The sequence below is a fragment of the Apis mellifera genome, linkage group LG5 (genome assembly GCF_003254395.2).
Source record: "Apis mellifera strain DH4 linkage group LG5, Amel_HAv3.1, whole genome shotgun sequence".
NCBI classification, from domain to species: Eukaryota; Metazoa; Arthropoda; class Insecta; order Hymenoptera; family Apidae; genus Apis; species Apis mellifera.
Window position 1 is genome coordinate 13,073,938 of NC_037642.1, and position 128,909 is coordinate 13,202,846.

A 128,909-nucleotide genomic window follows, 5' to 3' on the forward strand; every position below is an offset into this window, starting at 1 on the left:
AATTATATGTGATAAGTACTTAAATATTTTATTTTTAAGTGTAAGAAAATTGCAACATATGTATTAAAAATGTTTAAGGAATTGCTTATTGATTAGAATTATCTATTGATTAAACAATCATTTAAAATATTTTTCAATGTAATTTAACTATTTTACAAAGTTTTGAACCTACTTTTATAAAACAACAATGCTAAAAATCACACATACATATATGTATATATATATGTACATATATATACATGTACATATATATATATGCAATATTTAAAATTTCAAAACTTTGTGTATTTTAAATTTTTTAAATTTCCTAAATTTTATTTTTTCTTAAAGAAGCTAGTAATGCTTTTGGATCCAGATGCAGCCTTCTGTCTAGCTAATTCCTTTTTACCAATTGTTTTTTGAGACTATATAAAAAAGTATACGTTATAATCAATATAATACAAATACATTGATATATATAAAAAATTTATTACCTTTTCTAATTTGGTTGATTCAGGTGTTTTTGGTTTTAATACTGATTCATTTTCACTTGTATCTTTCTTAGACCTTTTTTCATCACCATTATCTTTAGGACTATTTAATTTTCGTTTTTTATTTTCTGTTTCATCTGGTATATTTAAATATTGTGCTAATTTCTTTGATAAATCTTCTGCAAGATACTCTGATACAATACCATGAGCATATTTTAAATATTCTAAATAAAAAATAAATATAATAAATATATTTTTTAAACATATATTTTTTAATATAAATATATATTATTTTATACCTAAATATTTATTTAAAAAATAATTGAAGTTACTAAAATTTGTAATGTATAAATTTATTTTGTTTTACCCATTTCTGAAACAGTTTCATGCTTAGTACTTTTAACGTAAGTAGCACTAATAGCACCCTGTGATACATGAATACCCTTCTGTTTTAATACTTCAATTACTCTTTCCACTTTCTTACGCAACCAAATCAATGTCTTTTCTTCATTAAATTTATAAGCTTGTAATGATTCATCTCCTTTACGATCAGCAATTAATATCAATTTTAAATTTTGACATTGAGTGAGACGAGTCATTTCTGGAAAATCTTCATCCCAAAGACATTGTTCTAATGGTTGTGCTTGTTGTGACTACGAGTATGTTTTTTTAATTTATAAATTTGAAGATATTAAATTTATATAAAAAAATCATTAAAAAGTAATAATTCAAAAATACCTTTCTTAAATAAGGTAATATTAAAAATATTGGATCAATAGGAGTAGATAAATGTAATTTTCCATCAGATTTTACATTATCATCTATAAACCATGATCTTTTATTTTCATCAAATGTTAAAACTTCTTGTACTGTTACATTGCCTGGACTAAATACAAACATTGCAGGCTGATTTGTAGCTGGATGCCTTAATTTAATAACATCAGGTACACCACCATCTGTATTACTTAAATTATCACCTACATATAAAATATATCAAAATAATATAATTCTATAAATATACTTAAAAAAAAATATAATGTGATTCATAAAGATAATATATATAAAATAGAAAAATGTAAAGAATTTTAGATACAATTATATGTAATATAAACAATATTAATATTAAAAAATACCAATATTTATATCACAATGTTACAATAAATATATAATAGGGAAATTTTATATACAAGATAATTTTTATTCACCTTTCATCAGAAAAACCCATGTATTTGTACCAGGATGTGAATTAGTTGTTTTAATACATTTTTTTGGTGATGCTTTGGTACGCGGCATGTTTATGCGCGTATATAAATCGATATTATATTAATTATTTATTTTTTTCACACAATTTTTTTCTTGAATTAATAGACATACATACATCAAATCTAGCGATCAACCATTTTTCATAGAACCACCAAATTGTAATGTCTTATTACTTAATAGTTGAAATATATTGTATTGCGTATCTCTTTTAATAAATAAATACGTTAATTGCCACATGTCGCCAATGTTGTAAGAAATGACATTTGAAATCTCGATGTGTAGTCGAACATCAATGAGTAGTCGATGATCGGAAAATTAACAAAGAGGCGTTACCGCGCTAACAAGCCATCTTTTAAAAAAGGAAGACGTATGAAAATAATACTCTTTCTCTCTCTTTCAAGTATGAAAGATTTAAACTACATATATGTATGTGATTTTTACGAATACTTATACTTTTAATTTTATATTACCTTTCGAATATATTAATGTTGATAAAAAGAAAGTCTAATAATTTTAAGATAACAAAATAATATCAAATAAAAAATTTATATTTTAGTATTTATAATATGTTATATTATTTATATTTCATTCATAATAATTATATGTATTAAATTTATATTGAATTAATTTTTTAATGCTGAATATTTGATTAATATTAATTTTAATATATTAAACATTATATAAAAATTAAATATTTTTCTGAATTCATCTGATTATATTTCTATAAATTTTATATAATATATAGATGTTATATAACAATATTAATAAAATAAATAATTTAACGATTTAAATATTTTAATTTTTGACTAATGAATGAAATTATAAAAATATATCTTTGAATAAATTTATAATATAGTAAATGAAATACATTTTTGTAGCAATCTTTTATTTATGCAAAGTATAAAATATAATTATAAAAGAAAATATAAAAATTTTAATTATATTATTTTTTTCTTCATTAAAATTTTTTAATAAAATATATCGCATATATATATACATATATATATATGGAAGATGAATAACCTTTTAAAAATAGAAAAGACTTGTTGCATTAATTTGTGTAGGTGTAAATACATATTAAAGTTTTGTCATTGGAAGCATTGATCTTTTTTTCTCTTACTTATTACTCACTCTTTACTTAGTAAGCCTTCAAAGAAATACAGAATACGAATGACGTGATATACGAAAGTGGGTGTGCCTGCCATTGGCTTGCCGGCTATTAAACGTGAAGGTTTTCTTTGATATTATTCGATATTATTCCAATTTTATTTTTTGAAAACGGTGTTATTTGTATATATTATAAATATATTTATTGTAAGTACATTTTTATATATATGAACACTTATACTTATAAGAAAACAAAAAATAATGATTATGGTTACATAGTATTTTTTTTTTAATTGATTAATAATTATTTTCATTTATTCTAGACAATTTGTTATACAGATAAAAATGTCACAACAACAGTACTATCCGTTTAAAGTAAGTATATTTTTTTAAATTTAATTACAACTTCTTTTATACGATTACTAATCAAGTTGATCTATTTCTGGTATGAGAATTGATCAGCTATATTTTTATCGCATTCATTTGAACAAATCAATTAATGTTCAATTTACTTGCATATTATAGTGATTATTTACGAAATAAATCTTTTACTATATAACATTTTATAATGAAATATTTGTTTATTATAAAAATTCTGTGAAATTATAGAAGACTTCAATGAACCAAGAATTAATTATTTAATATTTATTCTCTATATTTAATATGTATTTGTTCTGTTAAATTTCATTATAGAAAAATTTAGTCTATGTAAATATTTTTATTTGTTATTATTACATAATTAGTAGATTTTTAAACTTAAAATTGATATTTTTTAATTCTTTTTATGAAATATTCTCAAACTTAAAAAAAAAGTAAAAAATAAAAAATTAACTTCAGAAAAATAAAAAATTATTGATATATCAAACAGATTTTCTCAAATTAATTATAATTTGTATTTTTTATTTGTATGAAAATTTTATGTTAAATAAAAATACAAACTAAACAGTAAACAAATTTATTAATTTGAAATAATATAAAAAATATATATTATTTATTATAGTGTACTCCTACAGTATATCCTGCAGAACCATTTGATGCAAATGCAGATGCAGCACTGTTACGTAAAGCAATGAAAGGTTTTGGTACTGATGAGAAAACAATTATTGATGTACTTACAAGAAGAGGAATTGTTCAGAGATTAGAAGTTGCTGAAGCATATAAAACTTTGTATGGAAAAGATTTGATTAGTGATTTAAAAAGTGAATTAACAGGAAAATTAGAAGATGTTATAATTGCTCTTATGACACCATTACCTCATTATTATGCTAAAGAATTACATGATGCTGTTAGTGGATTAGGAACTGATGAAGAAGCAATTGTAGAAATTTTATGTACTTTGAGTAATTATGGTATACGTACTATTGCAGCATTTTATGAAAATTGTAAGTTTAGAAATTAATATTTTTATTTATTTAATTAAATTAATAGTGATACTATTTTATTAAATAGATTATGTATTTTATATAAAATTTTAATATATTTTTTTAATAGTATATGGAAAATCTCTTGAAAGTGATTTGAAAGGAGATACTTCAGGTCATTTTAAGAGATTATTAGTGTCTCTTGTGCAAGCAAATAGAGATGAAAATCAAGGAATAGATCAAACTCAGGCTATAGCAGATGCACAAGCATTATATGAAGCTGGTATGTATAACAATATAAATACAAATATTTTTAATATTAAAAAGTATAAAAAAATAAAAAATCTTTTTTGAATTAATGAAATGTAGATGGTAAATAAAATTGTAAAAGATTCTGTTTTCTTATAAATCATGGAAAAAATTTTCCAATATTGTTGAAATTCATTTAATTTATTTATTTAAAAAAATAATTATTATTTTATTATATATAGGTGAAAAACAATGGGGTACAGATGAATCACAATTTAATGCTATTTTAGTAACTCGTAGTTATCAACAATTAAGACAAACTTTTATTGAATATGAAAAAATATCTGGGCATGATATTGAAGTTGCTATTAAAAAGGAATTTTCTGGAAATCTTGAAAAAGGTTTACTGGGAATAGGTAAATACTTTTTTTTAAATTTATTCAATAGAATGAAATTATAATAATGATAATAAAATTTTCATATATTTTCATATATTTTAAAAATTTCATTTCATATAAATTAAATATAAATATTTTGATATTTGTTGTATAACAGTGAAATGCGTAAAATCAAAAGTTGGTTTTTTTGCTGAACGATTGTATGCCAGTATGCATGGTATTGGAACAAAAGATCGAACATTAATTCGCATTATCGTTTCTCGAAGTGAAATTGATTTAGGTGATATTAAAAAAGCTTTTGAAGAACGTTATGGAAAATCATTGGAAAGTTGGATTGCTGTATGTATTTATTTTTTGCTACTTTTTTATGTTTTATGAAATTTAAATATTTAATACATTTTTTTAATATATCTTTTTTAATATATCTTTTTTAATATATCATTTTTTAATATATTTTTTAATATATCTAAAAATAAAAATCAAATAAAAATTTTAAAAGAATTTATTCTTTAAATTTTTAAATTGATAATTATAAATTGATAATTATTAATATTTTAGGGTGATACATCTGGTGATTATAAAAAAGCTTTACTTTCGCTTGTTTCTACTTAAATAAAAAATAAATTTGGTAATGAATTTTTAAACTTAAATGATATTTATAGCATAAATATATAATGAATGTATTTTTAATAATCTGAAGTAACATATTTGTTTAAAATATATATACCAATTTATTAATTGAGAATTTGGAATTAATTAAGAATATGGATATAAAGCAATATTTTATTATATTTTTTTATATAATTAAAAAGAATCTCAAAAGAATTAATGTGGTACATATTATAGTATATAATAAAATAACATTTATTTTTGATGATGTATATTTTATTAAATCATATATTATATACTATATACATAATTATATACTATATTTTTATTATAACTAATTATATATTTTATAATAAAATTTAATATTTACATCAATTGTTATAAAATCTTTATAAAAATAAATGTATTAAAATATTCTCATTGTGTATTTAATATTTAATTTAATATCAACAAATATTGAATACTTGAAAATATTTTTTGCACTTAATAAATTATTTAATAATTATAATTTAATATTTATAAAAAATTATATTTAAATATAAATAAAACATATTATTATGTAATTAGTTAAGTAAATGCTTATTTTAATATACTTGATTTAAAATTACAAATATTACAAGTGTGATATTTTATACATATATACATATCATTGATATTTTTTCTATTCGTATATTAAAATGATGATAGAAAATCACAGTATCTTTTTAAAAAGAAGTTATTAATTTTTAAAACTTAATTATTTTTTTTTTTCTTATTTCTCAAACTTCTACGAACAGATCCTAAAAAAAATTAATATTAATTATGATTTATTAAATAATTATAACTATTGTATATAATATTATAAACTATTGTTCATATATAACATATATTAATAGTTATATAATATTAATATACAATACCTTTAGATGTATTACATTTTTTATTATTACGAAATGTATTAATTAATGGATAAAACATAGCTGGCATTCTTTCAAAACATTTAAGCATTGGAGTTGGTATGGTTTTATCCAATGGAATCCAAGAAGAATTAGATAAAGTATGAAATTGTTCACCATAAATTGTATGCATATCAAGAATATTTTTCCTGAAAATAAAAATTAATAAAAATAATTACAAAGAATAATAATATTTATTTTAAATCAAAAAAATTTAAATAAATAAATTTGTATTAATATATTTTAAATCATTTACCCTGGATTTTCTGCTACTTTAAAAACAGTAGCGAATGCTCCATTTCTAACTGTATGTCTCATAATATAATGTCCTGGAGATAGATTTGCAAGAGATTGAATAACATTATGCAAAATTATTAAAGAATCTTCAACTTTTATATTAAAAAGTCTCTTGATTTCGTTATTTATAGACATTGCTGTGCGATATTCTATTTGCAATATTTCCGATGTTTTTGCAGATATTCGAACTGAAATATTACACGATACGATATTTGCAATATTAAAATGAAAATTTTTATTATTTATATTTATGTTATATTTATAATTTATTATTCGATACTTATAATTTGATTATAATGTCTTATTACTTTAATAAGAATTAATAATTCAATATATTAAAATTAGCATATAGTATGATCAAAATATTCTTTTTTAAAAACTTTAATATATTTTTAATATATACAGACTTTTTTTAGTCTTAATTTTAATTAAATTAATATTTAAATTTTGTTTATATTTTGTTTATATATAAATTATTATATATTATTTATATATTATAAATAATTTACCTCGTGCAAGCGATGTATTAGGTCTAAAAATTAGAGATATCCATTGTTTCAATGCTTCTTCTAATGTTACAGCTTCAGCACCAAAATCAACTTGATGCTCTAATTTTGGTGTTAATAATAACAATCTTTGCACTTTATTTCGTAAAATCTATAAAAATAAAGTAAATAAAAGTAAAATAAAGAAAAAATAATATAAAAAAATTTAGTATTTTTTAAAAATATTTATTATTAAGTTACAAAAATATTAAATAATATAACATATACAGACCTCAAATCCATCTGTTTTTGTTCGAACTAATATTTTATATTCTCTGGTAATATTTTTCATTAATTCATTTTGTTCTGTAAGTTGTCCAATGGTAAATAATTTATATGATACATTATCTTCTGTCATCTCAGAGCATTTATTTTCTATACCTATTCATAAAATTGATTACTTTTAATATTTTTCATTTTTTCTTCATTTTCAATAATAATAATAACAATAATAATTATTGTTATAAACATTGTTTATTATAATAACAAACGTAATAAATATAATATTAATTATATAATAATTATTATTAAAAAAATTAATTTTTAACAAAAAGCTTTTAATAAAAAATTTATTTGATAATTGAACATTTTTATAATTAATTTATAATGTAAGAAATATATTAGTATATATAAATATCAAAAATAGTTTTACCTTCATTATTCATAGAAGATTCATCATTATCATTATAAAAATTAGATGTGTTATGTAAATATTCTTTACAATTTATTATTTCAGAAGAATTTACATTACTTTTAATATCTTCTTCTGTTAAAATTTCTTCAAAGTTCTTATTCTTTTCTGACATATTTGAAAGTGATTCATTGTTAATTTTTGTAGAAATATTTTCATATTTTTCTTCTAATTTTAATAGTTCTTCAGAATTAATATCTCCAAATATATTATCTTCATGTTCTTCATTACTAGTACTATATAATTAAAATTTGATTATAATACAATCAAAGAGAAGAATAAAATTTTTAAAGAATAAATTTTTATCTTACTTGTGTGAAGGTAAATTTTTTGTATGGAAAAAGAAATATTTAAGAATGTATTTATATACCCAAGTATTTTTTTCTGGTATAGTACTAGCAACTGGTGGTGCTGGTTTATCTATATAGATAACATTTTTATCATTATGTTTTTTTATTATAAAAGGTAAAATCCATGAGTTTGGATTTGTTGGTCCAATATTATTTACCAAACACTTAAGGCCACTTGATGAAATTACCAAATCCACATTATTACTTTCAGCCAATTTTTGACAATTTACATCTTCGCTTACAGGTAATTTATAAGAAAATGAAGACTTATTAGAATTATTTTGATTAGAAGAAAATCTTTTTCGTAATTGTTCTGAATTTATTCTCAGCATACATGGTTTAGTGAAAGTTGGTAACTCTATCTTTTGTAATGTACCCTATAAGAACTTCGTATTTAAATTTCAATGAAACATAATATATAATATTATATTCCAATTATATTTATATATTATATATATAAGTATATAATATTTTATTACTTACTAGTTGTAAACAGTTAGAAATAAATGTTATATCAATGTTTTTATCTGCTACAAATGGAATGCTTGTTACTTCTGTATAATATCTAGGTAATTCATAAATATATTGTAATTTTGATTTCCAATGTAAATTTATATAATCTTCACATATAATTTTGAATGATCTTTCATGCCATTTGCTTTTTGCAAATTCTAAAAATTCATCTTGTTCTTGAGATATTATTTGTTTCAAATCCTATAATACAAAGAATATAAAATTACACATCATAAAGAATAATAATACATATAATTCTATATCAGAAAAATTAATTCAGTAATTTTGTATGATATGTTTTATATATTTTATATACCATATATTTCTGTAATTCTTCTCTTTCTCTTCGTGTTAATTTTGGTTTACCAGATTTTGAAAATCTTAATAAGACTCTTAAACACATTGCTTGTTGTTCTTTGTCTAATAGAGACTTCTTAGGAAACTTAAATATTGATTTAACAATACCAGGTACATAACATTTGACTTTATTTATTTGTTTAGATTCACATTCTTTTTCTCCTTCATTTACTTCAATGTCATTATTACTTTCTTCATTTAAATCAGGATCAATATCTTTGATCAAATTGATTTTAACATTTTGATAATCTTCTTCAATATTTTTAAATGGATCTGTAAAATTTCCAGTCATAATCCTATGCATCACACTTTCTTTTTCTAATCTTTCTTCATTAATAAAAGTATTATCTATTATGTCTTCCAACGGACAATTCCTGTTAAATTAATAAATATAAATGAAATTTATAGTTATATATATTGTTTAATTTTTATTAAATAAAAGAAAAAAATAAAAAATAATTATCTTAATAATTTTCACTAATTCAAATATAATAATAATATAATAATAAATATAATTTTTAAATAATTTAGGTTATTTAAAGTACTCCAATTTTTTGTACCTACCAATCAATATGTAAAAATCTATCCATAACTAAGAAATTAAATTAAAATTGTGTTTTAAATATGTTTTTAAATCATATTATTAGGGTTTATTACATATCTTATATGATATTGTGTGAAGTTTCATTGAATTATTATAATCATATGAATATGACACTAGTGTTTATTTTTCAAATGAACGTCAAAATAAAATTGACTACATAATTGAATTTAAAAATTCTATTAAAGAAGTCATTTGTTTTTTTTTTCAAAAGTTTATAATCAATCAATGATAGTTATAATTATACTGTTTCTCAAATTTATCATTATAAGACTTTGGAAATTCTTGATATAAGCAATTTATACTTTTCACTTTATCCGTAGTCACAGTCACGCGCCAAGAACTAATATAGACAAGGAAAGCAAAATAATGAGAAAAGAACATAGATGGAATAAAAATATGGAAATCAACGCCATCTCCAGAGTGTTGCAAATGAAACATATAAAGAAAGAATAAAAAGTAGTGAAAGAAAACTAGAGATAGAATAGAAATTCACAACGCCATCTCTTGAATATTAAAGATATTTCTTTTATAGAATCATGTTTTTAAAAGCGCTCAAAAGATGATGCTGATTCTTAATTCTTATTCTACTTTATTCTATTTTTAAAAAGATGTTTTTAATATTCCCGAGATAGTGCTGATAATCAATTTGTATTTTATTTCTATTTTTTTTTTACAATTTTTTCTATTTCTATTCCTTTCTCTCTACTTGTTTTCTTTGTCTATATTAACTTTATAAAGATGCGCTCGATATGACCTTAATATTTGATTAATTTTATTGTTTTTTTTATGTTCTTATATATCGTAAGAGATATATATTTTATAAATAATTTTTCCAAATGACATAGTAGATATATATATATATTTCATAATAATATTTCATAATGAATATATTTCATAATATATTTCATAATAAATTAATTTTTCTATATGTTTTCTGTAGTTTTTTATAAAATATTTTTATATATTTATTTATTAGATAGAATAATTCAACAAAATCAAAACTTTTTGTGAATATCTCGAAAAACAAGTTCGATCGTTTATAATACATAAAAGAAATACATAAAAAATATATAAATACATAATACATAAATATATATAATACATAAAAAATGTATAAAAGAAAGGTTCTTTAAAATTTTGATTTTTTAATATATTTAAAATAATATATTTAAAATTTGAGAGAAAGGTTGAGGAAAATATATGTATTCCTTTATTTTTGTTCACATATTTCTTCCATATTAATCGATATTAAAGGCTTTACAAATTTCTTGAATTCATCTAATGGACACATGGTATCACAATTAGAAAATTTAAGAACTCGAATATTATCCTTATTTTTGTAAAGTACCTGTGAACAATAATGGTAATAATAAAACTAATTCTAAAAATAATATAAATAATAAATAGAAATTAATTTTGAAAAGTTTTAATTTTATATGTTTTTTTTTAATCATTATTATTATAATTTTTCAATTTTAAAAATAATATCCCGTATCAATATATTTTTTATAAAAAGTACTTTTTTTACCTGAACATAATATTCATTATCGTCTTCGTGTAATTCAAACATCAGACTATTACCATAGTAAGGAATTTCGTTGTCGAAATTATCCAATGCAGAAAGTATATATGCGATATTTAAATCATGTGCCGCATACATAAATGCTTTTCGCGTATCTTTTTTACTTATATGATCATTAACATGATTTAACCATTCGCGAATCCATAATCCTGTCGAATGAAACAATTATTAATAATATAATAAATCGATGAAATCGTTATATTAATTTTTAGAATTTTATTTTTATTTTTCGATAAAAATAAGAAAAAAATGACAACGAAACTTACCACCTAATATTTGCTTCAATTCTAAAGTACGAGTACGAATCAAAATGTCGTATATAACTAATTCGTCAAGTTTTCCGTGAGGAAAAACCGATTTCGTCCATTCTGGTAATTCTAAACCAATATCTTTCTACAAAAAAATTATTCCAATTTACTATTTTCTATATAACTAAAAAAGTATGTTAATTATCTTTTTCAATTAATTTCAAAAGTTGAAAATATACCTGTGCGAATAAATATTGATATAATGAAAACACTTTTGACTGTGTGACATTACCACCCGTGTGTTCGGACAAATATTTATAAATATCTTTATTGTCTTTTTCAAATTGTATCACATCTTCGTCCGTTTCTTCCACTAAGTTTCTCATCGTATGAAATTTTGAAGAAAATGGAGTGGTATAAAGACAATCCATAGTAGCTGGTATTGTCCATACAGGTATAGGTTGCCAATTCAAATTTGGATTCCACCTAAAATGAATTTTTATGAAATTATTACATAGTATGTATAGTAACGTAATTGTTAAATTGGCAACCATTAAATTTAGAACCTTTGTTCTTCTGAAGGTGGATATAGTCCAGCTGCCACGAGTTGCCCACTCATTACAGTTCTATCTACTTCATCCGCGCGAAACCAAATATTTTCTTTCGTGTAAATTTTTCCCAAGAAATCCTCGTATCTTTCTCGAAAGAATTGGCCAACTTTGTACATGTTTGTTTTACCAACCTACGTTAATTAAAATTTGTCCATAATTAATTCGCATTGTTTAATCGAATTCATTTCAGAATCACACAATGATTATATAAAAAATGATATTACACGTACATTTGTTAAACCTCCTTTTCCGGCTGGCTCGTAAGTATAATTAACATAAGGATCGTTAGGATAAATATTGACCTGCGATGGCATTTTGTTTCCATGTCTAAATATCGTTTGTACAAGTTTCAATTCTGCCAAAGATGCTTGACAACAAAGAAGGCAAACGATGAATCTTAAAGTCCATACCGTGATACCCATCATTCTAAAAGTAATGTAATTTAACAAATAAATTTGTGTATAGTTTTATTCAATTTCACTCGATGTAATCACGTTTTATATATTGTGTATATCAAACTAGAAAAAGTTCTATATAATATTTTGTTTCTATTTTTATTAAATAAATCTTGCTAGTTTTGTGATATCAATAATTATATTAAAATAAAAAAAAAAATCTTACCACGTGTTGAGCGTACTTCTATTCACTCGAGCAATATTCATATGTTTATAGTAGATAAAACTGTGAAGAATTGGTATTTTGAAAATATAAAAAAATCTAATGTCAACGCAGTTTTATATGAGGAACAACAGGTTTATTTAATTAACGATAGGCTATCGAAAAATGCCACAATGATCAAATATTTTGTTTCATTTTTTTTAATACAATACAAAATAAAAAAAATTTAAAAAACAAAATTGAAAATGGAAAATTGAAGTAAAATTCGAAAACGAATCGATAAAGACTATTGTAACATTCTGTTACTTCGTAAATATTTTTCTCTTTTATACATTATTTGTTATATATATATATATATATTCGTTGAACTTATGTTTTATGTATGACACGTGTTGATGATAATTATTTTACAAATATTGATATTCAGAAATATGTATATTATTATAATTTCAATAATATTTGAATAATAATTTTACAAAATATATTATACTTTATACAATACTCTAGAAATTTTATTAATTTTATTAATCGATTTCTATAAACTTTATCATTGTTTTATTCTGCCTATATAACGAAAAATATTGATTCGATATTTTTAGAAGAAGATGCACTATTATCTATAAACAATGTCGTTCACTTGTTATTTATCAATGTTCAAATTTTTTTTTTAATGTATTTCCATTATTTTTAAAATACTGAATTTTTCAGAGATAAATCATTGATGAAATATGGTATGTATCGAAAAAAATTATCAATTCTCTTAACTAATATTTTTATAGTCTCTCTGCATATAAATAAAAGACATTACATCATGGATAATTGTTAAAAAAAATTCTTCGTTCCAAATTTTATTTTTACATTTTCATCAAATCTTAGGATTACTTACGCTTATGTCAGATTTATGGAAGAGAAGATGTTACAATGTTTATACACTTTCGATCGTACGATCGAAATACGAGTACCGAATTTCAACTGTTGTTTGCCTTTCGCGTGTCGAGGATAATAACATTATACACATATATATATATAAAAGTGAAATAAAGAAAAGATTCGCTTATATCATTGGCCTATATAGCTATCCGTGCAAATCAAATTAATTCCAATGTGTACGTAATCGTATTCGCTATTGTTTTTTCTTGGAAAAATATAAAAATTGTCGTTTTAATAATCGTACAAACTTATTTCAAAAACAAATCGAACAATTTTATCGATGTATTCGGTGGTGAAAGTTGAATCGGAAAGATCGTATCGTTTTGTGCCAAAAATACGTATATGCAAATAATTTTCGGTTAAAGTGTTCATGCTCGACGTCGATTTCGCAGTTGTGTCAAAATGACTAATAATAAATGCATACGTAATGAAAGAATAAGCCAATAATGGCCATATTATTTTTTTAAAAAGGAGGATTTTCAACAGGATGATCACAAAAACGTGAGTTTCTATTGCTGCAAAGTATAACGAAAGTGAGATAATTTTCTACTTACTTGGAAAAATTGCTTTAATGATTAAATCCATGTATATGTAATTCGTTTTTTTTACTTTTTTTTTCAACACTTTAAAAAACAAAAATCGATGTTAAAAAAAAGACACTATAATTTATATGTTCAATATAAATTATTAAAAATTATAATATAAATTACGGAATTACAGAAAAGATAATACGTGCAAACATTGGTCTAGATTAAAACTGGAGATCATCTCGGTTGGTAAGTTAATACCGGAAGAGAAGAAAAATTAACGTAGGAGGGAATTCCTACGCGTCACACGCGTACGTCTTTTTCCGATCATTGATAGTGAAGGAAATCAAAGTTTCTTAAATTTATAAATATTATAAATTTCGTGGAACGAATTTTATCACGTATATTCTTGCAATTTTTTTTTTTCAAAAAAAAGAAACGAAAATAATTCTTTATAAACCGTATAATATTTAAGTACGATTTAAGTACTCAAATAATGATAAGTAATCAGTTAGCTAATTTTGAATCGCTTCTTAAATTATACGATTTTTATTTAAATTTCGAGATATTAATACGTTAATATATAATTCTTGTAATTTGCTCGTTCTTTGATAATTTGATAAAAATTTAATCGTTAATTGCCATTTACGATCGACGTATTTTAATTATTGTCGTAATTACTGATTGTTAAGTAAATTAAATTTGTTGAATCGTGTTTCATTTCATTCGAAATTAGCAAGCGTATTCATCTCGGTATCATGTAGGTATTTAGGTGAATTATTGTCTTCTTATCTGCATATTCCATACAATGGGATACAATAACGACAAGTATTGTGTAAAAGAAAAAAAGAAAAAAAAAAAAGAAGAAGAAAAAGAAAAAAAAATTACAAACTGAATCATACCACGTGTTGATAAATAGAGAAGACGTTTTTACCTTGTATACAAACATCATGTTATTTTAAAATTGTTTCAAAATTATTGATGTTCAGAAAATGAACAGATCCAAGGATAATGTCGTGGTTTCGAATTCATTGGAAAAGTGACTGATTTATACAAAGACCACGATTCTTTAAATATACAAGACGCAATTTTTATTCTTTTTAAGTAACGAGAATCATCACGTGAGGCTAAATGTTTCGAAGGAGGTTTCGCCGCATCACGATAAGGAATAATCAATAATATTTCAGAGAGGAATATTTTTGTTCAAGTAACGTAAGTACAAATTACGTCTCTTATTTTAAACGTTCAGAGGAAATAATTTTGAGGGGAATACACAGGGAAAAGAAATTTTTTTTGTTTCGTGAATCAATTTTATTTATTATCTTTTATCTTTTTTAAATATTTGATTTCGTCTATATATACACATGTATATAATATGTAGAAATAAAATTTCACGCATTGTATACAATTATATATATTTAAGATTATTAAATTCTTAAAACGAAATCAAACATTGAGCATACAAAGTAATAATATATTGATTGAAATAATGGAAAAAATGATATATTATAATAATAATAATAATAATAATAATAATAATAATATAAATAATAACAATGTAAAATTGTTTGATATACAATGTGTTTAATAAATATGTATTCAAGTACCGTAACATTTTTTCTTACTGTGACTGTACTTTGATTAGAAAATAAATAATTCATTAAATTAGATAGAAGTGCATTAACTATTACTATTTGGATTGAAAAGTTTGCGTTAAAAAAAAGAAGATAATAATAATTACACATAATAATAATAAATATCGTTATACATTTAAATAAATTTGAATGTTTCGAATGTTGATCAATAATTAATATTTGGGATATAACATAAATAATTAAGTTATATAAAAAATAATTAATTATTTGATTCGTGTCAATATTCATTTATGCATATTCAGTACATGTTCATATGCAAAAATTTTTATGCATTATGTCATCTTACAAGTAATGTCGTTATATATATATATAATATATACGTATATGTATATATATATATGTGTGTGTAAAATGTACGTATATGCACAAATTTTGCAATATATTTTTACAATCAACGTAAAATCAGAGAATCAAGTATTCCCTGTAGTATGGCTGTATAAACTTACACGTATAAACTTTTTTTTTTTTTTTGCATTCGTGATAAATGTGATCAAAAAAACATTTGTGAAATAAGCAATAAACGATTGCACTTTTTTTCACAATCTCAATACGATAATTACGATAAATTGCTCATTTCCATTTCTTGTTGTTAATTACAATGTTAAATGTTTTTAAAAGTTAAATAATACTTTTAATACTAAAATACTAAAAGTTTGAATTTTAGCAATAATACTGTTTTTTAATTAAGAAAAAAGAAAAAAGAAGAAGCCGAATAATACTGTTAGTGGATATAAATGAAAAGATAGCATTACTTATAGGATGACCTTTGAACATAGTTAAAGAGATATGAATCACATTCCTCTCTTATTTTTTCTTTCTCGTATCGGATTATCGATAAATAATTAATAAATAATTAATATCAATTAGATGATAAATTCATTTAACTATTTCAAAATTCATTCATTCATGTAAAGTAAATACTTTAAACACATATTTCATTTTCTTCATTTCGTTTTTCACGTGATTGACAATTTAATTAATCCTCCCATAATAGTTACTTATTCTCAGTACCCGCTATCCTTATTAGGTTCAATTTCACGAAATCTAATTCTTCGATCGACAAATTGTTTGCCGATTCGTCGACGAATCTTTTATCGCAGATCAACTCTTCGTTCGATGGTATCACGTTCTCTATCAATTGTAAATATTTGTACAAAGGGCAAAGTACCTCGCAGCCGGGTAATTGAAGTTCTCTCGCTTCAGACGGGATACCCAAGTAGTAAACGATCTGCAAACGATATTAATCGGTAATTAAAAATATAAGAAGAAACAAGAATCGAAAAGGCTCGAAATAAATGAAATAATTCGTAAATATGATTAATTTGTTCCGAGTTTGATCCTCAAAATTATTCGAAAAGTTTTCAATATCATATCTCGATATTCAAAAAACATCGTTAATTAACTTATTAATAATAAAAATTGAGACGATATATATTTTGCATATGGCGAAGGATCAATGTACGTAACAATGTCGTAAATTGGCCGCTATCGAGGTTGTAGGTTAATTTATAAGATATGCCTTTAAAAATATTGTTTTCGTATAAAAATATAGATATTGGTTTTATTACGTACCTTTACGTAGTGAGTGCCTTCGATATTGTGAAGCTCCATTATAATAGAACTGGAATATTCAGGAACGTGAGGATAATAAAGTTGAAGAGCGTGCAACACAGAGGCGATATTACTTTCATGTCCACTGAACAAGTATATCTTTCGCTTTTTCTTTTGCGTACCCGATACCACGTCTAACATATGCTTGGTGAATATTCGAAGAAGCGGACCTAAAATGGCAACACGACGAAGTGACACGATATTTTATATTAGATTGAAGTTCTTTTCTAAAAAAAAAAAGAAAAAAAAAAAGAAACAGAAATATGAGAATGAAAGATTGATACTTGCAAAATCAAAGAATCCGTGGAACTGATACGGTAATAATGAAAATATAACATTAGTTGTGAAATTTGTATCACAGTAGTAAAAAAAAAAAAAAAAAAAAGAAGAAAAAACTAACAATTGAAGAAAAGAAGATTAAAATTTAATAAGGAAAAGGATTTAAAACGAATAAGAAGAAATATTATTGTCGAATTACCTCCATAAAGTTTTTTCAACAAAGGAGTCGAATTGGTTATGTTGTACGTAAATACCGTCGCATCGAACAATTCTCCTCTCGGGAATATATTATTTGTCCAAGATGGCAGAGTAAGACCGTACGATTGTTCAGCCACCAGTGTATGATATATGTAATAATAATCCCATGGCGTAGTGATATTTTTTCCGGTCCATTCTTCCAATTTTTTCTTCAATTTGTCATATTTCGAGAATTCATACTTTCCACGCGGTGATTCCAATACTCTATCAAGTTCGATGGTAAATCTGCGAAAACGAACGAGAGAATTAAAATAAAGGAAAATAAAATAATTAATTAAAATAAAGGAAGTTGAAGGGAAATTTTTCCAAAATATTTTTGTATTTTAACTTACAACAAACAATCTTCTGGCAAAAAGATATTGTCCTCGTAGCGGCGCAAATATTTCGTGGCGATCGGTTGCCAGTTCAGATCTTCGTTCCATTGTTGCAATTTATTTGGCGGATAGAGCGCCGCGAGTACGAGTTGCAGAGACATTTTCGTCCTATCGTAGAACGAGCTGAGAGCCGAGACGGATTCTTCCGTGTAAATGTCTCCCAAAAAGTCACCATATCTCTCTCTCAAGAATTGCCCCAATTGATATTCTCGCATTTTACCTGACTAAAATAACAGAGTTAGTACATTAATCCAATTGAAAAAGTAAGTTAAAAATCTCAAATAAAGTTTCTTCAAATAATTATTAATAACATTTATTCCTAGCTAATATAATTGATCCGCTATTCGTATAAGCTCGGCTATTTGTCACAATTATTTTCGACTATTATTATTACGTTTTGAACATATTATAAATTATTGAAGTAATTTATCGAACTATTATTCGTAACCTCAACTATTGAATTTTCATATTTAGACGAAAATTATATTAAAAAAAACGGATAAATCGAATTTAATCGAAGAAATACGTGAAAATTAAATATCGAAAAATATATTTTACATGGATAAGCCTAAGATGAAGAGAGGAACAAAGTACTTACGTTAGTCAATTCGCCACGCTCCAGTGGATAAAAATCATAATACAAATAAGGATCTTTCGGATACATTTCGTTTTTCTCATCGGGTATCCTATCGCCGTGCCGGAATATCTGTGCAATTGTACGAATCGCATATAGAATTGAATTACACCTTTCACTTTTTTTTTCAATTTCAAAACAAGTTCTATTATTTATTTTTCTCTAAATTTTAAATAGTTCGATTCGAACGAATATCTTATTCGATCGAAAAAATTTTAAATATAAATTCTTTATTGATTACTCACCACATTTATTTGTTTAAGTTCCGCTTGGACGCCAACCACCATCGCCAAAATCGCGATTACACTCATCGATGAGAATTTTTTAAGATCGATAAGCGAAGTCATCATTGTTCCCGTTCAACCTGAAATTCAAAAGAGGAAAATGAAATTTATTAAATTTATTCCACCTGTCAAAAGATTATTTTTCTCGAAGCTCGAGCAAGATAGAAAAAAAAAAAAAAAAAAAAAACACGAATATCCTTTAAATCTTTCATCCGTTTATCACGATTTTAAATTAAATCGATAATCATCTTTTATGCCAATTTTATAGATTCTATCGTCACGTTTGTTGATTAAAAAAAAAAAAAAAAAAAGAAAAAAGACAAGCTTAATAAATTAAATGGTAAATACCTGCACGTGTAAAGTATTAATTGATACGTGAAGAATGAAATATAACTTTGTGCCAACACTTACTTACGTATAAATGTTAATTTTCAAATGTACACTATTATACGCTTTGAGGAAATATAAGATAACGATTGAATTAAACGAAGGAAAAAGAAAGAAACTAGTATGTGCTTTATATGTAAAAGCTATAACGAGAGTGAGAAAAATTTCCATAAAATGTTTTCCGCATCGGGAATTTACCGTTAGGTACGTAGGGGTAATAAAGTAAACGACCCATTTAACCAATATTTAGTGACAACTTGAAATTTCCTAAATTCCCTTTTCAAGGAATATTTTTATTTCTCTCTCCCCACCACGATTATTATTTCTCTACGTTTTTACCAATTTCTCTTTCCTTTCCAAACGAAATATTGAAACAGAGATATAGGATTTTTAATTTTTATAATATTTAATATTCGAAATTTCTCGTTCGACGAAGAATTTAATTACGGAAAAATTATAAATGCACTGGTAACTTTTTTTGACACCAATGAAATCCCGATTTAACCACTGATCCTCGTCACTTGTGAATAAATTGCACTGTGCCTCTCCGTAAATATTTCGAAAGGATATCGATAGGCAAAGATTGGATTAAAAATTTAAATGGTCGAAGATCTGGGAAAAGGCGTGATAAACCGATTCCTGTCTTTTATCTCGGCGATGATTGTTTTATCATTGTGATAAAAAAAAAAAAAAATGGGAAAAATTTTTCTATTTTTCTATTATCGTTATAGCGATTTTTAATTTACATACAATTTTTATCTAATCGTTTCCACTTGCACTGGGGAGGAACGAAAAAATAAAGAAAGAAAGAAAAAAAGAAAAAAAGAAAAGAAAAAAAAAAAAGAAATCGTCGAACGGAAAGAACTGAACGCGGGGATAAGATTCTTCCGTTGTATTTATACCACTTGTAATTGCTATTGTCTCCCGCAATTTTTTTCTTACAGTTGAAATAGAACTTACGTTTGCACTGTTTAAATGGATACCTATCGTAATGGCTCGTGGTGACAAGCAATTAATAATAGTGAAGTATCGATTGTGAGACAAGCCGGTGAAATACTGGCCATGTTCCCTATGTGCAAATGATTTTAAAGGAGAGTAACACACGTCAAACGGACATATCTTTCTCCGGAATGGTTTCTCAATCGTTGATTTCGGTTCGCCGTTCGAATCGGTGGATAAGTAATGTATGCACGAAATGGAAGTCCCCGTTTCCTTGATCTATCGTCGTGCGCGTAACATAATTGCCCCCAAAACCGATAAGAAAAACCGTATTGGGCTTCTTTCTCGAAATTGTATATTCGCGATATATACGAACGTGTGTGTGTGTGTGTGTGTGTATACGAACGACGACCTTGCAAGCTGTGTCATTAAAAAATATACATCATGGGAATTATCAAGATCGCTACGTGTACGAATATATAACGTATCGCGACGAAAATTTCCTGCTCGATTATCCATTTCTTATATCGCTTCCTTGTTTCTTCCCCTTTTTTGTTAATTGTCGTAATTGCACGTAATGCATGCATATTTTTTTCCCCTAATTATTCGATATTTGAACGGGACCAATTTAACCAAGCTACACAGTTGTAAGGAAAAAAAGAAAAATGGAAAGAATTATTCTTATTGTTCTTCGTACAATAATACCCGATTTTTCTTCTCCACGCGCAGCCTCTACTGCGCAGTCTCAGATGCGAGGTAGAGGGGAGGGGTAGGTAGGCTAACGGGAACGGTTTATTAAGTAATTGTCCGCTATTTTCGGACGTCTATTTTTGGAACGTTTCTAAAAATAATTCTTTTTATCGGCTGTTCGAAATCGATCAAAACTCTCGGGCTCGTGAAAAACGTATAAAGAAAATTTCAACAAATTGAATAGTAGTTTTTATTAGTTCGAGTTAACGAACAGTGGGTGAATAATGGATAATAATACACTTATCGGCAACTATTGTATTCGTGACGCGTTTTCTGCGTTATAAATAACGCTAGGGGTCGTTAAAAATCTCTCGAATCGAAAAGGTGTAAAAATTTTAAGATGCATCGAACCCGAATGACTCGTAAATATTCGTCTCGTGTTTATTCGGATCGTTTCTCTTTTTCTCTTCTTCTGAAATTTACTTACTTATCCAATCGTATACACATACAGACGCGCATACACGGATTCATGCATTTCTCACGATCTCGTAACACGGCGAGACTCGTACAATTATTCAGCAATTTTAATTAATGTGCTTTTTCACGATAAACAGTGATACTAATGACACGACAGATAAAATTCCTAGAATCACGTCACGTGATTTCCATCGAATTCGTAATTCCTCTCCTAGTTTAATTCCCTTTAATCGGACGGATTCGCTTAATTAAACTTAACGTATTTACGATATTTATCATATTTAGCTTGAAGAAGCTGAAGAAAAACTCGTATTGCATAATACAACGTACATCACGCGATTTATTAATTCATGAATCGAGATTAAAATAGATTGTGCGTACAATTTTAATCTAAAATTAAAATTCGAACGAATCCAAATTTCTTTTTCTTTAATCGCGCGTTATCAATTAATTCCCGTTTCATTGTTTTTTTTGATGGGTACCGTTATTTGTTTTCACTCGATCAAATGTAAATACGCACTCTTTCATTATCGCTTGATTCCAAAAATAACTACATCGCGTAAAAAAGAAAAATCGATAAGGTATTTATATATCCACGTTTCGAAAATTCAGAGTTGATGTATTTTTTTATTTGAAAAAAAAAAAAAAAATATCGTAATTTTTGATGGACGATGATAATTTGAAAAAAAAAACAATTTCTATTTATTTATTTATTAACATTTCCAAAGTTAAAGAAAGAATATCTGCAAAGTCCTAAAAAATATAAATTTTCCGATTTTTCCGATAAAAAAAAAATTTCAAAACTCGTCATTGCGAACAATAAAACCGAAGTGATATGTAAAAAAAGAAAAAAAAATAAATTTTCAAAATTTTCTGCACGTGGATTTTGTAACAACGTTATAATGCATATACGTGCAGCATACACGAAAAAAATTCTAACGCGATTACGCTCGACTCCTACTAATTAGATCTTGTCTTGGTATTTTTACATTAAAGCAATAAAAATATTCGAGCAATTTTCATCCAATCCGATTAGAAAAATATCTAAGAGACGTAAGAAAAAAACCTGTGCAAAAACTTCGTGAAAAAAAACGATAATCAAGAATTTAGATTTACGGAAAAATCGGACGGATCGAACGAAACTTACATAAACTATACGAATACGAATGCGGTGTGACTGACATTTGACGTACGATGAGAAAGAGAGAGAGAGAGAGAGAAGAAAAAAAAATCATTAATTTCCTTACGAGAGCAAAGATAAATCGTCGCCTTCCCGTCGATTTCCTTCGCTAACCAATTACGACTACCGTCTACGGAATTACAGTATTATTGCGAAACTGTAATTTGAACGTTACTCGAAAGAAAATACGATGAATAGAGAGAAGAAAAAAAAAAAAAAACGTGGCACTGTTGTTGTATCGTGAAAATAAAATACATTCAGTTTCCCTCTAAATTGTTAACACAAAGAACGTAATAATAAACATAAGTTTTATATATATATTACATATATCTAGAAATAGCTGGAAGAGCTTCAAAATAATCGATATATTTGTGTATGATCAACTGTAGGTGAAAGATATTTTCTCTTCCTCTCGGTGGGTAAAAAAGTATTTACCGAGAAGTAAGACAGAAGTAATTTTGGGTGAGAATACGAATAAGCGTGAATTGGATCGAAAGCATGGAAAGATATACCGATATAAATATAATCCAACTTATGGACGTATATATATCGTAAATATATCGTATCGTATAGAAAAGAGAAACGAATCTTACCTCTTGCTCTTCGAAATGTATAAATTTGTCACCGAACTTGTGATTAAATAATAACACGGACGATATATATATACATATATCGAAATTTATATTACGCTCCGGCGTCGGCCAAACGTTACATTTCTCCCTCGAAATATGAAAAAGTGAAACTCTAAGCGCTTACGTCCGAATTTAAGTGTCTCAGTCTTGTTGATAGCTTATTGTATACTTAATGTTATACGCGGATTCAACTGTTCATATCTCAACAATTATTCGACTAGTGGCTCACGATACAATCGTTAAATTCGTGGTATAAATCTGATATAAATCTCAGTATAATAATCTTAAATTGAAAAAGGAATTATTTTGGCTGTTCCAACAATAAGTACGCATCATTTGGATGGAAGAAAAAGAAATAATATACATATCCGTGCGCGTGTATATACGATAGATAAAAACTGTACAGTGTGTGCAGTACGGTATAATATGTATTATCACGTGGTGACCGAAGTGAAGCGATGAATTTCTCATTTGACGTAAATTCTCGATAAAGATAATTAAAATGATGTATCCCCCCCCCCCCGTCTCGATTTTAACGGGTGTATATATATATATGTGTATATGTATATATATATATATTAAATAATGTTAATATATACCCGTTATTGCCGCGAAATGTTTCGATGCATGTTGGGTACGTGGTCGCGTGTTTTATCACGTGAACACCATCCATGAAACCTGAAATTTGTCGATGATAAGGTTTCACGATTTATGATATCACCGTTTATGTCCTGACTGATACAAAACGAGTTTATAGAAACCGGGTTAATGATACGGAAAAATGATCAGAGCAAAATAATTACCTTTTTTTTTTTTCTTTTTTCTCTCTTCGTTCCATAAATTTTTTTCAATTATTCTCGCGTAGATTTATTTAAAAATCCGGAAACGAGAATAAGAATAAGAGTAACGAGTTAATTTTATTCGTTAATATAAATTGAGAAATTTTTTAATTATTTATTTAAAAATCTAGAATAAAATTAATGATTGGTGAACGAATACATGAAAATAAACGACGAATTAATTTTATTTGTATCAATTGGTGGAAAAGTTTTTTCGAGAAAAATTGGATTTAAAAATGTTGTTCACTTTTTGAATAAAATGGGATGGTTATTAGCAAAAAATTTTGAAAGTAATTATAATCAAAAGATTATTTTTAAACATCGCAAAGAATGATAAATATATATATATAAAATATTACATAAAGAATCTCTAATTGTATGCTAATTAACGAATAAATAAATACAACGAAGATAAAAGTACAAAATCACAAACACGAATATAATTAAAACAATCTAATATCTTATTGACAAGAAGAATAAAAGTTTAATCGTACGTGATTGACTTAAATTAATTAAATAAAGAAAGGAAAATAGTAAAATATCATAAAAGCAATTAAAAGCAATTAGAAACGTTCTTATCGTGAATTCTAACCTCTTTCTTAAGATAATCAGATTCTACAATTCGAAATATCATAAATACCAAGTACTTGAAAGAAAGCAATTAAAATAATTAAAAAAAAACGTTCTTATCGTAAATTCTAACCTCTCTTTCAAGATCGGATTCGTATATTAAAAAAAAAAAATGGCGGAATATAAATTCGAAAGGTACACGAGAAAAAAAAAGCGATTGAAAACAGCTTTAAAAAGTCCTTATTAAATTTGAATTTTATCTTAAAATCGTTAGATTCGTATATTAACAAAATAAAAAAAAAAAAAAATTGGCGAAATATCATAAAAACGATTAAAACAACTAAAACGTTTTTACTGTAAATTCCAATCCCTTCCTTAAAATCACTAGATAATCGTATATGTACAATTCATATATTAAGAAAAAAAAAGAAAAAAAAAAGTATCAAAAAAAGAATTAAAATAGTTAAAACGTTCTTAAATTCCAATCTCTCTCTTAAGAGATCGTCAGATCTTTATATATACAAATATAATAACATAAATATATTAATGAAATAAAAAAAAAAAAAGAAGCAATTAAAAACGTACTTACCGTCTTATTTCAATCTCTCCCTTAAGATCATGAGACTCGTATATGTATATACACAATTATAATGTATCTGGTTACACGGTTACGGATACGAAAGAAGCGAGGAAAAAAAGGAAAAAAAAAATAAAATGATAGAAAGAAACGGTTACATGTTTTGATCGCGAAGCTTTACTGGGAGCGAATTGATTGCCAGATATACAAAAACTCGACAACAGATCATCGCCCGTGATAAGTTTGACGATTTCACGCGAAGGTTACCGATTAAATTTATACGCGTTGATGCTCAGAGACAAGTACACTTTTATCTGATCGCTATCGTCACACCGAGAAGTAGATGCGGTTATCACGAAAAGTAGAGATCGAGTATCAGCGTCATCGTTGCATTGTGAATAAGAGGAAGAAGAAGAAGAAGAAAAAATATTGCGCGGAGAATTGAAAAAAAAAAAAAAAAAAGAAAAAACACTTTGGTCGGTGAATAATCTGGAGAAGACCGTTGTCCATTGGTCCAGTAATTGTGCGACTTGTATATACGAAGGCAAACTAATGTATGTTGTATCGTTGACGAGATTTTGTAATTAATAAATAAGATTAAAAGTAAGTGAAAATATTTAAGAACATAAATTTTTTTTTTTTTTTTCGTTACGAGAAATTATTCGTTACGTTTGTTCCAGGAAACGATCTTTCAGAAAATTTTTATTCGTATCTTTTCGATTCGTTTCATTTCGTCGATAAATAAATAATAGATTTTATTCGTATCTCTTTTTTTCATCTTTTGTTTGTTTCTGTTTTAGGAATTTCTAGAATTTCTAGAATCGCGAAATAAAAATTGGACAGAAAATGATTTTGCCTCTGTTGTATACCGTGATGTATATCTCGATCAGTTTTGTTGAATGCATTCCGGAATTGGAATTAGTACAGATTGTAAGAAACGATGCGTTTCTATTGAGAAACAATAAAGAATATCATGCAACATATTTAATATTATCCGTCTCGAAATTCGTTTCAGGTATTCGCTCATAAAACGTATGCTCCAATTTCGGAATTGATAAAGAGCAACGAGACGAGTTTACCGCATAATTTAACTTATGAATACTTTAACACGGCTCCGATTACCATGCCCAAAGTAAGTTCAATCTCTTTACGAAGATACGTGATGAATTTAAAATATATATATACGAACGAGTGAAACTTTCGATTCATTTTGCTCAATAGATCGGTATGCTTAACATGTACAATCTAGGAGTTCATTTACGAACGATATACGACGAATTTCTCGGCGAGATTTACATGCAAGAAACGACGAAAATGCAAACGGCCGAGTATCCGTTGTCCATATTAGCTGGCCAATTAGTGAATGCGGGTCTCTGGCCTCCGGCGAAACAGCAAAGATGGAACGCTGATATAAATTGGCAACCGATACCTATAGGTAGTCGTATACGAGAAAATATGTGTGTGCGCATGCGTGCTTGCGTGTGAGTGAGAGAGGAAGGGAGGAAGAAAGGGACAGAAGAGAGAGAGAGAGAGAGAGAGAGAGAGAGAGAGAGAGAGAGAGAAATATTGAAAGATTATTCAAACGTATTAATATATTTTATAATAGATTATATAGCAGCGCACGAAGATACATTGCTACTCGGGATACAGTGTCCAAATTTTATTCTCGAGATGGAGAAAGTGTTAAATACGTCGCATGCGCGAGAAAGAATATCGCAGCATTTACCTTTGTTCGATTATATATCGAACTACACAGGGATGAATATTCGACGACCATCAGAAGTGGCTTTGCTCTATTCCGTTCTCGAAACGAAGGTAAGGAATATTAAATTGTTATGATTTAGTTGAAAAATAGATGGATGGATATTTTAGAATTGAAAATATCTTAAGATTATCATATATAATGATTTTCTTTTTATTCTTATTCGAATAAAAAGTGCAGTATTATTGCAGGCCGATTTAAATCAACCGCTTCCATATTGGGCACGAGATATCTTTCCCAATGGGGGAATGTATAACGTGTCGTTGCTCGAATACGATCTCCTTTGGGAAACTCCTTTACAGAAGAAATTAAATGGCGGGGCAATCGTAAGAGAGATTTTAGTGAATTTGTTGATGTACATCAAGGGAGACATACCGAGGAAACGAAAGCTCATGATGTTCAGCGGAAACGAAAGAAATGTCGTGAGCGTTTTGAAAAGTTTAAATTTGTGGTCGCCGCATATTCCAAACGAGGCAGCATCCGTGATTTTTGAACTTTATTTTGACAATGAAACGGAAAGTCATGGTGTGAAGGTGTGTGTTAAAATTAATCAAAACATCACTTTTTTTACGTAAATATCTCTTTTGATAATAATTGTATTGAAATACGAAATGATAATGAAATGGAATTGGAAGGAAATAAATATTCATCGTACGAATTAAAATATTCTAAAAGAATAATAATGAAAAACATATCTGTTATCGTTTCAGATTAACTATTACACAGGAGTAGATGGTATCACTATTCCTTTGAAAATACCAAATTGCACCGAAATATGCCCAATTAGGACATTTTTATATTCATTAATAGATATTTTACCCGAGAACACCCAACGATTGTGTCATTGTGGAAAGATTGATCTTTCTGATCAAAGTGTAATATCCAATGATATCATTTATAGTAGTAGATCTGTTTCCCATAGGTTACAAAGTATTATGCATCTATCTATTTTGTTAGTAATTACATTATTCGTATAATAATAAATTTGTATAAATCTGAATCTCATTGCAAATGTTCGAATAATTCACACACGTGTGAGAAAATTAAAAAAAAAAGAAAAAAAAAATACAAGAAAATAACAATTTGCATTTATATTAAAAATATGTTTATATTTTTTACATCATTCTCTTTCTATCTCTCTCTCAAGTTAAATAATTTTTAATGATTGAAATCTCAATATTTTTAATAACAATTTATTTGATTATATATTTAAAATTATATATGTATAAAATATAAATTATTTGTTGATTATTATTTAATCTAATAAATTACTTGTTGTTTATTAAAATTATAATTTCAATTAAAAATTTCAATAAAAATTAAATAAAAGAAAACAATTACAATGTCCTTTTATTTAAAATTTATTCATCATATATAAAAAGTGATAAAAAGTATATGAAATAATATATAACCTATATACACTGCATATTAACCTATATTAAAATTACACTTGAAATTATTTAATCATATAGTTAATAAATTAACTAATTTTCGTGATTTTTTAGCAAATTGAACAAAATTTTCTGTAGCAATTACTGTAAAGTCATCCAAAATCATTAACCATCTTCTTTCTCTTGTTTGCTTACTATCTTCCATTATCGTGCTTTCGAAATTCAATTGTTTTTTCCATGAATCGATTACAGATGGTATTGTTTCTTCGTCAGATTGATCTCTTTCTTCGTTTCTAAACACTGATCGATATTTCTGTAAACAACTAGTTAATATATAAAATATAATATGCAATTGACTTATTATATTATGTACATCAGCTTTTTTGTTATTTACTAGAGAAATTAAAATGTTTTCGTAGATTTTCAGTTTCGTGGTCAGATGATTTATTATTTCGATACAAATTCTCATAGAAGTGCATAAATATAAAATAATGCTGATTTGATAAGTTTGTATCGTAACCTAAATGAAAAAAAAAAAAGAAAAAAAATATAATCTTGAATCTTAATCTTAAATATTTATTTTGAATAATCAATAATTTATGTATATAAATCTATTACAATTAAGCAATACCTTTCTAAAACTAAAGTCATTATTTATCTCTGACATTTTTTTTTTATCTTTAACGACAAAAAAATTAAGTATTTCATTTTTTAAAGAACTATGCATATTTTATATGTAATTTTAACATTTAATTTTAATATTAAATAATAAGAATAAGTAATAAAAAGTATGAGAGATTAACATTTTATAATTATCACTAACGTTTCAAATTGTTTATTTATAACTATATTTTATATCATTTTTTCTTAACTATTAACACAAGTATTTTAATTTACCTTGTTTAGTCGAATATTCTCAATATTTTCATCCAATATACTTGTCACTATTTGCACAATTTCTTGTGTATACGCATTAGTTTTATATTTAGCTTCAGAAATGTCACAAAAATCCAATATTGCATTCAAAGCTTGCTCTTCTAAAGTATCTTTCCAACATCTTTTTCTCATATACAATTTTCCTATTCTCTCATCTTGAAAAACTGAAAGAATCATCTTTGCCGATTCAAAAGCAACATCGTCCGCATTTAAAGAATCGAGTATGAATTTCAACCATTCCGATGAAATCTTTTTGTCCTTTCCTTTATAAACCTCAGAACCTGCAGTTAATCCATGAACAGATTTTAATCTCTTTCTTTTACGTCCACTTTCTTCGCATTCTTCGAATGAATATTTCTGCGCATGTCTTTTTTGCGTATATGATTTTACATTATTTGCGCTAATAATATCGCTTTTATGATGAGAAAAAGATAAACACAATTGATCTTGATTTAAAATCCAATCTTTTTCAATTATATCTGTGGTAAGAAATTCTACGTCATGCGTGTCAGTCCTGTCTTCTTGAGGAGTAATTTTATCGATTTTTTCACTAGAAAATATACTCTTTTCACTTTCATCGATGTAATTCGATATCGATATATATTCTGCACTCAATTGATAAGTATCGTAAGCACTGTCTTTTTGAGGAGAGCAAGCATTGTCGATCTGATTCGACGAAATAATAACACTTTCATGATGAAAATCCAAATCAGAAGTTTGTGTAGCAATTACGTGTTCATTCGATTCAGAGGTTAATTGTTTCTTTCGTTCGCATAATGAATATTTTTTGTTAAATAAAATACCTGAAAAGTTACTATCGTGCGGGAAGACACCGAGGTTATCTTTCATTTCTGTCAAAGTTTTTAAAACACCATTATTTTGGGAATGTAATAATGAAAATTTCTCTGTCGATTTATCGTTGATAAGATTATTTTCTTCAACTAGTTTCAAACAACTTTCTCTGTCTACGACTTTATCTTGACTTTTCAAAGAATCTCTAAACATATCGGAACTAGAAGAATAGTCTTGGTCTGAATCCTGGATAATACAATTATTCAAAGTTGTATTTCGTTGTGTACTTGATTGTGTATTGAAGTATCTGTCAAGACTTTGATAGGATGTAAAAACGGAAGGATTAATTCTTTTTTGAGTGAAAATTTCAATTTCTTGTTCCATTTCTTGATAACAAGATAAAGATATACTGTTTTTTTTATCACACTGTACGTTACATGATAAATCGATACTATTAATATATTTTAAATTATCATCAAAATTACTATGATCATTATCTTGAATATGAGGTATCGAATCTTGATTATATAAATCAGAATCTTTTCCTAAAAATATAATATTTTTTTAAAGATGTTATCAGGTTATATATTATTTGAAATTTTTATTTAATATATATGATAAAGTTTAAGGATATAGTATAAATATTAACATTAATTACTTATATTATATGTTACGTTAATTGTTTAAAAATATAATTAACATAAAAAATATTTGTTAAAAATATTAAATATTAAATATAACATTACCAATATTTTTCCACTGTTTATGAAATACCAAATGAAATTGTTCAATGGAAATAGTTTTCATGAATATGATAGCTGACTTTAACCAAACAATACTTTGTACGAAATTTAACTCCTTCAAATATTCTTCTGTATAACTCGATATGTTCTCACAAAAATTTTGAATAAGATTTTGAGGTATATTCAAAAAATGTTCACATCGATAACAATATTTATTTTTATCGTTGAACTTCTTTAATTCCTTCATTTCTATTAAAATATCTTCGATAATATAAGGAGAATATAATTTTTCATTCGATAAGTTATTTGTAAAAGTACCTATACATTAGTAATTATGTATAATAATTTATTATATTATTTATTATTGAATATAATCGATCAATAATTATTATTATATTATTATTGAATAAAAAATTGTAATTATGAAAAAAACCTAATTCGGATGAATGATGATACGAATATTTTACGTATGCATATTGTAATTCAGAAAGAATTTTATTTCGCTTTTTAATATGAAGTTTTAATTGTTCGATCTTATTAATATTGTCGTTCACCTAGAACAATAATAAATAATAATAATTTGAATAATTTAAAGTAATAACAGAATCTTAAAAATGCTTATAACAGAATCTTAAATATTATAAAATATTATGAAATAAATACCATATTATATATATCTATATTTTTATTAATTAAAAATATTTTATTAAAAAATATCGTAAAAATTTCTAATTTTACATATAAAAAAATAAATATTAAATTCTATTTTATGTATTAAATTATTGAAATATAAGCTGATAAATAAAATATTCAAATTATAATTCATTTGAATGTAAAGATATATATATATATATATATATATATATATATATATATTTATAAGAATCAAATTGAAATTGATTTCATTTGAAATTGAAAATAGTAATATAAGATTAATTATCTATACATCACATTAATTTGTAGTAAATAAATCAAATCACATGATGAATACTATAAATACTTCAGTTATTGATTATAGAAATTAAAAATTAAAATCGAATTTATATTATTATGCAAAATGCATTATGATACTAACCGGTGTATTCAACATTTACTATATTATTATATTACTATATTAAATGCTTATTTTTATAAAAATAAATTATATTTATGAATTTATTTAAATGTTAAAAACAATTTATTAGTATTATTTATTTAACGATAAATAATTTCCTAATTAAATTAATATAAATAGTTTTTTATTTCATATTTCAAACTTATTAATCGATAAAATCTGATTCCCCTAGATTTTGATTATATAATTTTATTTGGATTTGATAATTCGATTCGTTGAACAATTTATATAATAATTTAAATATATTTTTTTATTAATATTATCAATTTATATAAAATATATTCGAAATTTTTTTTTATAATCATTAATTGATTCAAAATAATTTTTTAATGAATCATTATGAACAACATTTTCAGAAAGATAGTTTCACGTGCTTCCGGTTTATCGATCGAACCGGTAGGAACATGGTAATTCGGACATAACGAGAGCAAAGTGATTTTGATCTTAATCTTTTTACGTAAAAAGAATTTAATAATTAACTGTAAATATGAGTGCACTTACATCTGAATCCTTAACTGATAAAGAGAAAAGTGAATTTATGCAACAAATAAAACAAGAATTTGCCATTGCAAGTGCACAAGAGATGCTCTCGGTATGATGGCATAATACATTTATTTCTCTTTTTTTTACAAATTAAGAATGAATGAATAGCATATATTTAATTTTATATTTTCAGAAAATGTCAGAGAAATGCTTCAAAAAATGTGTGGTTAGACCTGGCACTTCTCTGGATAGTTCTGAACAGGTAATATCTATTCACAGAACATATCATACATAACCTTAATATAAAATATAACCTGAGAGCTTCAAAGATAGAAAAGAATTAAATATAAATACATATTTTTTTTATTAGAATATTATAACAGAAATAACTTGAAAATAGCTTTTGTAAAATTTTTATTAATTTAATTAATTTCTGTATAACGAATAATTTTTATATAATATATGAAATTGTTACAAATCTTTAAGGAATGAAAAGGAATTAATATAAAATATATAAAATAACATGAATGATCGAGTATATATAAATAAATTAAGAATTGTTCAAAAATAATAAAGTTTTTAAATATATTTGAAATTTTTATATATATTTTATTTTAATTTTAAATTATAACAAATTTTACATGATATTATAATAATTAAAACAATAATAATCAACAATAATAATATATATATTATTTAGATTATTAATTATAAATATAATTTGTTATATTTATATTTAAATATTATTATATTTTTGTATTTGTTCAAAATGATAATATAAATAGTAAATAATAAATGATAAAGATAAATAGATATAATTAATTAAAATTTAAAGTTTTGATAAAGCAAATTAAAAATTAAAGTAAGATTAAGTACATATTATATTAAAAATGAATTGATTTCATTTTAAATATAAAATTTTTTCTGTATTATATATATTAAATTATGCCATAATAATATAGAAACATAGTTAAAAATAAAGTTGTAAAATACAAATGAATTTAATACGAAGAAATTTTTCATAAGTCATTTTATAATTTATTTGCAGAAATGTGTAGCAATGTGTATGGACCGATATATGGATGCATTTAATCTTGTATCAAAAACATATAGTGCTCGAATACAAAGAGAGCATAATAGAATGTAACAGTACAAATTGTTAAATAAATTGTTTCTGGTTGTATATTGTGTAATTGTATATCAACTATTTCCAAGTATTGTTTAGGAAATTGTAATTATTATGTATATTTGTTATCAAATCTATGTCATTTATAAACATTGAATAATTTTGTATATAACAATATCATTTTTGATTAATATTTATATAAAAAATAGATTTTTATATTTATAAAACTAAAAGTTAAAAATGGAATTTCAATATTACACAGTGAAATAATACTGCCATCTGTACTTATAAAGTATTGACAAATAAATCACTTAAACTTATAATCTGTTTTCTTTCACTGAAATATTATGATTATGTTATACTTGTCACATTAGCAATAATTTTTTATTTAATATAATTCTTTATTTATATTTTAAGCTTAATATAATTTAAATATTTTGACTTTTTTCTTATATATGTAAAACTAAACTTTGAATAAAAATTTATAAAAATAGAGAATAATTTGTTACATGAGATTAAGATTAAACTTTGGGTAGATTAATTATAAGGTATATAAAGATAAAAGGTAGATAAAAAGAAAACGCAACAATTGCAAAAGAGAAAAATCTTTATAAAATAAATAACATATACATGAATATTGTTACATCATATTTCAAAATCATAAATAAGTAACTTAGATATTTTATAAATTCCGCAATTCCATAGTATGTATTTGCATTGTTTCTTATTCATATACACTAAAAGGCACAATATAGCTACCAATACTTCAACGTGGTTACAAAAATAAACCTCTAGGACTGTATGAAAAAATATTGTAAGTGATTCATTAATACTTCATCTGTTCAATTTGATATTATAAATTAGTAAATAACAATAATTACAACTATTTCATATCAGTGTTTGCAAAATCTATAATTAATTCACCAGTACATTATATGCCATTATTATATGTACAGATCAATACAGATAGTTTATAACATAACAAATCGATGTTATTAATTATATATATTCTTTTCTTAGCAAAAAAACAGTGCAAAGATATACATATGTGTTATATGTAAAGAAATTTATTAATATTTTTTCTAATCTTAAAAAATATATTTTCAACTTTTTTATATTGTATTTATTATGTTCGGCATATAAAATGAAGGATTATATATTTATTATGTACTTTATGTACATTTTACAGATTTTCCAAAAGAAAAAGAAAAAATATATATATATATATATATATATAACAAGATTTTTGTATATATTAAAATGTAGAACATGTGATATTATATTAATCAGTTTAGGATTATTTGAAATCACTTCTGAAACTACATAAATATAAAAATGTTTATATACCCTGCAATAGAAATGTTTACAAAAACATTTTCTAGTTTTATCAGAATGTAAAATAAAATTTGTTGATATACTGTTATAAGTTATGAAACATTTCTTAAATTACTCTCTTCTTTCTTCTCTTTCTTATAATTTACATTGAAAAATACTTTTTATGTAAATTTCTTTACTAATGCTAACAATACAACAAAAGTGCTTAATAATCTTAATAACAATGGAATGTATTTATATTTTACATTCTATAAAGTGTAGGAATGTTCAGTATCATCCTGAAATTGTTTTTATAAAATTATATGTCATATCAATATTAAAATGTAACCACGTTGATTGGTCAGGAACACACCTGCTTTAATATATACATATAGATAAATATTGATTCAAATTAAGAGATTTCATAATACTGTAGAAGTAAAAACTTTAAATTTTATATTTTCACTATTTAAAATATGATTTTTTAAAATAAATAATTTATTTTTTAATTCAGTTATAAAAAATGAATATTAAAACAATAAATGTTGTAACATTAATTTTTAACAAAGTAATGAAATTATAATACAAAAAAATATACATTCATGAAATTATAATAATTATAATAAAAACAAAATTTTCTAACTAAATGATATATGAAATCGATTAATGGCATATTTATATTATTGTTTTAAATATAATTAATGTATAATTGAAATTTTAAAGAATGAAATCTCTTTGTTTGAATCATTTACAATATTTACTATTGATGATATTACAGTAATTGTGTGCTACTAAAAATTTTGTGAAAGAAGCAGGCTGTACAACTGTTAACAGATTTTGATTTGTCAAGCATCCAGTTGATCCATTATGAATTGTACTTAGTTATTGCATCTTATTGGGGCATAATATATTTATATCAAGATATTGGATTGCCCAAAAATTGAACTATTTAATAAGATTTCATTAATATTAATTTATGGATGCAAGTAAACATAAGCATCTATCAATTTTTTTTATTGAATATTAATCTTTAAATTCTTTAATTTTTAATTTTGCATTTAGCACCATTATCTTTAAAGAAAAATAATTTTATATATTTTTTTTAGACAATCCATTTTTATATAGACGGATAATTTACTGATATTGCTATCAATACTATATCAGTAACTTTAGTTAAATGAGGTAATGACATTAGTCATAAAATGGACAGGAATTATTTCGGTAAACATAACAAAATTGTTACAAAATTTTTTAAAAAGATATAACTAAGTATTCAACAACCATTAATGTAACTGATTACTTTTCATTTTTAAGATATTTTAACATTAAGATAATTGTTTTTAATGAGTATAATACTAGATATATTTACAGAACAACGTAGAAGGCAGTTTGTCTGAAAGTATACAATTAATAATTTTAGTATTATTTTTTTAATTCAGTTAATATAATACATCATAAAGAAAAGAAAACAAAAAAAAAAAAAAATATTTATTTTAAATAGTATTTTATTATTTATTTAACTGGTTCAAAATTTTATTTCATAGAAATCTTTTTTTAGAATTTTTATATGATTTCTATTTTTAATATTTTTAATTATAAAAACATATAATTTAATATTTTATTACAATAATAACAGATAATAATGATAGTTCATTAATTTAATTTATAATATTCAATTTCTTTTGATAAAATTTTTATAATGTTTTTATACAAAGCTGAATCTTCTAATATAATATAATGTTAATCCCATAAGATTTAAAAAATACTACTAAAATAAAATAAAATTCATTATTTATAAAAATATTTTTTGACAAAAAAAAATTATAAAATATTGAAAGTATAATATTTATAAATATATTTTCAGACATTTTCCTTCTACGTTTTTTTGTAGGAGAACTTATAAGTATTGAGCCATAAATGGCAGTGCCACGTTAGAAATCAAAATAATTTTATAAATTTATACCAATTCGCATTAATATACTTGATGCCCTGACACAGAATATTGAATATTAATGCTATGAATGAATTAATATTTTAAATTTCTTACAATAGTTCTTTAGTATGTGTAGTGCATTATAGTTCCTTTGCACAATTTGTTGTAATACCCGTTGCAAAATTTGACATATTTTTGTCTATATTTAAATCTTCAAGCTAAAATAAAATATTCAAAATACATTCATGCAATATTCAAAATATATAAAAAACTATGATTAAATTGTATAGAATGATTATATTATATAGGATGTTTTCATAAATAATTGCTACAAAATTAAAAATATTTCTAAAATTTCATCAAGAATTATGTTTCATAAAAATACGAATTCATAAATATCAAATTATAAATAAGTTTGCATAATTTTGATAAATATTCTTTTTTTTTTTTTTTTTAAGAATACAAATTTTATTTTTTTTTGATGAAATCGTTTATTTTGGAATTATAAATTATATATTATAAAAAAGAATTATGAAAAATAAAATAATATATTGCTAACATATTTTATATATATATATATATTAAAAACAATTATATCTTTTAATATTTGTTGATATTTGGTAATATAAATTTTTTATTTTTTTAATATTTAAATATATAAAATAAATGCTTTGATATAATTCATAATTTAATAATTTAATAATATATTTTATATTTTAATAGAATATATTTAAAAAATAATATAATTCCATGTTATAGAAATTAAAAAGCGAAAAAAATGTAAAAAAAAATTGATTTATGGAAATTATGCAGATTTAATTATAATATAATTTTTATTTAATATTGCTTAATATTTAAGTGTCATCAAATAATATTTATATAGGATATTCTATATATCCAAAAAATAAATCTAAATTTATATAAAATGTACTTACACATGATGTACTGCTTAATATATCATCCACATCTTCAATTTCTTCACTTATATCCTCACTATGAGCACTATGAACACTATGAATTTTATCTTGTTTTTTTGTTTGTAGTTTTGGACTATTTGATTTTTGAGGATCCTTAGAAGGACTTTGATCATATGTACTACCAGATGCAGATGAGACAAAATCTTCTTCATAATTATCTATTCCATCAGTTCCTAAAAATATTATCTTTATTATATAAAATTATATAAAATTAATATTGTTAAAAATATATTATAAGCATATACATCAACATACCAAGTCCAATATCCATTAATTCTTTTAAATCATTAATATTAGTTTTTTTACCATTTAATGGTGGAAGATTGCTAAGTATAGAATGTGATTTTTTATCTAAAGGTGGTAAATCTTGTAAAAAGGTGTCATTATTATGTATATCATTAATATTCTCTCTTTTTCCATCAACAATAATTTCTTCAAAGTATACAGTTTTTCCAAAACTGTTTCCAGTATTAACTGGTTTTTTGTTTTGTACATTATTTACTATTTGTAATTCCAAACTATTTATATTATTTTGCTTATTTATATCTTCATTTTGATTTGTTTGCATTTCAGTAATTATAGATTCATCAAACTTAATTAAAGGCTCGGTTTTATTTAGTAAACTTGTTTGAATGAGTGTATCTATCTCAGTCTCCTTTGTAGTATGATTTATCATTGTGCCATTTGGACTTGTAGGGAGTGTATCAAAATTCATACTATTGTTCCCTTTGCTATCAATTCCATTGTTTTCTTCATTATATTCAGAAGTTGTACTATTTTTGAGAGAATCTTGCTTCTCATAATTTAATTCATCTAATGAAACATGAACAGATGTTTCTTTATTTTTTTTTTCAGTTATTGTCACATTTATTGGAAGTTTTGGACTTTGTTGTGAAACACTTTCTAAATTATCCGATATATCATTATCATTTGATAATGATGTAGATTCATTGTTTAATACTTTTGGAATGGAAATTTCAAATGTTGTATTAGTAATATTTGTTTCAGTTGTATCAGTTTTATTAAATTTTTTGTCAATGTTATTCTAAAAAAATATTTATAATTATAATAAATATAATAATTATTTTTTCATTTATTTATAATAATTTATCTTTTAACTATAACATTTTGTATTATTTTAATAATATAATACTGTATTATTTTACTCTAAATACCTTTTGTGTATTTTTGAAGGCACTGTGCATGCTATTTTTTAAAATTTCTCCAAGCAATGGCTCATTGGATTCAATACCTAACTCTTCGCATAATTTATTTCTTCCAATATAGTTATATTCTTTTCCAAAGTATGTTTCTGGATCATATACAGATATTGTATAATCAAGACCAAAATATTCTAGGAACTCCCTAACCAAGGAAAACAATAATTTTCCTTCTGAATTAGCCAGGTACTGTTTAACGGTTTTATTAAGAAGTGGTTCTGGATTCTGAAATATTTTTATATATAAAAATTTAAATAGTTTGTATTTATTTATTACATTTTTTCATCATATTATTTTTATTTTTTGTATTTAATTATTAAAATATAAAAATATATGAAGAATATTTCTGCACTTTAATAAAATATATTTCACATATAAAAAATTTATATTTATTTAATATTGAGAATATTTAATATTTAGAAATTTGACATACCATTACGGATTCTTGTTCTTCTAGAGCTAAAAACACACTTGCCCTGAGTTCTGCCTATATAATTATAAAATATTTTAAAAATTAATATCATAACATAATTATATTTATATTTTATATAAATTTAACGGAAGAAATTATTTGATGTGATCTACATAACCTATGAAAAAATGTAATTTTTAAAAAAATTTTCTATCATACCCGCACTTTTGCAAGAACACCATTATTTTCAAGGGTTTGCACCACTAAATCCCGTAATTCTGTGTCTTCCTCCATAGAAATATTTCCGTCTATCATGATTATAAATAAAAATTATTCTCACAAACACTCAAGAAATGTAAATATTTACGCTTTCCATCGCGTGTCTTCTTTTCATCTGTTTACCTAGAGATTATTTTTTCTGTCTAGGGAATTTAAACTTAGAAACTGAAAAAAAATTTATTCCTATTTAATTATCATTATGATTATTTATTAATTTTTATATACATAATATAATATACATAAAATTAAAATAAAATACATTTATACAACAAACATTGTAAGATAAATAAAATATAATTAAATAATAAAAAAATTAATACTTTATTTAATATATTATTCGAATGTTATAAATTTATAACTATTATTAACTTTTTAAAATTTTATTTAAGAAAAATTAAAATTAAATTTGTAAAAAAATATTTTATATAATTATGACTTATTTAATTAAATAAAAAAATATTTTTACTAGTAAGATACTTTTTTGATAACATTCGAATATGAAGATATTAAAATTTGCAGTTAAAATACCGGAAGTAAATATTATAAATTGAAAATACATATTATTTAAAAATAATATAAAATAATAATTATTTAAAAATAATAAAAATAATCAATTTTTTTTTTAATTACCATCTAATTAATACAATAAAATACTAAAATTTTATATATAATATTTTTATTATTCTTTATTGTAACATTTTATCAAAATCGAAATTTGAATAACAGTAAAATTCATTTGCAAGATTATTTTGATGATGAGGTACAAAACAACAAACTTCTACATTTAATAATCTTTTTGCTAATTCACTCATAATAGAACCTGAAAAATTAAAATAATTAAAAACTTTAATTAATATATTATAAAATAAAAATTATCAAAAATACCTGTACAAAGTACATAATTCTTTTTAGCTAAAAATTTTATTGTAAGAGCTGTTTTTGTTAAACATTCATCAGAAAGAAATGGTGGGTCGGCTATAACCAAATCATAAAAATTTGACATATGCTGAGGTATATCCAAAGGGAACTTATAGTTATATGGTACAAAGTCAACTCCATATATTTTAAAACGTTCATCATATTCAAAAAGAGTAACTGCAAATATTTGATAATATTATTAATAATAACATTTTAAATAATGCATAAATTACTAGTATAGAAATATTCCCATACTTTGTCGTTCATCACAATTCTTTTTTAATTTGTTATAAAGTGAAGGACATGAGATTAAAGCAATTTTTCCATTAGATTCTGTACTTTGTATAGCACCTTTTACAAGAGTATCTATTGTCTTGTCATCATACCAAAATTGACTTAATTGCTAAAATTCAAATGTGTAAATTATTAATAATTTTAAAATATGAAATTAATATATAATAAATAAATAGATGAGAATAAGTAATTTCTTTTGCAAAACACTTAATATTTCAAATTTATAGTATAAATTATTAGAAATATATTTATTAATAAATATATATATATGTAAAATATTAAAAAATATATTTAATAAGAATTTAATTTACCCAATTTTCATCGAAAGAAATTTCTAAATCTTTATTTTCTAAGCTACATTTTAACTGGTTTTCTCTTTCTTGTTTTTCTTTAAGAAACTCATTTAAAGCAGCAAGGGTTGTAGGACATAATTTTAAATCATCATCATCATCATCATCATTTTTATACATCTTTCATCACATTAATTTTTTATTAACTAAAACATTAAATTTATATTATTTTTTAAAAATATTTATTTTACATATAAACTTCATAAATAAAAAATAGAATTATAAATTTGTTATTTGGAGAATTTATAATTTATAAACAATTATAAACAATTTTATATTAAAAATTTAATAATTTCATTGTAATTGATTATTTATTTATGTAATTCTAAATAAATGTTATAATATTTTAAATGAATTAATTTATTAATGTATTATATTTATTTAATATTATATTATATTATTTAATTATAGAATAATTCGATATTTCATATTTGTTCAAATTTGTATTATCAATATCAACATCAATTCATTAAAAAATTAAAAAGTTTAATCTTAATCTTAATCTTTATAGGTTGTAAAGATAAAAATAAAAAGCAATAGATATATAAAGCTTAAAATTTAGAAAAAGTCTATATAATGATCTTAGTAATAAAATATTAAAGATTTTTCATCGCATTATTGCAATAAAATTTACTTAATATTTTATAATTTATTGCAATACTTACCAAATTTATTTACTTTTGTACATAAGAACCACCTTTCCGGCTAAAACAAATTGTCTAATTACATATTAAAAAAAAGAAAAAAATATATCATGGATGTAAAAGATGATATACAATTATTTGAATCTATTGGTTTAAGTGAACAAAAAGCAAAGGAAACTTTAAAAAATAAACAAGTTTCTAATAATTTGAAACTTGCTATAATAGAGGTTAGTAAATTGTATAAATTACATAAATATATTTTAAATTATTTTTTTTAATATTAGTAACATAATTAAAATTTCTTTGTTTATATTTAAAATTAATTAAATTTAAATTTAAATTTTTTTGTTTATATTTTAATTTTATTATTTAATTTTATCAATCCATAAATATTTAATTGTGCCATATGTGTAATATCTATAGGCTAATAAGTATGGAATTATTACACCAGAAATTGGAATTTTGTTATATCATCTTGCTTCAAAAATTAAAAATCAAATTGTAGATAAATTGTCATTTCTTGCTAAATATATAGCTGAAAAAAAATTAGATACAATTCAAAGACTAGATGCTGGTTTAAATTATTTGCTTAATCATATAAAAGAGAATATTGATATATTTGATTTTGAAAAAGAATGTGGTATAAATATTGTTGTATCACCAGAAGAAATAGAATATGAAGTAGAAAAAGTAATAAATGCACATAAAATAGAAATAACAGAGAAAAGGTAATATATTATCGTACTTGTAATTATTAACATTAATATTTAATATTTTATGTTTTATAAAATAATTTTTATAGATATCATTTTAATATTGGTCCATTAATGCAACAAGTACGTAATATTTTAAAATGGGCAGATGGAAAAGCAATAAAAAATGAATTTGATATTCAAATGCTTGATTTGTTAGGTCCAAAATGTGAGTCTGATCTTGTACCATTAAGTAAATCAATAAAACAAGCAAAAATGCGAAAACCAGTGAAAGAAAAAAGTAAATCAAATAATTTCTTATATATAAATATTTCTAATGTAAAACTTATGCATTATAATTTATTAAAAAAATATTTATATTATTTAGTGGAATCAAAAAATATGACAATAACAAATGATAAAGAAGATGCTCAGACAATAAATGAATTAATGAAAACTAAAGTTAATTTTCATAAACCAGGAGAAAATTATAAAACTGAAGGATATATTATAACACCAAATACACACAAATTACTTCAAGAACATTTAAAAATAACAGATGGTAAGGTAATAACTAGATTTCCACCAGAACCTAATGGAATTTTACATATTGGTCATGCAAAAGCAATTAATATTAATTTTGGGTATGTTCTATCTTAGTATATGATTTTTAATTTTATTTAATTTATATTATATTTCAAATAATATTTCTTATTTATTTATATATAATTTAATGTATAATAATATAATTTAGATATGCAGCAGCTCATGATGGAATCTGTTACTTACGTTATGATGATACAAATCCTGAAAAAGAAGAAGAAAAATTTTTTATTGGTATTCATGAAATGGTAGAGTGGCTTGGTTATAAACCAGCTAAAATTACTCATTCTTCTGATTATTTTCAACAATTGTATGAATGGGCTGTTATGCTTATTAAAAAAGATTTAGCATATGTCTGTCATCAATCTAGTGAAGACATAAAAGGTTTCAATCCACCTCCAAGTCCCTGGCGAAATAGACCAATTTCAGAAAGTTTACAATTATTTGAAGTAATTATTATTAAATATGTATTTATAATTATTAAATCAAATTATTATATTTTTTAGTGTAATAATATAAATATTTTTAATTTTTGTAATTTTTTTAATTATATATACAAAAAAAATTTTAAATATATTTTAATTACTTTTGAATTTTTATATAGGATATGAAAAGTGGTTTACTTGAAGAAGGTGAAGCCACATTACGAATGAAAGTAACATTAGAAGAAGGTAAACAAGATCCAGTTGCATATAGAATAAAATATACTCCACATCATAGAACAGGAAATCAATGGTGTATTTATCCAACTTACGACTTTACTCATTGTTTATGTGACAGTATAGAAAATATAACTCATTCTCTTTGTACAAAAGAATTTCAATCAAGAAGATCATCATATTATTGGCTTTGTAATGCTTTAGATATTTATTGTCCTGTGCAATGGGAATATGGTAGATTAAATATTAGTTATACAGTTGTTTCTAAAAGGAAAATAAATAAATTAATTGAAGAAGGCATTGTATCAGATTGGGATGATCCAAGGTATATTTTAATGAAATTGTACAAATATAATATCATATAAATTTTTATGATATTAATATATAAAATCATGAATTTTTAATTTATTGTATATATATGTTTTATTTTCAGATTATTTACATTAACAGCTCTTCGCAGGCGAGGTTTTCCACCTGAAGCTATAAATAATTTTTGTGCACAAATGGGTGTAACTGGTGCTCAAGTAATTGTTGATCCAGCTGCTTTAGAGGCATCTGTTAGAGATGTTTTAAATATAACTGCAAGTCGACATATGGTAGTTTTAGATCCATTAAAAATAACTATTAGCAATTTTCCTCACGAAAAATCTATAAAAGTAACAGTTCTTAACTTTCCTAATGATCCAGACAAAGGCAAACATGAGATTGACTTTGATGAAATTGTATATATTGAAACATCTGATTTCAAGGAGGTATGTAGTATTATTTTAATTCAATTATATGGACTAATAAATATTTTTATTATTTTATTAAAAATGTTACATATTTATAGAAAGCAGAAAAAAATTTTAGACGTTTAACACCAAACCAATCCGTTGGTTTAAAGCATGTAGGAATAGTATTAACAATCAAGGAAATTGAAAGAGATAGTACCGGTAATATTGTGAATCTTATAGTCAAACAAGAATCTATTTCTGAAACTAATAAACCTAAAGCCTTTATACATTGGGTATCAAATCCTATATTAGCATCCATTAGATTATATGAACGTTTGTAAGTGTTAACTTAATGTAATAAAATAATAATTTATCATTTATATAAATAATTTTTTATTTATTTGTGATAATTTTCAGATTTAAACATAAAAATCCTGAAGATATTAATGAGGTACCAAATGGCTTTTTAAGTGATATTAATTCAGTCACTAAAAAAGAAATTGTTGGATATATTGATAAAAGTTTAGCAAATTCAGCAAAAATTTTTGAGAAATATCAATTCGAACGTATAGGCTTTTTTTCTGTAGATCCTGATACGCTACCGGGAAAGGTAATTGAAACTATGAAATTTAAATTTAAATTTAAATAGTGTTATTATTATTGATTTTAATCTTTTGCAGCTTGTTTTTAACAGAACCGTAACATTAAAAGAAGATGCAGGAAAAATATAAATAGAACTATTACATTTAAGCAATATATATTTTCAATTTGATAGATTCATCATCAATTTTTATAATATTTTGTTATATTTGTAAAATAATAATTTAAAAAATTATTAGATAATTAATGGGTAAATAAAAAGCTATATTTAATTCATCATGCAAGATTCATATGTAGGAATCATATATTTAATATTTATAAAGGCATCTTCACCTCCATATATTTCAAGTAATTCAAGAGTTTCTTGTATTATATCTGCAACATTTTCACCCTTCTGTTGTGCGTAATCAATACCTTCTCCAAGATTCACTAAAATATCAATTTTAACTTTTATTATTTTTATGTAAAATTATAGAAATATATTAAAATCTTACCGTTCCTATCTTTTAATAAATTAAGAACTGGTAAGATTTGTCTAAAATATGGTACTAAAGCTTCTCCAACACAATCTGCTGAGCGTACAAGATTTTGAAGAGTTTTCAGTGTTGTACACAAAACTTCCGGTACTTTTGTATTTAAAGCTTCTACAATATATATAAATTATATATAATTATAAATAAATTATATAAAATAAATTTAAAAATTTACAAATTTTAAAATTATTTAAAAATAAAAAAATGGAATAAAAAAATAGGAAAATGAAATACCTACTTTTAATAGGAATTATTAATTGTGGTACAACAGGTAAAATTTTAGGTCCACCATGTTCTAACATATCAGATATTCCTTGTTCTACTATGAACTTAAGCGGTTGTTCAGTTTCTGTTAAGCCATCAAAAAATAAGGGTAAATAGTGATGGAAATCTAAATCTTCGATGTTCACTTTCCAATTAAGTTTTAAACCATACATATCTTTTTCCAATGCAATTGGAAATACACCCCATTCATAAAATTTCCGAAAAGTTGATGGTTTGGCTGGTTGAGGTTTATATAATTCATAGCGAGGAGGTTTTGCAACTACAGTATTTTCCTATATATATATATATATATACATGTACATATTATAAAGAAATATTAATTCGTATAAATTTAATTTTTAGAATATTGAAATATTATATTACCTGTAGAGCTTGAATAGTGAAAGCAGGAACAACTCTGGGTTTTCTTTTTTTATGTTCTGATGTATCTTTTCGAATTTCTTTCCAAAATTTAGTTTCATTTACCATTCCGATATTTTTTTTTTGTAATATTCAACCAAAAAAAATATTTCAAAATTCGAATGAAATATTATAGAATATATATATAAATGAATATAATTTTATTTATTAAAAAGATACCAAAATTTTATACTGATAATTCGTCAGTACCTAATATCACTGATTCGTTCTAGGCAGCAACTGAAAATATGGATTTAACACGTTTCTTAGCAACTATTACAGCTTATTAATCAACTATTATAAATAATAACACATGTATCTATTTAAAAGTTATTTTTATCTTAAAATTAAATTTATCTTAAATTTTATCTTAAAACATACATAAATTTTAAATGAAATATACTAGGAAATATAAAAATGTTAAACTTCCATTAATATACATCTCTTCATTTTATGTACATTAAATATTTTGGTAAAGAATAAATAACAATTATTTATGATTTTGTTGCAGATTTTATAATTTTCTTGAATTGTAGATCATCAAATATCAAATCCCTTTTTTTTGGTTCATCTTTATCAGCTGTATACTTTTAATAAGAAAAATAATATATTAAAAATATGATTAATATATAAAGTTAAAAATTGAATAATTTTGTTGAATTTGAAAAAATAAATTTGAAAAGGATATTTGTGAAGTAATTTGAAAATTCCTGTTCCTACAGGTACTGGAATACCCATTATAATTGATTCAGAAACTCCGCAAATAACATCTTTTTGTCCATAATAAGCTGCATCAAATAAGTGATCAGATGTCTTTTCAAACTGTTAAACAATCATCTATATTAGTACATTTCCATAATAAAGCAAATGTAATAAAAAATATAGATATATAAAGTCTTACTGAAGCTAAATTCAAGACAGATTCCTTCATTTTAGCTAAACCTTGTCTTGTAATACCTAATACTTCTCCCCTGCTAGTCATTAAATCTGCTACAAGCATTGGATGTCTTCGATCAATACTCATTCCATGATTTTCCATGACCAATTTAATTTCTGTCATTATAGTTGCTCTTGCAGCCTCAATACCTAAAGTTTTAAAAACCTGAAACATTGTATAATGTATATATAATTCATAGATATATAAAAATAAATTTTATATTTACTTCAATCGTATTGTTTGAAGTTGTTTTTTTGCCAAGAACTCCAAGAGTTGCCATTACATCTCGCATATTGTCTCCTTCTACGAATAATTTATATTTTTTTTTACCACATGAATCATCATTATGAATTACAGCTCTAGAAACTGATGGTAAACCCTTAAATTGTATAAACGTAAGAATATATTAAATTTTTTTAAAATTAAAAAAATATTTATTTATAATATGTATATTCGTTTTTTATTGGATACCTTTATAACAATATTTGGAATCAATTCTTTAAGTTGTGTAAGAGCATAATTTAAACTATATTTATTTTTGCTTGGATTCACAGTAATAATAGAATCTCCTCTAACATTTACCAATTTTGGATTTAGTCTTAATTTTGATGTACAAATTCTACATAAATGTTATAATAATTAAATTTATTTGTATGAAAAGGAAGTAACACTTTTTTTTATATTATAAATATATTATAAATTTTATTATTATATTATAAATTTATATACTTACGAATAACGTATAGAATTGACATCTACTTCTAACTTCAATAATTTTATTCTATCAATATCTATCTTAATTAATAAGAAACAATCATCTGGAAGATAAACTTCTTCAATATATTCCGTCACTTCTCCTAAAGTAGTTTTTTCAATCCTGCCTTTTACTCTTCTAGCATATTCCGGATCTGCATCATTTATCTAATACCAAAATTAATCAAGAAATGAAAAATAACATATTTATATAAATGCTATTTAATTAATTAAATTAAATATCTTTTCATATAAATAGAATTTTAAATAAACATAACACAAAACTTACTAAAGCAGCAGTAATAATTGGAGTACTAATTTTGGGACTTGCATTAATAATTTCTTTAATACGCGGAACACCTTGAGTAATATTCATAGACGCTACACCGGCGAAATGGAAAGTTTTTAATGTCATTTGTGTTCCTGGTTCTCCAATACTTTGTGCAGCAAGTGCACCTACAGCAGTACCTGGTTCTATCTTTGCTCTCATGTATTTTTCTTTACAAGTATGAATAAATTCAACTAACTGAGAAACTGTAAGTCGTTCAAGTTGTAAAATTACAGGTACATTTAATGCAGCATTATGTCGAAGGCGTGCTATTTTACGTGCTACACTTTTAAGGAATGTGCTATAAGAAAAAATAATATTTAATAATTTAATAATTTTAATAATTTTTTAATAGATTTTTTAAAAAATGAAATAAATGCCATATTTACGATAGTTCTTGTTTAAATTCTTCACTGAGACATTCATATTCTTCAGAATTTAGTAATTCATTTGTAGCTTTAATTACACTATGACCATCTAATGATTCTTCATTTTTACATGGAGATTTGGCTCTCACATGATCCAATATTCTTTTATAATCCACTGGACAATCTTTTCCTATTAAAATAATTATGTAATTATTTTATTTTTGATATTATAAATAATATATATAATATATTACCTTCCATATATGTAGGATCTAGAGCATCTCCACCATACAATATTTGTACAATATCTCCTACTGAATTACGAACTGTCATATCATAATGAAGGCACAAATCTTCTAAACTCTTAACTAGTCGTCGTTGCATGTAACCAGTTTCAGCAGTTTTAACTGCTGTATCTACAAGACCTTCTCTTCCACCCATTGTATGAAAAAAAAATTCTGTTGGTGTTAAACCAGAATAGAATGAATTTTCTACAAAACCTTTAGCTGCAGGAATTTTCGAATGTCTTTCAAAATGTGGTAAAGCTCTATCTTCAAATCCATTTGGAACTCTATGACCACTAATAGCTTGTTGTCCCACACATGCTAGAGTAAAAATATTATAAGAAATATTAAAAAAAATATTCTTGTAATTATTATAAAAAATATGCATATATATATAATTAATAAGTATACCAATCATTTGAGAAATATTAATAAAGCTTCCTTTACTGCCAGATAATGCCATAATTAATGGACTATTACTTGGATGAAGTTCTTTTAAACATGCTTTACCAGCATGATCACGAATTACTGAAAGTTCCTTTAATATCATTGCTTCTAATGTTTCTTCTTCTGTACAACCAGGTTGACATATAAGACGTCCTTCTTCCATGTCTTGAATGTATTCTGTACACTTAGAATATCTAAATTATAGTAATTAATAAATACATAATTTAAATATTTTTTATTTATAAATAAAATAAATTTGAATTTAAAATTTTTTTTTTATTTACCCTGCATTTAAAAGTTCTTGTTTAGCTTTAAGAAGTCCTTGACCAGGTGTAACATCACCAATACCAATTGAAAAACCTCTATTCATAAGGAAGAAACTTGCCATTCTTGCTAATCTCCACATAGCTATTGTTGCAATATCTTCACCCCAATCACGCAGTAAAATATAAAATATATTTTGTTTTGATCCCGAACCTAACGTTGATTTATCCATAGATCCTGCTAATAATTCTGAGTTTCGAATAATAACATCTGCAATTTATTATTGTCGTTATTTTTTTTATTAAGTAATAAATTATTAATAATAAGAACACATACAAGAATCATTAATACATAATTCCTCATTGGTAGTGTAAGCTCTTCCTTTGGTTTTTAAATTAGCTTTAATATTACAAGTATTATTAGGTTTTAAAATTAAACTAAAAATTTGTTTTCCTGTCCATAATGTAGTTGGTTTTAAAATAGCTGGTTCAGGTAGATTTATAGACATAGCAATATCAGGTCCTGCTAAAAGACAACCAGCTAATTGACTTGCTTGAGTTTTATTTAGAAACATGTCCTTTTGAGTTAGAAGATATCCACCAGTAATAAAATCTTGTGTCGCAGCTATTAGTAATTCTCCATTGCGAGGTGTAACTAAATTTGATTTATTCTGAAAAAGTATATAATATTATGATTTATATATAAGTAATATATAATAATAAAGTTAATAAAAAATAATTTGCATATTACCCCCATTAAAACTAGAGCTTCTGCTCTTGCTTCTTCAGTTTGAGGAACATGTAAATTCATTTCATCGCCGTCGAAATCAGCATTATATGGAGTACAAACACATTCATTAAATCTAAATGTTCTGTGATCTAATATTTTTGCTTTATGTGCCATGATGCTTAATTTATGTAATGACGGTTGCCTATTGAATAATACTACATCATCATCCCTCAGATGTCTTTCAACAATGTCACCATACTATTAAAAATAAAATATATTATTGATCATTCATTTTTATGTATAAAATAGAGAAGTTATATATAAAATATTATAGATAGATAAAACAATTTAAAAGGATGTTTAATTAAAGATATATATTAAATAAATATAATTTTAAATGTTCAATTCAAATATTTCTTTTTCATATTTCTAATGCTTTAAATTATTCATCATTTGCATCTATTGCTCATCATATCTAAATCTTTACTCATTCAATAAAATTATTATAATTGTATTATTTTAAAAATAAAATTACCTGTAAATCTTGAGCAATTTTTTGACGGTTACCATATCTTAAATATTTTTTGAATTGCGTTTTTCCTTGTTGTATAAAATTCGCTCCTGGATGTATATCTGGACCATTTCTTACAAGTTTTCGCATTAATTCTATGTTTGATGGATTAACTTTTTCAGGATATGTTAAAATTTTGGCAACATGAATAGGTACACCAACCTAATAAAAAAATATAAAATATATAAACTTTAATGTTTAGAACAATATAAAAAATATATAAAAAATTAATTTATAAAAATATAAAACTTTACTTGTTCAATTCTAAGATTAGGATCTGGTGAAATAACAGTTCTACTAGAAAAATCTACACGTTTACCAGATAAGTTACCACGAAAACGACCTTGTTTTCCTTTTAATCTTTGAACCAATCCTCTTCCAGATTTTTTTGGCTGGTCAAAATATTTTAGCAATTTATTAATGATATGTCAAAATAGATAGATAGATAAAAATTTATATATATATCATTTATTATATCATTTATTATAAAAAACTTACTTGCATATTGAGAGGTATACCAGACATTTCACTATTTATATAAAGAGCACAATGTAATTGTAGAAATTCCCAATCTTCACTATACATTTGTACTTTAGCTCCACTTTGTCTATGTTTTTGAATAACATCATTGATAAAAACTATTTCTGATAATTTCATTGTTAAATGATCTTCTGTTGTACCAGCTTTGATATCAGATACAACACTAGGTCTAATACAAATTGGTGGCACAGGAATCCTTGTTAATATTAAATCTTTTGGTAATGCACATTCTGTATTCATCATTAATAGAGGAATGTCATTTTCTGGAATTTTTTCCAAAATACTTTGTACCTGAAATTATGGTATTGTTATTGGATTAAATAAAAAATTAAAATTATTAAAAAATGAATTTGATTTTTATTTTTTACCTCTAAAGGATTTAACACATTAACTAATCCACTTTGAAGTATTCCTTCTAATGCTTTATTTTCTTCAAGAACATTATTATATTCTGCTAACTTTTGTTGAACAATAACATCTACTTTTTTTTTCGCCTTATATTTTTCATGAACTATTTTGAGTAAACCAGCCTTTTTGACAGTTCCATTAAGATCTCCACAATTTTGACAAACTGATGTTTTTTTAGCTTTATCCAAAATCTGTTTACGTAATGCTTTACGTGTTAAATATCCCAAATTAGGATTTAATACTCTAGTTAAATAATGTTTTTTATCTATTTCAGATAACATAACATGAGAACAATTCTATAAATCAAAATAATGCAATTATTATTATGTTATTAAAACTAATATAAAATTAAATAAAATAAATAATAGATTACTTTACAAATAGTTTGAAGAATACCAATAATAGATCTAAAATAACCAACATGAAAAACTGGCAATTCTAAATCAATATAACCAAAATGTCCAATACATTCATTTAAAGTTTTACCACATGATGCACAATTGGTAGTATTATTACAAGTACCCTAAAAATTTATATTGATATTATTTAAAAAACACTAATTTATAAAATAAAAAGAAATTTATATGTACCATTCTTCTATCAAGAACTCCATATGGAACTGGAGTGTGTTCAACATCCTGATTATATAAATTTTTAGCCACAACATGCATATGGGCTTGTCTTTCCATATTGTGGCGGCTATCCACTCCAAATGAGACATGAGAACTAAATAATTCAAAAGAATATAAATAAAATATCCCAAAATTAATAAATAATTATATATGTTAAATTTTAATTACATTATTAATTTTATTAATTTTATTAATCAGAAAAAGGAATTAAATAAGTGTAACAATAAATATTTTAACAAAAAATTCAGTTAATAAATAATATATAAAATTTGTATATTTATACTATATTTTTAAAAATATATTTAATATTAAAAATAATGTAATATTAAAAATGATACATAAAATTTACATAAAATTTAAAGCGAATTAAAGTAATATACATACATTTTACGAGCTACGTCTGTTTCTCTAAATTGTTCTTTTACCATTGTGGAGGTTATATATTATATTTTATTTTCTAATGTTTAATATATTATTTAATGTAACTTATTTATAAATATTATATAATAGAAGCGAATAAATGTTAAACTATTACAAGATATGTATTACTTTTTTTACATAAATTACTTAAATATTCAAAAAAATTCAAAGAGTTCTTAGAACACGTGTAATCTTCTATTCGTGGTGCCATCTCGAATTTGACAGCTATAAGTCATATAATGTACTATGTTCGCCTATTATAGCATGTGATACTTTTAGTTTTGTTTGTTGTGTATAGAATTTGTATAAAACTTTTATTAAACTAGATTTTATTTTTCTTTTAATTTTTGTTTAAAATGAAATAATAAATAATTATAAATTTATTTCTAATAAAATTCTTTATTAGAATTCAAAGTTACATAATATATATATATATATATATGTCAATACAATATAGTAATGCATCAATACATGCATAACAATATGTACATAAAAGCGCGCGTGATGGATTGGATATATTGAAATAAAATATTTTTTATTATATTATCATTGATTTATCTTTTTTGCTCAAAATATTATTTAATCGATTTATATATTACACATTTATCGAATTCGAATACATTTAAAATATGCCAAGAGTAAGTTTAAAGTCCTTAATTAAAATCCTTAATCAAACAATCGAGGTTAAATATATTCCTTTTTTATGAATGTAGATATATTTTAAAAGTACTTGTTGAAAATGATATTAATTATTTAACATTTTTAATTTTTTTTTTTAGGATATACGATCTTATTTTCAAACAAGTAAAATAAATTCTAGCGTCGTTTCAACAAAAGCGGTTAAAAGACGTATTATTTCATCCGATGAGGATGATGAAAAACCAAAACCTTCATTTAAACAGTCTAAGGTTTAAATTAAAACTTTTAATATATTTATTTATTATAACTTATTTTTAAAATCTTAATCTTTATTTAAAAAATAAGAAAATATATTTTGATTATGTTTTAGAAAACAAAAATATTAGGGAAGAAAGTTATTGCATCTGATTCTGAAGAAGATGTTAAAATTGTTTCTCCTGCTGATATATTTGGTAAAAATCCAATAAAGAGACAAGAAGCACCCAAGATATCTAAACAATTACAAAAGAAGGTAATATCATATATAATATTGTAAAATAATTATATATAATTTCATTAAATATTATAGGAAGCTAAAAGTCATCATGATGATGATTTTGAAAGAACATTATGTCAATTAGATACCTCTGATATTGAACAAAAATATTTAACAGAAACTAAAGTTAACAAAGGTATTATTATAAAGTTATAAAAAATAATATGCTAGTTATTATTATATTATATAGTATAATATCACTATAATTATATTATTTTTTTATATTTATAGGTTCTCATGAAAATAATGATGAAAATAAAGAAAAGATTCCTGTTATAGCCATAGATTCTCATGAAAATAATGATGAAAATAAAGAAAAGATTCCTGTTATAGCCATAGATTCTCATGAAAATAATGATGAAAATAAAGAAAAAATTTCTGTTAAGAGTAAAGAAAATGTTAAAAAGAAAAAAACATTTGATAAAACAAATCAAGAAAAAAGTAATGAAAAAATATATAAATTAAAATCAAAAAAATATTCTAATAGTTCAAGTGAAGACATTGAGCATGAAAAGTCTGAACATAATAACAAAATTCAACATAAAAAAACATCTTCTAAAAAAATGGACACTTCTGACATATATGAGGAAATAATTGCAAAGAAAAAACAAAGTGTTACAATGTATCAGCAATATCTTCAAAGAGGAGGAGCTAGAAACCCAGGCTCAAAGAAAATTCCTGTTGTATGTAATAAATGCACAATATTAAATTGAAAAATATAGTTCTTTTAATTTAATTTAGAAATATTATATGTTACTGGTAAATTGGTATTTGATAAAAGAGTGCCAGCAATAAACTATTTGATTCAACAAATATGATACATACTGATATATGATTATCAGTGCTGATTAATATATGTATGTGTTGCATTTAATCAATACACAACTATATGTTTGTGTAGGTTGGCTTATATATAAATATATAAATATATATATATTATATATATATTTTTTTTGAGTACCAATTTACCAGCAATGTATAATATATATGTATAAAAAAAAAAAAAAAAAAAAAAATAAAATTTTAGGGTGCTGAATATTGTTTAGCAGGATTAAGTTTTGTAATAACTGGAGTTTTGGATTCTTTAGAAAGAGAGGAAGCTGAAGAACTTGTCAAACAATATGGTGGACGAATTTTACATCAAGTTACAAAAAAAACTGATTATATCATAGTAGGTGATCAAGCTGGTCCTTCAAAATTATCAAAGGTAATAATAATTATATAATTAATTTATTAAAACCTTATTTAAAATGATTGTTTATTAAAAATTTTTCTTATTAATAATTTAAAAAACATTTAGGCTGATAGTTTAAATATAAAAAAAATATCAGAAGATGATTTATTAGATCTGATACGTACACGCCCTATAGGTTGCATTAATGATGTACATCAATCTCGTACAAAAATAAAAGACAAATTAAAGCAAAAATCTGAAGAATTAGAAGAAGAATCACCATCAAAGAAAATAAAAATTATTGCGAATGAAGAAACAAAAAATTTAACCAAAATACACAAAGAAATAAGTAAGAAAGAAATAGAAACATCATTGAAAATGTCACCACAAAAAAAAGAATATGATACTAAAGATATAAAAATAAAATCTCCAATTAAAAAGAAATATACTGAACTCAAAGAATCACTCATAGAAGACAAGAAGGAAATTGATGATGCAAAAAATAAAAAAACAAATATTTTACAAGATGTAAGGAATATTTGAATACAATAAAATAAATAATTTTAATTTTTCAAATAATTTTATTAATTTTATATTGTTTATTTTTTTTTTTAGATAAATAGTAAAATATCAACACAGGCATTGGTTGAAAAATATAGACCAAAAACTATGAAACAGATTTTGGGACAACAAGGAGATAAAAGTATTGCTAAGAAATTGTATGCATGGTTAATAAATTGGCATAAAAATCAATCTGGTCAAGTAAAACATATAAAACCTAGTAAATTTTTTATTCTTTATATATAAAATATATTCTTATAACTTAAATGTTTAACATAATTAAAATTTTTATTTATTTTCTTTGCTTTAGATCCATGGACAAAGAATAGTGATGGAGCTTTCTTTAAAGCAGCTTTATTATCTGGTCCTCCTGGAATTGGAAAAACGACAACTGTTCAAGTTATTTGCAATGAATTAGGTTTTGATCTTATAGAATTTAATGCATCAGATACTAGAAGTAAAAAACTTCTAGAAGAAGAAGTATCAGAATTATTATCTAATACTACATTAAAAAATTATTTTCAAGGTATATTTATTTATGAATTTATTATTTCCTGAATGATTTTAAAATGATTAATAATTAGTAAATAAATTGATATATATATATATATATATATATATATATAAAATATTACAATGAAAGATTTCTAAAGGAATTTGAATTAATTAATTCCATTTGCTATCTTAATAGTAATATTCTACTACCTGATAACTAATATTTTTAAATTTTATTTTGTTTATTCTTAAATATTCTTAAATTTTATAATATGTTTGTAAATATATTTAATAGAATATTTTAATAAATTTTGATTAAATATTCAAAGTATCATATATATTTCTATAAAATTATTTTGATATTTTTTAATTTTATGTTATAGATAATAAAAGTAAACCATCATCAAAACATGTTTTATTAATGGACGAAGTAGATGGAATGGCTGGTAATGAAGATCGTGGTGGTCTACAAGAATTAATTAAATTGATCAAATCAACTGATATACCTATTGTTTGTATTTGTAATGATCGAAATCATTCTAAAATGAGAACACTTGCTAATTATACATTTGATCTTCGATTTTCAAAACCTAGATTGGAACAAATTAGGGTAAAATAATATAGAATTCAAAAATTTTAAAGAAATAGTTAACTATTTTATGTATTTTTCATTTTACTATTTTTTTTTATATAGGCTGCAATGAAATCTATATGTTTCAAAGAAAACATTAATATCACAAATGAAGATCTTGATCTATTAATTGAATCAACTAATCAGGATATTCGGCAAATTATAAATCATTTAGCATTATTTGTTGGACAAATTGGTTCTCAAGAGAAATCTGGAAAAAAACATATAAATAAGGATCTGAAATTGGGTTCTTGGGATGTTGTAAAACAAGTATTTTCTGCAGAGGAACAAAAACATATGAATTTCAATGAGAAATGTGATCTATTTTTCCATGATTATAATATAGCACCATTATTTGTACAAGAAAATTATTTACTGGTTATACCTGAAGCACCAAAGTATGTATTCAAATAAAAAAAGATATATTTAATTTTCTTTTTATTTATATAGATATAAAATAAAGCTATTGATAATAAGATATTCATATACTTAGATATTTTATGAATAATTAGAATCTGATTTAAAATATTTTGATATAAAATAAATTAATAATTTGAATAAAAATTGAATTATTTTAAAATCTTTATCTATGAAATATTAAAAAAAAAAAAAAAATCAATTGCATAGTTTATTTTTTTCATGTTGTTATTCATTTAATATTATTTTTGTTTTACAAATAGAAATAAATTATTAGAAAAAATAGCTGAAAGTGCCGAGAGTTTAGCATTGGGAGATACAGTTGAAAACTGTATAAGAAGTAATAATGCCTGGTCTCTTTTATCAATACAAGCTTGTTATTCTTCTGTTATACCTGGGGCAGCAATGTCTGGCCACATTGGTGGTCAGATTAATTTTCCAGCTTGGCTTGGACGTAATTCAAAAGCCACTAAATTTAATCGGTAATATCATAATTATTAATTAATCATAATTCTTTTATTACATATTTTATATTCTATATTTTATATATAAATTTTTATGATTTATATAATTTTTAGTTTAATGCAAGAAATCACTTTACATGCTCGTTTGACTACTAATGCAAGTAAAGAGGCTATAAATCTGGATTACATTAAATATCTCAGAAATACCATTATTAGACCTTTAACAGTAGATGGTATTGAAAATATAGCTGCTGCAATAGATGTTATGAATCATTATCATTTACTCAGGTTAATATTTCATTATTTCATGAAGGTTAATTTTTAATTAAGATTAATTATATAAAAATTATATTTTTATAATTTTTATAAAATTTTTATCAAATTTTATTACTTTTATTATTGATAGAGAAGATTTAGATTCTTTAGTGGAAATTTCTTTGTGGCCTGGTCAGCAAGATCCAATGCAAGTTATAGATAGTAAAGTATGTTATAAGTTCTAAATCATTTTTAATAATTTTATATGCATACTTAAAAAATAAAATAAAATAAAATAAATTTATATTGTAGGTAAAAGCTGCCTTTACAAGAGCGTATAATAAGAATTCTGTAGTTCTTCCATATGTAGTGAATAGTACATCAAAAAAGAAAACAGCAACAAATGTACAAGAAGAAGGTTTAGAAGAGGAAGAAGAAGAAGTAGATTCTGATCAAAATGATAATATGGATACAGATAAAATGATCAAGGTTAACTAAAAAATATTTCACATTATGAAACTTATATATTATATATTTATAAATATTTAGTTTATTAATTAAAATACATTTTTAGACAAAAAAACCTGGTACAAGTAAAAATACGGAATCGAAAAGTGAAAAGAAGGGCAAAAAGAATAGTGATAACATTTCTAAACGCGGAAGAGGACGAGGAAAAGCAAAATAATGCAAATATTGTAAAAGGAATGTGATTTTTATTTGAAGAATTTATCATTTTGTAATGTATTTATTTATTACTAGATTTGCAATACTTATATATTTTTCCATTTATTGTGAAAATTTTTTTGTTGTAAAGAATGATGTCGTAAATCATTCGTTAATACATCTATTGCGTAAAGATGGACAAATATTTTTTTTTAAAATAATAATTCAAAAAAATTTATTCGTTTTATTCATACTTTATTCATTTATTATATCATATATTTTTATTTATTCATCTTTTTTCTAGTGACTGTTAGACCAAAATTCATGTGCATCCTGAAATAAAATTTAAAAAATAATTAATTGATATTTAATCTTCAAATAAACTGACATTTTTATATATCAATTTTTGTGTTTGTTTGATTCCTGGAAATCAACAATCCATATAAATATGAATTGCATTGTATATATAAAATATATAAAAATATATACCTTTTGATTTAGATTTCCATCCAATATATTCGTTAGTTTTTTTATTTTCCTCTGTAAGCCAATCTGTCAATGGTTTGAAATATTCCAATAATCCGGCAGTATCCATATTCCTTTGACCAGTGATTTTTTCCATTGCATCTTGCCAAGGTTTAGAAAAACCCAATTCCAACATTGATCTATATCGTAATAATAAATTCATTTAATAATTGTTTCATTGAATTGAATTACAGAATTGAAATTTAATGAAGATCTTACTTTAACAAGTTTCCTGCTGCTGTATTATTATAAATATCACATTTATGTAATGGTTTTGAATTTGAATTCTGCGGATCGTATTGTTTTGCTTCTATACAAAGAGCTTTGTGAAATTGGAATTGTATTATAAAACTGACATAATATCTAATGTACTCCACATTTGCTATTATATGATATTTCGCACCAGGATCGAAGTCATTTTCTGATCGAGTTATTGGTGGCTCAATACCTTGAAAAGCTTCAGCGATATCCCACCTAATTATTAAATCAATTATTAAATCAAAATTTATAAATTACAAATTAAAAAGATTAAAAAAGAAATATTATTTAATATTAAAGAAATAATTTTTTTGTAATTTTTTTCTATATTATTTAAATATTAAAGTTATTAACCAGAAACAATTGTAAACATCTGGCGTGATTTCTCCACGAAATACGCTCCAGCGCCACTTTTCCATCGCATATGCAAATGGTAAGAAGACGATTTTATCAAGGCCTTTCAAATAAAGATGATTAATATTAGCTTCCACATCAGTCGAATCATCATCCAATAATCTAAAAATATAACATTTATATAATTTAAAAATTCATATTCATATTCATTTTAATATTATGGCATAAATTATTTACTTAATGGTTTTTAAGTGGCTCGGTGTAGATGCGCTAAGTGCTATAACGTCACCAACTGCTTCATGGAATCCAGGATTCGCGCCTTCTTTGAAAAAAGTGGGTTGATTTTTATATTGTAGATAATATTCCACGTGACCCATTTCGTGATGTGCGGTTAACAAGTGTTCCATCGTGACTTCAGTGCACTGTTTAATTCTAAAGTCTTTGCCATCGTAGAAATCCCAGGCGCTAGCGTGACAGATTAGTTCGCGATCCTTTGGCTTTTCTAATATTGATCGTTCCCAGAAAAGATCCGGCATTGCGGTGAGATTGATCGAAGTGAAAAAATCTTCGGCAACACGGAAAATAGTTGTCGCATTGTATCCTAGGGAAACAATTGTTTAAAAATTAATTTCATATTTTTTTACGTATAAATTTTACTTATTTACATATATGTTAATACTAATCAAACCTTGATTTATCATAGCATCGGTGACGTCTGGCATTTGTTTTCCTGGATACGGAGTAGTAAAATTTGCGATGTTGCTCCAAGTTTGCGCCCACATATTACCTAACAAATGTGCCGGGATGGGACCGTCTTTCGAAACGATATTTTCACCGTACTTTTTTCGAAGTTCGCGACGAACATAAGCGTGCAATTGTAAATAAAGTGGTTTCAATTGTTGCCAGAGTGTCTCTAAAAATATTTTATGACAAATTTTAATATCGAATTTTCGTATAATTTTATTAAATATATTTTAACTTGTAACTCACCGATTTGTTCAGGGAAATCATCAGCCTCGTAATCTTTCAGCCAATAAGCCGCGTTATCGGAATAATTATTTAACCTGGCAGCCATGTTACTTAATTCAACGTATCTCATGAACAAAAATTTCACTTTTTTACCACTGGCATTTCTCCATTCAGTCCAAATGTATTTCAGTTCTTCAGGATCGCGGCTCTTTTTCAAAAGATCCGTTAATTCCGGTTCTAAAGCGAGGTCGCATTTTGTTCGATTATGGTAATCGCAAATTTTGGCAGTGCTATAAATGTTTTCCATTTCACTTATAATTTTCTCATATTCTTGATAAAGCTGTAACAAATTTACAATTAATTATTACGAATCACATTTTAAAGTCGCATTTGAGGCAACGTAAGATGGAATTTTCAAAGATAAAAACGTAAAAAACAGTTGTTATGACTTTTTTTACATCTCACACTTTTTTAAATATCACACTTTCTGACGTTATTTTAAGATTTTATTAAAGTTTTTGGTTCATTAAAGTTTCAGAGATATTTACATTTTCAGGAAGTGCTGCATAACCTAGAACGCTAAGTTTCGAAAATTGTCTCTGGATGCGTTCATCCTTAATATCCTTCCACGGGAATTGGTTCACTTCCTGCCATGCGGATTTAAAGTACTGTGCCGCTTTTGAAGATACGTTCAATTTTTCTTCTAAATTATCTTTAGTCAAATTCGATGCATATTTCCATTCAGCGATCGTTAGCTTATTGTTCCATTCCGCATATTGTTTGTCGAGTTTATTTAGAAATTCTTTAGCTTCTATCAGGTTGTCAGTCTTATTCGTATCCTGAGATGTTGATATTCCCCATATTAATGATATAAATAACGCCACCAACAGTCTGAAAAATTTTATATAATGTTACAAATTTTATATAACGTTTAACATAATTGCAGATGAAAATATTAATAAAACGATCTTCCAATAATTCTTCGACTTCTTTTGAGAGGTTACGTATGTGCAGAACACTGCGATACAATTTAATACAACAACACGATACAACTTGATGCAACAATACGGAAAAAAATTTTATGAATTTTTCAGAATATTATAAATAGAAAAAAAAAATTAGAGATAAAGATGCATAATAGTATTTATTACGTTATATTATGCCTATGGCAATATAAATAAAAGGGTTAAATGATAATATCGCGTCATGTTCCAGACTATAATGCCTTAATCAACTGCGATCTTTGAATTTTTCAATCAACTAAAATAAGATAATTGCTTCTAACAATTGTGTAATATTGTAACGTGATAAGAATAACGAAATTAATTTCCAAATAAATTTGTGTTTCGTTTAAAATTAGGTACACGAGCGATGCGTATAGTACATTACGATTAGTAAAAATTTTAATTTCATTTCGATTGATTTTCGTACTATCGATATATTGTTAAAGAAATATATAAATAGTGACAAAATAACATAGTAGTAGTAAAATGGATAAACGTAAGCGTTTCATTTATATCTGTACTTTTTAAAAGAATTAATAAGATAAATAAAGCACGATTATGTTTTTGTTCGATTATAAAATATATATAATGATAGAAACGTACGTGTTGCATGAATGTTGCAATTTCGTCATCTTTCGATAAATTTTTATATTAATTTTTTTCAAAAGGATTTAAAAAAAGAAACTATTTCTTGATTAAAATAAATTTAATAAAAACAAAATATAATTGTATAGAAGGATATAAACAAACATAAAATCAAATATAATATTTAGACTACTTCAATCAGTGAAACGAGAAATTTCTTTCACAAAGTAGATATTATCTGATCATTATCAAGAGTAAGTATCGATAATTGACATACCTATGATTAAATTTTCTCTTATTAGATTAAAACGTTAAGTTGTACATACGTAAAATTTAAATCAATAATCGCAACTTAAGTTAAATTATAAAAATATAAATTGCATGAAAAAAATCTGTTTCATATTTGCGGATTATATATTATAAAAATGCGTTTATTCGTGCTAATCCATAATTGTCACAATTGTTGTAATATTATCGAAATCAAACTTGTTTAAACAAGTTAGAAATAATAAATGTTTTTTTTTTTCTCCCATACTTACGAGCGTAACATTTCCTTTCGATGTTCGACGCTGAAGTTCGACGAATTAATAAAACAGTTGACCAACTACCACAATCGGTCAAGGAGCAACTTTCACGAGTCTAGGCGAATACCGTTCCCTCGCGTAACAAAACCTGCCTACTGTCCGGTGAACATTCATCGAGTGATGTCGAATCATAAGATATGTCTAACTTTTATGCATTGCCCCCACCCTTTAATGTTTTCTCCAGTAGGAACAACGTTTACAACATATTCGTGCCGGATCATGATTGATGAATCGATGAATTTATCATCTTGCATTTGAACATGAGAATCGTAAAATATCCTTTCGTCCTTTTTTTTTTTTGTCTTTGATATTTACAGTATATTAAAACTGATAATACACAGATCTCGAGAGTTTGAATTTAACTCTTCGTTATCTTTATGCTAGAGTCTTGGGATTGAAGTTTTGTTAAAAGAAAAAAAATCCACCGAATAATACATTATTTACAATTTTCTGAAAAAAGAAAAATCACAATGAACAGTTTATTATTTTTCTCACAATAATTTAAGACACACAAATTATCAAATCAGTTTTCACGTACCATTCGATTCGTTACCGAATACATTTGTTGTTCCTTTAGAATTTTTCCTCGTTATTATCCAATTTCGCGATAACAATGTCATAAAACGATTGGAAATGCGTAATATTCTTCGAATTAAACCTGTAAGTAAATTTTGATCGATTCTCTTGCCAGTGATTTTTATAATTGGTCGAAACTGACGATTTAGTTACTTATTGTTACCAACTATGCCATTCTCTCATCTCCGACCAACCAGTTTTATATTCTCGATTCGTAATAAGAAGCGTGTCCTTGCATCCAGTGTTTTGCACTAATGTCCTCTAGTTTTTTTTCTTTTTTGGCTCTCGCTCGGACAATCACCGTTCCCTATACACTTCCACGAGAACGTGTCATCCTCCATGTTCGTTACTTATTTCAAGGGCTCTCGTTACGTGAATTGAAGAGTAAAAAGTCTCGTAGCCATGATAATACGACGATAATTGTACTTGTGAACTCGAGTTGTCCGACATCCATTAACTACGAATTTATTCCATTAGAAATGGAACAAAGAAATCAAAATCATGCAATTATTTTCTAATAAAATAATGAAAAAATTTTTGATATATATATATATATATATATATATGTATATACAGATTTTAGAAAAATGATTTTTTTATAATTTTTGAGATCATCGCGAGAACTTATAAATTTTAATTTAAGTTGATTGATCAGACGAGGATAAGATATAATTTTATCTTTGTTAAATACTGATATTTTGGACACGGTAAAAATTTGTAAAAGAGTATCATTAAAGAAGATAAAAAATTGAAGAAATGATACACGTTACAGTGGATTTATAGAAAATATCGTTTAAAAATAATTTTTGTCTTATTATTATGTTGCCCAATTATTGCTTATTTAATAAGTAGTTCTGTTATCTTTGTATACATAATGAAGGAATAATGTTAAAATTGTTTGCTCTCGTGAGAGATGATTCATTATGCAAAGAGTTTCAAGTTATCGGTTTAGTTTGTAAACAATATTCGCTTATAATTCTTTTACTACTATGGCAGATTAAAATTAATTTGTAACGTAATATAAAATATTATATGTAACAAGTACGTATATCGACAACTGTAATCAAAGAAATATCAAATTAATATAATAAAATATCTAATAAATTATTAATACGTCGATGATTGTCAAATTGTCAAAATTGTGAAAAGATATTAAATTAATTTTCTTTCGATAAGAAACATTATCTTATTTACAATATTCAATTGAGATTAAGAAACTCGACGAATTATATAATTATAAAATTAATTAATACTATTTAACATATTTATCATTTCTTAATATCAAGTAAAAGAGTATATCTCGCGGAATATATGTGCAGTTATATCCACCGCATATATGTGTGTACATACATGTACGCCATACATATGTAACTACACACATTATACTTAAAATAGCACGCTCGATATAATAAAAGCATTATTCGTGAAATTACTAAAATCAGATTTGTGAATATATAATTTAATAACGATTTTTAATAAATCTCAACAAATTGTGACGAGTGAAATATTTTATTATTGACAATTTCGTATAATTCTTACCAATGTATACATTCATGGATAATTTGTTAATAATTTTTATTAAAAAAAAAGTAATTTTAATCGATTTAAAAAATCATAATTCGTACGTTAAAAAAAAAAAATATTGAACGATATTTAAAATAAAAGACGATGAAAATTTGACCGTGTTCACTGACAATGAATGTTGAAAATAAGTGAAATGCATCCTTCATGAGTCAGACACAACGGAACGGTGAATCTTATTACAAAAGATACCATTAATAGTGGGAAAAATTCCATTAATAATTCCAATAATAGTTTCGTACACATAACGAGAGATAAGAATAATGTACTACTAATCAAAATTGTTAAAATTAGAATTTCGATAAATTTTCAAAAATGTGTACGAGATGTATATATATATATATATTTGCTCGAATTATGAAAATTTGCCGATTTGGAAGAGAGTCATCTTACGTAATAACGCGCCGCATTACTCCACACGCATATTTTCGTACACAATATGACGAGTGTAACAAATTTAACACGATAAACAATTGTGTGCTTTCTATTACACGACTCCTTCGAAACTACGAAATTTTCTTATTACGCGTTTGTAACAGCATTACAATGTAAACAATTATAATAATAATTATTACGTACCTATACAAATTGGAAGAATATTATTTAACAAAGTTTTTACGTCATTCTATTTACACGCTCGTTCGACGTATACCAATTTTAATTAATAAACGACCCTTTAGCAATAATAAGATCCTCGATTTACATTAAATCATTTCGAGTGGCTCCTCGTCAATGTCTCGATTTGGTTACCGCACGAGCCAGTGACCTACCGAGAAGCGTGGCAGAAGGAGCTGCTTCTTCGAATCATAAATAAATCCGAGAATGAGATTTCTCGATCGGGATCGTTATTCGCCCGGGCATAAAAAAAACATTGTACAGGGTGATTTAAGGAAAGAATTCGATTCGATCGGAACACGATATATATATATCATCCTCGAGAATTGTTGCAACGAAAAAAATCGCGAATATCGATCGGCAGATGGATCAACGTGAAAACTAATTCTAGCCACGATTATGCGCTACTTGGGTAAGCGTCGGGGAGTCGGTGGGAGGCAGCCATATAATTCTCACCGCTGTTCTCGGACGGCCAGGGACGTCCAAATTCGTATCGCTATCCACCCTCTGCCTGAGATTCTGACATTGGCGCTATACTGATTTCCTGGTTCGTGGCGTGTCCGATCCGCAGACATCGTCACGCGAAGCTTTCGCGTGGGCAGAGGCGGTGGCCAGCCCTGGAGGCGTCCCGCGTGCCCATCTTCGGTAGCGTCGCGTACGCTGCGGATGTTATATCTGGCGTCGCGGCGCCCTCGAGCCTCAGCCGCTCCTCAGCCGCCCGTCGATTCACAACTCATCCCCACGGTTGGTAAATTCTGCGAAATTCTCGCTTTATTAGAACTCTCTCTTCGACGTTCCATTTCGTATAGAGAAGCGTGGTGTATATATACATATATATATATACAATAATCTGATTGAAGGCGATCGATGCTTTGTGGTGACACGAGTGATTAAAGAAAAAGAATAGAATTTTAGAATTTTTTTCTAACAGTCACGTGAATGGATGTACACGAGTATTTTATCGAGTGCGGGAAAATTTTTAGAATGAATTAGACGGAATAAGTGAAAAATTCGAATTATTAGTATTGTCGAAGAAATTTCAATTTTTCCAATTATTCGCTCTCAAAAAATGACTCCTAACCTGGTATAGTATAAAAGAATATTGGAAATATTTTTTTCAGAGAAAAAAAAACGGTAGGAAAGCAGCAAAATGTGCGACGACGAAGTAGCAGCCCTTGTTGTCGACAATGGATCCGGTATGTGCAAGGCCGGTTTCGCCGGAGACGACGCTCCCCGCGCCGTCTTCCCATCGATCGTAGGTCGGCCCAGACACCAGGGTGTGATGGTCGGTATGGGTCAAAAGGACAGTTACGTAGGCGACGAGGCTCAGAGCAAGAGAGGTATCCTCACCCTGAAATATCCTATCGAGCACGGTATCATCACCAACTGGGACGACATGGAGAAGATCTGGCACCACACCTTCTACAACGAGCTCCGCGTTGCCCCCGAGGAGCACCCCGTCCTACTCACCGAGGCCCCATTGAATCCGAAAGCTAACCGCGAAAAGATGACCCAGATCATGTTCGAAACCTTCAACAGTCCGGCCATGTACGTGGCCATCCAGGCCGTGCTGTCCCTGTACGCTTCAGGTCGTACCACCGGCATCGTCCTGGACTCCGGGGACGGCGTCTCCCACACCGTGCCCATCTACGAAGGTTACGCCCTTCCTCACGCCATCCTCCGTCTCGACCTGGCCGGCCGCGACTTGACCGACTACCTCATGAAGATCCTCACCGAGAGAGGCTACAGCTTCACCACCACGGCCGAGCGAGAAATCGTGCGCGACATCAAAGAGAAACTATGCTACGTCGCCCTGGACTTCGAGCAGGAGATGGCCACCGCGGCCGCCAGCACCTCCCTCGAGAAGAGCTACGAGCTGCCCGACGGACAGGTCATCACCATCGGTAACGAGAGGTTCCGCTGCCCCGAGGCTCTGTTCCAACCGTCCTTCCTGGGCATGGAGTCGTGCGGCATCCACGAGACCGTGTACAACTCCATCATGAAGTGCGACGTCGACATCCGCAAGGATCTGTACGCCAACAACGTGCTGTCCGGCGGCACCACCATGTATCCGGGTATAGCCGATCGTATGCAGAAGGAGATCACCGCCCTGGCCCCGTCCACCATCAAGATCAAGATCATCGCTCCCCCGGAGAGGAAGTACTCGGTGTGGATCGGTGGATCCATCCTGGCTTCCCTGTCCACGTTCCAACAGATGTGGATCTCGAAACAGGAGTACGATGAGTCCGGCCCAGGCATCGTTCACCGTAAATGCTTCTAAACGTATCGGCGATACAGCAAAAACGTCGCATAAATATCGAAGAATTATCAACCGACTTGGGGGAAACCGAATATACGAGCTGGCATCGGTTTCCTTTGAGAAATTATCATGCTGCGATAAAGCAACTGCGTTAATGAAATATCACATTAATACACGGATCATCGTTAGATCTCGTCGAATATTCATCGTTGTGGTCATCCGTCGCTAGATACGACAACCCGACACACTGTTGACTTCTTGATGTCATTTGGACGGAGTCGTACTTCATCTATCGCTTCATTTGGACGAGGAAGCTGGCAAAGGTGTTGGTTCTCGATACAGAGCTCGCCTCGCGAGTGGCCAATCCTTGTTCGAAACAAAATTCGTAAAACGATGGTAGAATCGGTTCATAACCTCACTTACCAAATGCATCTTTCGACCATGAAAGGGACATTCTGGACGCGCAAAGGAAGAAAACGGAATTTTCAGGAGGAATTGGACCAACTTCGTGGGAAGCTGCGCTTTTTTCACTGTTCACGCGAGATTCCTGCACTTCTAACCTCAAATATGCGTTAAATCTATTCTTAGTTCTACCTAATCGAATTCACCATCGATATTAATTTATTTTGTAAATATTATAAAGTATATATATTGTTATATACGATATATCAAAAAGTGAAATGAAATATACATTTTCTCATACCATTATTTATATCCTTTAGTTCCGACGCGTTGGTACATAACCGACGTCTTTCATTCCCTCTGTTCCACCGTTTCTTGTTCAAGATTATATCGTCACGTTCGATTCCATCTCTCTCGTTATATTCTTAAGCGTATCGGTGAAATATCTGTAACGTAAATCGTTGCATAAAAATATATACATACTTGGGATATTTAGAAATTGAACGTTGAGAAAAATCACGTATAGATTTCGTTGTTCTTTTGCACCATGTCGAATCAAGTATTTCGCGTCATCGTTATTGAATTTTTACTTACACTTATAAATAAGTTTTAGAAGATAAGCGATCAAGAACCGAAATATCTTTCGAGAGCAAGAAATAACACGACTCTCGTATTCATTAGAATTCTATATATAATTAATTATTATCAAATATTTTTATTCCCTATATATTTTACGCATACTGTTTACGTAAGAAAAAATATTGCTGCTTTCTTCGCGATATTCAAGACCGAATATGTTTGTGAGAGCGGAGAAAAGGTGGCATTCAAGTAGTTTTAAAATAACTATTATTATGATGTGGAACAAACCGTGGATGACCTTGGCCTATTGTGACTAATCTACTCTTGAACAGTTCCAATATATATATATATATATATTATTATATATATTTTTCCAACTTTATGGATATACTTTTTAGAAAAAATCAAGCTTCATTTTTTTTTTGGGAGAGGGAAGAATTCGATCGATTTTTAATCTTAAAAATTCGAATCTTGAAAATCGAGAATTTTCGCCGAAGAAGAATCTCTACATTCCTCGAAAGCTTTTTCCGTCGATAAACGTATAGTTGACCGATAAAAGAGCTACAGATTTATTTTAGTCCAGATGCGTAATCTCAAAATATTCCTCCTACCTCTGATATCTGGGGGAAAGAAGAGAACAAGTATCGCATTGATGGATTAAATGAACGTCGAAGAAAATTTTTATAGCGATAGAAAAGAAAATCTTAGATCAAAGATTACGAGGCTTTCGAAATAAGATAATATTGATAAGTATGATAAATCTACAAAAAATTGTAATTCATAGACATAAAATATAAGCAAAAGTTTACAGAAATATAAATAACGAGATAAAGCAATAATCATCGAAAAAATAACAAATCGCTTGCAAAGATAATTTTTTAATTAAAGAATTCAAATTTATGGATAAAAAATAATAAATGCTTAAATGTAGAATACAAATGAAATTTATGATAAAATAGTTTATGTCATATCGAAAATTTTTGATACGTTCACTGTATTCTAAATTGGGATCACAATTTTGCTAAAATTACTTAATGTAATTAAGAATGAATTACATCTTATTTTTATCCATTGAAAAGACATTTATCACGAGAACAGGGAATTTCGAAATATTATCAGAATTTGAAGAATATATCCAAGCTCACTGAAAATTTACTCAGAAATCTATTTGCACAGAAGATAAATCAGTACTGTCGCTTTCCATTCCCATCATTTTCCACGCAAACCTCTTACGTTATATACGACACTTTGGTCTCAAACAAAACGAGAGAAAATCCACTTCCGTAACGAAACAAGATCAAAACTCGCTTCGCAGTATCGGTAGTTTCGAGAACTAACCTAACATATACTCTCAACTTAACTATCAAACAGAATGTGTTAAAGCAAAAGGGGCAATTAAGAGCAACACGAATTCTTCGATCTCGCGAATAATTCGATCTACGATCACTGATTTATCATCTCTTTCCTAAATAGGAGAGGAGAGAACGGTGAACTAAACTTTTACAGAAACGAAAACTCGCGAAAAGGCTACCCTCTGGTGACGAAAGGAATAATTAAGAAAAGAAAGAAATTTAAATGACGGAAGAAGTACCTACAAGAAGGAACGAAGTTATCGAAGATCTTCAGAACGGCGCATTTTCCTCGGTCCGCTTAGGGCCTGGGGCCGCCTAGTTGGGCGAGCGTCGCGACGCCACGCGAGGCAAGCCTTTTTCGTGCCTGTCGGGCAACCACCATCCCACGAGAATGCGGGGGCGTCGTGACGAGAGCATATATTCGACGTCGGGACGCTCCGGAGGCACAGACGCCACTCCAACTCTGTCCCGTGCACGGTACGTAGAAAACTGTTCTCTGGAAAACGATCCATTTCTCCATCTATCGGATACTATCGGTTACCTTCGACAATCCTTCGACGTATCGTCCGTATCGATACATCGATATATACTCGATCGATTCCATTGTATAATATTCCGTATCCTTGCGATCGATCCCATCGTCGAGCGTTTCGATCGATTATTGTTCGAGTAGAAGAAAGCTTCGGATGCGTGGAGGTAGACTTTTAAGGGAGCGGTCGAATTTCCTTCCGGTGTCTCGTATCTGAAATAGTATCGAAAGTTAATTGCGTTCGTACATCAAAGAGAGTAATAAAAATATTTGATCTTAATTTAAATTGATAAATTTTAAAATATTTATTACATAGATTAACGTTTCGATTATTATATTCTTTTTATATTAATTTAATACTTTAAAATATTAAAATAATTGTTTTTTACGATCTATTGATATCTAGTTAATAATAATATGAATCTTTTTAAAAGATTATAACCGAAAGTATCCAATATCATCATATACTTGTACTATATTTTTGAATATTTAATTTTAATATATAAAATAAAATACCGATTTCATAAGACTTATCGTTAATCGAATCTACAATCTATATCCATTCTTCATATTTACAAAATCTATTTTAAAATCTATTTGTCACGTTGCACAATTTGCTATTTTATATCATGAAAGATATAAGCAAGTCGGAATATTGAAAAAAAGTTTTCCTATAACTTTTAAAATTATTCGTAGAAAACTTGTTCGCAAGAAATGTTTTCTATCCTCGTTTTCGACCAATCTTTTCGTAAATGACGAAAATGCTCGTTCGCGCGCACGCGATTTTTTCCTTTCGAAGAAATCAAAAAAATTCTTCCAACCAGCTAATCACGAGTGCCAAAAATACGTTTACAGGGCGAATGGCCTATCTATCATCGTGTTTAGATATACGTATTCGAGGTCTTTGCCCGTGTGTAAAGTCGTTCGTCCTTTTGTGAAGTAGCAGGCATAATTTTGGCACGCGCGCGCGCGCCTCGCCGTTATGCTTTATCCCTCATCATGCTGGTGGAGCCGCGGCGAGCGGAGACGGTGTTGCCAACCATAATCGTCGCTTGCACTTATTAGGGATCGTCCGTCGGCTGTACGTCTAAAGTTAGCGTCGCGGCGCACCGAAATAGTGGCGCGACGCCGCCGGGGCCGCTTGCCTATCGTTTTATAGGCAACTGGGTCAATTCTGGCGAGCATCGACGCTTTCCGCGAAAACTTTATCGTACTTATACGCGATTCTATATATTCCGTTACGTATCTTTTATGCGTACTTTGCTTTTTTTATTTCGCGTACTACGATTAAATCATATTCGACTATGTAATATTAACGATTGTGTTTCGTTTAAGAATTATCTTGAATTCTCTTCTTTTCTGTTTTCCTAATAATATTCCGTCTTGAAAAATATTGCATTTAAATATCTTTATATATATTGCGCTTTGAATTTCGAAGATTTGGATCGATACAGAAGTTATTGAAAAAGATTTTACCGTTTTTAACCATTTTCCGTAATTTATCGATATTTTTCATCGCGTAAAATCGATATTGAATATAAAAAATTTCGATTGTCGATTAATATATTAAACCTCACGTCTCACGACATATTTCCACGATGAATCAGCGTAAACACAGAGAACTAGAAATACCTTCGACAATGACATTGGACGTTCAAATAGACGTTTAAAAAGACATTACGACGACAGTAAAAATACCGACGTATGATAAAGACGGCTCACGCCTGAGAGAGAATTAACGAAGAATAACGAAAGGACGATAATTTTTTGTTACAGAGCATTGAAATCGAAGAAGAAAGAAAATGTGTGACGACGAAGTAGCAGCCCTTGTTGTCGACAATGGATCCGGTATGTGCAAGGCCGGTTTCGCCGGAGACGACGCTCCCCGCGCCGTCTTCCCATCGATCGTCGGTCGGCCCAGACACCAGGGTGTGATGGTCGGTATGGGTCAAAAGGACAGTTACGTCGGCGACGAGGCTCAGAGCAAGAGAGGTATCCTCACCTTGAAATATCCTATCGAGCACGGTATCATCACCAACTGGGACGACATGGAGAAGATCTGGCACCACACCTTCTACAACGAACTCCGCGTTGCCCCCGAGGAGCACCCCGTCCTACTCACCGAGGCCCCATTGAATCCGAAAGCTAACCGCGAAAAGATGACCCAGATCATGTTCGAAACCTTCAACAGTCCGGCCATGTACGTGGCCATCCAGGCCGTGCTGTCCCTGTACGCTTCAGGTCGTACCACCGGCATCGTCCTGGACTCCGGGGACGGCGTCTCCCACACCGTGCCCATCTACGAAGGTTACGCCCTTCCTCACGCCATCCTCCGTCTCGACCTGGCCGGCCGCGACTTGACCGACTACCTCATGAAGATCCTTACCGAGAGAGGCTACAGCTTCACCACCACGGCCGAGCGAGAAATCGTGCGCGACATCAAAGAGAAACTTTGCTACGTCGCCCTGGACTTCGAGCAGGAGATGGCCACCGCGGCCGCGAGCACCTCCCTCGAGAAGAGCTACGAGCTGCCCGACGGACAGGTCATCACCATCGGTAACGAGAGGTTCCGCTGCCCCGAGGCTCTGTTCCAACCGTCCTTCCTGGGCATGGAGTCGTGCGGCATCCACGAGACCGTGTACAACTCCATCATGAAGTGCGACGTCGACATCCGCAAGGATCTGTACGCCAACAACGTGCTGTCCGGCGGCACCACCATGTATCCGGGTATAGCCGATCGTATGCAGAAGGAGATCACCGCCCTGGCCCCGTCCACCATCAAGATCAAGATCATCGCTCCCCCGGAGAGGAAGTACTCGGTGTGGATCGGTGGATCCATCCTGGCTTCCCTGTCCACGTTCCAACAGATGTGGATCTCGAAACAGGAGTACGACGAGTCCGGCCCCGGCATCGTTCACCGCAAGTGCTTCTAAGCAGTTATGCTCGATTCAAATTATTATTTACTTATCGATATATTGTTATTGCTACACCTTTTCCCAAAAAAAAAAAAAACACACCGTTCACTGCCGTACCGCTTCGTCTAGTTGCGTTTCCGTTAGTTCGATTTCTATCGGCTTTGTTCTCTACGTGGCGGTGAGATTTTTTCCGACGAACATTGTCTGAATATATACGTCATCTTTTGTATATAAGTTTACATCTACGGAATAAATCAGTCTTATATTCTTACAACTTATCAAAACGGAGCTCTTCATTTTTACGATTCCCTGTTATATATTCAATTTGGTATTTTCAAGTTCGGTTTACTTATGAATATATCATTATTATTATTATTTTTCTTTTTTGTTAAAAATTCTTCAAATTCGATCAGATCAAAAATATATATTCTCGGTTTTAATAGAAACAATTTTCCACACTTATGAATATATGTTATAGTAAGGTGAAGATCGGATCATTTCTCATTTACAATCGGTCATTATGTAAATATTAAGGATGAATTAAAAAGAAAAAAGGAGGGAGGGGGCGAGCCATCAATCATTGTACATTATTGATAGCTTTATGCTAAGATAAAAATTTTGCATGAAAAATACGGGATAAAAATAGGAGCAACAGGTTTAACTATTAACTTAGGGGTTCTAGAAAAAAATTTGTTTATTAAAATTTTCATATAAAAAATCTAAAAACCGATACTAATTATAATATCGGACATAATGAGTAATATTTTGGGAGGGGTAGTGGTGTACATTGACCTACCATGCATGGGCTGAACAATGCGAGAGAATAATTTGCTTCTTTATCAAAAATTTACCAAGATATGCAAATGGGCTTCTTTGGGTTATCAATGGGTTATCATAAGCTTCGCAGTCCATTTATTAAAAATAGATGCACGCTCATTCAAAAACGTATTTCCCTCTTGGCTTTCTCTCCTCTATTTCAATCCACACTTTGAGCGTTTGTGCTTGTGTTTCTTGCTTCTTATTATCTGCAAATTTATATATGACGTCAATTAATTATGTAAATTTTGGAATTTCTTTTAAATATTTTCAAAAAGGAGAACTAAAAAGGTCTTGTTACATTTTTATATTTATAATTTTATGTTTTTTTTTTTTTTATATTTAGTTACACTTTTTATATATAATAAGGAAATTTTACAATTTTTCAAAATTTATTCTACTTTGTATTACAATTATGCATACAATTATGCATACATATTTGTAAAAGAGAAAATTTGATTTCCTTAAATTCTTTCATGCTTTTGATGGAATCTCTTTGAATCTAATAGAGAAATTAATTTTTGATGATTTTTAACATTTATGGCAAAAAGTAAAAAATATCTGTACATTATTATAATTATTAGATTATAATTTTCATTTAATCGATAATTATTATTATTATTTGTTTAAAGACAACTTAATTATAATCAACTTGTAATTTATAAATGAAAATTGCAATTACCTTCGAACATTCCACCGATTATCGTCTCGTGGCATGATCACTTGTAAAACTGTCGGTAGATCGATCACCGTATCCGTATAAGCGGAAAGGATTTCGTGTGAAAGTTTACGAGAAAGATGTGCTGTTTCGGGGTTGAAACTGGGCAATGCGAATCTGCGAATCGGTCGCACGGTTCGACAGTAGCTCCTGCAAAAAGGTGGAGGGGATCGGTGGTGGCTCGAGCTACGTAGTCGCCCTGTGCATTCCCAATTATAGAAAGCGGTCTAATCGTTCAATAATTTGATTCTATATACCTTTCATCGACTGGCTTGATCGAATCATTTTCGCCGATGCGCATCCGTAAAATTCAAATCAATTCAAGCATTAAAAATGACATCACGTTTCCACTATAATCGGGATTATTATTGTTGGCACGCTGCGACGTGCGAAGAATATATACATTTTATGAGTAGAATGACAACTGTAAAACGAAACTGTCATGATAATCTTTCACATCGATCAAACACATATGCAAATGCTAGTTTTTCAATGGAGATTTTAAAAATTCACAATGTTTAGAATATTAGAACGAAATAATAATATTTAGTACGAAACAAAATGATAGGTTATAAAATTAGATTCAAGATACGATTAAAATCAATCGGAATAAAAGAGATTAAATTAACATTAATCGAATCAATGAAATCGATCAATTTGTTTTAAATGAATAATAATCTTTATTATCTTAATAGATAATATACTTTAACTTTTTTATTTTTACACAGTTTACATGCATACCTATGGATTAAATCATGTTGTGCTCCCTGCTATTAACCGGATGCATATTTCTTCGACTTACAACAATTTAAAAATAACACATTCCTAAACGAAACATTCATTAACATCACAAACCGCAAACATAGAGATTTAACTTTATCGAATCTTCCTTTCCGTAAAGTACAAGCTAGCACGCTTCACGTGAACTGGTAAACTTTATGCCTATTAAAAGCTATCCGCGTATAAATCTAACCTATAAACTTTATTAAGTTCACTTATTTATAAACTGTTATTAATTTGATATATAAAAATTGAACGTGTGATATTTATCGTTGTTTTTAATTAATTAAAAAAACAACTTCTTCTTATTTAATTCAAACTTTTTATTAACGTAAGAACAAATATATATTTGTACACCACGTTGAAATTATTGAAAAGTGAACTCTACTTTTCGCGAATGCGAATGATCGAACGAGAATAATCGAGCATAAATAATCGAAGGATAAATCGAATTAAAAATCGATGCCCTTCGACCCTTGTTCGATTAGCACCCGGTGAGAGACGGCCCTGGCGTGTGACGAGTCCTTATTTGGATTGGGGGGCCGTCGGCCGCCGCCTCGTCGCGACGCACAGCGTCTCTCCCTCTCGGCGTCACGGTTAGGGCGGCTAAGGACTAGGTGGTGGCGGCGGGCCGAGACGAGTGTTAATGCACGATAGATTTCCATCTAAGGGGCGGATCGCTATTTTCGGCTGCGAACCGATATGGATAAAGGGACCCCACAGAGCCGGCACTGTGCCACTCGCCGCTCTCGGTCTCTTGCACGACGTACGCCCTAAGCGACTGTTGCCGATCTTTCGAGTAATTAGCGAACGGTAAATCGAATCAGTGTTTTTCTTAGTTTTTATTCACAATTAGACCGTGCTAGTGCTAAATAATACGAATCACGATATCGCATGATTGTAAATTAAACTTACTAGACACAACGATACCGACTGAGTCAAGTGCGACACACTGTACTAAAGATTCATGCATTGTATCGCATTGTTTCGAGCTTCTGAAATTTTAAGATTTTTATCTGGCCATAGATCTGTCAAAACATTAGTCCTGACGTATATATCGTAACTTTATGACTTCGCTACAATGTGGTCCGTACTACTATACCGATAAACTTTCTTTTCGACCGCTACGGTCGAGGCGAGGATTATTGGTATTCGCGTACGATTGCTTTGGTCCTTGGAAAATGGAAAACAGTGCATAGAAACGTAACGAATCGTAACCAAAATTTCGCAAGGTGTAATTCGTATCGTTTCAGTGATTTCGTGAAATGGAAAACGGTGTCAACCTTGTTGAGAGATTGAATGATCGAATATTTTTTCGTTCCAGGATCTTGCATGTTTATATACTTTGTGAAGTGACACTCTACGAATTGTGCGAACGATGCTAGTGTTTTTCTAACTGTTCGTCGTTATTGCTAACTTTGATAGATACTTTTCGTTTTTTTACTAACTCTTAGGTATTTTTTTTTAAATCGTTTGATATAATTAGAATATAGATTAATTCGATTGATTTTATAATTATGACGAAATTTTTCGACGATTAATAATTAGATAGTTCAAAGAAATACTAATACTAATTTTTATAACCACACATTTTTTAAAAATCTTGGAATTTTATTAACTGTATTAATTCATATTTCTCGTGACACGAGTTCATAAACGAAATTTATTTATTCCATATTTATTTTTAATATCATACTTTCTTTTTTCTTTACAAAAGTTTTCTTCGTAAAAGTTAAGTTTTACGAAGAAAAATTGCAAAGAAGTAAAAAGATTCGATATTTTCACACGTGACAATTTGGTAATAAAACGGAAAATTGTGAATGATTAGAAATAGATGTATAGAAACGTTTAATTTCGAATATTTAATTGAATTTCTACAGAAACTAACATTAAATAACCAACCAAGATGTGTGATGACGATGTTGCGGCACTAGTCGTGGACAATGGGTCCGGTATGTGCAAGGCGGGATTCGCTGGAGACGACGCACCGCGTGCTGTCTTCCCCAGCATTGTTGGCCGTCCACGTCACCAGGTAAGCCATTCAAAAGAACAAACGTCCTGCGTTCGCAGCACCAGATAAAAACTTCTCATAATAATTATTCCAGGGCGTGATGGTCGGTATGGGTCAAAAAGACAGCTACGTAGGGGACGAGGCTCAAAGTAAAAGAGGTATACTCACTTTAAAGTATCCTATAGAGCACGGTATCATCACCAACTGGGACGACATGGAGAAAATATGGCATCACACCTTCTACAACGAATTACGAGTTGCCCCCGAGGAGCACCCCGTCCTACTCACCGAGGCCCCATTGAATCCGAAAGCTAACCGCGAAAAGATGACCCAGATCATGTTCGAAACCTTCAACAGTCCGGCCATGTACGTGGCCATCCAGGCCGTGCTGTCCCTGTACGCTTCAGGTCGTACCACCGGCATCGTCCTGGACTCCGGGGACGGCGTCTCCCACACCGTGCCCATCTACGAAGGTTACGCCCTTCCTCACGCCATCCTCCGTCTCGACCTGGCCGGCCGCGACTTGACCGACTACCTCATGAAGATCCTCACCGAGAGAGGCTACAGCTTCACCACCACGGCCGAGCGAGAAATCGTGCGCGACATCAAAGAGAAACTTTGCTACGTCGCCCTGGACTTCGAGCAGGAGATGGCCACCGCGGCCGCGAGCACCTCCCTCGAGAAGAGCTACGAGCTGCCCGACGGACAGGTCATCACCATCGGTAACGAGAGGTTCCGCTGCCCCGAGGCTCTGTTCCAACCGTCCTTCCTGGGTATGGAGTCGTGCGGCATCCACGAGACCGTGTACAACTCCATCATGAAGTGCGACGTCGACATCCGCAAGGATCTGTACGCCAACACCGTGCTGTCCGGTGGAACCACCATGTATCCGGGTATAGCCGATCGTATGCAGAAGGAGATCACCGCTCTGGCCCCGTCCACCATCAAGATCAAGATCATCGCTCCCCCGGAGAGGAAGTACTCGGTGTGGATCGGTGGATCCATCCTGGCTTCCCTGTCCACGTTCCAACAGATGTGGATCTCGAAACAGGAGTACGACGAGTCCGGCCCCGGCATCGTACACCGCAAGTGCTTCTAAGGTGTTGCATTCGACGCAAGGGTTCATTGATTTTCACCTGCTTTCTTTTCTTTTTTTCTATTCATGGTAAACGCGTTCCGTGGCCCCCTTATAAATATGAATATATGAATTGTAGGGGAAGAAAAAAGAGAGAAGAAGGTAGAATGGGGGGAGGGTGGAAGAAGTAAGGTTTTGGGAAAGAGAAATTAACTTAACTAAAAGTGCCTTTATTCAACACATTTATCAGACTGTAATTTACTTTTTAGTTTGTACAACACGACTGTTTGTTATTGACGTTAATTAATTTATTGATAATAATTTTCCTCCATCATTGCAACAACGAGATTCCTCCTAGATCTTGTAAACTTGTGTACGTTGATCCGCATGTATCGTACAGACACACGCACACATACATACATAGATAGATACACACGCACAGGATACAAAAGGCTTTCTTGAAAACCGTAAGCGCACGTAATTTGGCATTTGCGATACGCACGGGGTGGTAATCGACGAGAGTGAAGTATACGATATGGAAAACCATAACCAGGCGCATCGACGTCGGCTCATATTGCTGTCTGGCGTATTGTTCTTATTATATCATATAATTAATGATAATAAAACTGTATTATATAATAATTCGATGTCGGATTATGTGAACCTTATCGCACGTGTTAGCTTCTGGCGAATACTCAAAAAGATGATATAATTGACGGGAACATATTGCGATTTTATAGACAAAGAAATTAAAGGAAATTAGTGTTTTGGATTTTCATGATATTTATCTACGAATACAGTGTATTCTGGCAACTGGCCAATCCGGTGCAATTTCAAGTAACTATATTTTATATTTTTATCCGTTTCGACAGGCCAAAAGTTATTTAGTAATTAGGAAAATTCATTATAATTTTTTCACGTTTCTATAAATTTTCTGCTCGTTATTGCATTAAACAAAATTAACATATAACGTAAGTATATGATATAAGAATTAAATTTTTAAAATGAAAAATGGTTTATATTAAAAAATTGATAATACATTAATCTTAATAGTCAATAATCAGAAATAAATCAATGATCTGCATCTGTTCATTGATTATATTTTACAAAGAGTAAAATTATAAATCAATTAGATTAAATCCTTTCGGATAATAATAATTAAATTGATCTGTTCTTTCCTAAGATTTATTTTATTAATATTCGCAAAATTAAACTTCGCTTATCATTACATTATATCAGATATATATTTTGCATCTTGATTTCGTTCATCTAAATAATTCATTTCCAAAGAAATTTCAAACGGTAATCATATTTAAAAACCGAGATAGATTTGTCCCTTTATGACATAGCATTTTCGATATATACCTTTTGAATTCTGAAACGACAGACTTTTCTTCAAAGAAAAATCTGTAATTCGAGACGAATGATAAAATTGCGAGACAAATAAAGAAATAGCAAAAATAGAGTTGCCGGTAGCTGGGTACATGGATACTATCGAACAGTGCATGCCGAGGGTCCCCGGGATTACCTCCTAGCCTTACAAGGACCCCGGGTGACTTACGCTTATTCTGACACTTCACCGACTAAAATTAGCGCCTGCACTCTTTAGGACGCGTATATGCATGCATGCGTGCATCTGCATGGGGTAGACGTGCAATAGGATAAGTTTATCACACTTTATCTCTCTTTGGATATACGCTGAAAATATTAATGCTAGGAGATAAATTGTTTTGCTTACCCAGCGAATATTTACGATTTAATAATTCCCGAATCATTGCTATTTTTATATAATTTAATTAATTATTATCCTATTTTTAATTCGAATGAAAAATTTCTAGTTACTCTTTGTCATATTTTTTATAATATACAAGAGATTAATTTTTTCGAATTTATTAATTATTCAACTTTTGAAAGAACAGATAAATTTATTATCATATGATAAGTAAGATTTCTAGATGATAATATTATATATGATATGATGCTTATTCTTTAATTTAATTATCAATTATATTCACTGATATTGCATTCATCATGGAATTATTTCGATTTCTTATAATATTTCTTTCTATAACGTAGATATACGTAAATTATGTTTTTTTTTTCTTATTGAATATGTTAATTCAAAATACCAACATCGTATATCAGATACTTTTTTTTGTCATCGTCTTAAAATGTACATTTTAAAGTCATTGTATAAATAATATGTCTTTTAGAGTAAAATAGTTTGAAATGAAAAAAAAAATTTTTAAATGTATTTAATTAATATTCTATATTTTGTTATCAATGTACCAATAGCAAACATAAATAAAGAAAGTAAATAGGGTGAGAAGAATAGAAACATTAGAAATTGTGGAATCAACGCCATCTTCAATTCATCTAAATGCCGTAAATGAAATACATAACACATATGCAAAAAATAATGGAAGAAGGATAAATATAGAATAAGAATTCATAGTCAGCACCATCTTTTAAATATGAGAAACACTTCTCAAAACTAGAATAAAATAAAATAAGAATTAACCATCAACGCCATCTCTTTTAGAAATAATATTTTGAAATGATATCTGTGACACTCCGATAAAGGAGGCAATTACCAAAAACGTTTTTAAGATCAATGCCATCTTGCGTTTGATTATTCGAAAGTTCGACTTGTTATTAATATAATATGCAAAAAGATTTGTATGACATCATGAGAAAAAGTTATTTTTCTTAGTTATAACTTGGAATAACTTTCTTGTACGTTCTACTATCCTAATAATAAATCGGAGCTTTGGATGTCCAAACGCGAGATGACGCTAATCAAAAATTTTTAATAATTTTTAATAATTTTAAATATTATATAATAACTTATTGAAAAAATGTATTTCGTTAACAATTAAAGAAAAAATTAAAAGAAAGAGACAGATTTAATTAATTACAATTTAAAAGTTATTTAAATAAAAATATACGACATAAAGATGAATAATAATATAATTTGTAATCAATAGCAGCTGCAAAAAAGATAGTAAAATTAATCAAATATTGGACTCGTCTTGTGAACGTATAAATACAAACCATATATAGATAAATAATAAAAATAGAAATAAGTTAAAAATTGAAGAATCATAATCATTATAGAAGAATCATATCAACTTATATTTTTATATTTTCTATCTTTATATTTGTTTGCATCATCATATCATTATAAGCAGTTATTCTTATACATATATGTATATAAATATATCATGTTTCTTTATCAATAAAAAACGAAAAGCAATTAATCTCATAATCATAATATCAAGTACTTATATATCTTTTTTTATGTGATAAATATATTTATATATATTTTGACATATCTTGTATGAAATATTGTTTATGCTTTAGATAGATACAATGATTATTACTGTCTATATATTGTAGTAAAGCAAAGATAATCACGCGGTGACAAAGAGATAGTCATTCTTTTTTAAATGTAATCTATGTTTTGTCATTTGGTAAAAAAGAAAATAAAATGTTTATAAAAATTCAGGTGCATATAAATTCAAAGCTTATTAGTTAATATTTTGTGATTATTAATGTGTATATATGAAACAATTAATGTTCGCAAAAGAATTTGATGATCCAATTCGACAGAGAATAAAAAATGTCGAACTTACAGTATAAAATATGTCAATATGTCAATACAAGTAATATTTTAGAGATATAGGTAAGTTTTATAAATAATTATTAAAATATTGATTTAGATAAGTAAAATTTTAAAAAAAAGTGTATATGAATTCTAAAAAATTATGAAAATATGAATTTTATTAGATGCAATTTTATATGAGATAAAATGCTTTTTCATTAAAAGGATTTATCAAGTAAATTTTTCCATGTTATCAATATTTATATTAATATAAAATTTATAACATTTTTATGACACAATTTTGATATTTGTAATTTATAAAATAATGAAAATATTTATTTTACAGATTTATATTATATTAGCACAAAATGTAATGTTAAAAGTAATATTCTTATATTATTTTTACAATGGAAAAAGTTATACCAATGAGCTGGTTGAACCAGATATTGTTGGTTTTAAGTATATTATGTGCATTGTTATCTTTAATTATACAAGAATGGGCAGGTCTCACACCATTACCAATATATGTTTCTATTTTATGGGCTATTTTTATTATAATATTATCAGTATGGCTCAGTTGTTTTTTATTTCAACTTGCATTAAAAGCTAATAGTCCACTTAATATAAAATTTCTTAATAATTGGTTATATGAAAAGTTTATAAATAATTTGAAATTGTATGAATATAAAAAGGAAAATGAATGTAATGATAAATCTGAAAATGAAGTAAATAAAAATATAAATTCTATACAAATACCTCATAAAAAACAGAAAGATAAAATGACCATTATATCTAATGAGAAGGAAACAAGCAATAGAAAAAAAAAGAGAACGGTAGAAATACATAATTTAGTGAAGGAAATACATTTAAAATGCATTAAAGTTTGGTATAAATCTATCAGTGATGACAAATCATTTCCTAATGAAGCACAAGAACTATTAAAAAAATTATTGACCAAGCTATTTCATAAAATCAGTTTAATTGACAAGATAAAGCTTATTCATAAGCTGTCTAATGTGTTCTTATTACATTTAAAAGAATACCACAGGTATAATATATAATTTCATATATAATATATTTATGAAATAAATTATTATTTAACCTAATGATTGAACTATATTATAGAGCATTACGAAGAGTAGAAAAAGGAACTGCACCAAATTTAGAGGAAGCATTTAAATATTTACATCCTGGTTCTCGTAATATAGCAGTATTAGAGCATATGCTTCATCGAATGGTTACTATTTTAGCACAAGAATTTTTACAGTGGGAATTAACAAGTTCATTACCGTGTAAACTTTTATTGTCTATCTTAGCAAAAAGATTATTAATAGTTATTGAAACAATAAGTTCTCCACATTGGCTATTTCAAAATTTATCAGATTTATTACAACCAATGGCAAAAGAAGTTGTCAAAATTCAAAATAAACAAGAAAAGAATGTATATTCACAATTGACTAAAGTATGTTCATAATTGCAAGATGTTTACTTATTTTATTTTTTTACCATTATTTTCAATTAATGAAATGATTATTTCAGAAAGCTATATCTAATGCTCTAGGAGGTGGTATAACATCTGCAACAGCAGCTCTAATTCCACGATCACTACCAAAATCAAAATCTGAATCATCTAATGAAGCTTTAATTGAGCATGAAAATACCTCATTATCTATAAATGATAGGAGACCTACATTACGTTTACATAATTTAGCTACAGAACATAGAGGTCTATGGGGTCAGAGTATGGTAGAGGTAGATTCTGAAATAGAAGAAGATAAAATATCTCCTGTATATGAAGAACCTACAGATTTTGCTACAACAATTGCTAGACTTAGAACTGTATTACAACAAAAATCAACTGTGAATACACCTTTGTGAGTAGTAATAATAATTTTAAATTTTTATAAAAAAAATCAAATATATATCATATTTTTTAGACATGTTGAAGAAAAGTCTTATGTAATATATGAAGGTAGTCAATTTACAAATTTATCCATTCCATGGACAGAGTTTCATACAGCTCTTGATGGTTCACAACAATTACTTTATTGTATTCAATTTGATGATATAGAACAACGTGGAGTTGATTTATTTGAAACTACAACTGCTACTGTTAGGAGACAATATCGCGATTTTGCTCAGTTACATACTAGTCTACAAGAGGTAATTTTAATATTTATTATACATATTTGTTATTTATTATGAAATATATTTTGATATTTTATATAATATAAATTTTATAGATTCCAGAATTAGCATCTGTTATGTCAAATTTGGTTTTACCAGAAGGAGGTCGTCTTGAATTAGAAAACTATTTGAAAACTTTAACGACGCGCTTGGCTAACGAATGTCCACCACAATTACGACATTTTCTACGTCCAAGTAGTAACGCTAATAAAAAAGCGGACATAGTTGCACCACGATTTGATAAATTTTTGGTCAAGACAGTAAGTGGAGTTTTTAATACCTTAAAAACAGTCGTTCCAGGTTTTGAAATTGAACAAGAGGAAGAAAATGTACCCTTACCTACATTAATGCCTTTAGCTGATATTCCATGGAGATTTGTCGAGGATATTAAATCGGTAAATAAATTTAATATTAAATAGATTTGTGTATATTTAATTAAATTTATATTTCATAAACTTTATAAATAATTTGATTTTATATAAAAATTTCATTTGATTTTAATAGAAAAGTTTAGCAACAGAATTTCAAAAATTAATAACTGAAAGAACTGAATATTCCTGTGTGGATTCTGCTTACGAAGCTGTTGATTCAATGGAAAGTACTAATGATTCTGCATTATTAACTAATTGGTGGGAAATTGTAAAAAGTTCTTATGAAGGTAAATATTATAAAAAAATTAAGTGTTTTAAAAGTTTAATTTTAAATTATTTTTATTTTTAGAGGATATTGACGAATTGGATTCACATCTAATATTAACAAGTGTTGCTGTAGATCTTATTTGTGAATTATTGACAGGAATTGGAAGTAATAATGCCTTACAACAACAAACAGTTGTTAGGTGGATAAAATTACTTTTTGGAAGTGTTACTGAATCTATATTACAAGTAATAATTTATATATTTTTAATTTGTTTTACTATTACAAAAAATTATTTTTATGTTCAATTACGAATTGTGTTTAATTCACAGGCTGTTACTTTACGAATTTCCGATCAATTGAGTAATATATCACTTCATACTGTACAAACTAAATTTTCTGAAGAACCATTAACATTAAAAGAAAGACTGTTACAAGAGCTATTAATTAAAATTCCAAATGACATAAAATTAACATTTGGTGAGGACGATACTTTAAATATTTTAAAGTATCTACTTGATTCTTATGAAATAAAAAAAATTAATATAGACTTAAATTTACAAATATTAGATGTTCTAGCATCACAGTTATTAAGTTCATGTAGATCAAATCATAGTAAAATATCTTTATAATTTCATTTTATTTTAATTCGATAAAAACAGTCAATTCAATTCCTTTTTTCTACTAAACTATTATTGAAGTTAAAAATATTAGAATTGCTAGTTATTGAGATATATTTTAGTCAAAAGGAATTGATGTGCCATATGTACTAAATTTGTTGACTCGATATAATGTAGAATTATATAAAATTTTCCAAAACAGACTGTGTACCTGATTATATATTTATACTAAAGATGCCAAGTATTTTTTTCATTAATACAGGACTCTTATGAGTTGTATGATATACTTCATGTATATTAGGTACTATATGCATTTAAATTGTACATTTATATTTAATGTTTAAGTTTTGTACAAATATTTATGAAAAATTATTATATTTCTCAATTAATAAAAAGTCTATCAATATATATCAAATGAAATTTAAATGTGTATGAAATCTTAATAAGTTAATATATATTTATGAATAATAACATAATTTATAATTTCATTATGATTCCTTTCCTTTGTTTTGAGCCTTTTGTTTCTCTAATTGTGCTCTGAAACAAATAAATTATTTTGAAAAATTATTCAATATACTTTTTTAATATAAATTAGGATAAATATCTTAACATTTTGAAAAAATTTATATTGGAAAGAAATTATTTATATTATAAATCTTTTTATTACATTGAAAATATTAATATAATAAGAAGTTTAATTATTTATGTATAATTTGTTAGAAAAACATTTTTCAAAAATTATAAATATTACAATACGAATTACCTTAATTGTTGATTAAAATCATCTTCTACATCATCATCATCCCAATTATCTTCCCAGACACTAATATCCTCGTTGTCTTCATCTACTGCAGTCCAATCTACAAAGTCATTCAATCAAATTGAGGTTAGAATACTACAAAAATACTTTTATTGAATTATAATAAATATACACGATACTGAATTATTTTACCTTCTGCAGGAAATTCTTCAAATTCATCATCCTCTTCTAATAATCCTAAATCAATCTTTGATTTATCGTTTTTACTTTCTGACATCGTGAAATAAATTAACACAGATCGCACAATAATAATGTTATATGGGATAAAATGTATTTGAATTTTCTAGATTTTTCTTGTTATTACTAAAATAAAATATTCAATATTGATAATTTTGAATTAAAAAAAAGATATTTTGTAGATTATTATAGTAAATTTCTTGTAAAATAAATAAAAACAAAGCAATATATAATATTTTTTATAATTAAATAATTAATTACATAAAATTTTAATAATGCAAAAATAATCTTTTTGTATATATTATTCCATTTTATTTTTGTATTTGATTATTAAATATTATCTTGTTTTCTTTTAATTATTCATTCAGGATTCAAAAAAATTACTTACATATTGAAGATATGTACAATAAGTTTATCTATCATGGATATACAATATTTATGACGCAAATATAATATCTTTTTCTACGTAAATTAATTTTTTCAGATCACGTAAATTAAATTTATTGAAAATTCTTTTTAAATAAAATTAAATTTAATTTTGAATTAAATATTTTAATATTTTATTAACTATTTATAGTCAAATAATTTTTAGTGAAATAATATATGTAACAGAATTTAAATTATATTATAGATATTTAAAATTAGCGCTAGAAAAATTGAATCTTTGTTAAATCACCAGATTGCGTTGATCACGCTCATTGATTATAACACGTATATGCTATTTATTGTTTTATAGTTCAATAAAATATTATTAAAATAAATATGTGTTAAGTGTTGTACAATTAAATTATATTATACATGAAAATATTGTGTGAAATAATAATTGTTAATCTGAAAATTTAAGCTATACAATTTAATTTTTATTAATCGCACGAGCTGCGAATAAGATATTAAAAATGATTAAATATGTTCGATTTCATAAAGAATGGAAATTTCCTTATATCCTTTTTTTATATGACGTAGCACAATCATCACGTAATATTTAAATACTTTTGATTTAATTTATCAAAAATTGACAATTGATTGGAATTTATACCGATAAGCAAAAAGTGTACGTTTATGTCGCAGTGGGGCGACACATTAGCGTCGCAAATGGAAATAATATTACCAATCATTATCTTTTTTCCTAATCTTCCTATTTATACCGGTTGCACTCCATTCAGTTTCCTAGTGATGAAGTGATTCATAGTAGTTACTGAGTTTAGAGAAAGATAACTGTTAATCTACAATGGGCTTAGAGGATTATAAAGAACTTGTGGCATCATGTGCCTCAATTTGTACAATGGGTCAAATGTTATCTGGAACGTAAGTTGAAAAAATATTTATTTAATTCATATATTTTTTGAAAATATAAAATTTGATTTCTATTACAAGACATATTTATAATAGAAAATATTTGAATAATTCAATAGAAATATTGTCGTCCTTTGATACTTGCATTTTTTCCTTTTACGTGATAATAAATATAATTGATTTCTTGCTTGTACAATGTTTTTAATCCTATATATATGATATTTAATACATAAATTTGTATAATGAAATTATAGTCATATAGTATATTCGTTACATATAACTTTATAAACCATTTAAAATCATATTTTTCATTTTAGCAATTTAATTTAAAAATTGTTGCAAAAAATATAAATGAAAATATTATATATATAAATTTTAAATATTAAATAATAGAAAATAATAATAGAAGATTTCATTATAATTTAATTGTTTAAATTTAAATGTCATTTAATTATAGATTGATATGTAAGGATATTTATCAAAAAGGCTCATCCGAAGGTTTTGATTCCATGCCTTTTTTGGGTGGTGTAGGAATGTAAGTGTAATACTTTATGTAACACAAAAAGCATAATAATGACTAAATAATGTTAATTATTGTTAATTATTTAAAAACATTTATTCTGTTAATTGTTTTGTTTTGTTATATTGTATAGTAAAAATATTTAAATATATCAATATTTTTGTTCATAATTGAAGTATTTTTTTTTCTCTTGTGAAAAAATGTTATAACTGTAATATAAAAAAACCTATAGATTATCTAAGTAGAACTATAATAAATTAAAAATTTTGTATAGGTGTATTTTAATGCTTCAATATGCATGGATTTTGAAAGATATTGCAATGATTAATGTTAATGTTTTTGGATTACTCACAAATATGGCATACATGGCTGTATTCTATTATTACTCACCACACACGGTACGAATTTATATTTCTCAATCAAATTGCATGATGTTGCTTCTTTCATCGGATCTTCTTGTGTTTTTTTTTTATTTTTCATGTTTAAAATCTTTAATTAATAATTTGTATAAAAAATTAAAAATAGATGAAATTAGATATTTAATGTTTGAATATAAATGTGAAATCTAAAGTAAAAACAAGAAGTTTCATTAATAATATTTCTAATTTCTTAACAATGAATTTTTGAAATCTAAATTATAATTATATTAAATAATAAAATCATATATATTCATCTATAGTATAAGAAATATAATTATACATTAATTTATAGTATTATTTTAAATATAGTATCGATATTTTTTTTATTTTTTTTATTATAATTCATTTTATATTTATACATTTTAATTTGTCAATTTATTTATGACAAAATCGGTAGATATATGATTTATATTTTTATTAAATTTCGAGTAATTATAACAAAATATATCGATAGTTTGATAAAATTATATCTTTAGAGAAGAACGAAAGTTCCTGTTGTACGAAGAAATTTCGGACAAATATTTCTAACCACATCAGAATCTAAATAAATATTTGATATCAAGTCTTCGCATTTTTAGAAAGATATACTTGCTTTGATAGGCAAGGCAACAACTTTTGTCATGGTCTTTCTTGCATATGCACAAGTGGAAAGTCCCGAGAAAATCGAATTTAGATTCGGTTTGATTGTGACAGTGTTATTGTTGCTCCTAGTAGCATTTCCTCTCGTACATCTTGTAAGTACAATTTTATGCATATTATTTTGTAAAATAAATAAATCCAACGAAATAAAAGATTTAATAAAAATAAAATATAACGTTAATTTTTAAAAATAATTTTATCGATATATATTGCTAAATAGTTAATTTTTTTTTTTATACAATAATCGACGAGAAATTTTGAAATCATTGCACAATAATTCTGTGTTGCGACAAGAAGTTTTAAAAAGAGTTATAAACCGTCGTGGCAAATCATGCGAAAAATATGTAATCGTAACAATAGAAATAACAAAGTTAGAATGAAAATTTTAAAAACAATTAGAATTGATTCTCTTTGCAAGGTTAATTACAATTATGAAATATGTAAGATTTGAAATTAATATATAATTATCAAAATTTATTCTTTCTTACGAATTACGTCAATTTCTGATTGATCAAAAATATTTTTCGTGACATTGAGTATAACGTGTAATGTTTAATTCATTTTTAAGCACTGATTATTTCTTCGTAATCTTTTAATTTAACATAGATATTTCAAATATATTGCATTTCAAAACAATGTTTAGAACTCATGATTCTAAATTTTAGAGTTAATGTACAAACATATAAATACAATTTATTACTATTAAATGAATTTGATCTTTAAAAAAATATGTGAAAATTTATAAAATGAAAAATTAAATTCGCTTTTTCAAATATTAATTTGAAATTGATTTATGTGCAATGATATTTAAGAAATGCATTTATTGGATTTATTTGAATCGTTGCAATAATCGTTGTTTTTTTTCTTTTGTTTATTAGAGGAAAATTATAGAAACAAAAAATACGGATATTCTTCCATTTCCAATCATATTTATGGGTACTATTGTCACATTTTTGTGGTTATTGTATGGTCTAATAATTAATAACGTTTTTATTATTGTAAGTAAACTATCTGTTTTTTTTATTTTTTCAAATAAATTATTTATTTTAAGAAATATACATCATATTAATCGCTAATATATTATATATTTTTAAAGTTTCAGAATTCGGTAGCTTTTGTTTTATCTTTGGCACAATTGTCGTTATTCGTAATTTACCCATCGAAATCGAAAAACAAAGAATCCACGCAAAAGAAAGCGGAATAAGAGAAGTGAAGTGAAAATTATGAAGTAAATGTAAATATTAAAAAGCGTGTAGATTTCAACAAACGTTTTATCTTCAGCTGTTAAAATTTTTCTACACGTAGAATACTGATTAAAACAAGTTTAAACAATTCCAATAGTTTTATTACACAATATATATCACATTATTAGCCACGACTTACTGTGCCTACTATTGTGCCTAGACAATTTAAAAAAAAATAAATAAGATTTTCTTAAATTAAACGATATTTTATATTTAATATTTGTAATTAAAGAGTATTTTTTAAATCCTCTAATATTGTAAATTATATTGATATATATTTTAAGTTTAGTTACAATATAAATATGAATTTTCATTAAATTGTACCTCTACAAAAATGTATTTATAAACTTTTCAAGTTTATATTATATTTAAATATTGTATAAAGACAATATATTTTTAATAGCGTATTTATAAGTATTATTTTTAGCTATAAGTTTAAACAATAAAAGATAAATTTACTCTTTATACGTATATTAATAATACAATTGTGAACGAGGCAAAAAAAAAGGGGGAGATCTCCCCTTTCAATTATTTAAGTCGTATGTTATATTTAAAACAAGATGATCCATTCAATAGGATGACAATGGTTCAAACGATTATGAATTTTGGTAACTCTTTATGTAAGTATATTGACTTGACGTTATTATTTACAAAGAAATCAATTCATTTTTAATTCACTCCTAATAAATCCTAATCATTTCTTTTATATTTACCATTATTTATTTAATTTGCACAAATTTGTGTTTACAATAATTTAATAGTACAAACAAAATTTTAACTAACCTAATAACTTTATCATGTATAAAAATTCTTCACTTTCAAGTTCTATTTTTAAATAATTTATTGCATAAATATTACAAACAACAAACAAAATTTCTATCGTATATGAATCTTATCTTATCTTGATATTACATTGAAAGAATTGTGATATTACTCGGTCAACAAATGAGCGTTTCTTTTTCAATAGAATCTATTACGCAAATTGTACACGCTTATTAATACGCGCAAAAACGACGTAATACTTGTCAATGACTGACATAGTCTTCGATGAGGAGCAATGTGTGCGTTCGCGTCAGGTCTACTCTATTAAGAATAACCAAAGGTGATTACCATTTTACTTTCTACGCGACCACGTTACGCAGCATGCAAATGCTATTCTCCTGGCAACTGGTTTCGTCCCCTTACGATTTACGTCTACGATGGCTCGTTAGTAGTCTCTCTTGGTATCGGCTTATTATATGAGCGACGTACATCATCGCTTGACTTTCTGATCGAGTTTGCTGGTTAATAGCAGGAAATAGCGGCCTTCTATGTAGACAGTAGCATGTCTGGTATATGCCGTGGTCAGTAACGTGTTCGATTGTTCGACGGACACTGGTATTCTATGATCTCACGCGCGAATTGGAAATAGAACTGAAACGGAAAATGATATAAGAATGGAAAAAATTTTTGTGCCGATTTGAAAATAAAATAAAGTAAAATAAATGTAAAAAAGTAAATTTTTTATTCATCATTGTAAATATGAAGAAGAAATATATGTTGGTGACGTGTGTTCCTGTATTGTATAATTTTTTTTACGAATAATACATGTAAATTTTCGTACTAACAAATATTTGGATTTTCAATTCCTTTGGCTGTTTTTATCCGTTGCTGAAATATAATCTGAGGAATATGGGATGAGGTGAGTATGCCTCTTTTAATTTTTTTAAAAATAAATAAGTATAAATAATTCTCATTGAAAATGCTAAAAATTATATATATACCTTTTCATATTTTATTTTTCTTAATATCCTTTGAAATAAAGAACGTTGAATTTTCATATTATAAAAGTATTGATACGTTAAATAATGATATGAATTTATTATATTGAATTTGTTATTAAATACGTATAGAATTAATAGGAAAAAATTTTTTGAATCCCAATAAAAAATGCGTAGATAAATTTTTAAACGAAATTCTCAAACAATTCTCTTTATTTCGAGATATCAATTATCTTTCAATTTAATTTTTGCTAGACTATGAACCTCGACGTATATTACGTGAACGCGCGACAATTCAACAGGTTAATTGATTTCGAATTAATTAACGGAAATTATAAATACAGATTCAATATAAAAAGGAAAAAGAAACGAGTCCAATTTTTTTACAAATGCCAGAATTTGAAAAATTGAATGAACAAAAGGAAAAAAAAAATAAAAAAAATTTAGAAAAGATTTAAGATGATTTTCACTTATAAGAAAAAACCTAACCACAAAAAGTTGGATCGCAAAGCCGGAAGAATCCTGCGCGCATCCGTGAAATTCGTGTCTGCGCAGGATTCGTTTCGCGATTGATCCCGAGTGTGCGCGCCTCAGCTGATTGTCAGTACGTTCGTACACACAGGAAAATAGTTGGTTAACGTGAGCGTGGTTCTGTTGTGTGGACGTAGGCTCGTTATAACACCTGCTGCATCCCCTGTGCCTCTCGTCGCGTTCGAGTCATGTCGATCAGCTGATGGTTCGTATAACAGAACACATTGTCGGCATATAGAGTTTAGGATCGCCTCTAAACCGTATGAACGTAGTTTCCACGTATAATACGCGGTCAAGACGAACGTATTCCAAATAATCAAGCATAATCGTTCATACACGTGTTCTTTTTGCTCTTTTGTATCAACGATACGATCGAGTTCGATGTATTTGAGTATTAATGTGAAAGGGATTGGAAAAATGAGAAAATCTTTCGTTTCTTAAATTAGGCATATGCTTATTATCAAAGAAATATCGTTTAGATAAAGAGAGATATAACGAGAGATATTTTTTTTATATTATATAAAAAAAAAATAAAAACGTTAAAAATAACATTCTTTTATCAATTAAATATGAAAAAATTGAAACTTTTGCATTACTTAATTATCATTATACATATTATTTGAATACCGATTGACAATATTATTATTATTTATTCGAGTTTGATTAATTAATTAATCAAGCTTTTAATTACTTTTTAATTGCAACTTAATTATTTCCCATTCGTCGAATATTGAACGGTTGTAAAAATTGTCCATATATTGCTAATCACCGAAGAGCGTGCAATTTTTCAATCGAGTTTTTCGAGGCGAGTTAATAAATTATAGACGCCACGGAAAGTAGAACGTTTCCCTTTGCGTTCATATGGCCCATCCAGAAACGACAGCCCTCTCCCATTAGACTTAATATCAATTTAGAGCACAATACAGAGTGTATTTCGATGCCGTGTAATTTGCTTGAACGTTCGTTAAGTATACCAGGACAATTATAACCGTATCCAATAACGACGAGGTCGCACGAGTCGGTCGAAATGGTTGCAACACGCGTCCTTAAGGATCGTATTAGCTTAACAAGTAAAGCCAATGCTAAATTCGTGCATTTTCAAAGAAAAATTAATATATATAAAATGATAAGGAGGCGGAGGAAAAAATAGTACGTATATTTCACGAATCACGCGAAAACGATGAAAATAGAAATGGAATCAATCGAAATAATTGTTCGAGATTATCCGAGATTCGATCGAAAATTTATAATCGGAACGAAGATAGAGGAGAAATTGAGAAAAAAAAAAGAAAAATTGATTAGACAAGTCCTCCTCCAAGTGACGAATGTAGGCCGCGCTGTATCGAAATGTTACGTGACGGAACGGTGGACAGATGTTACCCAGTGTGTCTGAGAGAGACAGACAGAGATCGCCTTTGGCAAACTCGCGTGTTCGCGAAAACTTTCATATAACGAAAGTTTTTCCCCAAACGTAATAACAAACCTGATGTTTTCGCTCCTTGTATCATCTTTAAGATGATAAAAAGAAAGAAAAAAGAGGGGGACAAAGTTTTCGCGAATTGCCCCTCCTCTCTCTCTCTCCCCGCTCCTCCCTTCTCCTTCCTCCCTTCCCCCTCCCCCTCCGCCCCCCGAACGTTACTCTAGCTCTCTAGCTTTTCCAGCCGGGAAGAATTGGACGTCTCTCGAAAAAGCGGCTCGAGATTCGCCGTCCGTCTCGTGACTGGTCGGCGGAAGGGTAGGCGGGGGGAGGGGAGAGCGACGGGGGTAGATGGAGCTGTGGACGAAGGGGGGAAAAAGAGGGAGTTACCGGCCGGCCGAACTATTCCGTGGACACCGTCGTCCCGCAGGACACGTGAATCCACGAAATGTGTAACAACGAGACGCGGCGTCGTAGCTGAGAGAGAGAGAGAGAGAGAGAAAGAGAGAGAGAGAGAGAAGAAAAAACCTAGATCCACTCTCCCTTTCGTTTTTCTGCGCCCGCCACCCCTCTCGCCCGTCCACCGCCACTGCATTTTCCTGCCGAGGATTCATTTTTGTGCGCGCGAGTATATAGTATATATCGGCCGCGTCTTTCCGCCCGCACAACTTTCAGAACGAGTGACGCAAGTGAAGTGTATGCACTGTCGATAGATCGTCCCTTGAACGAGGTGGCTATTTACCACCTCTTACCTACCATCCGCGTTTCCGGTTCTGGCTGACCGATACCTTCCATTCTTGTAGCGACGAGAGAGAGAGAGAGAGAGAGAGAGTTCACGTAAGTGACGCGATTCTTTTTTCTTCTTCTTTTTTCTTTCTCTCTCTTTTCAAAGGATTTCGTTCGTTCGAAGGATCGATCGTGAGATCGGTTCGAAAAATTATTCGTGTTAATTTGGTGTAATTCGATTTTTTTCTCGCGTTGTGCGTTTTTTTTTTTTTTTTTAATAATTTGTAAAATTGTTACGCCAATTTATTTAAAATAAAACGGACGCTGGTTCGAAGCGAAACGAAGAATTATTTCGTTATCGTTTGTTCGAGGTTAAAAGATGAAAATGTGTCGAATGCATGCTCGTGACGTATGCGAAGAGGCAAAAAAAAGAAGAAAAAAAAACGAGTATTCAAGACATGCATGCGTTATTACGCGAAATGCAAAAAATCGTAAATCTACAACGAAATGTTGCGATGTAGCATCGAGCATGCAAGGCGAAATGAGCATTCCGGGATCGTGCCGGCCGCCCAGTTAAAAAGTGGCCAACAAAGAAATAATAAAATCTCTCGAGCGAAAAAAAGATCGTCCTTTCGATTTATCTCATCTTTTTTTTTTTTTTTTTTTCTCGATCGATTTGCACGATTTGTCTCAAATTCGCCCTTAATCTCTCTCTGTCCTAATAAATCTTCTAAAAGTTCTCTTCGAGAGACGAGAGTTTCGATTTGGAATTGGCGACAGTTTAGCGGAAAATCGTTAATCGGGAGGGTGTTTATTTCAGGATATTTTTCTAGTGACTTCACGGTCCTCCGCTAACCGATCGTATAAATAGAAGTTGCAGATGCGAGATGTGTGTGCTCTTCCACTCTGAAATTGATAGAAATTGATCGCGAGTGTGTGAGAGAGAGAGAGAAAGAGAGAGAGAGAGAGAGAGAGAGAGAGAGAGAGAGAGAGAGAGATTAAAAGAATCGTTTTCGCCCTTTCGAAACGAGATACAACGATTGGGAAAAAAGAGGGAGGAAAATGAAACGGTTGTGAGCCGAATCGATTTTCGAATTCGATCGAGTAAAAATGGAAAGGATAATAATAAATAGATGACAAGTCTAAAGGAAGGAGGAGAACTCTCGTTTTTCATCCTCGACCGAATCTATCCGCGGTGTGTCCATCGGTGAAGGTGCGTACGTGAGCGAAATTGTGAACGGTCTAATAATAACCAGCCTCTTACTTATATGGACGCTTGATTTTAATTCAAGCAAAAACCATCTCCTTCCAGGCCTCGTCCTTTTGGTGCGCGGGGTCAGTGATCATCATAATCGAAAAACGCGACTAGCATCCGAAATCGGTCGTCGAAATGATCCCTATCGCTCGGGAAATATCGCATTATTTTCGTCGGTTATGGCAACGGAGATTTCGTCTCACCATCGGTGGAGACGAAAGTAGCGATGTAAATATCGTGCAATGTCTCGCAACGCTCGTTTATCGAAAATTCAAATTTCCTAGGTAGAAGAGATAAGGATACGAAATATATATATATGTATATATATTTTCGTTAAAAATTAACGAAATTTGAAATGTAAAACATGTGGAAAATAAATCAAATGCGATTCGTGCTCGCTATTCCGACAAACGTTTCATTTTTGATCCCGTGCTGAATTATTATACGGATGCAAAGAAGTGGTTTACTCGCAAAAAAATTCTAAAGGATTGTTTTAAACGTTATTTGTGATCAAAAATGATCAAAAGATTAGATATGATTTTTATTTAAAAATAAAATTTGTATAAAGTTTTTTTTTTTTTCCTTTACAGTAGGAAGGAGTGAAAATTAGCAAAGATGTACGGCCTAATTTTGGAAAATATGTCTGAATACATACGGCAGGTGTACGGGGAAGACAGATGGGAAGAGATCCGACGACAAGCGTCCGTAGAACAACCCAGCTTCAGCGTTCATCAGGTTTATCCTGAAAATCTTATACCGAGATTGGCGAAGAAAGCTATTCAGGTAAGTATGATATTGATGTCCGTGTAATTTTCAATTCTCGTTGAAAATAACTGAAGAGACTTTGCATCGTTCATTACACGAGATCTGACGAGTATAACAGTGACAGCGATGGATAAAATTTAATAGTTGAAGCTACAAATAAAGTTACAAATAATTTCTTGTTTAAAATGTAATGCCAAACGGCTGAAATTATATGAAAAACGGATCTATAATAATAATAATTACGAGCAAATATTATTCAAGCATTTTAAAAAATAATTAAAGTAACTTTATTCGAAATTTTTAGCTAATTATTTTTTTAATAAATTAATGCTTAATTGTAAACGGCGATCGTCTTCTAAAATATCGAACGCGAGAAAAAAATTTTCACGATTTATCGTCAGACCACGTATAACGTGAACAGAAATGGACAATTCTTCAAAATTTCTATCTTCTTCTACGTTTCTTTTATTCCTTTCGTTTGTTAAGATGAAACGTCGTTTAATTCAATCGAATACGTTTCTCGCTCTACACCACAGGTACTTGGCGTAACGGAAAAAGAATTTTTCGATCAGATGGGTGTACACTTCGTAGGATTCGTTGGCCAGTACGGTTATGATCGTGTGCTTTCAGTACTTGGACGTCACGTAAGAGATTTCCTCAATGGATTGGACAATTTACACGAATATCTGAAATTCTCCTACCCTAGGATGAGAGCTCCTTCCTTTATTTGCGAGAACGAGACACGACAAGGTAAAAATCTTCCTCTCCTCCCCTTGATTCTGGATCCGAACCGTATCAAAGAAAACTGTTTGAAGTTTTATTTTACAAAGTACTGTTCGCTGCTGAAAAGAAGTCACGCGGGACAGGGGCGCCGGGGCAAGAGGGGTGCTCTAATGCTTCGCTAGGACCGCCCATCCCCACTTCGGGCGCTTTGTTGACAATTCTGACACCACGACGCTACACAATAACAGAAGAGTTTGACATTGAAAAGTCGTAAAAATTATTCTCACTTTCAGAAAGTTACGTTGTAGAATAATCATCCAAGATTATATACAATTTAATAATATACAATTATATACAATTTTATTAGTAATATACAATTATTATCTTAATTATTTGAATACGAAATTTCGTTTATAAATTAAACTATCGTTACAAATCATAATTAGTCTATCGAGAACGAGAAATCGAATTTTCTTCCACGTTAACCAATCGGTCTCGCATTTTTTTTTCTTTCCAAGCAGCGAATAGTACAATACGATGTCCAAAATAATAATAACCATGATATTAGCTAATTAATTTCGATCCATCCTTTCTAAAGATCCGCAATGTTTCCTGTATACAAACAGATGGCAGATTCCATCCATACAAAAATCTAAATTTACATTGATTGTGCCCTCCCCTCCTCGTTGTAGGCCTGACCCTCCATTACAGGAGCAAACGGCGAGGATTCGTTTATTACACGATGGGCCAGATAAGAGAGGTGGCTCGCCACTTTTATCACAAGGAATTACAGATCGAGCTTGTGCGCGAGGAAATCCTTTTCGACACCGTGCACGTCACCTTCAAACTCACCTTCGATAACAGAGCCTTCACGCAAGCCTCGCTGGCGATGACGCGCGAGGAGAAACATTTGCCAATAGGAGCATCCGTTTTGTTCGAAATATTCCCTTTCTGTATCGTTTTCGGGTACGCATCGTTATTTCGCGATTACGAATAAATTTATAATTTCCCCCTCCCGAGCTATAATCGAGCTTCCGTTGTTTTTTTTTTTTCAGATCAGACATGATCGTAAGAAGTATCGGAAATTCGTTGATGGTAATATTACCCGATCTCGTGGGCAAAAAGATAACTCATTTCTTCGATCTCGTCAGACCGCTTATCGCATTTAAGTTTCACTCTGTACGTATCGTGTTGTTGTAGATCATCGATTCGTGAATCTCGTCGTTTTTCTTCGTTTTGATTATTTCTTATTTCGAAATTTATTATTATTAGGTAACCCTTACGGTTTACTCTCGTTGCAGATTTTAAACAGGACGAACAATATTTTCGAGTTGGTAACCGTGGAACCGATTCTCACTGAACGGCCGTCAGATCGGCAGAGAAACGAGATATTGTTGAGCGATGAACTCGATTCTGTAGATGACAGAACATTGAGATTGAAAGGTATCCTAAAAATGTTTTAGAGATATTTCCATCTTACGAGATTCTTTATTTTTCACTTGAATATTATTAAAATTAATTGGAAATATTATTCCTAAAAAAAAAAAAATTCTTTTTATTTCGAGATTAATTTATTTTTTACGATAGACTCGCTTCGTATACGTATTCGAGGTATTAAAAATATTTATTTGCGTATCCGAAGTTAAAATCGAGCGTGTGTAGAAAATAAATTACTCGGGATGTTGACCTTGAGACATATCCTCGAGACAGAAATCGGTAAGGTCAACTACTTTTTTTTTCTCTCCCCCCCCCCCCTCCCCAGTTTGGTTTTACCAAAAAATTGTAATGGTGATTCACTTATTCGTCGTATTTATTACACTCTGCACATTTCAATTTCTCTTCTTATCCCTCGAGATTAAAATATCAAATAAATATTTGAAAGAAGAAAAAAAAAAAATAATCATTTTCGTAAAACGGTGATCGAAAACGGTGGTTGCGAGAAATACATCCATTACTATATTGTACTTTGGGAGAAAGATTAGTTAAAAAAAAAAAAAAAAAAAAATGCGAAAATTTGTTTAAGAAAATGTTTAAATATATTCGAGTGTATTTTTTTTTCATCCGTTCTCTTCGAATCTTTGTAATCGAACATCCACCGCATCCCTTAGGTCAGATGATATATATGGATAACTGGAAAATGATGATGTACCTTGGTACCCCCGTTATGCCAGATCTCAACGCTTTGATCGCGACGGGTCTTTACATAAACGATTTATCCATGCACGATTTTAGCAGGTGATGATGTTCTTTCTTTTATTATTATTATTATTATTATTATTATTATCGTCGGATCGTGATCGAAGAATCGCACATTGTACGATGGAGTATTCATATTGCAGAGATTTGATGCTCGCCGGTACTCAACAATCGGTGGAGCTTAAGTTGGCTTTGGATCAGGAGCAATTGAAAAGCAAGAAGCTGGAGGAGTCTATGAGAAAGTTGGACGAAGAAATGAAACGTACGGATGAATTGTTGTATCAGATGATACCGAAACAAGTGGCGGATCGTTTGAGAAATGGCGAGAATCCGATAGACACGTGCGAAGTAAGGAAATCAACCTTTCTTTCTATCTATAATTTTTAATTTCTTTTTTTTTTTTTTAACGACGATCAATCGTATTTGTTCTATGTTCTTGTTTAAAAAAAACAAAAAGCCGAATCTTGTTATCAACGTTCGGAATTTTATTTTATCGCGACGAGAGAAAATTTCGTTGAAATAAGTATATTTCAAGAGCACGGCTTGTTTCGATCGTAAAAATTGTATATTATCTCCCTCTACTGTTCATCGCTGAAAAGAAGTTTCGCGGGACGGCGTAGGGGCAAGAGGGGTCCTTCGTTAGGACCGCCTATTTCCACCTCAAACGCTTTGTTGATAATCCTGACATTGCAATACGTAACAGTAAAAGAGTTATAATTTAAATATTTAAAATCGTAAAAGTTATTTTTATTTTTATGAAGTTATGTTAGGCTAATTATCTAAGGAAGTTGAAATATTTTCTAAATAACTATCTATAATATATACAGCTTATTCATATACAATTATACAATTATTATCTTGAATATAAAATTACACTTATAAATTAAATTATCGTTACAAATTATAATTAGCTTACGTATATCATAAGAAATAAAAAAATTTTTATATTATATCGATACGTTCGAATACTCTGGATTCTATGCCTACGTTGATGCATTGAGCTTTAGATACAGATCGTTGTTTTGCTGGACTTTATTGCCTCTGTCTTCCGTGAGACTTCTTTCCAACAGCGAATAGTACATTCTTCTATTTTCCTATCGTTTCGAGTGCAAAGATCCTTTCCATCGTTACCGATCAAGAAGAGAGAACTCGATCGATAATGCGCGATGACGAAAACCTATTCCAATTTTATCGACGGAACGGTAAATAGGAGAAGAATAGGGATAAGAGCAAAAGAAAACGCGATACGTATTTTTGAACGGCGCTGTAGATGTCGAAAAATAGGGATCTCTCTGGCCGGCGTTGATTAACACGTTTCGCTATCATGACTATTTCAGATGTTCGACAGCGTTTCAATTTTATTCTCGGACGTAGTCACATTTACAGAAATCTGCAGCAGAATCACACCGATGGAGGTGGTGTCCATGTTAAACGCGATGTACTCCCTTTTCGACACGTTAACGGAAAGGAACCGGGTGTATAAGGTATTCTTAGGTAGTAAGAGTTAGCATTTATTCGTCAATCAAATCATTATCTCGCTAAAATACGTTATCTCGATTAACTTTTCAAACTCGATTTATTTTCAACGCGCATCGTAATCGAAATATTTTTTTCAAATAAATTTAAAATAGATTTAAATGATTGAACGAAATCATCATTTATCGATCTATAAAAAAACGTATATAACTCCTGATTACGATGCGTGAATAATTTTTTCACAAATATATAAATATCCTTGTTTCCTTTGTTTTTCTTACATCCCTGTTTCGTTTGTAGGTTGAAACGATCGGAGACGCCTATATGGTGGTGTCCGGTGCTCCGGTGAAGGAGAACGATCACGCGGATCGCGTGTGCGACATGGCACTCGATATGGTCGAGGCGATAACAGACCTGAAAGATCGTTCCACAGGTTGGAAATCATCATCACTGGCTTAACAACAAAGTAAAAACGTAATCATTTCCTCCGATGCGATCGTCGTTTTCAGGCCTTCATCTTCAAATACGAGTTGGTGTTCACAGCGGGGCCGTGGTCGCCGGTATAGTAGGTTTGAAAATGCCGAGATACTGTTTATTCGGCGACTCCGTAAACACGGCGTCTCGCATGGAGGCGACCAGCCAAGCGATGCAAATACACATATCGCAGTCGACGAAAGAACTATTGTCGCCGTCGTATAGGGTTAAGGAACGAGGGGAGATAGAGGTGAAAGGCAAAGGTGTAGTGACCTTATATATTGAATATTGAAACTAATCGAATGAAAATATTTCATATATATATATATATATATATATATTTGAAATATATATATATATTTTGAAATATATATATTATATTGAAATATATATATATATATATATATATATATATATATATATATATATGTATATATATGTATGTATATATCTGGCTTGGTTTCAGGGATAATGAAAACTTATTGGCTGGAGAAAAGGGAGCACAGATCATCGTCGACCAAGGGAATCACTATTCAAGAACCGCCTCAGTGGCACACGAGAAGCACCGAGAAAAGAGTATCGGCGGGAACGCCCGCTGCTTTCAACATTTCGACGACCATATACGAAAATCAAAATTGTCTGGACGCATCGTCCTCCAGGAGAGGTTCCAAGATTGGCTCCCCCACACCTGCGGAATCAACTTTTATCCCGGAGGAGAGAAGAATTTATTCCCCTATCACGTTCCAAGACGTGGCTCGCAGATCGGTGGCAAATTCACCGACCAAGAATGCCGATTCGAGAGGTAAGTCAAAATAATTTTGTTGTTTAGTAGTACGGTTTTACGAAAACGTAAACATCAGATGCATGCGACGATTATCGAGAGAAAATATTTCAAATTGTCTCGTGTTTACATCTGGAAAGAAGTCTCGCGGGACGAGGGGCACAGGGGCAAGAGGGGGAGTCCTTCGCTAGATCGCTTATCTCTACTTCAGACGCTTTGTTGACAATCCTGACGATGTCCCTACGATGTATAATAGAAGAGATATAATTTCAAAATATTCAAAAAATTATTCTCATTTATAAAGTTAGAATAATCGTAAGACTGAAATATTTTCGAAATTATTTTGATATAATATTTGTATACAATTATTATTTTAACTACTTAAATATAAAATTATATATAAATTAAATTATCGTTTAAATTAGTCATATATTATGAGAAAGAAAAAAATTTTTATATCATATCAATATTAGAATATTCTGGATTGTACGTTTACACTAATGCATTGAAGTTTAAATACAGATCTTCGAAACTTTTTTCCAACAGTAGATATATAACATACAAATTAAAATGACAAAAGTGTTCCTTTATTAGTTATGTTGGAACATTCGTAAACAGAAGATTGCCAAGCTAACTTCATTATTTTCCTTTTATTACTCGTTTTGTTAACGAATAATTAAAACATTGTCCAATCATAAATCCAAGCAACATATCTCGAAAAGGAAAAATATTTTTTCTTTTCTCTCTTTTGAAATTACCTCCGCCAATCTTCAGTTTATCTCCGCCAGATGTTCCAACCAAAATGTCTCACTAAATTTCACCATCGATTACAGAATACAGATCGAATTCGATGGGCGCGGTGATGACCAGGAACTCGGAGATGTTCAGTTCCCTTCTGAGCGACACGGAACAACACTTTAGACAGCACAGAGACAGTTTATCGCCCCGGGTTGAGAATCGATCGGCGATCGTGCACTCGGAGGCGAGCGCGAACGCGAACTCGAGCACCTCGTCGGAGGAGTCGCGCGAGGAGAAAGCGACCACGTCCCTGGAAGCGGAGAAGCGAGAGAAGAGCGAGCATTGCGAGAAGGGCGGCAAAGAGTATTACGCGGCTTCGTTCCACACCGATATCGGCAACTCGCAGTCGCTCGCGCATCAGGACCAGTGCTGCCCTGGCTTCACCATGACGAAGAGCGGGAAAACGCGTCACCAAAACACCGGATGTTGTATCGCTTAATCGAGTTGATTTCGTTCTTCCCCCTCTCTCCACTCCCATCCCCACCATCGACGCGATAGAACCGTCTTCGCGAGCGTAGATCTTCTGTTATTGAAAATCGACTGTATGCGTGTGAATATGTGTGTGTGTGTGTGTGTGTGTGTATTGTCGAAATCGACGTGTCGTGCAATTCGTAAAGGTAAACATTCAAAAAAGTGTCTTAAATGAAATATCACTATACATAGCGTAGTGTTGTTAATCTTGATACGTGTATGTCGAGTATTTTAAATGGTGTAAAGAGGAAACGAATAAGTTTCTTTGAAAGATTTTTTTTTTTTTTTTTTTTTTTTCTTTTAAATTTCACATTTGTCCTCCGCTATTTTCGTGAAATATGAATCACCATGTTAGATAGCTTTAAATTCGTCATTCACGAACGAAGATAAAAATTTAATTTTTAATAATTATCATATAATCATATAATTTCCGAAGTTATCGAAGTTATCGAGTGCAATAAAAATAGAATCGTTCGTTGTTTGTTTCTTTTCGAAATATAATCGTATCTTTTTTTATCCATTTGGGTCATCGTAATCAACTACTGTATATCAATAATGAATACTCAAATGGTTGTTTAGCTATTATCTCGACTCGTAAAAGTGACGAGAAAATATACCTAATGTAAAACGTATAAAAATGTTTTCAATTTTAATTTTGTAAAAATATTAATTAAACCACGAATTATAATATTTAAAACGGAATATGTATAAACAGAAATCGAGGAATCGTCAAAAATTTACGAATTTATTTTTTTTAATTAACCTTTTTACTTACCCACCGATGATACTTCTTTACCGATGTTTAATAAATTAACGCGTCTTGTTTTCTTTCTTTTCCTTTTTTTCAACCAACGTAACATCGTTTTTATATTTTTATCAACTTTTTTTATACCAAAACTTTATATCACGAACATATATCCATCTCGTTATCTATATTTTTTTAATCGTAAGAATCGAAGTCGGACTATCTCAATGCAATCGGTTCAAGAATAATTTCTATACCTTTCTCCACTTCACTTTTTTCACAATCTATCTCTCATTTTTTTTTTTTTTCAAAATTACAGACTATCGACTAAAGGTAGCTGAATTAAGTCCGCAAATTGCGTAAATTGCCAACTTGCGCTTTTCAACTTTCGTAATACGGTCCGAACGAATCAATTTATTCCTTGAATTAATTACAGCCTTTCAAACGGAATGTCTAACGATAGTAATTACAGTTCCTGTCGAGTGGACTGTCAACATACGTATAGGCGAAGTTGCCGGGATCAGTTTTTGGAAAGTAGTCGCCGTAAAAAGACATTAGAATTCTTGGAATGGACGGTATTCAACACGAGTATCTGCGAGTGAATAAATACCTTTTGTTCGTGGTAAGCGCATGGCCTTATCAGGCCATTCTTCAAAGAAGTCTGATCGGAATTATCGTCATCCCCATTGTTACCGCTCAGCTTATTCTTCAGGTAGCATCGATGCATTTGGATAAACATACGTTCATTATATATATATATATATATATATATATAATTATAATATAACTATCCAGATATACTTGACAACACGAAAATACAATGATATTAATTCAGAAAGAAGATTGGTGAACTTATGGATTTAAATTTTTTTTTTTTTTTTTTCAGTTTGGAGGAATGATGACTGCCATAATTGCTGGTGATATCGAGTCATTTTTGGAAAGTTTCGCACCTTTAGCCATTAGTTTAATGTGTTTTGTTAAGTATATCAATTTCCTATATAACTTCAATCAGGTACGCGTTTCATCTCTCTCTCTCTCTCTCTCTCTCTCTCTCTCTCTCTCTCTCTCTGCTGTGTGTGTGTGTGTGTGTGTGTGTGTGTGTGTGCGCGCGCGCGCGCGCGTGTGTGTGTGTGTCTTTCTCTCTCTCTCTTTCTCACTCACTCTCTCACTTCCATATAACCTAAACATTTGCATTCGAATAGATGAAACGTTTGATGGATATAATGCAAGAGGATTGGAAATTTCACGCGAGATTGAGAAACGAATATGAAATTCTTTGCGAGCATTACGCGATAGCGAGAAAAATAACTACCAGTTTCGTAGGTGAGACAATTTTAAATAAACTTCTAACAGAAAGCTTTCTCTGCTCGATATCGAGATTACTTTTACAATAAAAAGTTAAGAGAAAAATGAGAGAGAGAGAGATTTAAGAAAAAAAATATTGTTTGATACTCACTTAGAGAGGATCATTAATTCGTTGAATATAACTAGCTTTTCTATTGGGATTAACAACACCGTTCGGGGCGATGCCGTTGCTGCTGAACATAGGTGACGCTTTAGGACTTTGCAACATATCGGATGACAGACCGTTGGCATTTCGGGTAGAGTATTTCGTGGACGTGGATAAATATTATTATTTACTTTTGGTACACTCGTCCATTGGCACTCTTGGCTACACCGTCATTGTTTTGGCCATCAACTCGATAATAATTGTTTACGTTCTACACGAGTGCGGACTTTGCGAAATTTTGAGGTAAATTTTTTTTTTTTTTCTTTTTTTTTTTTAATATCCAGTGAATGAATGAACACTTTTGCTCACATCGTATTATATATTTCTAGTGGAAATCCACGTTGAAACGATTTTTTTTTTTAAATATAAAAATGAGTGAATAAGAATCATATTTTTTTTAAAAAAATATTTTAATCCATTTTCAATCCAAACTTTTAGTAACAAAATGAAACGACGAGATATTATGTTAAGAATTATGTTGCTGAATAAATCACTTTGATGATAATATCAAGGGAATCAAATAATATGATTTGTAAAATATTTTTAAAGGATTCACTGGATATTTATACTCTTGATAAAATTATGAATCAATTTATAATTGTCCAGGGTGAAATTAGAGAACTTTGTGGAAACGGATGCAATGGACATAGAATTACGCCCCCCCAATAAAAAGGATAAATGGTATCAAAATGCCAGGGATTGTGTACTCTTGCACAAACACATAATCGAGTCAGTATTAAATTAATCACCAAATTCCAATTAATTCTTACTTACCTTTTCTTTTTTTTACCTATTTTTCAAATATCCCGCTTTCTTTCGTTAAGATTCGCTAAAATACTCGAGGATACAAATACCACGTCTTACTTGCTTCAGCTAGGATTCAATATGATTTGTATAAGCTTCACACAGTTCCAGGTTAGATTATTTTATAATTTTTTAATTTTATATTAGTTACAAATAGTTACATTTATATTACATCGATCGTTTCTTTTTTCTTTTATATTTATTTTTTTATATAATCAGGCAATAATAAATATTGAAGACACGCCCAAAGTTCTTAGATACGTTTCAATCACGATCGCTCTTCTGTGCGATCTTTTGTTCGTCAGTTGGACGGGGCAACAGTTATCGAATTCTACCGAGCGTATTTTTGAATACACGTGAGAAATTTTCTACATTTATTTTATTTACACGAATAATAAATACGATAAATAAAAAAAAGGAAAAAGAGATCATCGAATGAAAAAAAAAAAAATATTTCCAGAACAAATGGGAAATGGTATCAATCGTCGATAAGTTGTAGAAAACTCTTGGCGATAATGCTGTCGAAAAGTATAGCACCGTTGAGATTAACAGCTTGCAAACTGTATACTTTGAATCTAGAAAGTTTCACTACGGTAAGAATATCTTTTCACATCGATCTTTCTTTTTCTTCTTACTTTTTAATCGTCTTTTGAATAATCTTATCTTCCGAGTTCGTGGTTACAATCTTATCTCAACTTTTTTTCTTTTTTAATGTAATTATATAGATATTATATTTCCACACATTTTATTGCCCACACGGTTTTCACGATTATTATATTTATACACGATTACTTTAAGATTGCCAAAACGTCGGTCTCTTACACAATGGTACTGTGCTCCCTTCAATAATTTGTCGACCACGAATTACGACGATTATCTAAGAGAAAGAGAAGGAGAGGGGGAACACGACGAGACTACGAAAGTCAAGTAAATGTATCATTCATCGGTATCGATATAATAAAAAGAATGTAATCGTAAGTGTAATCGATAGCGTGAAAATTTCTTACAAAAAGAGGAACGAATCGATTTTTCTCTCCTTTTCATTTCCACTTTCACTCGCGTTTTTATTTTCCTCGTAATCGCCACCATAACCATTTCTCGCGCGCCATATGGCTCTCGATACTTTTTCGAGAAAAATAGATCGTCGACGGTGAAAACGATGGCAGCACCATCTATCACGGTTCCCAACCACGCGCCCCACCTGGGCTTATTAATTGATTTTCAGTGACCATCGAACGTCGATGAAAACTTGTTAACGACTCTGTCACAATTTACGACGTTTCATCGGAAACCAATTGTCAATTATATTGTCGAAGGGAGAAATAACAGAAGTGATCGTAATTTGACGAATTGAAACGAATCTTGCCAGAAACGATTCGTCAGATAACGAAGGAAGGATTGTGAAGCTTTTAATACAAGATTAATACGACTCGTTAAGAAACTCGTAGATAAAAATTTTTTTTTCGAAAACTAATTATATTTTTCAAAGGGTGAAATAACAGAAATGATTCTAATTGAACCATAAAACTCATTAAATCTTAGATTAATGAAAATTAAATTTGTCAATGAAAAAAAAATAAATTATATTTCTCGAATGTACGTCATCGTACTTTCATTAACAAAACTATTTATAATTAATTATATTAAATTATAATATTATTTATAATTAATTATATTAAATTATAATATTATTTATAATTAATTATAATGAAGAATTATAATAAAATATTACATCTTTGCTAGATTAAAATATTTCTCAAAGGGAACAGTCCAAATTCGAGTCTAAATTATGAACCAATCGTTAAAATAATTTTTACTAGATTAAAAAATTATATTTCTTTATATTTCTTGTATTTATTATATTTCTAATTATATTTCTCAAATAACAAGAATTTTTCAAAATCGATGATCGTGAATAAAAAAATTGAAGAATTTCAAAAAAAAAAAAAAATGATCCAAATTCGAGAATTCGACGAAATAGCGTCCTTGCCGGGTTAACGAATCCTGGAGGAGGAGTGCACCGTCACATCCGAGTGGACAAGGTTGGAATCGGCCCTCTTTATCCTGAAATCTGCCGCGCTCTGCCGGGGTAACACCTTGCGGCCCAGGTTGGCGCGGGGCACGCGCCGGCAACCATGGATAGAGATCCCGATCGATATCTCTAATTGTCCCAAGGCGATTCGTCTCGACCGTTGCATTCCAATAATTTTCCCTTCGTTTAAACTCTCCTTTCGTTCTAATGCAGAGATCTCAGTCGAACTGATTGAATGAACCTGTGAATTTTTACAATATTACAATTTATTCATCGATAACAATGTTTCAAAAACACACACACAACTTACGTAAGTATATGTATAAATTTCTCTTTTGTTTCTTCTTTTTATTCGCAACGAGGATACATTTGTTATTATTTTTTTTCAGTCTCCGTTACGAAGGCACCTGGAAACGAAACAATATAATAATTCGCACGTTTTTTACCTGGACGTAGTTATTAAAAATACCGGGTCTCCCCTCCTTTCGACCCGCTATTCTCCTCACACAGATCCAAGAATATTAAGCGGAATTTAAATCAACAGGTACGCTTCCTCCCCGCCATTTGTTATCTAAATCAACAGGTACGCTCCCCTGTTCTCCAGGAAGTACTCAAGTGTAGGGCAGGAATAGTGGACGACACGAGGAAGGAGTAAACGAAAAACGCGATGGAGCGAGGGGTGAGGCGGAGGAGGCGAAGAGAGGGTAGATGCAGAAGGAGGCAGAGAGAACGACGGCCACACCAGGTGCATCCACGGAATGGACATAAAACGTACCATATGTTGATGCGGTGAAGGACGCCGTGGCACGCGCCACACTCAAACTCGAGCCTTTACACCGCGAGGATCGCCGACTCCTCTTCTCTCTTCATTATCGCCCTTGCCCGCTGATGACACACGATTGCCCGCTTCGTTCCGTGTTTCCTTGCGTCTCTGGAAGAAATTACAAAACGACGATTTAAATGGAAATGTCTATCGGCGATCGTGTGATACCGGATCACTTCACGAACGACGAATTGAAAGCTTCGAGGGAGATTCATGTCTTTTCCGGCTATAAGTGAAAAACGAAAATTCCGTTCGAGTTTTTAGTTACGATCGCTCGCTTCGTTTGTTAGAAATCGCAGTGAAAATTGAAATAGAAGTCAAAAGTGTTCTCTGAAAAATACGGTTCCAAATAGGAAGAAATCATCCTGATCGTCTTATCCAATGACACGTTGAGAAGGCTAACGTGACATTTTAGTTAAGGAACATGGCTAATAAAGACTTTAAAATTTGGCGAATGAAGTAACAGGAAGGTTTGGTGGAATTTATTTATGTTTTATGAAACGTTATTTCAAAAGTAAATAAAACATAAATAGTCGTTGAAACTATGGCTCTTTTATCGAATCACCACGAATACCCAATTTCTCCTGAAATTGTAACGACCACCACTTATCAGACCGCGACCAGAAGTTACGATACTTTGTATCCGTCGCCGTACAACTCTCCGAATTACGATCCTATCAAGGTGTCGTACGGAGAGAATTACGCGCACAAAGGTGAGCTCACTCCGCGAAAAGAGTCCGAGACGATTAGTTACGGGAAAGAGGTAGTCGTGAAATATTCGAGAACACCGGATTCGTACGAAAGAAGCTCCTTTAGTGTTTTAACACCTGTCACGCCTCAAAGGTAAGTTTCCAAATCTTTTTTTTCTCGACAAATATCTTTGCTAAATCATTGTGTTGCGTATGTCTGTTATTTGTTCGTATTCACAGATATAAAATTTGTGTTGTAATTCTGTATAAATTTAAATTAAGTTGCATGGATTATTTAAATAGAATTTAATCGAACATGTTTTATTTAACAAATTATGAATCTTATATTCGAATGATCACAGTGATTATGCCTTTCTAAAAAATTACGCCTGTAGTTTCTTAATTTATAATTATATTATTACACGAGTTTTGAATAATTCTTTAAATAAAAAATAAAAAATTGAATAAGATAAAAAAAAATGTTAATTAAAATTTAAATTACCGTTTTTCACACGACATCAATATAATTGTCAAAAAAATAATATTTAAGAATTGAAATAATTATTGACGATCACATTTTTTCTTGTATTCTCATTATAATCATTAAACATTAGACGTTAGTTGAAATTTCACGAAAATTGATATAATAATTTTAACAGGTATGAACCACAGCACGCGATAAATCAAACCGTTTCTCCAAGAACGATGCTACACGAAGACAATTCCATGGAGTATCAGCCATCAGCCTATTGTTACGAAACGCCACCTCAAGAACAAAAGTTTCAAATCCTCGAGAGCGGGAAACCGATGCAAATGGCTGTCGAACAACGAAATAATTCTTGGGAACCTGTCACATCTCTGCAGGTATATCTCAATGGAACGTTTGACATTTAATCGAAAAGTGCAATTCTATAAAGAAAAACTAAAGAAACTAAAGTATTAACTTCGTTCTATCGGAAGAAAAGAATTTTTATCACGAATTGATATTCGAATGATGAAAGACTGAATTAATATGAATTAACATGTGTTTTTATAATAATAATACGATTATTTTTGTAGAAACAAGTATCACCTACCAATAGTCCCCGAAGAGGAAGACGACGATCTAGGGACATACCGCCATCGCCAAGTGTATTAAAACGTCGACGTTTGGCAGCGAACGCACGCGAAAGACGTCGAATGAACGGTCTGAACGATGCTTTCGATAAATTGCGCGAAGTTGTACCGAGTCTTGGAGCAGACCACAAACTTAGTAAATTCGAGACATTGCAGATGGCGCAAACTTACATCGCGGCGTTGTGCGATCTTCTTCAGGAACACGATGGAAAGTGGCAGTGAATCGATGTAAGTTTATTTATTTATAGGTTATACATTGTGAGATTAAAAGATACAATTGAATTTTAGATGAAAAAATTATGATTTATAGCCGGAATAATGAATAGATATAATAAAGAAAGAGAAATATAAGAACTGATGAAAGGAAAATAATAGATAGTATACTATAATATAGAAAATCTTGTGAGAATTAGGTATTTAAGTTTGTCATTTAATTTTTTACTTAATATGAATCGTGTGTAATATTTGGTTGATAAAAATTAATTTGCATGTAATTTGTACCTTTCGTTTATAAATTTATAATTATAAATTGTATACGATCAGACAGCTAATAATCCAAAGAAATGTTCTATAAATTTATAAACTTGCATTAAAAATAATTAGATTGTCATTAAACAAAGGCTTTGATATTATTTTTTAATTTCGTATCCGTGCCATTATTATTAGTACAATATTTTAAATGGTATTTTTATATAAGTATTAGAAACTTTACATAACTGTATGCACACATAATGTATTACGAAATTATAATCCAATTAATTATATATGAAGATTGCTTTGTAAAGCAATTTTTTAATTGTAATAATACGTTTTGCTATTTCGAATTATTTTATATTAAATTCTCTCGTTGCAAGTGTTGGTGATTTATGCATGTATTGTATATTTATATATTTATTGTGTAACTAGTCAAAAATATTTTGAAAAACAATTTCAAAATTTGTAAGGCTAAGAATTTTTCTAAACCGTCCATTTAATAGAATAAATATATACGAAAATTATACGAAACCAAAGAAGACGATTATTAAACAATGTTATAAAGATTCAAAGATGTCGAATAACATTAAATGATAATTTATAAAATAATTTTATAATAAGTAACACTATGTAATTATTAAATAAATTAAATAAATTGAATAAAAAAAATTTATATCAAAACTATTGTAAATAAAATATTTAATTGAAAATGAAAGAAATATTATTTCATCTTTAATATTCTTGACATAAAAAAAATATATTATCTTGAATTGAACCGGAAAAAGTGAGAAAATAACAAAAAAAAGGAAAGAATTTGTGAGACAAATATGATCGAGTGTAAACCTCGAATGTGGGCGTGGCCAAAAATGATCGAGTTTTCGAAATTGGTATCTCAGGTAAAAATCATCCCGATTCTTCACGCAGGATTATGATTTGAAGATACAAAACAATGCGATTCTTTTTTTTGCTGTCTTTGTTAATATATTTCAATCCATTATAATAGCAATATTTAATCTATATTTTATATAAATATTTTAAAATATATTTTAAAATAGTTCTAAAAAGTAATTTCGTTCGTGAGGAAAGCTGCGACAAAAGGGCGGTTTCAAGGTTAAATTAGCGGACGACCGATACTCTGGCAAAAATTACACCCTCATTACTAGAACGTGTTGTTCGATAACGAGCCGTAACCGGCCAAGTCTTGTGCTTGGCTCCCAAAGGGGAAGACGATTCGTTCCAGGCAGCGAGAACGAGCGGACGGTCGTGAATTTTGTGACACCTCGCTACCCTTATGGTGTCAAAGCCAGCACCCTCGACGGAATTACGATTCCAGCCACCTGACTCCGTGTCGAAAGATTTTGCCACCGCTCTCTTAGGATAGACCGCAAAACTCGTTAACCCTTTTCCACGATTAAAACGCTCGTTGATCGACCCGTAACGGAGGGATTTTTCTCGGGAAAATTTTCTAACCTAGCTTCAGAGAAAATTACGCCGCCGAAATTCGTTTCGAGAACTCCCATGACGCCGTGTTTCTTCAAATTCATTGATTTTCCGGGAATCGAAATTTTGATGTTGAATATTTTTGAAAGAAAGGATTTTTTGATTTTTTTTTTTTCGTGATACAATATACGAAGTTTATTTTTATAATATTCGTTAAGAAAAATAATATCTTCATAGAACGCTACGTTATGACAACATTGAATATGAAATAAATATATAGAATGTAAAATATATAGAATAGAAAAGACACTTAAAAAAATGAATTTTTTAATATCTTGATAAGTAAAATTATCAAAAGATGAGACCAAACATGGCGTCGCCAAACGCATTTCCCAACTTTCACTGAAAGGGTAAGGAGAAACCCAGACAATTTGATAGAAAGTAAAGCATACAAACACACACAATGATGCTCCGACGATTTTCTCTTCGAAAGGAGAGAGGGGAGAGAGTTTCCACTTAGTGATCATGCTAGAAGTAAATACGCTTTTTTTTTTTTTAACCTGACCGTTTTGGTCAAGTATTTATAATTGTTTCTTTTTCAGCTTGCTTTGCAAGCATTTATTTTATAGCTTAATTTCTTTTAACGTCATTGATGACGGATTTATGAGTACACCACTTTTTGAGTGTGAAATAAAGAGAATCCTGGGCCAATAGTCACTGCCATTCGAACCCAAAAACGATTCGCACACTCGATAAAGAAGACGTTTCATAAACTATATAGCGATGACACACATACATTTCGACGAAGCGTAGGAAACACACACGTTAAAGTGTTTGCTAGGCTAAGAGGAAAGAAGGGAAAAGAGAGGAGGGTTTGGTGCTTCACAAATGTTGTTCATTGCGTATGGCGGCGCCACGGATCTCACCAATGCTTTCAGTTTGGAATCCTTATTATATAGAAACTGGTGTATGAATCGAATGCTAGCGAGAAACCAGTTACAATCTCTGCGACATCTGTGTATAGTGGAGTAAACTTTTACTGTGCAAGTTGGCCTACAGCTAGGCGCAATGATAAATGATCAATGTGACGTGTGCAAAAAAAAATATTGAAATTACATAATAAGTCAGTAAAAATATAACGTATGCATTATGCATACAATATTCTGTAAATTGCTCAGACAAAAATTCAAAAAAAATGTCATTGATTGGAAGTTAGTGAAAAATTTCAATATTTTCAATATTTCAATATTAATATTTTTTATTATATAAAATATATCACTAAAATATATCACTTGTGCATTTATAATAATATAATCTTATATAAAATTAGAATTGAGATATCTTATCTCAATTCTTTTCAATATATGTTTATAGTGCTCGTATCTAATTTTTAAAATGAATTTCAACTTTTATTTGAATTCTAACGCTGTTATATTTGTTAGATTAATTTTACAATTTCATAAATTATGATTTCACAGTGTGTGTATCGATATAAAATTATCTTTCCATTCTTGTCAGTTTTCCACACCTAACCTTTATTATTTACCTAATATTTGTGGTGGCACATCGTGCGTTGAAAGCGTCGCCTAAATTATACTTCGATTAGGATGATGATCCTGAGGATTCATAATTTCCAGTTGTATTATATTGACCGGTTGTATTCTATGACCGCAGAAGCGTCAGAGTGCGGCGACAGAAAACGAGTAGGCGCCAAAAGAAAAAAGAATCACGACGAAATTATGGGATTCATAGGACATGAGCAAAAACCGAAACCAAGTGTAGTTATTACATTTTTAGAAAAAAATTAGGCCGCATTTTGACCAAAATACAAATCTTTTCAATACGAGAAACCTCTTTCACACTTTTTCCGTTCATCGTCGATCGGCCTAACCTATGATTTTGACGCGTGGCGTCAGATGTACGAAAATAAGAAACTCGAAATTTATATATACGCGAATACATCGATCGATTTAATCTTCATCGAATTCCTTATGTTTTATGATTAATATATATCAATGAATACAACAATGTATAATTAATGTATATATATTTTTTATTTAAATAAAAATTTTATAAATTTTTAACAATTCGAAAGAAAAATATTATGTATATATGTTATATAAAACCATTTATTCAAAGCTATAGATAAAATAAAAAAGTAAAATAATAAAAGAGAGAAAGAAAAAGAAGAAAATTAACAGAATGAAAAAACAAAAGATGAGAAAATAATAGAAAATTCCCTATGATGCGATGGCAGTTGATTGGCGGGAAGACATTCTCAACAAAAGTAATAACATCAAGTAAGGTTAAGAGATTTTTCTCTTTTCAGGAAAATCCAAATTATTTATTTAGAGATATATCGATTAAAAACAACTATTATTATTAAATCATTAGATGCAGTGTTCAATTTCATTCGACTGTCGAACCATATGTTTTTATTGTTCGCATAAATTATTATCTCGGTGCCAATTTTTTCAGACTGCAATTTCTTACCGCTTGTCATTGAACACGTACCATCGTATTATCGACACGGCACGCGCTCTGTCCGAAATATGGCGAACAGATGATCTCGATGAATGCCCCCAAAAACTGTAGGTGCATTCACATGAACATCAAATTTCGCGAACAATCGTATCGATATCACTATTGGAAGATAAATAATTGAGCAAGTGTTGAACGAAGTGATTGAAACAGATCTGATACACAATAAAAGAATTTGTTTTATGTTATTTTTTATAAATAAAATTAAAAATTATTTTAATAATAATTATAAAAAATTTTATAATAAATTACTTATGATAATGTATTTTAACAAATATTTATAATAAATAAGAATGAATCGACAAAAATAGTTTTCAAGATTTATTTTAATATTTAGAATTACAATTTAAATAAAGTGACAAATAGTCTTGTTATACTTTATCCTTCATCCTCACATGATTTAATAATTAGAAATTTCCTGTTGACATGATCGCTCGTTACAAAATAATTTTTAACCATCGATTTCGAGTGACAACGTTCTAGTAGGCAATTAGAAGATAATTAATCCCCTATATCACATTTATAGTAGCCGGTTACCAAGCACGGTCACGCTTTGCTAGTCAGGATGTAACCGATGCAACAGATGACACCGGCCTTCCGATGCCACCACCCAAGCTATCACTATACCAAGAATACCGCATTCATTCTCCGCCCCATAGACTCGTGCCATGTGGCGATCCCCTTGTCCACGTGGAACCATCTTCCGACACGTCATCGGTACAGTTAATTTACGATCGTGCCGCACTTTGTCCCGAACAGATATGCCTGTCGACTTTGGCGAACCGAAAGGATCGACCGATCATTCGACCCCTTGAGGTTTTCGATTATCTTCAGGCTAGTTAAAAGTTGATTTTCGCTAACGATTGGAAAACTACCATAGTATGAAAGGTTTTTTTTTTTCAAAATAGAAATTTTGATTACGAATCTTTTTACGAATGGAAAAAATTTTGAATTTTAAAATTAAATTCGAGAAAATGAAATTTTATCTATAATTTAACTTAATTGAATAATAGTTAATAGAACTTAATAATATATAGATAATGGAAATCCTGAGCAAATATTAATTATTAATTAAACATCAGAAAATTCTCGAACAAACAGTATTTACTTACCTCTATGGAATAAAACAAGCTTCCTCAAAGTATCCTGCATCCTGAACGCATTTCATGCAAGCATGCGCAAAACAAACGCTTTATCTCGTCCGGGTTGACTCGCATGTATTTAAAGCCGAGTATAGTACACGAACTGGATAATCAGTAAGACACAAGTCTTTATCCTCTCTTTGTCGAGCGGCACTTCGCACAATGTCGTTGAAAGAATTCTCGCGGCTACGAGCGCAACGATTTCTCGAGGTTCGACAGCAAATGTCCATTAGCAACGACGATTTTTAAGGTTAAACGACGATTTATGGCGCGGTGCCCGTTCTCTCACCTTCTTCCTTTTTTTTTTTTTCTTCCCTCATTCTGCTACCCTTAGTTTTGTTCTCGTTTATTCGACAATTAGTATGAAAGTTGCACTATCGGTGAGCATTCAGGAACAGGTAAGTAAGTTCCGAGTTTTTCGTAACGAGGCTTCCGAATCACCAGGCAACTTTACAACAATGTACTGCTGACAGCGCCACTCGTCATGAAACACGATCACTGAAAAGATTTGATCAAGATTTGCTTTAGCTAAGTGAATTACTGTGTTCGTACATGCGCTTCAATTGTTAGTTCTGATGCCGATTGCTGATTCGATCAATAATATTGGCCAATTGACTTACCATTATACATTTAGTTTTATCTTCCATATGATTAGAATTATTAATCTTTGAACTAATGTATCTATATAGTTGATTTAAAAAATTCAAATCAAAACTATAAACATAATTTGCTCTTTTTGTTTTTTTTTTATTTTCTCTCTGTTTTATAAATAATTTTTCTTCTTCAAAGAAACATTTTTAAACATTTCTCAAAGTGAATATACACCAGCAAAAGACACGAACGTGATCCAACTTGAGAGAATAAAAAGTATAATAAACCCTCGGTGTATCATTCCGCGTATTCAATTGAAAAAATTGAAAAAAATAATATTTGCTTCCTCTACAATATAACGATAGGTTAGTCGGTGTAACGGCACTGTAATTTTACAACAGAAGTGCGGCTCGTGGCGCGAAATAACAACCGAGAGACGTATCATTGAAAGGGTCCAGTTATCTGTAAGGGGGTAACAGAGGGAGTCCGCGGCTAGAAATGATCGTGTACGAATGCAAAAGCAAAGGGCAGCAGAGGCGAATCAGCGGGGCGTGACCGAGGGGGCACGGTAGTGCAATTGCGATGGAGCCACGTGCCAGTCGCGTGGCACCAACCGACGATTGGGCCGCGATGCGATGGCATGTCGGGACGACGACGGCCCGACGGGACGCCGGGACGCCGCTCACTATCTCGTAATGTCCTATTCCAGTGCGTCATGTGCGAGAGGATCGTTGGGCCCAGCGGAGCACGACGGCACGCGACCACGGAAACCTCTTCTTCCTCTCTTTCTTTCCCTTTCTCCTTCTTTTCATTCGAGCTCCAACGTTGTCCGTTTGATTCGAATAGCTTGGATGTAAGCCAGTGATCACCGCTTGTGTATAAAGGTAAATATTTATATATCCGTGCAATATAGAAATGCTCGTCGTGTTTCACGAGAAAGATAAGACTTGAAACAATTGATAAAATAATAATTTTAAAATTTTTTAAAAATTTGCAGATCAGAAATTTATCGATGTATGTTTGATGTATATTATCAATGAACTTATATATTATTAACATGTTAGAAATACTGTTTGTTATGTCTTTGTTCCGTATTATTAAGCAAAATTACGTTTGATGACAAATAGTTAACATATCATGACTTTTTGAAATTATATATCCGTTGTTCTTCATTTAGGATTTATCGCTGGTAACGGGAAGATAATGACTGTATGATTATCTTAAGTATCATCCACTGTTTCGTTCCGTCTTCCGTATTTTCATCGCTATCAAGCTATCGTTACAAGATACGCAATTTACATTCTTCACACTCCTCTCTAACATTTTGTAAATGCAAACGTAAAAAACAATACCGATGTAAGAATATAAATTAATTTTTTTACATACTGATACGTTCAGTATTAATTTTCAAACGTATATATTTCATATTCAATTCGCATAAAATTATTTTGTATTTAAATTTAAAAATGTATTCAAATATTAAAATAGTGACATTTAGAATCTACCTAGGAATATTTTAGTATTTTCGAATATTGATTGCGCAATTTACTAATAATTTCAATATTCTTTTTCTCATATAACTTGTGTTTATATTATTTTATAAAAAATAAATAATATGCATCATCTGCTATTTTCATTAAGCTTCCATATAATTTATTTTATAATTTTATAAAAATTTTTTTTAAATATTTTATTAATTGAATTTCTGCTATAAAAAAAGTTAAAGATTAAATTGGAAAATTCAGTGTAGAAATGGAATCATATTTATATGAATATTTATCTTCTTAAATTTTTACATTAAAAAAAGTATATTTTTTTATCTGAATTACTTTTAAAATACTTTTAAATATTTATAAATTTCTAAAAGAATAATTAAATGAGATACACGAATAATCTTTTCAGTGAAATTTCTATTCTGACGTCTATTCAAAGTAATTTCATTCGATATGATATATATATATATGGAATTATAATTATAAAAACTTTGACATTGATGCTATAATTTAGTAATAAATCATAATTAATAGGATAATAATTGAAAATCTATGCAGAAAGGAGAACGATAATATTTTTAAGCCATTCTAACGGTAAGTGAGATCAAAAGGCTGAATATAAAGCGAATATTAACGTGAAATGAGCACAAGTGCATGATTGTTCTACAAAAATATGTTACGACTAAAGTATACAAGCATGATTACAAACGAACCAACAGATGAGCTCATAGAACGGCTAATCTCGTGTAACGGTATTGTTTCTTTCGAGTGTAAAGTTTGAAATTAATGACGTTTGATGAAAAATCGTTTATTTTTAATGAGAAAGTTTGAACCGAAGTTACTTTCAACAAACAAATAACAATAGAAGTATTGAAAAGAACAAAAAAAATTAGGTTAGGTTAGTACATTTAAAAGTAACAAGGTGCTAAAAGCGACATTTGACTTCTATGCGACATGCAACCGAGAAATACGATTTAATTCGAGCAATTTGACGTAAGACTATCACGTAACCGTTGTGTACTCATGGGTAACGATCCGTGCAAACAAGCCAAAAGAGAATATCGTCGATAGAAACATAAGCACGTGAATTCCAATGAGCCCGATGTATTTCGACCGTTACGCTCGAGACGGCTGCCATTTGCAACTAATCTACGAAATCTCCCGCCAAAACTGAGTATTCTCTTCCAACCGTGACGTAATTCGTTTTCGCAAATATATCTTTCAAGTTGAATCATTTTTATTCTATTTGATGCGAATAAAACCCAATTTTGTTTTCGGTTGATTGTTTAACCTGCACGAAAGACAGATCAATTTCGATTTAATACATAGCCCTGACTAACGAGTTATAAATTGGTCTGACTCACCCTACGTGAATGCTGTCACGCTTCATCGCCAATCAATTTTCGGTAACACGATCACGCGATCAATGATCAACAATCTCTTCTTATTCTTCTTATTATATTCTATCACCAACGGATAAAAATAATAATTATATTTTACGATATATTCGATTTATTATTAAAATTTATTATTATTTGAAACGAAATGAGATACTTTTAAAAAATCAAGAGCAAAAAAGTTAATAATAAAAATATACCGTATTAAGGCTTATTAAATTATGAGCAATTGAAATTTGCAAAACGAAAGCATTCTTACTAAATAAATAATTTCAATAAGCCTCAATTTTTATATGTGTTGATCTCTAACAATTTGATTACAGTTTGATTGAACTATTTTTTACAAATATGTATAACAAATATGTATAACATTGTAACAATGTAAAATTTTCATGTACATGGTATAAATTATCTGTTTTTTTGCTATTATGTATAAATTTTTAATCATTATAAAAAGAATAATGGATAAATGACGAATTTTACAATATTCGTTATAAAAATTAGCGTTAGAGATAAAATTAGCGATTGATAACCAAGTCGTTTTTATTTATCAATCATCGATCGCTCTAATTAATCTGTCTGCCATCTTCACACGTCGTTAAACACACCTTGCCTGCAATTATGTTACTTATACGAACTTTAAATTACCCTCGACCTGGCACGCTTCTTACGTTATACGCTATTTATCTATGCACGCACATTTCGCAAATTTTATACCAATTTGACGTTGAATTAATATGATCGTAAGTGATCATAAGAGATGTTAATTTCACGTTTTAATTTTTGGCCAATTGAAAAGTGTATAAAATTATTACTTCCGTGTCTTAATTAATACTTATTACCTTTAAATATTATAATATATCTATTTATTAAATATGACACGTATCTCTTTCTGATTTGTGTATATCATTATGTATATCATTGGTCATTTTCAAAATATCATATTCTTGGAAAGTTATTATATGAAATAAAAAAAAAATGTATTTTAGTATTTATTTTTTTGACCTTTGTAGTGCAAATTAAGGATAATTCCTCAAATGAAATAGGTTCATCAATTCTATAATTATTAACTTAAAGCAATGATTTTGTACAGAATCCTTCATTCTTCTAAAACAGAAATCACAAATGGATTTGTAGCAAGATCCTTGATTCTCGGTGCAGTGTTCAACGTGTTAAAAGCTGATTATCCACGATATTTCCATGGTACGATATTATACCTGTAACATTGTCAGACATGAGGATGACGAATCAGTGACGAGTAGTAATAGCAAAAGAAAAACGGGCATCCGTTGTTTCGAGGCTTGATCATGGTAATAATCACGGAGGGATATAAATTAAAGAAAGTAGCGTGTTGCCTGAAGGCCTCACCGTATCCTGCAGAATGGTCAAGATGACGAGGCAACCGTCAGACCTCGTACCCACTTCCTAGGTGGCGATGTGCCCGATGCACCTGGTCACCCGTTATCCCAGGATAACGTCATTGCTCCTATGATTCTCCTATTAATCCGTCTCTCTTCCTTATTTCCCCCTTTCTCCTCGATTTATCTCTGAAAAACATTTAGAAATGATACACGAACGATTATGCCGTACTTTCGTGTTGATCGAACCGATAGATCTCTCGAATATGCCGAGCATGAATCCATGTACGTACAGAGAAATCATATCCGTTAAGAATATTTTCGCTTTTCCTCTTTCAACAATTCAAAAATTTTAGGTTATGTCATTGGATACATTCGTGTAGAAATATATATATTTTTCTATTTTTTTTTCGTTGTATATTTCTCGTTCTAACACATTATAAACTATCAATACTCTTTTGTTTTATTGTTAACTGAAATATACACTAAATTTATTCTTTTACGTAGTCCCTTCTTCCATTTCATACCATTCGAATATACATATTCATATATCTACTGTAATTTAATGCAATAATTAAACAATTACAATACAAATATAATTACAATTTTTTTTGGCTTAATATTTCAATGATAAATATTTAAAGATACATACGAAAAAATCATATCTACTAAGGATATTTTTTCCTTTTCCTCTCTCGACAATGCAAAAGTTTTAGGTTATGTCATTGGTACATTCGTGTAGAAATATATATATTTTTCTATTTTTCTTTCGTTGTATATTTCTCGTTCTAACATATTATAAATACTCTATCAATACTCTTTTGTTTTATTGTTAACTGAAATATACATTAAATTTATTCTTTTACGTATCCTTCTTCCATTTCATACCATTCTAATATATACATTCATATATTTTTATACTGTAATTTAATGCAATAATTAAACGATACAATTACAATACATTTTTTTTAATGTTTCAATGATAAATATTTAAAGATACATACGAAAAAATCATATCTACTAAGGATATTTTTTCCTTTTCCTCTCTCGATAATGCAAAAGTTTTAGGTTATGTCAATGATATATCAGTGTTGATTTGTATACAAATATATATTTCTCTATTTTTTTCTTTTTTTTGTTATGTATTCGATATACTCTCAAATCTTCGATCCAGCATTGTAAACTATTAATATTCTTTTGTTTTATTGTTAACACAAATCGAAATATATGCTATATTTATTCTTCATGCCACATATCCTTTCATCTCTCATATTACTTGTCATGGATATACACTCATACATATATCTTTATAGCAACTCCTGCAATAATTAAATGATACAATGATAGTACACATCTTTTCTAACTTAACATTTCAACCACGAAATCCTGTTCGTGTCGAAAACATTACGGGGAAAGTCGTCCGTGAACGTTTGAACTTTGGTTTCACTTATCTCTCGTCATTTCTCCCGTATCATCGTCCAAGAGGCTTCAAGCGAATGACGATTTGTCTCTTTGAAGACGAGTAGACTGCGAATAGATCATCCGCCTCATACAATTTCGAAGAGATATTGATACGTCGAGGAGATATCGTTGCTTCGATACCCGGATACGTAACTCTTTCCAAACAGATTACGTTCAGTTGAATTTCACCTCGACCAGATGGAAAAATTGCCTATGCTCGGTTAATTATCCATGTTTGTATGGAAAGAAAGCACGAGGATACACTTACGGATCTCTGTGAATGTTAACAATCCTTTGAATTCACTCTTCGAAACTGCCTGTTTTCATTTTCGTGAAATCTAGTTTCTGTTCGATATACTTCTTTTAGAAAGAGAACATGCGTTGTTGTTGTAGATATTTATAAAAATATTTTCATAATGGAACGTTTAATTCAATATAATCAATATTATTCGTTTATCTCATTTATATTTCATACAATATCAATGTTAATTGTTTATTCGTTGATTCACACGTCAGATTTAACTTACAACATTTCTTTGATTTACTAAATAGTTCAGACACGTGTATTTATTCGTTAAACACACGTTGTAAATGTTCATTGCAATTATTACTGAATCGTTTATTTATAATTACCATCAATACGCAACACGCGTATGCAATAGGACTAATTATTTATTTTCAAGCGAATCCTAACCTATTCTTCGTAGTTCATTCGAATTCATTCATCGTTGATGAAAATTTATCGCGATTATCGATTAATTAACCATTATTATGACAATATTTCTTTCGTAAAAATTGTTCGAATAGTCTAACACGCACGAATTTGTTCACGTATCAAAGAGGAAATCACACTTGTCCACGATTTACACTTGTATCAACATCTCCACACGTAACTGCGTCAAGGATAGTTTGCAAGCATGACGAAGCTTCGCGGGAGCCGGAAAATCGTTAGCTAGGGTATTCTGAAGTCGATGAGATTCGAGTATCTTTACAGACAAGCGCCATCATGTCGAGAAGATTTCCTCCAACGAGGTCTCGTTACGAAGAAAGCATTGTGGAAGGAAAAGTAATCGTTTCAGGATAGAATTTGTGAAGGAAATGCATATATGCGTTATACAATAAAATGTGTAATAACATTCGAGTGATAAATACAGATTTCTATTTGAAATTGAAAAGTTCGCGTAAAGAATAATTACTTTTTCGTTGATATCTTTGAATATCACAAAAGTATTTTGGATTTTCTTATATTACATAATCGCTTTCTTATATTATATAATCGATAAAAATCTTACTTTTTATTTATAAATATATTATAATCATATAATAAACATTATATTATATTAGTATTGTTTTCATTACTTTTGACATTATTAATTAATATATATATACACTAGAGGGTATCACATTCGATATTTGTCGAGTAAAAGTGGGGATACGATTCAAAACATTATACAACTCTTCTTTACCTACGTTTCTAACCTAAGTTTTCTTTAATGCAACTAGGAAATTACGTTATATTTACTAATTGTAGGTTATAAATGTACTAAGAAATAAACAAAGAGTACATGAATCTTCGAATTTTATTGGCCAATTACCAAATTATTACCGTTTTTAATTATACCGCAGTTATCTGGAACGACTAAAAAGTAACTGTACAATACACGCATGAAAGACTATCCGCATTGATGCTAATGAAACGGTACACTCTAAGCATCATCGTGTTTCATCATTATTTTTACGAGTGTAAACGATGCCATAATGAATTCGAGAAGAATTATCGTATTCCTGAATTATACCTTTCAAATGAGTTCTACGTTTTTTATCGACAAAATATACATTCTTTTTTCAAATTTTGATCAATGTCTCGGTTTCTTTTCTTCTTTTATTTAAATTGATACACAAATGAAAGTTTTGCTCTTTCTTTTCGATTATAATTTTAAGGTTGAATCGTATTCATCGGGATAATGGTGAAACGGTAGTATCGTCTACTCTCGCGTGACTTTTTCAAACTCCAATCATTGATACGAACCGTTATGTAGAAATTAATGGATGTCTTCTCCCTGCATGAAGCATTAAACAAGCCGACCTCGTTGCGACTAAATTTATCATTGTTGCAATTTATCCATCAACCGTGAAATTAATAATTACCACGGAAATTATGCTTTCACTGGGTCAGCTTTAAAAGTTCATACACAATATATCTGTTTAAATCTGTTCAACATTATACCAATTATTTTTAACTAATAATCGAATTTTATCACGCCTTATCAATGTTATAAATAAATTTCTAAGAAAATTTCAATAATACAAATAACAAACAACTCAATTCTAAAAATAATTTATTATTAATTACCGTGGCACGAGGTATTTCCTATAAATTCTTCGTGATCACTTTCATCTCATAAATCTAATATAAAGAGAAACAAAGAATTCATTTATGGTGTCAGATATTGCGTAGGATGATACTTAGTCAAATGTAAATCCGAAAAAGTAGCCAACGCCCACGATCGTCTATTTTTCCTACGATTAACGAGCCGTTGGTGGAAAAAGGGGCAGAAATTGGCAGGCCTGCATCATTTTGCGCCTTTGGCGCAACTCAAAAACTCTGTGGCTAAACCTGTAATTAGGACACCTCGGTGTGATTCTAATTAGGGGCCTTGGTTTTGCCATAAATCTTCGCCTGTTACGGGGGTCATGTTTGAACGAACCCCGTAAGGAATTGGATCCTTAAATCATCTGGAAAATCGAACCCTCATTGGAATCGAGAATCGGTAAAACTTATCTTTAACTTATTTATTTATTAATCCAGTTATTCAGTTTTTTCTATATTATATTTTTTTTACAAAAAAAACAATTTTTTTTATTTATCTCTTTATAATATGGGCAATTGATATATCAGATTATCATCATAAAGTCTAATACATGAATTCATTGATCATTTGCGGAAACGATATACAATCCTCTTCGTTATATTTATTTACCAAGTTTAATTATATTTATTATACATTATAATTATAAAGTATAATAAATATAATTAGTTTTTTTATTACTAATTATATTGATTCGACAAATCCTTTGACAAAAAACAAAAATCGATGGTAAAATCAATATTGATACGCACAGTCTAATGCAACGAAGTACAATGTTTATATACATTGGCTTAGTACATTCACCGGTCCAACGTGTGAAGTTAGTATTAATTCTTGAATAAACACCAACTTCACGTTTCAAATCCAATTAACGTTGATCGATTCTCGAACGTGTAACAGGAAGGTGTGCTCGAAGTGGATGTATACGCATCGAATCACGAATCATTACGTTGAAAATCAGCCTCGTCGAACTGTAACTGTGCCGTGGTCAACTAATAATCAATTCGTGCCCTTCAACAGCCGCAATAAATTTATTATCGGTGGAGCCGACCGACAGAACGATCGTTCCTCGCCATTATGGATCGATGTGTGCGCAAGCGTGACAAACATCGAGAGGATTGGATCTCGATGTATGGCGAGTTGATTGCATTTGCATACATCCATTACGCGAACATTCGGAAAAATGGGATTTCTTTTGAAGATTGGATGCGTGGCTTCCTGTGTATCTTTCGCTGGATACACAGTTACAACCTAGCGGCGCGATTTATTTGTATTTTTTTTTTTTTTCATCCTTGCTTGCACCACTCGTAGTCGAAGACTTCGATATTCAACTTAGATGTCATAAATCACGCTTGATTTCAAGCTAGAATGAAATGATTGGTTAAATAAAATTATTCGAACCAAAGAGAGAGAGAGAGAGAGAGAAGAATTTGTCGTTATATTGAAAATCATATCGTTGTTAGGTTAGGTTACAGAAGAAAGAAGCATCAAGTTAAATGAAAAAGGATTAAAGGTACGTTGCTTTCCCTATTATTCATACATAAATGTGTAAACAATATATAT

At 28.7% G+C, this 128,909-nt stretch overlaps 23 protein-coding genes and 2 long non-coding RNA genes across 48 annotated transcripts; 13 read left to right on the forward strand and 12 right to left on the reverse strand.

Annotated features, from left to right (window-relative positions):
- Positions 1-294: 294 nt before the first annotated feature.
- LOC412488 (ribonuclease H2 subunit B) lies at positions 295-2,948 on the reverse strand. The gene is made up of 6 exons (XM_395945.5): positions 2,865-2,948; positions 1,676-2,082; positions 1,209-1,447; positions 838-1,123; positions 474-694; positions 295-404 (listed from the first exon to the last, which is right to left on the reverse strand). Exons 2-6 carry the CDS (start codon positions 1,761-1,763, stop codon positions 315-317), a joined length of 924 nt encoding a protein of 307 aa, XP_395945.2. The 5' UTR covers positions 1,764-2,082; positions 2,865-2,948; the 3' UTR covers positions 295-314.
- Positions 2,886-5,498, forward strand: LOC412487 (annexin B9). The gene is made up of 7 exons (XM_026440763.1): positions 2,886-3,047; positions 3,164-3,215; positions 3,841-4,222; positions 4,332-4,484; positions 4,693-4,866; positions 5,006-5,187; positions 5,407-5,498. Exons 2-7 carry the CDS (start codon positions 3,186-3,188, stop codon positions 5,458-5,460), a joined length of 975 nt encoding a protein of 324 aa, XP_026296548.1. The 5' UTR covers positions 2,886-3,047; positions 3,164-3,185; the 3' UTR covers positions 5,461-5,498.
- Positions 5,499-6,182: 684 nt separating this feature from the next.
- On the reverse strand, positions 6,183-10,875 carry LOC100579034. Of its 2 annotated transcripts, none has more exons than XM_026440657.1 (10): positions 9,710-10,875; positions 9,105-9,519; positions 8,759-8,989; positions 8,237-8,652; positions 7,887-8,161; positions 7,467-7,615; positions 7,199-7,346; positions 6,649-6,877; positions 6,357-6,541; positions 6,183-6,236 (listed from the first exon to the last, which is right to left on the reverse strand). In XM_026440657.1, the coding sequence occupies exons 1-10, from the start codon at positions 9,733-9,735 to the stop codon at positions 6,190-6,192; spliced, it is 2,121 nt and encodes a 706-aa protein (XP_026296442.1). In that variant the 5' UTR covers positions 9,736-10,875; the 3' UTR covers positions 6,183-6,189. The 2 variants fall into 2 exon arrangements, with proteins under 2 accessions (XP_026296442.1, XP_006569981.2); XM_006569918.3 differs by having other exon boundaries at positions 6,216-6,236; positions 6,372-6,541.
- Positions 10,876-10,936: 61 nt separating this feature from the next.
- LOC726737 (venom acid phosphatase Acph-1) lies at positions 10,937-15,218 on the reverse strand. Of its 4 annotated transcripts, none has more exons than XM_026440659.1 (7): positions 15,200-15,218; positions 12,421-12,616; positions 12,146-12,321; positions 11,819-12,065; positions 11,598-11,724; positions 11,278-11,480; positions 10,937-11,097 (listed from the first exon to the last, which is right to left on the reverse strand). In XM_026440659.1, the coding sequence occupies exons 2-7, from the start codon at positions 12,613-12,615 to the stop codon at positions 10,960-10,962; spliced, it is 1,086 nt and encodes a 361-aa protein (XP_026296444.1). In that variant the 5' UTR covers position 12,616; positions 15,200-15,218; the 3' UTR covers positions 10,937-10,959. The 4 variants fall into 4 exon arrangements, with proteins under 4 accessions (XP_026296444.1, XP_026296443.1, XP_006569974.1 ...); XM_026440658.1 differs by lacking the exon at positions 15,200-15,218 and adding an exon at positions 14,293-14,311; XM_006569911.3 differs by lacking the exon at positions 15,200-15,218 and adding an exon at positions 13,695-13,713.
- Positions 13,846-28,460, forward strand: LOC726703 (venom acid phosphatase Acph-1). 5 transcript variants are annotated; one of them, XM_006569916.3, is made up of 9 exons: positions 13,846-14,271; positions 14,459-14,514; positions 15,371-15,477; positions 26,452-26,581; positions 26,667-26,783; positions 26,873-27,086; positions 27,258-27,466; positions 27,605-27,946; positions 28,124-28,390. In XM_006569916.3, the coding sequence occupies exons 4-9, from the start codon at positions 26,498-26,500 to the stop codon at positions 28,388-28,390; spliced, it is 1,233 nt and encodes a 410-aa protein (XP_006569979.1). In that variant the 5' UTR covers positions 13,846-14,271; positions 14,459-14,514; positions 15,371-15,477; positions 26,452-26,497. The 5 variants fall into 5 exon arrangements, with proteins under 5 accessions (XP_006569979.1, XP_016767695.1, XP_006569978.1 ...); XM_016912206.2 differs by lacking the exons at positions 13,846-14,271; positions 14,459-14,514; positions 15,371-15,477 and adding an exon at positions 17,149-17,167; XM_006569915.3 differs by lacking the exons at positions 13,846-14,271; positions 14,459-14,514; positions 15,371-15,477 and adding an exon at positions 26,052-26,254.
- On the reverse strand, positions 16,350-25,843 carry Acph-1 (venom acid phosphatase). 6 transcript variants are annotated; one of them, XM_016912046.2, is made up of 7 exons: positions 25,664-25,843; positions 19,322-19,440; positions 19,041-19,148; positions 18,401-18,666; positions 18,010-18,293; positions 17,493-17,701; positions 16,350-17,148 (listed from the first exon to the last, which is right to left on the reverse strand). In XM_016912046.2, exons 2-7 carry the CDS (start codon positions 19,424-19,426, stop codon positions 16,915-16,917), a joined length of 1,206 nt encoding a protein of 401 aa, XP_016767535.1. In that variant the 5' UTR covers positions 19,427-19,440; positions 25,664-25,843; the 3' UTR covers positions 16,350-16,914.
- Positions 28,461-28,793: 333 nt separating the features above from the next.
- On the reverse strand, positions 28,794-31,537 carry LOC102654542. The gene is made up of 3 exons (XM_026440886.1): positions 31,274-31,537; positions 29,702-31,084; positions 28,794-29,324 (listed from the first exon to the last, which is right to left on the reverse strand). Exons 1-3 carry the CDS (start codon positions 31,520-31,522, stop codon positions 28,878-28,880), a joined length of 2,079 nt encoding a protein of 692 aa, XP_026296671.1. The 5' UTR covers positions 31,523-31,537; the 3' UTR covers positions 28,794-28,877.
- Positions 31,538-32,750: 1,213 nt separating this feature from the next.
- On the forward strand, positions 32,751-34,055 carry LOC725705 (mitochondrial import inner membrane translocase subunit Tim13). The gene is made up of 3 exons (XM_001121522.4): positions 32,751-32,981; positions 33,066-33,134; positions 33,921-34,055. The coding sequence occupies exons 1-3, from the start codon at positions 32,877-32,879 to the stop codon at positions 34,017-34,019; spliced, it is 273 nt and encodes a 90-aa protein (XP_001121522.1). The 5' UTR covers positions 32,751-32,876; the 3' UTR covers positions 34,020-34,055.
- Positions 34,056-37,107: 3,052 nt separating this feature from the next.
- LOC413166 (myb-like protein D) lies at positions 37,108-40,289 on the reverse strand. The gene is made up of 6 exons (XM_006569907.3): positions 40,074-40,289; positions 39,876-39,929; positions 39,398-39,667; positions 38,478-39,267; positions 38,181-38,395; positions 37,108-37,463 (listed from the first exon to the last, which is right to left on the reverse strand). The coding sequence occupies exons 1-6, from the start codon at positions 40,167-40,169 to the stop codon at positions 37,386-37,388; spliced, it is 1,503 nt and encodes a 500-aa protein (XP_006569970.1). The 5' UTR covers positions 40,170-40,289; the 3' UTR covers positions 37,108-37,385.
- Positions 40,290-40,792: 503 nt separating this feature from the next.
- On the reverse strand, positions 40,793-42,496 carry LOC552772 (EEF1A lysine methyltransferase 1). The gene is made up of 5 exons (XM_003251423.4): positions 42,361-42,496; positions 41,657-41,841; positions 41,307-41,454; positions 41,019-41,228; positions 40,793-40,953 (listed from the first exon to the last, which is right to left on the reverse strand). The coding sequence occupies exons 2-5, from the start codon at positions 41,813-41,815 to the stop codon at positions 40,820-40,822; spliced, it is 651 nt and encodes a 216-aa protein (XP_003251471.2). The 5' UTR covers positions 41,816-41,841; positions 42,361-42,496; the 3' UTR covers positions 40,793-40,819.
- Positions 42,362-45,888, forward strand: LOC413718 (probable glutamine--tRNA ligase). Of its 2 annotated transcripts, XM_623877.6 has the most exons (10): positions 42,362-42,566; positions 42,763-43,067; positions 43,142-43,332; positions 43,420-43,675; positions 43,786-44,083; positions 44,239-44,618; positions 44,727-45,045; positions 45,126-45,346; positions 45,427-45,619; positions 45,690-45,888. In XM_623877.6, exons 1-10 carry the CDS (start codon positions 42,450-42,452, stop codon positions 45,738-45,740), a joined length of 2,331 nt encoding a protein of 776 aa, XP_623880.1. In that variant the 5' UTR covers positions 42,362-42,449; the 3' UTR covers positions 45,741-45,888. The 2 variants fall into 2 exon arrangements, with proteins under 2 accessions (XP_623880.1, XP_026296528.1); XM_026440743.1 differs by having other exon boundaries at positions 43,142-43,675.
- On the reverse strand, positions 45,852-47,191 carry LOC552767 (parkin coregulated gene protein homolog). The gene is made up of 4 exons (XM_625143.6): positions 46,791-47,191; positions 46,381-46,699; positions 46,104-46,253; positions 45,852-46,038 (listed from the first exon to the last, which is right to left on the reverse strand). The coding sequence occupies exons 1-4, from the start codon at positions 46,893-46,895 to the stop codon at positions 45,878-45,880; spliced, it is 735 nt and encodes a 244-aa protein (XP_625146.1). The 5' UTR covers positions 46,896-47,191; the 3' UTR covers positions 45,852-45,877.
- Positions 47,192-47,252: 61 nt separating this feature from the next.
- Positions 47,253-66,992, reverse strand: LOC725552 (DNA-directed RNA polymerase III subunit RPC1). Of its 2 annotated transcripts, XM_006569901.3 has the most exons (30): positions 64,159-64,274; positions 63,576-64,070; positions 61,996-62,338; positions 61,469-61,787; positions 61,167-61,391; positions 60,716-61,079; positions 60,479-60,640; positions 60,086-60,340; positions 59,831-60,006; positions 58,406-58,428; positions 53,472-53,515; positions 53,046-53,181; positions 52,829-52,978; positions 52,416-52,751; positions 52,006-52,338; positions 51,762-51,899; positions 51,472-51,669; positions 50,958-51,194; positions 50,544-50,877; positions 50,228-50,477; positions 49,908-50,137; positions 49,467-49,817; positions 49,234-49,402; positions 48,806-49,145; positions 48,497-48,684; positions 48,235-48,382; positions 47,990-48,142; positions 47,728-47,928; positions 47,515-47,648; positions 47,253-47,408 (listed from the first exon to the last, which is right to left on the reverse strand). In XM_006569901.3, the coding sequence occupies exons 2-30, from the start codon at positions 63,584-63,586 to the stop codon at positions 47,321-47,323; spliced, it is 6,036 nt and encodes a 2,011-aa protein (XP_006569964.1). In that variant the 5' UTR covers positions 63,587-64,070; positions 64,159-64,274; the 3' UTR covers positions 47,253-47,320. The 2 variants fall into 2 exon arrangements, with proteins under 2 accessions (XP_006569964.1, XP_026296529.1); XM_026440744.1 differs by lacking the exons at positions 47,253-47,408; positions 47,515-47,648; positions 47,728-47,928; ... (16 more) ...; positions 53,472-53,515; positions 58,406-58,428 and adding exons at positions 59,580-59,674; positions 64,364-64,653; positions 66,849-66,992 and having other exon boundaries at positions 64,159-64,278.
- LOC413807 (replication factor C subunit 1) lies at positions 53,524-59,577 on the forward strand. 2 transcript variants are annotated; one of them, XM_006569902.3, is made up of 16 exons: positions 53,524-54,145; positions 54,287-54,415; positions 54,517-54,657; positions 54,715-54,817; positions 54,913-55,364; positions 55,709-55,888; positions 55,982-56,383; positions 56,471-56,636; positions 56,727-56,942; positions 57,295-57,521; positions 57,606-57,940; positions 58,223-58,441; positions 58,538-58,711; positions 58,830-58,905; positions 58,991-59,167; positions 59,253-59,577. In XM_006569902.3, exons 1-16 carry the CDS (start codon positions 54,137-54,139, stop codon positions 59,361-59,363), a joined length of 3,117 nt encoding a protein of 1,038 aa, XP_006569965.2. In that variant the 5' UTR covers positions 53,524-54,136; the 3' UTR covers positions 59,364-59,577. The 2 variants fall into 2 exon arrangements, with proteins under 2 accessions (XP_006569965.2, XP_026296527.1); XM_026440742.1 differs by having other exon boundaries at positions 54,967-55,364.
- Positions 66,993-67,001: 9 nt separating the features above from the next.
- On the forward strand, positions 67,002-69,360 carry LOC551369 (actin, clone 205). Its single transcript, XM_016912208.2, has 2 exons — positions 67,002-67,136; positions 67,514-69,360. Exon 2 carries the CDS (start codon positions 67,543-67,545, stop codon positions 68,671-68,673), a length of 1,131 nt encoding a protein of 376 aa, XP_016767697.1. The 5' UTR covers positions 67,002-67,136; positions 67,514-67,542; the 3' UTR covers positions 68,674-69,360.
- Positions 69,361-71,262: 1,902 nt separating this feature from the next.
- On the forward strand, positions 71,263-74,560 carry LOC551176 (actin, clone 205). The gene is made up of 2 exons (XM_003251416.4): positions 71,263-71,462; positions 73,291-74,560. The coding sequence occupies exon 2, from the start codon at positions 73,317-73,319 to the stop codon at positions 74,445-74,447; it is 1,131 nt and encodes a 376-aa protein (XP_003251464.1). The 5' UTR covers positions 71,263-71,462; positions 73,291-73,316; the 3' UTR covers positions 74,448-74,560.
- Positions 74,561-77,416: 2,856 nt separating this feature from the next.
- On the forward strand, positions 77,417-80,471 carry LOC725404 (actin, muscle). Its single transcript, XM_026440745.1, has 3 exons — positions 77,417-77,556; positions 78,624-78,775; positions 78,849-80,471. Exons 2-3 carry the CDS (start codon positions 78,650-78,652, stop codon positions 79,851-79,853), a joined length of 1,131 nt encoding a protein of 376 aa, XP_026296530.1. The 5' UTR covers positions 77,417-77,556; positions 78,624-78,649; the 3' UTR covers positions 79,854-80,471.
- A 2,725-nt stretch (positions 80,472-83,196) lies between these two features.
- LOC100578893 lies at positions 83,197-87,025 on the forward strand. 2 transcript variants are annotated; one of them, XM_006569900.3, is made up of 9 exons: positions 83,201-83,514; positions 83,780-84,481; positions 84,559-84,895; positions 84,973-85,307; positions 85,371-85,596; positions 85,677-86,015; positions 86,125-86,278; positions 86,341-86,504; positions 86,589-87,025. In XM_006569900.3, exons 2-9 carry the CDS (start codon positions 83,841-83,843, stop codon positions 86,886-86,888), a joined length of 2,496 nt encoding a protein of 831 aa, XP_006569963.1. In that variant the 5' UTR covers positions 83,201-83,514; positions 83,780-83,840; the 3' UTR covers positions 86,889-87,025. The 2 variants fall into 2 exon arrangements, with proteins under 2 accessions (XP_026296531.1, XP_006569963.1); XM_026440746.1 differs by having other exon boundaries at positions 83,197-83,514; positions 86,341-87,025.
- A 279-nt stretch (positions 87,026-87,304) lies between these two features.
- On the reverse strand, positions 87,305-88,302 carry LOC552741 (26S proteasome complex subunit SEM1). The gene is made up of 4 exons (XM_625116.6): positions 88,262-88,302; positions 87,829-87,999; positions 87,640-87,736; positions 87,305-87,413 (listed from the first exon to the last, which is right to left on the reverse strand). The coding sequence occupies exons 2-4, from the start codon at positions 87,911-87,913 to the stop codon at positions 87,365-87,367; spliced, it is 231 nt and encodes a 76-aa protein (XP_625119.1). The 5' UTR covers positions 87,914-87,999; positions 88,262-88,302; the 3' UTR covers positions 87,305-87,364.
- A 689-nt stretch (positions 88,303-88,991) lies between these two features.
- Positions 88,992-92,193, forward strand: LOC409141 (sugar transporter SWEET1). The gene is made up of 6 exons (XM_392667.7): positions 88,992-89,178; positions 89,624-89,701; positions 89,961-90,084; positions 90,684-90,839; positions 91,623-91,742; positions 91,841-92,193. Exons 1-6 carry the CDS (start codon positions 89,102-89,104, stop codon positions 91,946-91,948), a joined length of 663 nt encoding a protein of 220 aa, XP_392667.2. The 5' UTR covers positions 88,992-89,101; the 3' UTR covers positions 91,949-92,193.
- A 1,327-nt stretch (positions 92,194-93,520) lies between these two features.
- sGCbeta-3 (soluble guanylyl cyclase beta-3) lies at positions 93,521-105,989 on the forward strand. 4 transcript variants are annotated; one of them, XM_026440536.1, is made up of 13 exons: positions 93,521-93,669; positions 98,268-98,460; positions 98,979-99,192; positions 99,858-100,131; positions 100,221-100,344; positions 100,467-100,608; positions 101,274-101,400; positions 101,505-101,709; positions 102,699-102,845; positions 103,138-103,270; positions 103,347-103,574; positions 103,778-104,113; positions 104,926-105,989. In XM_026440536.1, the coding sequence occupies exons 2-13, from the start codon at positions 98,293-98,295 to the stop codon at positions 105,327-105,329; spliced, it is 2,502 nt and encodes an 833-aa protein (XP_026296321.1). In that variant the 5' UTR covers positions 93,521-93,669; positions 98,268-98,292; the 3' UTR covers positions 105,330-105,989.
- LOC100576522 (odorant receptor 13a) lies at positions 105,416-109,404 on the forward strand. 2 transcript variants are annotated; one of them, XM_026440709.1, is made up of 10 exons: positions 105,416-105,507; positions 106,426-106,818; positions 106,993-107,118; positions 107,309-107,429; positions 107,598-107,859; positions 108,223-108,345; positions 108,441-108,531; positions 108,640-108,776; positions 108,881-109,013; positions 109,219-109,404. In XM_026440709.1, the coding sequence occupies exons 2-10, from the start codon at positions 106,675-106,677 to the stop codon at positions 109,267-109,269; spliced, it is 1,188 nt and encodes a 395-aa protein (XP_026296494.1). In that variant the 5' UTR covers positions 105,416-105,507; positions 106,426-106,674; the 3' UTR covers positions 109,270-109,404. The 2 variants fall into 2 exon arrangements, with proteins under 2 accessions (XP_026296494.1, XP_026296493.1); XM_026440708.1 differs by lacking the exon at positions 109,219-109,404 and having other exon boundaries at positions 106,426-106,504; positions 106,579-106,818; positions 108,881-109,198.
- Positions 109,405-110,530: 1,126 nt separating this feature from the next.
- On the reverse strand, positions 110,531-119,166 carry LOC102656864. 2 transcript variants are annotated; one of them, XR_411676.3, is made up of 4 exons: positions 113,041-113,161; positions 111,228-111,383; positions 110,763-110,859; positions 110,531-110,693 (listed from the first exon to the last, which is right to left on the reverse strand). It is a non-coding gene; the product is annotated as an uncharacterized LOC102656864 (long non-coding RNA). The 2 variants fall into 2 exon arrangements; XR_003304700.1 differs by lacking the exon at positions 113,041-113,161 and adding an exon at positions 118,648-119,166 and having other exon boundaries at positions 110,548-110,693.
- Positions 111,378-114,083, forward strand: LOC100576434 (protein atonal). Of its 2 annotated transcripts, XM_003251413.4 has the most exons (4): positions 111,378-112,118; positions 112,624-112,828; positions 113,024-113,308; positions 113,369-113,406. In XM_003251413.4, exons 1-3 carry the CDS (start codon positions 111,820-111,822, stop codon positions 113,300-113,302), a joined length of 783 nt encoding a protein of 260 aa, XP_003251461.2. In that variant the 5' UTR covers positions 111,378-111,819; the 3' UTR covers positions 113,303-113,308; positions 113,369-113,406. The 2 variants fall into 2 exon arrangements, with proteins under 2 accessions (XP_003251461.2, XP_006569961.1); XM_006569898.3 differs by having other exon boundaries at positions 113,024-114,083.
- A 3,598-nt stretch (positions 119,167-122,764) lies between the features above and the next one.
- LOC100576207 lies at positions 122,765-124,065 on the reverse strand. Its single transcript, XR_120526.4, has 3 exons — positions 123,810-124,065; positions 123,527-123,705; positions 122,765-123,375 (listed from the first exon to the last, which is right to left on the reverse strand). It is a non-coding gene; the product is annotated as an uncharacterized LOC100576207 (long non-coding RNA).
- Between the last annotated feature and the right edge of the window lie 4,844 nt (positions 124,066-128,909).

Excerpts from the sequence above, each read along its gene's own strand:
- LOC412488 (XM_395945.5), bottom strand. The coding sequence starts at position 1,763 with ATGCCGCGTACCAAAGCATCACCAAAAAAATGTATTAAAACAACTAAT. Across the intron at positions 1,448-1,675 it reads ATGGGTTTTTCTGATGAAAG|GTGATAATTTAAGTAATACA; the intron begins GTGAATAAAAAT and ends TTTTATATGTAG. Across the intron at positions 695-837 it reads TGAAACTGTTTCAGAAATGG|AATATTTAAAATATGCTCAT; the intron begins GTAAAACAAAAT and ends TTTTTTATTTAG.
- LOC412487 (XM_026440763.1), top strand. The coding sequence starts at position 3,186 with ATGTCACAACAACAGTACTATCCGTTTAAA. Across the intron at positions 4,223-4,331 it reads TGCAGCATTTTATGAAAATT|TATATGGAAAATCTCTTGAA; the intron begins GTAAGTTTAGAA and ends TTTTTTTAATAG. Across the intron at positions 4,485-4,692 it reads ACAAGCATTATATGAAGCTG|GTGAAAAACAATGGGGTACA; the intron begins GTATGTATAACA and ends TATTATATATAG.
- LOC100579034 (XM_026440657.1), bottom strand. The coding sequence starts at position 9,735 with ATGGATAGATTTTTACATATTGATTG. Across the intron at positions 9,520-9,709 it reads AGATTTTTACATATTGATTG|GAATTGTCCGTTGGAAGACA; the intron begins GTAGGTACAAAA and ends TTAATTTAACAG. Across the intron at positions 7,616-7,886 it reads ATCTTCTATGAATAATGAAG|GTATAGAAAATAAATGCTCT; the intron begins GTAAAACTATTT and ends TTTTATGAATAG.
- LOC726737 (XM_026440659.1), bottom strand. The coding sequence starts at position 12,615 with ATGATGGGTATCACGGTATGGACTTTAAGATTCATCGTTTGCCTTCTT. Across the intron at positions 12,322-12,420 it reads GAAAAGGAGGTTTAACAAAT|GTTGGTAAAACAAACATGTA; the intron begins GTACGTGTAATA and ends TAATTAACGTAG. Across the intron at positions 11,481-11,597 it reads ATTGAAGCAAATATTAGGTG|GATTATGGATTCGCGAATGG; the intron begins GTAAGTTTCGTT and ends TTCATTCGACAG.
- Acph-1 (XM_016912046.2), bottom strand. The coding sequence starts at position 19,426 with ATGATGACTTCGCTTATCGATCTTAAAAAATTCTCATCGATGAGTGTA. Across the intron at positions 19,149-19,321 it reads AACTTAAACAAATAAATGTG|ATATTCCGGCACGGCGATAG; the intron begins GTGAGTAATCAA and ends ACAATTGCACAG. Across the intron at positions 18,667-19,040 it reads AGCGTGGCGAATTGACTAAC|TCAGGTAAAATGCGAGAATA; the intron begins GTAAGTACTTTG and ends CTGTTATTTTAG.
- LOC726703 (XM_006569916.3), top strand. The coding sequence starts at position 26,498 with ATGATTTTGCCTCTGTTGTATACCGTGATGTATATCTCGATCAGTTTT. Across the intron at positions 26,582-26,666 it reads AATTGGAATTAGTACAGATT|GTATTCGCTCATAAAACGTA; the intron begins GTAAGAAACGAT and ends AATTCGTTTCAG. Across the intron at positions 27,087-27,257 it reads TTGGCAACCGATACCTATAG|ATTATATAGCAGCGCACGAA; the intron begins GTAGTCGTATAC and ends ATTTTATAATAG.
- LOC102654542 (XM_026440886.1), bottom strand. The coding sequence starts at position 31,522 with ATGAAGGAATTAAAGAAGTTCAACGATAAAAATAAATATTGTTATCGA. Across the intron at positions 31,085-31,273 it reads AGTGGAAAAATATTGGTAAT|TTTTTAGGAAAAGATTCTGA; the intron begins GTTATATTTAAT and ends AAAAATATTATA. Across the intron at positions 29,325-29,701 it reads AGAATATTCGACTAAACAAG|GTTACGATACAAACTTATCA; the intron begins GTAAATTAAAAT and ends TTTTTCATTTAG.
- LOC725705 (XM_001121522.4), top strand. The coding sequence starts at position 32,877 with ATGAGTGCACTTACATCTGAATCCTTAACTGATAAAGAGAAAAGTGAA. Across the intron at positions 32,982-33,065 it reads GTGCACAAGAGATGCTCTCG|AAAATGTCAGAGAAATGCTT; the intron begins GTATGATGGCAT and ends TTATATTTTCAG. Across the intron at positions 33,135-33,920 it reads CTCTGGATAGTTCTGAACAG|AAATGTGTAGCAATGTGTAT; the intron begins GTAATATCTATT and ends ATTTATTTGCAG.
- LOC413166 (XM_006569907.3), bottom strand. The coding sequence starts at position 40,169 with ATGATAGACGGAAATATTTCTATGGAGGAAGACACAGAATTACGGGAT. Across the intron at positions 39,930-40,073 it reads GTGTTCTTGCAAAAGTGCGG|GCAGAACTCAGGGCAAGTGT; the intron begins GTATGATAGAAA and ends ATAATTATATAG. Across the intron at positions 39,668-39,875 it reads AAGAACAAGAATCCGTAATG|AATCCAGAACCACTTCTTAA; the intron begins GTATGTCAAATT and ends AAAATATTTCAG.
- LOC552772 (XM_003251423.4), bottom strand. The coding sequence starts at position 41,815 with ATGTATAAAAATGATGATGATGATGATGATGATTTAAAATTATGTCCT. Across the intron at positions 41,455-41,656 it reads TTTCTTTCGATGAAAATTGG|CAATTAAGTCAATTTTGGTA; the intron begins GTAAATTAAATT and ends TTTGAATTTTAG. Across the intron at positions 41,229-41,306 it reads GAATTGTGATGAACGACAAA|TTACTCTTTTTGAATATGAT; the intron begins GTATGGGAATAT and ends AAATATTTGCAG.
- LOC413718 (XM_026440743.1), top strand. The coding sequence starts at position 42,450 with ATGGATGTAAAAGATGATATACAATTATTTGAATCTATTGGTTTAAGT. Across the intron at positions 44,084-44,238 it reads AAAGTTTACAATTATTTGAA|GATATGAAAAGTGGTTTACT; the intron begins GTAATTATTATT and ends ATTTTTATATAG. Across the intron at positions 45,347-45,426 it reads ATTAGATTATATGAACGTTT|ATTTAAACATAAAAATCCTG; the intron begins GTAAGTGTTAAC and ends GATAATTTTCAG.
- LOC552767 (XM_625143.6), bottom strand. The coding sequence starts at position 46,895 with ATGGTAAATGAAACTAAATTTTGGAAAGAAATTCGAAAAGATACATCA. Across the intron at positions 46,700-46,790 it reads TCACTATTCAAGCTCTACAG|GAAAATACTGTAGTTGCAAA; the intron begins GTAATATAATAT and ends ATATATATATAG. Across the intron at positions 46,254-46,380 it reads ATTAATAATTCCTATTAAAA|AAGCTTTAAATACAAAAGTA; the intron begins GTAGGTATTTCA and ends TATATATTGTAG.
- LOC413807 (XM_006569902.3), top strand. Across the intron at positions 55,889-55,981 it reads GTCCTTCAAAATTATCAAAG|GCTGATAGTTTAAATATAAA; the intron begins GTAATAATAATT and ends AAAAACATTTAG. Across the intron at positions 56,637-56,726 it reads AGTAAAACATATAAAACCTA|ATCCATGGACAAAGAATAGT; the intron begins GTAAATTTTTTA and ends TCTTTGCTTTAG.
- LOC725552 (XM_006569901.3), bottom strand. Across the intron at positions 60,007-60,085 it reads GCAGCAGGAAACTTGTTAAA|ATCAATGTTGGAATTGGGTT; the intron begins GTAAGATCTTCA and ends ATTACGATATAG. Across the intron at positions 48,383-48,496 it reads GTCAATTCTATACGTTATTC|AATTTGTACATCAAAATTAA; the intron begins GTAAGTATATAA and ends ACATTTATGTAG.
- LOC551369 (XM_016912208.2), top strand. The coding sequence starts at position 67,543 with ATGTGCGACGACGAAGTAGCAGCCCTTGTTGTCGACAATGGATCCGGT.
- LOC551176 (XM_003251416.4), top strand. The coding sequence starts at position 73,317 with ATGTGTGACGACGAAGTAGCAGCCCTTGTTGTCGACAATGGATCCGGT.
- LOC725404 (XM_026440745.1), top strand. The coding sequence starts at position 78,650 with ATGTGTGATGACGATGTTGCGGCACTAGTCGTGGACAATGGGTCCGGT. Across the intron at positions 78,776-78,848 it reads TTGGCCGTCCACGTCACCAG|GGCGTGATGGTCGGTATGGG; the intron begins GTAAGCCATTCA and ends TAATTATTCCAG.
- LOC100578893 (XM_026440746.1), top strand. The coding sequence starts at position 83,841 with ATGGAAAAAGTTATACCAATGAGCTGGTTGAACCAGATATTGTTGGTT. Across the intron at positions 85,597-85,676 it reads TACATACTAGTCTACAAGAG|ATTCCAGAATTAGCATCTGT; the intron begins GTAATTTTAATA and ends TAAATTTTATAG. Across the intron at positions 86,279-86,340 it reads TGTAAAAAGTTCTTATGAAG|AGGATATTGACGAATTGGAT; the intron begins GTAAATATTATA and ends TTTTATTTTTAG.
- LOC552741 (XM_625116.6), bottom strand. The coding sequence starts at position 87,913 with ATGTCAGAAAGTAAAAACGATAAATCAAAGATTGATTTAGGATTATTA. Across the intron at positions 87,737-87,828 it reads TGAAGAATTTCCTGCAGAAG|ATTGGACTGCAGTAGATGAA; the intron begins GTAAAATAATTC and ends ATGACTTTGTAG. Across the intron at positions 87,414-87,639 it reads GATTTTAATCAACAATTAAG|AGCACAATTAGAGAAACAAA; the intron begins GTAATTCGTATT and ends TATTTGTTTCAG.
- LOC409141 (XM_392667.7), top strand. The coding sequence starts at position 89,102 with ATGGGCTTAGAGGATTATAAAGAACTTGTGGCATCATGTGCCTCAATT. Across the intron at positions 89,702-89,960 it reads TTTTTGGGTGGTGTAGGAAT|GTGTATTTTAATGCTTCAAT; the intron begins GTAAGTGTAATA and ends AATTTTGTATAG. Across the intron at positions 90,840-91,622 it reads CATTTCCTCTCGTACATCTT|AGGAAAATTATAGAAACAAA; the intron begins GTAAGTACAATT and ends TTTGTTTATTAG.
- sGCbeta-3 (XM_026440536.1), top strand. The coding sequence starts at position 98,293 with ATGTACGGCCTAATTTTGGAAAATATGTCTGAATACATACGGCAGGTG. Across the intron at positions 100,132-100,220 it reads CCTTTCTGTATCGTTTTCGG|ATCAGACATGATCGTAAGAA; the intron begins GTACGCATCGTT and ends TTTTTTTTTCAG. Across the intron at positions 103,575-103,777 it reads GATAGAGGTGAAAGGCAAAG|GGATAATGAAAACTTATTGG; the intron begins GTGTAGTGACCT and ends GCTTGGTTTCAG.
- LOC100576522 (XM_026440708.1), top strand. The coding sequence starts at position 106,675 with ATGGACGGTATTCAACACGAGTATCTGCGAGTGAATAAATACCTTTTG. Across the intron at positions 107,119-107,308 it reads TCCTATATAACTTCAATCAG|ATGAAACGTTTGATGGATAT; the intron begins GTACGCGTTTCA and ends GCATTCGAATAG. Across the intron at positions 107,860-108,222 it reads GGACTTTGCGAAATTTTGAG|GGTGAAATTAGAGAACTTTG; the intron begins GTAAATTTTTTT and ends ATAATTGTCCAG.
- LOC100576434 (XM_006569898.3), top strand. The coding sequence starts at position 111,820 with ATGGCTCTTTTATCGAATCACCACGAATACCCAATTTCTCCTGAAATT. Across the intron at positions 112,119-112,623 it reads ACACCTGTCACGCCTCAAAG|GTATGAACCACAGCACGCGA; the intron begins GTAAGTTTCCAA and ends TAATTTTAACAG. Across the intron at positions 112,829-113,023 it reads AACCTGTCACATCTCTGCAG|AAACAAGTATCACCTACCAA; the intron begins GTATATCTCAAT and ends TTATTTTTGTAG.